General features: G+C 43.2%; 5 protein-coding genes across 18 annotated transcripts; 1 reads left to right on the forward strand and 4 right to left on the reverse strand.

Annotated features, from left to right (window-relative positions):
- Positions 1 to 44,997: 44,997 nt before the first annotated feature.
- Positions 44,998 to 55,878, reverse strand: LOC120716337. 4 transcript variants are annotated; one of them, XR_005691871.1, is made up of 3 exons: positions 52,298 to 55,878; positions 45,718 to 52,165; positions 44,998 to 45,634 (listed from the first exon to the last, which is right to left on the reverse strand). XR_005691871.1 is itself a non-coding variant. In XM_040003838.1 (3 exons), exon 3 carries the CDS (start codon positions 49,433 to 49,435, stop codon positions 46,148 to 46,150), a length of 3,288 nt encoding a protein of 1,095 aa, XP_039859772.1. In that variant the 5' UTR covers positions 49,436 to 50,953; positions 51,037 to 52,165; positions 52,298 to 55,878; the 3' UTR covers positions 45,715 to 46,147. The 4 variants fall into 4 exon arrangements, 3 of the variants coding, with proteins under 3 accessions (XP_039859772.1, XP_039859773.1, XP_039859771.1); XM_040003838.1 differs by lacking the exon at positions 44,998 to 45,634 and having other exon boundaries at positions 45,715 to 50,953; positions 51,037 to 52,165; XM_040003839.1 differs by lacking the exon at positions 44,998 to 45,634 and having other exon boundaries at positions 45,715 to 46,876; positions 46,913 to 52,165.
- A 788-nt stretch (positions 55,879 to 56,666) lies between these two features.
- LOC120716329 (zinc finger and BTB domain-containing protein 14-like) lies at positions 56,667 to 71,302 on the reverse strand. Of its 2 annotated transcripts, XM_040003831.1 has the most exons (10): positions 70,931 to 71,302; positions 61,640 to 61,828; positions 60,042 to 60,212; positions 59,798 to 59,893; positions 59,580 to 59,723; positions 59,268 to 59,512; positions 59,107 to 59,192; positions 58,887 to 59,026; positions 58,707 to 58,802; positions 56,667 to 57,118 (listed from the first exon to the last, which is right to left on the reverse strand). In XM_040003831.1, exons 2-10 carry the CDS (start codon positions 61,826 to 61,828, stop codon positions 56,978 to 56,980), a joined length of 1,308 nt encoding a protein of 435 aa, XP_039859765.1. In that variant the 5' UTR covers positions 70,931 to 71,302; the 3' UTR covers positions 56,667 to 56,977. The 2 variants fall into 2 exon arrangements, with proteins under 2 accessions (XP_039859765.1, XP_039859764.1); XM_040003830.1 differs by lacking the exon at positions 70,931 to 71,302 and having other exon boundaries at positions 61,640 to 63,261.
- Positions 71,303 to 74,337: 3,035 nt separating this feature from the next.
- LOC120716327 (guanine nucleotide-binding protein G(olf) subunit alpha-like) lies at positions 74,338 to 88,563 on the reverse strand. 3 transcript variants are annotated; one of them, XM_040003828.1, is made up of 13 exons: positions 87,734 to 88,563; positions 86,328 to 86,468; positions 85,822 to 85,894; positions 84,419 to 84,473; positions 84,127 to 84,246; positions 82,300 to 82,397; positions 81,361 to 81,415; positions 81,212 to 81,285; positions 77,464 to 77,522; positions 77,265 to 77,385; positions 77,025 to 77,155; positions 74,862 to 74,929; positions 74,338 to 74,785 (listed from the first exon to the last, which is right to left on the reverse strand). In XM_040003828.1, the coding sequence occupies exons 2-13, from the start codon at positions 86,461 to 86,463 to the stop codon at positions 74,639 to 74,641; spliced, it is 1,137 nt and encodes a 378-aa protein (XP_039859762.1). In that variant the 5' UTR covers positions 86,464 to 86,468; positions 87,734 to 88,563; the 3' UTR covers positions 74,338 to 74,638. The 3 variants fall into 3 exon arrangements, with proteins under 3 accessions (XP_039859762.1, XP_039859761.1, XP_039859760.1); XM_040003827.1 differs by having other exon boundaries at positions 87,317 to 88,563; XM_040003826.1 differs by having other exon boundaries at positions 86,328 to 88,562.
- Positions 88,564 to 88,577: 14 nt separating this feature from the next.
- sycp2l (synaptonemal complex protein 2-like) lies at positions 88,578 to 114,209 on the reverse strand. Of its 8 annotated transcripts, none has more exons than XM_040003820.1 (25): positions 114,032 to 114,209; positions 108,248 to 108,367; positions 105,980 to 106,093; positions 105,794 to 105,898; positions 103,571 to 103,595; positions 103,215 to 103,294; positions 102,852 to 102,940; positions 102,716 to 102,750; positions 102,227 to 102,369; positions 100,302 to 100,354; positions 100,171 to 100,216; positions 99,980 to 100,072; positions 98,880 to 98,952; positions 98,631 to 98,758; positions 95,613 to 95,733; positions 95,448 to 95,497; positions 95,314 to 95,380; positions 93,326 to 93,459; positions 93,200 to 93,233; positions 92,831 to 92,923; positions 92,595 to 92,767; positions 92,426 to 92,520; positions 90,161 to 90,260; positions 89,438 to 89,484; positions 88,578 to 89,304 (listed from the first exon to the last, which is right to left on the reverse strand). In XM_040003820.1, the coding sequence occupies exons 2-25, from the start codon at positions 108,341 to 108,343 to the stop codon at positions 89,250 to 89,252; spliced, it is 2,049 nt and encodes a 682-aa protein (XP_039859754.1). In that variant the 5' UTR covers positions 108,344 to 108,367; positions 114,032 to 114,209; the 3' UTR covers positions 88,578 to 89,249. The 8 variants fall into 8 exon arrangements, with proteins under 8 accessions (XP_039859754.1, XP_039859753.1, XP_039859758.1 ...); XM_040003819.1 differs by lacking the exon at positions 114,032 to 114,209 and adding an exon at positions 108,798 to 108,967; XM_040003824.1 differs by lacking the exon at positions 114,032 to 114,209 and adding an exon at positions 107,936 to 108,127 and having other exon boundaries at positions 108,248 to 108,360.
- Positions 109,383 to 119,923, forward strand: gcm2 (glial cells missing transcription factor 2). The gene is made up of 8 exons (XM_040003825.1): positions 109,383 to 109,697; positions 114,058 to 114,121; positions 115,852 to 116,040; positions 116,130 to 116,242; positions 117,300 to 117,425; positions 117,513 to 117,769; positions 117,883 to 118,123; positions 118,350 to 119,923. Exons 1-8 carry the CDS (start codon positions 109,605 to 109,607, stop codon positions 118,662 to 118,664), a joined length of 1,398 nt encoding a protein of 465 aa, XP_039859759.1. The 5' UTR covers positions 109,383 to 109,604; the 3' UTR covers positions 118,665 to 119,923.
- The last annotated feature ends 7,431 nt before the right edge of the window (positions 119,924 to 127,354 follow it).

Here is a 127,354-nt window from a genome sequence, read left to right on the forward strand (position 1 = left end):
GGCAACCCCAGATATGGCACGCTCCTAGGTGATAGTCATGGAGGAGGCGGGATGACAGACCCACACGATCCTTGTTTCCGCCGTGGACACATAAGATAGGCGATGTAATAAAAGGCATTCCACTAATACAGGAAGGACAACCATGGCAAGTTGCCGTGCGTGAAGTAATATCCCAGTGCATCTAACGGTCACGAGGTAATACAATTATTTCAAGCTGCTTAGGGCTCTCCTGGGGAAGAATTAGGGGGACTTTACTGGCTCTCTACCAGATGGTAGAGCATTTCCCCCAGGTCATGCTGACCTCCAAGCAACATTAATACCTGTGTTTGATAGGGCCCGTCAACAGTTTAGCGCCAAGAGCCAACTATGGTAAATAGACCAAGTTAAACAAAGTAACACGGAAAATCCACATGATACATGACAGGCTGAGACCAGTTTTCAGACAGACTTCAGGTCTAAATTATGCTGATGACCCGCAATCACCATACCAGCAACAATTTAAACGTGCTTTTATTAAAGGATTACTGCCAAGCATTAGGTCTCACGTAGAAAAATACTGGGTAACACAAGATACAGGCACAGTAGATGAGGCGCTTCAATATGCTAATCATGCACAAACAGTAGTGAAAAACAAAGAGAAGGCCTCAGTCTTTGCCCTAGACACTGACACCGTCTTTACGGCTTTTAGTGGGAGTGGGGGCTACAGGGGAGTTTTCAGAGGTCAAAGGAGAGGGAGAGGAATGCATAGAGGAGAAGCAAGAGGTAGAGGCAGGTTTAGACAAACACCAAACAGTGATTTTAACATTACATGCTGGGAGTGTGGGAAAAGGGGACACCTTGCACGTGACTGTAAGACACAAAGAACTTTTGACACAGAATGACTAGCTGCGACCACTGTGGCTGCAAAACCCAGACAGCTGACAGGGAGAGCCACATAGATGAAAAAGAAGTAAAAGCTCCAACAAATGCAGAAAATATTTTAGAACAGGATGAAGCTGAAATATATAACGTTCATCAGCTAGTAAGTTTACTGGACGGGAAGCCAACGCTTACGATCTATGTAAATGGCAAAAAGTTGCAAGTGTTGTGTGACACAGGAGCTTGTAAAACAGTGCTTAAAACAGAGCCCCCACGCACAACCTTTTCTAGAGAAGTAGTAATGGTGAAAACAGCGTCAGGGCATGTAAAAAACCCAGCCACTAACAATGCCACTTGACATTTTTACATAAACCCAGTCAACGCTCCTGTAACATGCCATGTATAATAGACCCAACCTGCCCAGTAAACTTGCTAGGAAGAGATGCAATGACAAAATTAGGGATAGGAGTTATCCCCACAGAAACAGGTATGACGGCAGAAATAATGTTAGTAGAGGAAGACCCCTATCAGAGGGAAGGAAAGGGAGAGCCAAACTATTATTGGTCATTAGATTTGCCACCGCTTATGCAGCTCAAAGAAGCAGCTGAAAAACATCTCCCCGCAAGTGCCGAAAAAATGAAGCCAACTGAGTATCACAACACCCTGCGCTATAAACAAACCCCAGGCCCAGACCCTCTGTATGATAAACAGGTGCACAGCCTAAAAAGCCCATATTTGACTTTGCAACATTTATATGTTACAAAAAGCGGAAACGCAGTATGTTCTGTGATCCAACGAGATCAAGTAAAAAACCTGAATAGGATCACAAAACCCCATGTGTCAGTTGCAAAAACAATAAGTACACAATGGAACCAATTAGGTGACATCCTGCAAAAAGTAGAAAATATGTATTAAAAACAGGTCTGGCCCGGATCCGGCATCAAGCTGGCACTTCTGACTGACTGGTGTCGTGGCAGGGAGTATGTCAGCCAGATGTGGGCCAGGTCTGGCAATGATGGCACTATTTATGTTTCTATTTTGCTATTTTAGTTAGAAGACCCAACTGCCAAGTTGCAATGCTATAATGCTATGGTAGATAACATTTCAAATGCAGGTTTGTGAGTATACACTTTATCCAAAACCTAGTGAGGGTTTACTCATGATTGCCACCGGGTGTCTGTAGCTCAGGGGGTAAAGCAGGTCGATAGTGGTTCGATCCCTGGCTCCTCCAGTCAGCATATCAAAAGTGTGAGTGTGTATGTTGTTACTACATGGCTTGATTAAGGTACACATTAGACTGACATCTGGGGTCAGAGCTGAAACTGTTCTGGGCCAGCAGTGTGTCTGTACCTGGCCCGTGGTTGCACAAAACTTACACATGGCCCACATACCACAAAGAATGACAGCCCTTTGGTGCCCCAGACCAGGTTTGCCATAAGTGGCCCACGCATGGTGTCACAATACGGCTGTGTGCAGGCAAGAGTAGGACCCAAACGCAAACTCGCAGAGACAAAAAGTAAACTCAAAAAACACAGCTTTATTGCTGGCATGGAATGGGACACGAAAAACAATACAAAACTAAACTGTGAAGACTAAAGCACAAGGAGCCACAGGGAAAAATCACACAGCTATGAGGGAGCACGCAACACTGTCAAAGAGAAACATGGGGCTTAAATACACTGAGGGATAACGAGGGGGAATGAGCCACAGGAGGAGAGCACAGCTGGGAGTAATTAGGCAGGACGAGACAAAGGAAGCAAAACTAGAAACATTAACATAGGACAGACTGTGAAAGTAAAACAGGAAACACTCACTGAACTCAAGACATGTAAACTTAACAGACTGGGGAGACAGAACATAGGGACCTGAAACATGGAACAGAAAGGCACAGTAGACACAACATGAACATAACAACGCCACAGGGGAAGAGTAAAACAAAATGCAGGAACACAGGACCTCTTTCAAAATAAAATGGGAAACATAATGAAAAGCAAATATGACAACATAAACCTAAAAGAGCAAGGACACCTGGATTGGCTGGAGGACTGTTTACTTAGCCTGATAGGCCGAAGGACACTGTCTCAGCTAAACTATGGACACGCACACACACACACTTACACTGATAAGCACTCACTCATCCCCCCTCCCTTTCCAACACCTTCGATGCTTGTGCCCTACCGGGGAAGATAGCAGTCAACTGAACCAGCGCAGATATACTGCAGGACCGGATGCGCTGTCTACACCGGCTCTCTCTTACCCTTTACCCGCCCCTGTTGCTTGTCTTGTCTTTCTATGGTGTATTGATAGTCATGTGCTTTTGTGCTGAGGTGTTTTTTCTGTTATCAAACTGTTCTCCCACTAGGAGCTCAGTCTGAGTGGAGTTTTTTTTTTCTCCTCCTCTTACCTCATGTAGTGTATTTTCGTTGTTTTTCCTATCAGCCTACCTTCTGACATGTCTGCCCAATGTGATGTTTGTGTAAAGTTGGTCAGAAGGTTCCTTTGTAAGTGCGCATGCGCCATTAGCGTGCTGCCTGCTGTAACCCTAATTTCCCTCGGGATGAATAAAGTATTCTGATTCTGATAAGAAACACAGACATGAAGCACATGAAAGACAAGGGAGACTTAACAGGGGTTGGAAACACAAGGGGAATCTAATAAACAAATGAACTTAGATAACCTAATGAACAAAATAAACTCAAACTTAAAACGCTGGGTCAAAAGACCCAGGATCATGACACATGGACCAATACAGGACCACCAGTGTGTCTGCAACTGGTCTTGTGCTGGCCCATGTGTGGGCCACCTCTGGCAAACCAGATCTTGGCCACCAAAGGGCCGTCAATCTTTGCGGGGTGGCATGGTTGGATGCATTATTGGGTGATGTATGCCATACTGGACTCCTTTTGTCATGTGGTCTGAGCAGAGTCAACAGCAGATACACTTTGCAGCTGTATTAATCAAACAGATGTAGATCTAACACACTGGCACATACCTGACATTTTTACAGGAAGAACAACAGAAAGAAAATAACACCCCAGTTTCCAAAGATAAGCTGCGTACAGAGGAAATAATCATTAGTAACTTGGAAGGATTAATAATTTATTTTCAATAAGTGGAATATCTAGGGATTAGAGTGGAAACATTGAAAGAATATTTGATTTGTATTATAAAATTGGAAGCTCTCCATGGATTGGGATAAAAAAAAACAAACCCAGAAGAATTAGGAATTGGACTCTGGCATCCATTTCATCCATCCATCCATCTTCTTCCGCTTTATAATCTCTCCAGCGTGTCCTGGGTCTGCCCCGGGGCCTCCTCCCAGTGGGACATGCCCAGAACTCCTCACCCAGGAGGCATCCTTGTCAGATGCCCGAACCACCTCAGCTGGCTCCTTTCGATGTATCAAAAGATGGCTGAACTCCTCACCCTATCTCTAAGGAAGACGCCAGCTACCCTTTGGAGGAAGCTCATTTCCGCCACTTGTATCCGCGATCTCGTTCTTTCGGTCATTACCCACAGCTCGTGGCCATAGGTGAGGGTAGGGACGTAGATCGACCGGTAAATTGAGAGGTTCGCTTTTACACTCAGCTCCCTCTTCACCACGATGGTCTCATGCAGCGTTCGCATCAGTGCGGCCACGACATCAATCCGCCTGTCAATCTCCGGCTCCCTTCTCTTATCACCCGCAAACAAGACCCCAAGATATTTGAACTCCTCCACTCATCCCCGACCCGGGAAGGGGAACTCCACCCTTTTCCAGCTGAGAACCATGGCCTCAGATTTGGAAGTGCTGATCCTTATTCCCGCTGCTTCACACTCGGCTGCGAACCGTTCCAGTACGAGCTGGAGGCCAACACCTATTGCCCCCTGGTGTAATGCCACAGCTTCGACTTCATGCTGCCCGTGTTCTGTCAATTTAATGATAACATTAATGCATTGTACTCTATATTGAAAGATCAAGGCATTGGGATGAAAAAATGAAATCATTAGTCATTTATATTCTATAACTGGAAGATTTAGGTAATATGATGAATAAAGAAAAAGAGTTAGTAATTTGGATTAATGGAATTCTGATTGGACCAACCTTCAAATAAATACCTCTTCTCCATCTTCTGCTAAAAGGTAACAACACTGACTCCTAATTCAACATTGAAAGCATTTATGATACATGTATATAACAGGAATGTCTAGTGACTGGGATAAAAATCATGGAAGAATTAGCCCATTTATATTCGATAACTTGGAAGGACTGTGGATTGGGATCATAAAAAAATGAAAGAATTAGTGACTTGGATTGGACATACCTTGAAACAAATCCTTGCTTACTGTCTGATGTATTCTCAAGTACATAAACAAGGAGAAGATGGAAGTCCTTAAGATCAACAACCCATCATCCTTAGTGGAAGTCCTCTGCAGGAAGTACACTCCTTTACCTACCTAGGCAGCATCATCGACCAGGTGAAACCGAAGCAGATGTCAAGGCAAAGATTGGCAAAGCAAGTCTTCTTCATCCAGCTCCAGAACATTTGGGCATCCAAAGAGCTGATCCTGACTACCAAGATCCTACTGTTCGACTTCAATGTGAAGTCAGTACTTCTGTTACAAACCTTAAATAGAAAAATCCAGACATTACTCAACAGCTGTCTCAGAAGGATACTCCACATTTGCTGGCCAGACACTATCAGTTTCATCAAACTCCCAGTAGAGGAAGAAATCAGGAAGAGATGGCACTGAGTCGGCATTTTTTACGCAAACTGTCAACCAACATCACCAGTCAGGCTCTCAGGTGGAGCCCCCAAGGCAAGCGAAAAAGAGGTCCCCAAGAAACACCTGGTAATACAAACAAATACAAACAAAGGCTGAAACAGGAAGTTCCGGTTCAGAGGAAGGTCGCGCGCTGGACGGATCAATCGGTGGCCGCGTTACAGGACGCACTCGATGACGCAGACTGGGGCATGTTCAGAAACAGCTCCGATGATGATGTCAACGTGTTTACGGAAGCGGTTGTGGGATTCATCGGGAAACTAGCGGATGATACCGTGGAGACAAAGACTATCACAACGTTTCCCAACCAGAAGCCGTGGGTGGATAAAACAATCCGCGACGCTCTGAGATCCCGCACCGCTGCCTACAACACGGGACTCATGACGGGGGACATGGACCCATACAAAGCCGCGTCATATAACGTGCGGAGGGCGGTGAAAGAGGCGAAGCAGCGCTACAGGAGGAAACTAGAGTCACAACTCCAACAGAGTGACTCTAGGAGCCTGTGGCGGGGACTAAGGACAATAACGGACTATAAAGCACCAACAACCGGTATGACGAACACGGCCGTGACTCTGGCAGACGAGCTGAACACTTTCTATGCTCGCTTCGAGGCTGCAGCTAAGGACTCCAACAATGCTAGTGTTAGCGGCGCTAACGGCTGCAGACAGGAAGATACTGCCAGCACCGGAAACGTGCTCGTCATCTCCGAGCATGAAGTAAGGAGAGCCTTCAAGAGAGTGAACACCAGGAAAGCAGCAGGCCCAGACGGCATCCCAGGTCGTATCCTAAGAGACTGCGCATACCAGCTAGCTCCTGTGTTCACTGAGATATTCAACATCTCTCTATCTCAGTCGGTGATCCCCACATGCTTCAAAGAGTCCATCATTGTTCCTGTCCCGAAGAAACCCCACCCTGCTTCTCTCAATGACTATCGCCCTGTAGCCCTCACCTCAGTAGTGATGAAGTGCTTTGAACGCCTGGTCAGAGACTTCATCATTTCTTCACTACCAGACACACTGGACCCACTACAGTTTGCTTACCGTCCAAATCGTTCCACAGACGATGCCATCTCTCATCTCCTCCACACATCACTCACTCAGACACTAGAAGGGGGAATTATGTTAAAATGCTCTTCATAGACTACAGCTCTGCATTTAACACCATAATTCCCTCCACACTCACCACCAAGCTGGAGCATCTGGGACTCAGCTCATCTATGTGTCTGTGGATCTCCAACTTCCTAACTGGCAGACCACAGGCAGTAAGGATGGGCGGACATGTCTCAGCCTCCACCACTCTCAGCACTGGAGCCCCCCAGGGGTGTGTTCTGAGCCCCCTGCTGTACTCTCTGTACACTGTGTGGCCACTACCAGCTCCACCACCATCATCAAGTTTGCTGACGACACCGTCGTGGTGGGCCTGGTCTCTGATAACAACGAGACGGCCTACCTGAAGGAGATTAGGAATCTGGAGAACTGGTGCCAGAGGAACAACCTCCTTCTAAACGTCAGTAAGACAAAGGAGCTGATAGTGGACTTCAGCACTAAGCAGGAGAGGAACTACCAGACCCCTGTCATCAACGAGTGCCCAGTGGAGAGAGTGGACAGCTTCAAATACCTCGGAGTTCACATCACGCAGGACCTGTCATGGTCCTGTCACATCAACACCGTGGTGAAAAAGGCCCGTCAGCGTCTCTACCACCTCAGACGCTTGAGAGACTTCCAACTGCCCTCCAAGGTGCTCAGGAACTTTTACTCCTGCACCATAGAGAGCATCCTGACGGGAAACATCTTAACCTGGTTCGGGAACAGCACCATGCAGGACAGACGAGCTCCACAGAGGGTTGTGCGGTCAGCTGAGCGCACCATCCGCTCCGAGCTCCCTGACCTGCACTCAATCTACAGCAGGCGGTGCTGGACCAAGGCCAGGAAGATGGTGAAGGACCTCAGCCATCCCAACAACAGACTGTTCTCTCTGTTGAGGTCAGGAAAGCGATTCCGCTCCCTGAAGACCAACACAGAGAGACTGAGGAGGAGCTTCTTCCCGCAGGCGATACGGTCTCTCAATCACACCACCACACAGTACTGACCCACACATACAGTTCTTACACACACTGGACATTCTGGACATTGTTTTCACTTCATTACTTAAATCACGCTGCTGTTATTGTGTATATGCTGCTGTTATTGTGTATATATTTATTTATATTTCTTCATACATTCTTATATAGTTCTATATTGTGTATTTTGTTGTACAGTTATTTTATTTTCAACTTTAATTTATATATTTTATCTTATTCTCCCAGTTAAATTTACCCTTCATTCTAATTTGTGTTGTACAGTTATTTCATTTTTAACCTTAATTTATATTTTATTCCTTCCTAGTTAAATTTACCCTTTTTAATTTTTCATATTTATTTCCTATCTTATTCATAGCCTTTTCCTTTTTTGTTTTCTTTAGGTCACGAGCAGTTGTCCAAGCATTTCACTACATATCGTACTGTGTATGACTGTGTACGTGACAAATAAAATTTGAATTTGAATTTGATTTTATTTAATGAGACCTCCAGGCAGAAGCAAAAATGATGGGCTACACCTGGACCCATCTGGAAAGAATGGCCAAGGACAGAAATCTCTGGAGATCTAGCTTTGGCGGCCCATTCCCTGGGAGGAGTGATGCAAGCAAGCAATTTATTTATATAGCACTTTCAAAACAACACAGCTGGACACAAAGTGTTGTACACTTGGCATGCCAAAAATTATATATAAATAAGTTTAAAAAAATGATTTACCATAAATAAATAAAAAAATAAAATTAGCACAAATAGCACGAAATAAAAAAATATAAAATGATCATTATAATTAAAAACAATAAAATAAACACAATACATTAAAAACAATAGTCAATAAAATCAGGGTCATACAGTGTCATATGCCAAGGAGTAAAAATGGGTTTTAAGACGCGTTTTAAAAGTGGACAGTGAAGGGGCCTCTCTAATGTGCTGGGGCAGATTGTTCCAAAGATTAGGAGCAGCAATAGAGAAGGCCCTGTCCCCTGTGAGCTCTCTCTTGGACCTGGGCACCTCCAGGAGCAGCTTGTCAGTTGACCTGAGAAACCTGTGGGGTGAGTAAGGATGAAGAAGCTCAGAGAGGTAAGGTGGGGCAAGACTATTTAAACATTAAAAAACGAACATTAGAATTTTAAAATGAATTCTAAAATATACAGGCTGGAGAGAAGCGAGGATGGGAGTTATGTGTTCTCTTTTACGAGTTCTGGTTAAAAGTCATGCAGCAGAATTTTGTACCAGCTGCAGATGAGAGAGAAGACACTGACTAACTCAAAAATACAATGCATTAAGGTAATCTAAACAAGATGAAATAAAAGCATGGATTACTGTTTCAAAATGCTGCCCGGATAAAATAGGTCTTACCTTTGCCAATCGCCTTAGGTGATGAAAAATGGACTTGACTGTAGCACTAATTTGAGTGTCCAACTTAAAATCACTGTCCATCTTAAAACCCACGTTAGTAACAACAGGTCAATAGCGGATCGATCACAAGGTCTGCTAGGACCAAACACAATCACTTCAGCTTTGCTTGAAATACTTTTTTTTTTTTTTTTTTTGTCGTCCCGTTTGGATCTTTAGCCATCAGAATTGTTGTCTTAAGGCCAAGAAAGATGCCAAGCGGATTTATTTTACCAAGTGGATCATCATGGCCTTGCCATATTGGTCCATTTGATTGACCTTTATTATAATTATGAATTTATTTTATTTTCAGTTGCTACAAACGGGACAGACATGACTGGGGGATAGGACAGGGAGAAAGAATGAAAGAAAGAGAGGGAGAGAAAGAAAACCAAAGGGGAGAAGAGACGGTGAGAAGGGGGGGGGGAAGAAAGAAAAAAAAAAAAAAAAAAAAAAAAACACCTGGGTCACCTGTATGGAGAAAAAAAACAGAAGAGAAAGCAAACAACAAAGAGCAACATAATAAAAAAAACGGCACCATCACAAACTAGCTAGCAGTAGATATCAGTAGATACTAAATAATAAACGATATTGTGCAGCACGCAAGATAGACAGCGCACAATGTGCTTTGAGGCAGCAGCCAAGAAAGCTGTAGTCCGCGTCTGTGAATACCCGTGTGTACACCTGTGTGCATACCTGTGTGGATCAGCATGCTTGCATTCCAAAGGTTTCTCCATGTAACGATCTGCTACGGAGTGTGGGGAGCCACAGCCCCGTCCTCCAGGGTATGAAGCAGGTATGGAGGAGATCAAAACTCCAGACATCCAGAGGCCCCCAGAACACAAGAGACCAAGGAAGACCAACAGAGGGGCAGCCGCGCCACTGTCCCAGTAAGAGCTGAGGAGAGTCCCAGATGAGGGCTCACTCAGCAGCCGCGGAGCAGAAGCCAGGGGGAGTTGCAGTGACGGGCCCGTGAGCTCCGCCGGCAGCCAGCTGTGCCTGAGTGACCGAGCCCCAGGCCGAGAGGCCGGGGACACCCCACCTCCGAAGTGGCCCGAGCGACCCCCAGGCTCCAGGCCCCGATAAGCGGCCGCCAAGGAGTGAGCCGGTGTGTACCCAGACGCCCACCCCCAGACACAAAGAACCACCAACGCACCGACACCTGAGGGAGTCCGCCACTGGCAGGGGAAGTGGTGGTGGGTGGAGATAGGCCTCCAAACCTTGGAGGGCCTGAGATGTCCCCAGAGAGGTGGCGTCTGATACCCAACCTGACATATAGACACAGACATACAGGCACACACAGATACAAACATCCATTCCCACCCTCATGCTCTCATATACACTTACTCCACACTCAATCAACGTGGAGACAGACATAAAGAGACGCTGTACACACGATCACACTCCCCAAGTGTACTCTAAGAACCGGGTCTAGGTACCCTTGCCCCTGGAGGGGGGAACTGCACCCAGACCCAGGTGGTGTTACCCTTTTCCCTGCGGTGGGGAGAGGCAGACCGCCCCAACTCCGCAGCAGCAGGGAGGCCCCACACTCCAGACCGCGGTCGGACGGCCAACTCCTCCTCCTAGCCCCCCCGCTCCAGCAGGCTGCAGAGAACGGGGGTGAGAGAAGACTCCAAACCTCCCTCCGCCAGCTCATTGTAGTGTTGATGCATGTGTGTTCTAAGGTGCAATTAAAACCCAGGAGGGCATGGAGCTACCTGCCAGAGAGCAGCAGGTAAGCGCATAGTCCCTCCTGCTAGCCCTCAATGTCTACGTGTATTCAAAATTGAGAGGTGGGCAACGACGCCAGGGGTGAGGTGTACACCATGATGGTAATTTGGACTCCGTGTATCGTGCCCACCCCCAAGATCCTATATGTATGTGTAATGAGGGTGTGAGTAATGTGAATGTCTAAGTTGTGGGATAAAATTGAGGCAGGGGCAGCCAGAAGGGGACAGAGGGGGGGGGTAGCCTCCTCTGCACCCTGGTGACATACCCCTACTCCAAGGCCCTGCATGTGTGGGTGGTTGTGGTGCAGCGGGAAGAGGGAGGCAGCTGGAGATGGGGAGGGAAGGAAGGGAGGGGCAAGTGACCCCTCCCTGGGGCCAGCTCCCCCGCTGACCCCAGTAGGCACTCCCATACTCCGCGACCCGCCAGGGAAAGGGGGCCCAGGCCCATCCAGACCGGGGCCCAGCGCAGCAGCGCCTCCCGGCCCCACAGAGCCCGGGACAGTCCACCCAACCCCACCACAGAGAAAACTGCACCCACCCCACCATCCATTCATCTTCCAGACTACATGAGACAATAGACGCCCAGGCTGAGATCTTCCTCCACCTCTCCTGTATCTCCCCCTCCTGCAGAGACTCCGTGAAATACATCTTAAGACGTTTAGGGACATCCAAGATTTAATGTCTTCTAGACATGCTAAACGTGGTTTAACAGAGAAGGCATCTTTCTGCTTCAGGGGCAGATAAATCTGACAGTCATCAGCCTAATAGTGGAAGGATATGCCATGCCTTCTGAGGATAGTTCCCAGGGGATGTAAATATAATTTCTTTTAAAAAAAGCAGACCCTAAAATTTAGCCCTGCGGGACCCCAAACTCAAAGCACATTGTGCGCTGTCTATCTTGCGTGCTGCACAATATCGTTTAATGTTTTGTATCTACTGTTATCTACTGCTAGCTAGTTTATTGTGATGGTGCTGTATTTATTATGTTGCTCTTTTTTTGTTTGCTTTCTCTTCTGGGTTTTTTTTTCTCCATACAGGTGATCCAGGTGTTTTGTTTGTTTTTCTTTCTTTCTTCCCCCCCTTCTCACCGTCTCTTCTCCCCTCTGGTTTTCTTTCTCTCCCTCCCCCTCTTTCTTTCATTCTTTCTCCCTGTCCTGTCCCCCAGTCATGTCTGTCCCATTTGTAAAATAACTACACAATTATAATAAAGGTCAATCAAATGGACCAATATGGCAAGGCCATGATGATCCACTTGGTAAAATAAATCCGCTTGGCATCTTTCTTGGCCTTAAGACAACAATTCTGATGGCTAAAGATCCAAACGGGACACACAAAAAAAACAAAAAAAAAACCTGACCCCGTGGTAAGTTGACCACTACCTGACAGGACCCCCCCCCCTTCCAAAGGCCGGCACCCGACTGTCCAGGACAGCTGCGATGGAAATCCTACTGGCCCCCCCAACCCCCGCGATGGGAGTCCAAGATCCGCCGGACAGTGTGGACAGGATCCCCACCAACAAACCTGAGCGGGTGCAGGCACGGGGGAGAGGCGCCAGCGGGGAAGTAACGTGGTGTACAGAGCGTTGGATCAGGAAATGGCAGCCCATGCCTCGATTCCGGCCAGACGACAGCGGCGGACCATTCGTTCAGCAGCAGGTATTTCAACCTCTACCTCCTGATGGTCGAAGATAGCAGGATGTAAACCATGACAGACTTCAAATGGTGAGAGACCGGTGACAGAAGAGACGCGGAGGTTATGAGACAGCTCAGCCCACAGCAGGTAACGAGGCCAAAGCAACGATTTGGACGGAGACAAAGCACCTCTAAAAGCACCCCAGCTGTTGATTGGCCCGTTCGACCCGCCCGTTGGTCTGAGGGTGGTAGCCGGATGAGAGGCTGGGAGAGGCTCCAATCAGATGGCAAAAGGCTTTCCAGAACCTGGCAGTGAACTGGGGCTCCCTGTCGGAGGGCAGACCACAGCAACTTCCCTAAACAGGGTCCAGTAACCATCACAGTGGTGATGGTTAGAAAGCGTCTCCAGTAGGAAGACTTGGACAGCATTAGGCCCTGGCATGATCCTAATGACCCTGATCCTCAAGGACCAGAAGGGGCCGGCCCCATCCAACTACCAATCAATAACCTGGACCTCATGGAAGCTCCTGTCAGGTATCGTAGCGGCTAAGATGAACAGGCACATGGTCAATACAAGAGTGGGGGCACAGAAAGGGATTGGCAAGAATACTGGTGCAAAACACCAGCTACTGGTAAAACGGGCAATCAGCCGAGACTACAAGACCAGATTGCAGACTAGCTGGATCCTGGAATGCCTAGATCTGTACAAGATCAACAGGACCCTAAGAGTCTTCATCAGGAACTCAATCGGGACGTGGCGGACAACACTAGAGGCCCATAGCACAAGTCACCATCAAGTGCGGGATCTACCAAGGAGATGCTATGCCCCCACTGCTGTTCTGCATAGGCCTTAACGCCCTGCTCTGTCTGTCTTGGTCGTTGTGTTCTTGAGCAAGACACTTCACCTACCTTCTACTGGTGTTGGCCAGACGGGCCGATGGCGCGATATGGCAGCCTCACCGCTGTCAGTCTGCCCCAGGGCAGCTGTGGCTACAACTGCAGCTTGCCTCCACCAGTGTGTGAATGTGAGAGTGAATGAATAGTGGAATTGTAAAGCACTTAGAGGGCCTCAAAAAGCACTATATAAATGCAATCCATTGTTATTATTATTGTTGTTATTATTATTATTATTATTATTATTATTATTATTATTGTTGTTGTTGTTGTTGTTGTTATGTATTTTTGTATGATAAGGAATGTCGGTAAACTCTGAATCTATTTCCCACATAAAAGAAATTGACGGTGATTTAAACCTTTAGCTCAGATAAAATTTAAGGTTTGCGTTACAGTGATCACTACATGCTCCATTTTTAGGACTTTACCACACAGCGTTTCCTGGTGTGTGATGCAGTGATATGCAGTTAACTCACCGGTACATTTCTCCTCCTGCATCTTTACTCGCATCCTGCCGACTAGTCCACTTTTTTTCACTGCACAACACTGGCGCTCCATCTGTTTTAAGACCAACATTTTATCCCAGGACAGTTTCATGTCGGCTAAACTCTGACATACGTTTTCAAAAATGTATTTTCCTGTTGTTGTCCCGTGCATCCAATATTTCCACTCCACGGATAAAGATGGCCAGCTGCTTCTTTGCTTCTTTTACACAACTGTGTTCTTAAATCAGTGGCCATCTCACAAACCCGATCAACAATCATATTTCTGCTCAGGCTCACATTTGCCAAAATCTGTGTTTTGTCTTGTCACAAGACGTTGCACAACGTCATCATGCAGCTCTCCCCCGGTAAATGACTGGACTGATTTGGCTTTCTCCTCTGCCACAATAAAACTTGCTTTCACAACAGCTTCACTTTATGACTTTGATTCAGCCGTCTGCTGAAATGTAAGATTCGTGTTTAGCTCTTCTACCTTCTCTAGTTTCTCCTCTGCATTTAGGTTTTTCAGCTTATCCTGATGTTTTATCTCATAGTGCCATCTTAAATTAAATTCCTTAATTACAGCTACATTAGCTCCACAAATAAGACACATGGGTTTACTAGCGATGTCTGTAAACATATATTCAGTCTCCCACCGGTGCTGAAAGGCTCTGTTTTCAGAGTCAACTTTTCTCTCCATCATTGTGAGGGGCTAGCTTCGCAATAACAGAAGTTTGACTTGATTGACACAGGAATGTTCCCAGGTAGCCTAGCCGGCAAGGAGGCTGCAGCGCTGCATTATGGGATCTGTTGTTTGTGTGCTATTAGCACTTCATATCGCCGGGCCATGCATAACAATAATAACAAATCTATATAAAATGATCTCGCGGGCCGGATATAAATGTATGCCAGGCCGGATTTGGCCCGCGGGCCTTGAGTTTGACACATGTGCTGTAGAGGCTCAAGCAAATCCTAAGGAGTCAGCTGAATGGTAAGAAAAAGATCCAGGCTATTAATACCCATGATCAGGTACCCTGCTGAGATAATAAGCTGGTCAAAGGAGGAGAAGGAAGCCACTAACTTCAAGACAAGTTCCAGACCATGAATGGAGGGTTTCACCCCAACTCCAGCACCCTGAGGCTGTATGCTAAGCGGAAGGACAAAGCTGAACTCAAAGACAGCATGGAGGCACTAATCATAGCAGCACAGGAACAAGCTCTGAGCAAAAGATTCATAGAGGCTGGGGTCTATCACACCAGACAAGACCCCAGGTGCAGGCTGTGTAAAGATGCCCCTGAAACAATCCAGCACATAACAGCAGGGTGCAAGATGCTAGCAGGCAAGGCATACATGGAACACCATAACCATCTGTGCCGAATACAGCCATGAAGTCCTGAGGTCAAAATGGGAGACACCCCCTAGGACGGTGGAGAATGACTGTCGCGCTGACCTAGTAGGTGTGGCTGTTATTCCTCTCTTCCTCCTCCTGCCCACTACCTGTTCGGTGCTGCTGCTTGTGCATGGCCGCTGATTAGACCTTGGGTGCAATCAACAACTAAGCACGGCCTGGTGTGCGCCGCCCTGCCAGGTGAGCCACATTAGAGCAATCAAGGGTGGGCGTGCCTAGTAGACCTTAAAATGCATGCAGCAGTCATTTGACCCATGCGGGACATACTGAGAGGACAGCAAACAAAGTACGATCCACTTTTCCACTGTGAGGAAGACTTTGAACAAGACGGGCTATCAGTAAGCTCTTGAGCTCACATTTGCTGCACATATATTTGGAACTATGGAAGCTCAGTTGTGCAAATGTTTTACGCTTAGGGAAATAGTTGCTGCATTTAAGTTTAAAAAATTATATTGACAAAAAAGAATGTTTAAGTTTGAATAAATTGTTTGTGCAGTTAGTGTTCCCACATATTTATGTTACTTAATATTAAAAATAGTTACCCCCAAATCCTTGGGTGGATCGTAAAACTAGTGAATAAATGTTTGGTTTTGATTTAAAGAAAATAATTCTTTGTAAAGAAAATCCTTAGTTAAAGTCTATTAAAATGTTTGTGAACTCTAAAATGTATACTTTAAAATACAATTGTTTATAAAAAAGTGTTAAATGCAAAGAAGACACATTTTGTATATTTAAGAACCACAGTTAAATTAACACAGTTAACCACATGGTAAATGGCTTTACTGAAGTGTATTTTGTTATTTCATCTGTCTTCTGTGTAATGCATGTAATTTATCTGAATGGTTACTGGTTAATGAAATGTTCTTTATTTTTGTGTTGAAAGGTTTTTTACCTGCTGCTACCTACCTATCTACCTACCAGCTATCAAACTAGCTGGTCTAAATAAAGTTGAGTGAAATTCAAAGTCTGGTCTTTTTCAAGTGTGGACACCTCACAGTCAGAGGACACTTGACAATGACCGAGCTAAGATACTATGGGACTTACAGATACAGACGGACAAAATGGTGGTGGCTAACCAACCAGACATAGTGGTGGTAGACAAACAGAAACAGATGGCCATAGTGATTGATGTAGCGGTTACAAATGACTGCAACATCAGGAAGAAGGAACACAAGAAGTTCGAAAAAAAACCCCCATCTTCTCATGCTCAGAGAAGAGCATGAGAAGATGTAGAGGGTGAAGGTAATGGTGGTCCCTATGGCAATTGGAGCACTAGGTGCAGTGACTCCCAAGATAGGCGAGTGGCTCCAGCAGATCTCGGGAACGACATCGAGGATCTCTGTCCAGAAGAGCGCAGTCCTGGGAACAGCTAAAATACTGCACAAGACCCCTTAAGTTCCCAGATCTCTGGTAGAGGACCGGAGCTTGAAGGATTGACCGCCCTTACGGGTCAGCGGGGATTTATTATTATTTTTTCTATATATGCATACATATACATATGCTGATATGGTTCACCTCTAAAAAGCATGGGTGGACAGTGAACCAGTCACAAACCAGAACTGCCCAGTGGAACCTTTCGTTGTCCCAAATGACAAGATAGCTGAGCTCCACTGGGCCATCTATCTAATCTGGTGGAATGACTGTGTTGTGTTGGATGTCCAGGAATGTTATCAGATGGGCAGTGTTGTAGGGGCCAAGGGTAGCTTGCTGATGGATGGCACAATAGTTGCTTCACATATTGTGATGGTCTCACCATGCTGGCCAGAGACTTCAACAATGGCACGCTGGCCAATGGCATTCCTTCCCCACCTTCAGCTTTTCATGAGGTTGAATCCATCCTCATCAGTGAAGATGAACTGGTGCTCCACTGCAGCCATCTCTTTGTAGTGGTTTTGATATCCTCGGAGATTATGTTCCTTGGCCTTCATTGTCCTCATCCTCCCTATTCTCCTCCTCTTACTCTCATTCCTCTGGCTCTGCCTTTTTCCAATGTTCCAATGTTTCCAATGTTGGCATCCATTGCTCCAAAACAGAAGAGCTCACCTGTTGCTCTTTTATAAAGCTTCGATTTCTTAATCGCAATTATGTGTAAAAGGTGTTTACCCATGTGATAAGTTAATATGCAAAGTAAGGCAACAGAGTTTACAATTTTTAATGACAGTGTGTTTCTTGTGCAAACAATAGACTTTCCTCATAAAAATTTGCCAAATGCAGAAAATTATGTGTAGTGTTTTGAAAAAAGTGTGTATTAAAAGCTGCAATTTCAGTGCAAAGCAGGAATTGTGCTTGTAGTTTATCAGAATTGGTGCAGTGGGTTGGTGCATCACTTACATGTTGTAGTCATTGTGTCTGAAGTGCAAGTAATTGTGTGTAAACAATTGGGAAAAAATGTAAACATACAGGACAAATTCAGCCATGGTAGCAAAAGAACCTAAGATACAGCTCTTGGTATTTGAGATTGTGTTCTTGCAACTGAGAAAATGTTTTTGGTATTAGAGATTGATTTCTTGTAATTGAGATAATGTTTGTGGTATTAGAGATTGCTTCTTTGGAACTCAGATACAGTTTTTGGTATTTGGGATTGTGTGCTTGGAATTGGGAAAAAATTTATTATTACAGATTGCTTTCTTGGAATTCAGATAAATCTCTTGAAAGTTGGGATTGCGTTCTTGGAATTGAGATAACCTTTATGGTATTAGAGATTGACTTCTTGGAATTGAGATGAAGCTCTTGAAACTTGGGATTGCGTTCTTGGAATTGAGATGAAGCTCTTGAAACCTGGGATTGTGTTCTTGGAATTGAGATAAAATATATGGTATTAGAGATTGACTTCTTGGAATTGAGATGAAGCTCTTGAAACTTGGGATTGTGTTCTTGGAATTGAGATAACCTTTATGGTATTAGAGATTGACTTCTTGGAATTGAGATGAAGCTTTTGAAACCTGGGATTGCGTTCTTGGAATTGAGATAACATTTATGGTATTAGAGATTGACTTCTTGGAATTGAGATGAAGCTCTTGAAACTTGGGATTGCGTTCTTGGAATTGAGATGAAGCTCTTGAAACCTGGGATTGTGTTCTTGGAATTGAGATAACCTTTATGGTATTAGAGATTGACTTCTTGGAATTGAGATGAAGCTCTTGAAACCTGGGATTGCGTTCTTGGAATTGAGATAACCTTTATGGTATTAGAGATTGACTTCTTGGAATTGAGATGAAGCTCTTGAAACCTGGGATTGCGTTCTTGGAATTGAGATAACCTTTATGGTATTAGAGATTGACTTCTTGGAATTGAGATGAAGCTCTTGAAACTTGGGATTGCGTTCTTGGAATTGAGATGAAGCTCTTGAAACCTGGGATTGTGTTCTTGGAATTGAGATAAAATATATGGTATTAGAGATTGACTTCTTGGAATTGAGATGAAGCTCTTGAAACCTGGGATTGCGTTCTTGGAATTGAGATAACCTTTATGGTATTAGAGATTGACTTCTTGGAATTGAGATGAAGCTCTTGAAACTTGGGATTGCGTTCTTGGAATTGAGATGAAGCTCTTGAAACCTGGGATTGTGTTCTTGGAATTGAGATAAAATATATGGTATTAGAGATTGACTTCTTGGAATTGAGATGAAGCTCTTGAAACCTGGGATTGCGTTCTTGGAATTGAGATAACCTTTATGGTATTAGAGATTGACTTCTTGGAATTGAGATGAAGCTCTTGAAACTTGGGATTGCGTTCTTGGAATTGAGATGAAGCTCTTGAAACCTGGGATTGTGTTCTTGGAATTGAGATAACCTTTATGGTATTAGAGATTGACTTCTTAGAACTCAGATACAGTTTTTGGTATCTGGGATTGTATTCCTGGAACTGAGAATGATTTTGGAATTAGAAATTGCTTTCTTGGAATTGAGATTAATGTCTTTGTCAAGGGTCGGCAACCTTTCTGATGATGAGTGACGTCTAAAATTTCCTTGGAAGTCAATGTGCCATATGACTGCATTAGCAATAAATTTAATAACGCTCTATATGGAGAGTTACACACTATGTAGAACAACTTTATAGAATTATATTTGTTTGCAGATGTTGGCAGCTATCAGCAAATTGTTATCCACTATTTTGAAACAAAAAAAGACACTTTATCCATAACAAGAACCAGTTGCACTCTCAAGATGGCTGCTAGGGTGCAGACACACAGCTTGGCAGGTCCTGTGCGTTTGCCAAAAAACCCACCTAAAAAAACCATCTAAAAACCCCTGGATCTTGACATCAACTTGTCTTTTTGTTTTTATACATTTTTATCTTCTGTGGAGTTTGACATGTCCAAGAAAGCTGGATAATTATACCACTTTCCCAGCCAAATGGAGTCAACATCTTTTGTTCACAAGATTCTTGGATTTTGGTCATGCTAGACCACCCCCAGGTAAACATGAACAATCAAATATACCACAACTGTCGCTGGAGATTCTGAAACTTGTTCTGATGCTACTTTTGGCTGGTGATTTAGAACTAAATCCTGGACCTAATTCAAACATCAGTGATTTGGACTGGCTACAACTAATTAGCCTAGTTAGCCTAGGCCTGCCTGGACCTCCATCTCAGCTGCCTGGGCCTCCATTTCAGCTGCCTGGGTTTCCACCTCGGCTGCCTAGACATACACCTCAGCTGCCTGGGCCTCCACCTCAGCTGCCTGGGCCTACATTTCAGCTGCCTGGGCCTACATTTCAGCTTCCTGGGCCTACATTTCAGCTGCCTGGGCCTCCACCTCAGCTGCCTGGGCCTCCACCTCAGCTGCCTGGGTCTCCACCTCAGCTGCCTGGGCTTACACCTCAGCTTCCTGGGTTTCAATCTTGGCTGCCTGGGCCTCCACCTCAGCTGCCTGGGCCTACATTTCAGCTAGCTGGGCTTCCACCTCAGCTGCTCGGGCCTCCACCTCAGCTGCCTGGGCCTCCACCTCAGCTGCCTGGGCCTACATTTCAGCTGCCTGGGCCTACACCTCAGCTGCCTGGGCTTCCACCTCAGCTGCTCGGACCTCCACCTAGGCTGCCTGGGTCTCCACCTCGGCTGCCTGGGCCTCCACCTCGGCTGCCTGGGCCTCCACCTCAGCTGCCTGGGCCTACATTTCAGCTAGCTGGGCTTCCACCTCAGCTGCTCGGGCCTCCACCTCAGCTGCCTGGGTTTCCACCTCGGCTGCCTGGGTTTCCACCTCGGCTGCCTAGACATACACCTCAGCTGCCTGGGCCTCCACCTCAGCTGCCTGGGCCTACATTTCAGCTGCCTGGGCCTACATTTCAGCTTCCTGGGCCTACATTTCAGCTGCCTGTGCCTCCACCTCAGCTGCCTGGGCCTCCACCCCAGCTGCCTGGGCCTACATTTCAGCTGCCTGGGCCTACATTTCAGCTTCCTGCGCCTCCACCTCAGCTGCCTGGGCCTCCACTTCAGCTGCCTGGGCCTACATTTCAGCTGCCTGGGATTTCACCTCAGCTGCTCGGGCCTCCACCTCGGCTGCCTGGGTTTCAATCTTGGCTGCCTGGGCTTACACCTCAGCTGCCTGGGTTTCAATCTTGGCTGCCTGGGCCTCCACCTCAGCTGCCTGGCCCTCCACCTCAGCTGCCTGGGCCTATATTTCAGCTAGCTGGGCCTCCACCTCAGCTGCCTGGGCCTCCACCTCAGCTGCCTGGGTCTCCACCTCAGCTGCCTGGGCCTACATTTCAGCTGCCTGGGATTTCACCTCAGCTGCTCGGGCCTCCACCTCGGCTGCCTGGGTTTCAATCTTGGCTGCCTGGGCTTACACCTCAGCTGCCTGGGTTTCAATCTTGGCTGCCTGGGCCTCCACCTCAGCTGCCTGGCCCTCCACCTCAGCTGCCTGGGCCTATATTTCAGCTAGCTGGGCCTCCACCTCAGCTGCCTGGGCCTCCACCTCAGCTGCCTGGGTCTCCACCTCAGCTGCCTGGGCTTACACCTCAGCTTCCTGGGTTTCAATCTTGGCTGCTCGGACCTCCACCTAGGCTGCCTGGGCCTCCACCTCGGCTGTCTGGGCCTCCACCTCGGCTGCCTTGGCCCCCAACGCGGCTGCCTGGGCCCCCACCTGCTGTACCCAAACTACAGTCTCCAGTAAAGGGTTTCTCATCATTAAATGCTCATAGCATTGTCAACAAAAGGACAATAAATCCTGCTATTAAAATTTACAGAGGAACAAAGATCTGCAAGACATTTAATCAGGCTAAAGTAATCTGGGACACTAAAAATAAACCAAAGGGGCTTCTATGTGGACACATTAACATTCGCAGTATGTTACCAAAGCATGAGCAACTGGAACATATTCTAAGCAATTCCAATATTTCTATTTTGGGTATCTCTGAATCTTGGCTCACAAGTTCTTCTCCTGAGTCTGCGGTTGTCTTTCCAGAGTACACAGTATTCAGAAGGGATAGAATTGGAACAAGAGGAGGAGGAATACTTCTGTATGTAAAAAAACACCTGGATTGCTCTTTACTTAGTTCACCAATAGATGTCAAAATATAACATATTTCTGTTAAAATCACTCTTTCCCCTGAAATGTCATTTACGTTGATCTGTTTATATCGCCCTCCTTCCGCAAAGAATATTTTTTATGAACAACTACAGATATTACTTAAATATCATGCTATAAATAATAAGTCTAATGAAATAATTGTAATGGGAGATTTTAATGTCAACTGGGACTGTGAAAAGGATAGAAAAACACTCAAGGACTTAATGGAGACTTTGAACTTTACTCAACACATATAACAAGACACTCTAAAACTAAAATAGATCTGGTTTTCAGTAATAAGCCCGAGCGAATTATTAAATCTTATAATTTTATCACTGGTATTTCAGACCACAATTTTATATTATTTTCTAGAAAACTTATAAAATCACGGGTTAAGAATGACTTTCAAAGTTCATCTAATAGGAGATCCTTTTATGAATTCATACCAAGAAGTCAGCGACAAAATGTAGCAGAAGAATTAGCATCAGTTAACTGGGAGCCTTTATTGTGTAGTGATGATCCACAATTCTGCAGCAGTCACTTCACTGACATTGTTAAGGATGTTATATCAACATACTCCATTAGAGGTCGACAAAAAATAAAGACAACATCTAATTTGCCCTGGTTAAACAAAGAGTGCAAGAATTTAATGAAAACAAGAGATCAATTACTAAAGCAGTTCCTGAAAACAGGTCTAACTCTGGATAGACAGAGAATTACTTCAATGCGGTATTGGAACAAAGTAACAAGAAGTTTGAGACAGGCCAAAGCAAAATTTTTTATAAATATAATTGAAAGAGCCAAAGGTAATGGTAAAATTATCTGGCAACACTTAAATAAATTACTAGGCCGTCATTCAAACAAAAGTAAAAATACAATTGAACTTTATGTAAATAACTCTATTGTTAGAGAGCCTCTATCTATAGAGATTGACAGACCACGTGACTTTCGCGCATTGCATGCCAGGAAATTGTGGAAAAACAATCCAAGTACCGCATCAAATGCAAGCATTTGCAGCACCGCAAAACGTTCATTCTCCGGTTCCAATACCTTCTTGCTTTTTCTTTGTCCCCCAAAAAAGTTATGTACAAAACGAAGGAGAACAATGCCGGTCCGTACAAAGACAGACTTGATGAAAAGTCAAAGAAAAGATACGAGGAAAAAATCAAAGGAGTGAAAGGGTTAGACCCTTACGAGCACACAGAGTGGACAAAATACGTTAGCGTGCTGCCCAACTTTCACCACGTTCATATTTATAATTATACGGTTCTTGGAGTGAGTGCATACACTCATGAAGTTTAGTAACTTCAGGTCACTGCAACAAGCCCAGGTACAGTTTACCGACGGATGGGTACAGGACCTTCAAATGCACCGTATAGATCGAAAGACCATCGTACATATCATAAGTTTACCAGTCTCACAAATCGTATTCATAAATACACATTCGTTAACCGTTTATTAATAGGACCTTTGAGCTCAACGGTAATTAATTAATTAGTGGAAATAATTTCTGGTTCGCGTTACAGAAATGTAGCAGTGACAATGATATTGTATGCTGTAATTGTACTGGGCAAATAGTAATACAAAAAAACTGTTTTATCCTGTGAATAAAACTATATGTTTTTGTCAATGTACCATGGTAATAACAGAAGCGAAACGCAATATCGTGTCAGGACAATTCACTATTTATGCACAATAAACAAAGGAGCATAGCGCGACAATTTCTGTTCAGCGCCAGACTTGCTTGTAACCTATATCACCAGTTATGTTAAGAAAAATGACGTATTAACTACAACAGCAGACTGACCTTTGTGGAAATGTTTGGAGCAGACTAACCTGTGAGCTGGAGTGTTCTGGGATGTTATATTTGGTCTTTGAATGGCTGCAATCCAGGCCATCCGTCGGCTCTTTGTTACCTCGGAAACATGGCTCGAACAATTTCTCTTCAACAACGTAATCCGATAACAACTGATCTCTTTACCCGTCGGCTTCCCGTGGCTGTCATGCGACCGGCTATTGCAGTTAATAATACAACAGCTTCTTGCCATTTTTTGTGTTTCTTTTTATCGCTGTGTAACTGATTTCAATTGAAAGCCTGTGTGCGCTAGTACCTCTTGCCACGAGTTCCCAGAATCCTTTGCGGTTTTACCCCTGAATGACGTCACATTTTCAATCTCTATTGCCAGTAACTTAAACACTTTCTTTATTTCATCTGTTAAGGAGATCAGTCAGAGCTTTGACTCAGTCGTATGCTCTGATAATGTGAATGATGCTGGTCAAAATTTGTTCACCATCACTCATATTTCAGACACTGAAGTTGCTAAACTAATTACAGGTTTAAAACAATCAAAAGCACTTGATGTATATGGTATTAACACAAATTTCCTAAAGGAACATATGGATTTGCTTGTATGTCCAACAACTCATGTTTTGAATATGTCATTCGAACATTCCATTGTTCCAACAGATTGGAAAATTGCTGCAGTTACACCAATTTTCAAAGCAGGTGTGAAGACTGACATGGCTAATTATCGCCCCATAAGCATACTCCCGGTCGTATCTAAAATAGCTGAGAAGTGGGTGGTTAAACTCCTCACTGCTCACCTAGAAAACACCCAACCATCCATTACATCCATTGCAGTTTGGCTTTCGGGCACATCACTCCACCGATACTGCCCTGTGTATGTTAGTGGAGAACTTGAAGAACTTGCTGGACAAGAGTCCCTGTGTTGGAGCTGTATTTTTAGATCTGAAGAAGGCTTTCGACTCTGTAAACCATCAGATATTGTTGTCCAGATTGACTCAGTTTAATATCTCCAGTCAGGCTCTTCAGTGGTTTGCCTCATATCTCTCACACAGGAAACAGTGTGTGGTGTTGGATGGGGTTAAATCTCCATATTTAGACTGTGATACAGGGGTTCCTCAAGGATCTGTTCTTGGGCCCTTATTGTTCTCTCTTTTTATCAATAACTTACCTGAAGTCTGTCCAAATATATTTACTCAAATGTATGCAGATGATGCAGTTATATATACGCAAGCAAATAGTGTCCAGCAGGTGGCAAAAGATCTTACAGCTGCTTTAGCATTAATGCATAGCTGGCTGGAGGACTCATGCCTAATGTTGAACACCTCAAAAACTGTCTGTATGTATTTTTCAAAACGCCCCTTAAACTTGAAGCAGTCAAACATATTCCTGGATGGAGTAGAGCTTGAATTAGCTCCAGAATTTAAATATCTTGGGGTCATTCTAGACCCAACATTATCCTTCAAGAGTCACATAAATAAAGTGTCCCAGGTACTTAAATTTAATAATCGAAATTTTAATCATATACGTAATAATTTAAATATGAATGTTGCAAAAACTTATTTTTACTCAATGATCATCTGTCATATGGACTATTGTTTGACGTCCTGGTCACTTGCTTGTCCAACAACACTTAAAACTATTGAAAACATTTATAAAAGAAGTAACTACTTGACAAAAAACCGACTTCCCACCACCACTGTCATGTGTTAAAAAAACATAAATTACTGAACTTCAATAACTTAGTGAAACTTAAAAGAGTGTGTTTAATATATAAAGTCTTACACTCCCTTGCTCCACCACCACTAAAGCAGTTCATTAGGCATAAAGAAAGCTCAGACAGGACCACTCGAGCTACAATCTGAGGAGACTCGTTTATACCCCACAGACGGACAGCATTTGGGCAGAACGTCCTCTCTGTTAAGGGTGGCCATCTCTGGAACAGTCTTCCTCAACCCATTAGAGAATGCTCTACACTCAGTTTGTTTAAGGGAAAGGTTAAAAACTGGTTATGGACAAATCAAGTGTGTGATCATGTATGAGTTGTATAGTTTTAATGTTTTATTTGGGAACAGAATGGTGTGTATGTGTAAGTTTGGTGATGGAGTTTTTATTATGAATGAATGATGAATTTTTATGAATTATTATGTCTATTTTTTATGTTTAAGGACAACAGATGGAAATTAGCCTTTGGCTATAATCTGGCATGTTTACATTCATGTAATTTTTTTTTTTACATTTATGTTCATTAACATGCACTGTCCTAAATAAATAAATAAAAATAACAGCAAATGAACTGTACAACCGAAAATGTAAACGCTATTTATGGTCTCCTCACAACAATGATAAGAAAAATAAACTGGGCCAATATGGCATGTTTGTTAAATGGTAAAAATGGTAAATGGCCTGTATTTGTATAGCGCTTTACTAGTCCCTCGGCAACCTTCCGATTACAAGGCAAACTCCCAACTCTTGAGCCACGATCACCCAACAATACAGAGATACACATGTCAATGTGATCTCTGGTCTCCCACTCAGAGACACAGGTCTCCGATTGTCCAGCATTCAGACGGCTGCCTGAGGACACTATTTGTGTGAGAGAAAATCTGCTCACACAGATATGTAGAGCCAAATACTGTCAATAAGGCCTTGGATTAACTGGCTGGACACAGAGGACATCGAAATGCAGCTGATTGAACTGAAAAGATTGACTATGTGGGGTCAAAGGTTGCAGATCTCCGAACGCAGTCTCTGCAATGTTCTGAAGACAATTAAACTTGTCAGGTAGTGTTGTCCAGCAGGTGAAAATGCAAGCACAGCTATGGATTCCAGCTGCGTTCGGAGATCTGCAACCTTTGACCCCACATAGTCAAGCTTTTCAGTTCAATCAGCTGAATTTCGATGTCCTCTGTGTCCAGCCAGTTAATCCAAGACAAATCCAGCAGCTCATTAAAGTTTTCTAGTTTGATCAGAAAAGATAACATTGGTCTATACATGCTGGACTGGGACAAATAATCAGTCCGGGCATTTTGACTAGAGACCAGCCCACCAGGTATTAGGAAGAGGAAAGGCCATAAAGTCTTTGAATGAAAACAAACGCTGTTGTGACAGTGATGTACACTGTCTTGTTGGTATATGTATGATTTGTATACATTTTACGTCAGATAAAAACTTTGGTTGTAAGATTCAGATAATCCTTTATTAAAAGCTAGCTGACAGCTGGTAACTGTGCAGGGGCGGATCTAGCAAAGCTTTGCCAGGGGGTCAGGTAGGGCATTAACAGGGAAAGGAGGGCACAAAGAAATTCAGATTCAGATTCAGAAGACTCTTTATCCCCGAGGGGCAATTTAGAGACTGACTTTGCCAACCGTACATACAATACACAAACATCACATTGGGGAGACAGGTCAGGCTAGGTAGTTGGCCGGTCAGCTGCATGAGCAGCGACCTGGAACTGAACAATGGAAAATACACAACATCAGGAAAAACAAGGAGAAAAACGAACTCCCCCAAGACTGAGCTCCAACAGGGAGATCAGTTTGACAACAGAAAAAAACAACTCTGCGCATAGCACATGAAAAAACTCTTAATACACCACAGAAACACATGACAATCGCCACGGATGGGTAAAAGGTGAGAGACAGCCAGTTTAGACAGCGCATCTAAGCCTGCAGCATATGCGCTGGTCCCCTTTGATCTACCATTTGCATCGGGAGGGAATAAGCGTCGAAGGCATTTGGAAGGAGAGGGGGGATGAGTGTATATCTGCATGTGTATATGTGTGTTATCATGGTTCCGAAAAGGTGTCTTCAATGTCTTACAGTCAGACTCACCCAAGCCCAGGCTTCTCGTTGAGAAGAGGGTGTCAATTACATTCAGGGGCCAGTTAATCAAATCCATAATTCGTCTTTTATGTTTTAGAGAACAGATTGTGAGAGAGTGTTCCAGGGAAAAAGTAATAGACGAGACTAGAAAAGGACACAAGACGCTAAGCAGGAAAGATAAGGGAAGGGAGAGGTGAAAAGTGTGACTGCCTTCACCAAGAGCCATTCTTGTCCTCATAGAAAAGGATCCTGGTGTTATTTGTCTCAGAAACAGTTTATAACTTCCCTTCAACTCATTCATGTCACCTAAAAGGTAGACCTGTTTCTCCATCACCTGTTCAGCTCTGATGATTCAGTAAGGACATCTCCTGGTTTCATGTTTCCCTCAACACCAGATAACCACACGATATCATGACCAGCAGCTTTTACAGCTGGGGCTCCAGCAACAACAACAGCTGATCAAGCTTAAACGTGCTGCTGTTGTTTAGAGTGAAATCCGCTGGTTTCCTCTTTCTGGCGCATAGTGAGCAATAAACAAGCAAGAGAGAAAAGCCGATCAGCTGATCAGTTTCATGATTGAAGTAGCAACAGGAGAGGGAGGAGGAGAGAATGAGAGAAGAAGATGCAGCTGACAGCGTAAAGATGCAGAATAACTCCAGCTTTGTGTCTTTTTTTCATTCTAGCTGAAGTACGGGAAAAACGGTGTTCTTTTTCAGCTCAATACGAAACAAGTAATATTTTCTCTGAATACGAGACGATTCACCGAAACTCGGTCATGCTAGCTAGTACGCAGTACAAGTTATTGTAACTGACTGTAAAAAGTCAGTACAACGAAAATAAACTACACCTAAACTTGATTTATATCTGACCCAGATGGACTGCAGGTCATAACTTCTTACCTGAAGTTCAGTTCACCTGACACTGTGGTGTTTACATGGTGGCCGCCTCGGGTCTCTCCTCCTCCCAATACCCTCATCCAACCGCTGGCCTCTGTGGAAGCTCTGCCATAGACATGACCAAACAACTGAGTTATTTTTACACATCAGCCAGCATCTGGCCAATCCACCACCTTTCATTGTTTATACGGTTACAAAAAACAAACAAACAAAGCCTCCACATCGGCCCATAAAAATGAAAAATCACCACCGGCCCATCGGGCAAGTGCCCGGTATGCCCGGTGGCCAGTCCAGCTATGGTCGTGCCATCAGTAAACCCTTCACGTGCCAGCGGTGGCACGTGTGCACAGGGATGCCCTGGTCTATGTTATTACAGATTGCTTTCTTGGAACTCACATACAGTTCTTGGTATTTGGGATTGTATGCATGGAATTAAGATAATATTTGTAATATTAGAGATTGCTTTCTTGGAACTGAGATACAGTTATAATAATAATAATACTAATACTACTACTACTACTACGACTACTACTAATAATAATAATAATTAGAGATGGACCGATCCGATATTACGTATCGGTATCGGTCCGATACTGACCTAAATTACTGGATTGGATATCGGAGAAAAATAAAAAATGTAATCCGATCCATTAAATATCAGGAAAGCACCTCACAAAACTTGCAACACGCCGTAACTCACCTCAGAACGTTAGCACGTCGGAGCAGTATGCATCACGTGATAAAGCGGCTGTGGCATGCGGGACCTGTCGGTGGTCTGGATAGCATTTGGAGCTTCGCTAGCAACCCGGCATTTCATCTCTGACAAAGTTATCCCTGAGAGAAGTAAAGCAAGTGTGTAAGTCCATCTCTGAATGTTTGTAAAGCATTCCTGCGTTAAGCTTAACAAGCGATATATGGAGCGACTGCCTCTTCTTGCTGCTACTTCAATCATGAAACTGATCAATGATCAGCTGATCGGCTTTTCTGTCGCGAGTGTAAAATGAATAGAAGTCAATTACTGTATATAGTAACTATTAAGTCTAATATATATACCCTAGTAAGCTATAGTACTTTTTCCTTTGGGAAGGTACCATCTGTGCAGTCTGCAATTTTGTTGAAGAAAGATGTTGAATCTATTTAATATTTCTTGAAAAATAATTGATTTCTGTGCATTTTTTTTCACACTGCATCAAATTAAGGTTGATTACGTCGATTAAGCATCATGAGGTGGAGCGTGAGGGGTGGTTCCCTATTTTTTATTTATTTATTTTTGTTGTTGCTGGGAGTTGGAACCCTATTAGTTAGGTTGCTTAATATTTACGCTAAGTACTCTTTAAAATACCAGAATAGGGAGGATGGTGTAGGTTTAAGTTTATTAGATTGATCAGTATTGCTGAACTATGAAATATTTTTTTTTGCATACAGGTATAACAGAATAGCTTTAGTGTAGTTGTTGTTTTAAACTTGAGTATGAACTTATACAAAATGCAGCAAGATATTTAAAAAAAAATAGTTTTGTTGATCAAAAAACACTGTATCGGATTCATATCGGTATCGGCAGATATCCAAATTTATGAGATCCTCTATCCCCTCTGCTGTTCTGCATAGGCCTGAACCCCCTCAGTGAGATCATTAACAAGACTGGCTACGGATGCTGACTACGGAACAGAGCAGTTGTCAGCCACCTCCTGTACATGGATGACATCAAGCTGTATGCCAAGAGTGAACGAGACATCGATTCACCGATCCACATTACTAGGATATACAGCAATGACATCGGGATGTCATTCGTACTGGAGAAGTGTAGTCGGATGATAACAAAGAGAGGGAACGTAGTCAGAACTGAGGGGATCGAACTACCAGAAGGTAACATTGCAGACACAGAGGACAGTTACAAGTACCTGGGGATCACGCAGGTGAATGGGAACCATGAAGAGGCTGCTAGGAAAGCTGCAACCACCAAGTACCTGCAGAGGGTCAGGCAAGTCCTGAGGAGTCAGTTGAACGGTATGAACAAGATCCAGGCTATCAACACCTACGCCCTTCCCGTGATCAGGTACCCAGCTGGTATAATAAGTTGGCCAAAGGAGGAGATAGAAGCTACTAACATAAAAACAAGAAAGCTCCATACCATGCATGGAGGGTTTCACCCCAAGTCCAGCACCCTGAGGCTGTATGCTAGGAAGGAGGCTGGGGACTGGTGAGTGTCAGCACCAGAGTCGAGGATGAGACAATGAGCATCCACGAATACATCATGAAGACGGCTCCAACTGACCGAGTGCTCAGTGAATACCTCAGGCAGCAGAAACCCAAGAAAGAGGAGGAAGACGAGGAACCATCATGGAAGGACAGGCCCATGCACGGATGTACCACTGGCTGATATCCAGAAATCCTACCAGTGGCTGGACAAAGCTGGACTGAAAGACAGCACAGAGGCGCTAATCATGGCAGCACATGAACAAGCTCTGAGTACAAGAGCCATAGAGGCTGGGGTCTATCACACCAGACAAGACCCCAGGTGCAGGCTGTGTAATGATGCCCCCGAAACAATCCAGCACATAACAGCAGGGTGTTCTGAGGTCAAAATGGGAGATATCCTCAAGGGTGGTGGAGAATGACCAAGCTAAGATCCTTTGGGACTTCCAGATACAGACGGACAAAATGGTGGTGGCTAACCAACCAGACATAGTGTTGGTAGACAAACCAAGCAGATGGCAGTAGTGATACACGTAGCGGTTCCAAATGACAGCAACATCAGGAAGAAGGAACATGAGAAGCTGGAGAAATACCAAGGGCTCAGAGAAGAGCTCGAGAGGATGTGGAGGGTGAAGGTAACGGTGGTCCCAGTGGTAATTGGAACACTAGGTGCGGTGACTCCCAAGCTAGGCGAGTGGCTCCAGCAGATCCCGGGAACAACAGCGGACATCTCTGTCCAGAAGAGCGCAGTCCTGGGAACAGATAAGATACTGTGCATGACCCTCAAGCTCCCAGGTCTGTGGAACACTCACCAAGTGTTCCACATTCCTCACACTCAATGTCTGACTCCTCCGACTCAGACTCTATCCACAGTTTTATCTTGGCCCTTTCCAGCAGCTCTTTGCTCATCCTGAGAACCGTTGGTATCAATCAGTTTACATGCGATTCTGAAGAAGCCGTACAGCCTTGACGATGTTGGCCCCATTATTGATTACAACGAGCAGCACCTTCTCTTTCCCTACAGCCCACTCTTCTAATGTCTGATCAGTGCAGCGGGCGATGGCTTCCCTGGTATGTGGGTGCTCCATTCGTTGCACGTTAAGCAAAGCATCATGGACCTGGCCCAGGTGGGTGGTAAAAACAAGCGGAAACACCCATGAAAGATCCTGTTAATCCCCTTTTGCTCCAGCCATCTACACACAGAGTTAGCTTCCTCGCTTCTTTTATTAGTTCTTTCAGTTTCTGCTTTGCTATATCCATCTCGGCCCCAATCAGACTATTAGCTCACACAGTTGTGTAGATATCCCAATCTCAATAAACATATTCACCAACGCTTCCTCTCGCTTGTGATGTTGCTGCGAATGTACCAACTTTGGGCTTTGGCGTGCACACTTACCTTCTCAAGATAAGCTAGTTTAGCCTTCTTTTGTGAACTTTTCAAGTGCACTTTAAGGTTTGTAGGATTTTTCCCCTTTAGAAATGTCCCACAAATTTTTATCTCTTTCCACTAAAAGACACTTGCTTTTATCCAAAACACAGTCATATTCAGAGAAATCCCAAATTTGACTCTAGCGCTTTCTCTTGACTTTTGCTGACAAGATGCTACGCGTGGACGGAGTGGCAACACAGACGACTCGACCGAGGTACTTGCCACCTGCTGGCATAATGAGACAAAGCAAGAAAAAAAATGGAAACTACAGTTCATTTTCCCCCTAGACCAGGCGTAGGAAACGTTAGTCCTCGAGAGCCGGTGTTCTGCAGGTTTTAGATCTCACCCTGGGTTGCCACACCTGAATCAAATGATTAGTTCATTACCAGGCCTCTGGAGAACTTCAAAACATATTGAGGAGCTAATTTAGCCATTTAAATCAGCTGTGTTAGGTCAAGGACACATCTAAAACCTGTAGGACACCGGCTCTCGAGGCCTGGAGTTCCCTACCCCTGCCCTAGACTAATGTATGACACACACAGGTGAACAAAAACTAAACACATTTTCTCTATAAATTCAGTTAATTTTAGTTAGTTTTGTGAACGGTCATTTCAGTTTTAGTTAGTTGTCCATTTGTCGCAGTCTTGTTTTTATTTCTATTTCTGTTAACAATTTTTGTTTTTATTTCTAGTTTTCATTATTTCGTTAGTTTTCATTAAGGATAATAACCTTGCTTCTTGTTGACATTATGCTAAACGCTAGAGATGTTCTTGGAACCTTAATAATGTAATTGAAAATTTATTTTGTTATGTATTTATTTTAGTATTAGTAAACTTCAGTTAGTCACTTAGTCTTACTCATTTATATGTCTGTAGAATAAATGTGTCTTTATGCTCTATCACACACAGATACACAAACACAGTTGAGGCATTGTAAGTTCATGTGAGATGTAAAACAGATATCGGGGCTCCTCCTTATCAGGGAGCAAGTAGGGAGGATTCGAGATATAAATCTGTAAGCTATGTGAACCTCACAACCCAAATGTTGCTGAATACTTTTGTCTGTGTGTTTGTATAAAAGACATCAAGGGCGTGTTTCTCTGGTTTCTCCTTATTGCAATATGTTATTAAATGTACATCAAAAGATGCTCATCAGGTGTTTGCAATTAATTTTAAAATTTTTCACAATGACACAGCTATTGGTATTTGAGATTTAGATCTTGGAACTGAGATATAACTCTTGGTATTAAAGAGTTTATTAGTGGATTTGAGATGCAAATGTTGGATTTTGGGATTGTGTACTTGAAAAAAAGAAAAAAGTTTTGTTATGATCGAGTGTGTTATTGGAATTTGGATTTAGATTTTGGCTCCGTTAAAGCATTTTCATTGCTCCACTCAAAACCAGTTGTCTAAAATCTAAAACCCAGCTTTGGTATAATAATGCTACCAGAGAACTCAGATGTGTAGAAAAGCTGAGCGAAAATGGAAAAAAAAGACAGACTTCAGGTATGGTTTGATGTACTTAGAGAATCTTTGATAAATTATCAGAAGGCTTTAAGAGCAGCAAAAAGTATTTCTATAAGATTGTGTCTAATAACTGTCACAAACCTCATATCAGCATGATTATTCAGCATGATTAATTCTGTTATTAATCCACCTACTGCAGCTCCCCATGCAGCATCGAAAGCAACGTGAAAACTTACTGAAATTCTTCATTAATAGGATTGCGGATATCAGGTCATCTGTTCATATGGCAGCTTCAATTGCATTTGATCATTTTGAGCCCTTGTCCTTTTCATTACTGAGTGAAGAAGTCAACAATTTGAAACCCACAAGATGTACGCTGGATATTGTTCCATCTTGTTTAAAGAAAGTCGTTGGAAGATGTTTTTGACACTGTGGGTATGTGTTTGCTTTGTATTGTCAATAGCAGTCTTCAGTCTGTGTGTGTCCCTGCTGACTTCAAACATTCTGTGGTGGAACCTATTCTTAAAAAAACATAACCTGGATCCAGCAGTTTTATCCAACTACAGACCAATTTCTAAACTGCCTTTTCTTTCTAAAGTCCTGGAGAAAGTTGTCCCCCGTCAGCTCCAGATCTTTGTATGGCATTGGTGAAGTATTTCAGTCTAGTTTTAAAATGCACCAGAGCACTGAAACTGCTATTTTAAAAGTTTCTAATGACCTTTTAACTTTTACTGACTTGAGAGATTTTGCGATTTTAATATTATTAGACCTCAGTGCTGCCTTTGATGCCGTAGATCAGGGGTGTCAAACTCAATTTCACAGCGTGCAAAAACTCAAGGCACACTTAAGGTCGCAGGCCAAACAAGATAAAAATTTACTGACACACTAAAACACACACTAAGACCCACTGTTTTTTTAAACATAAAAATTAATAATTTAGTGAACTCAGTGCACAGTTCGCTCAGTTTATCAGCAAAGTGTGCCGACTTGGTTCAAAAAGTAAGGCACTGGTGCATTTGTGACAGCTTCACTTGAAATGCCTTCATCGCGTCATACATGCCATGTCCATGAACTGACAGGTTTCCTTGCTGAGCTCAAAAACTGTTGAGAACTTTTCCCCAACTCAGCTAATGAACCTCTATATGATAAGGCAAACTGCAAACTGAATCTATTTTCCACATAAAAGACTGAAATTGACAGTGATTTAAACTTTTAGCTCAGATAAAATTTATGGTTTGCGTCACGGTGATGATTACATTCTCCATTTTCAAGATTTTACCACACAGCGTTTCCTGGTTCATGATGCAGTATTCTGTTAAGCAGTACAGTTTTCCTCCTGCATCTTTACTCACATCCTGCTGACTACTCCACTTTTTTCACCTCATAACACCGGCACTCCATCTATTAGAAGTATAAAACGTTTGTCCCAGGGCATGTCGGTTACACTTTGACAGACATTTTTAAAACTTTTCCTGTCGTTGTCCAGTGCATCGATTTAATGTCCTTGTCCTGCAAATTGTAGTCCACTCCACAGATGATGGCCAGCTGTGCAATGTCCATCATGTCTGTACATTCATCCACAGCAAGAGAGTGTGCAATAATGTCTTTGCTTCTTTGACACAACTGTGTTCTTAAATCAGTGACCATCTCACAAACCCGATCAGCAATCGTATTTCTGCTCAGGCTCACATTTGCCAAATTTGCCATTTGCCAAAATCTGCATTTTGTCTGGACACAAGACATCGCACACCTTCATTATTCAGCTCCTCAGAGTGAAAAATGGGCTGATTTGGCTTTCTCCTCTGCCAAAATAAAATTTGCTTTCACAACAGCTTCACTTTGTGATTTTGCTGTGATGAAAAACATCTTCTGAAATGTAGCCTTGCCGGCAAGGAGGCTGCAGCGCTACATTATGGGATCTGTAGTTAGTATGTTATTAGCGCCTCATATCGCCGGGCCATGTGAAAGAATAATAATAAATCTATATAAAATGATTTCGTGGGCCAGATTTAAAAGTACTTTGGAGCGCCGGAAGCAGTGGAAGAGAAGGAAATATATGAAATTGTCAGTGGACATAAAAACAAAACGAGAATGAGTTTGTACTACTTTTATTTCTCTTATTTCTTACTCAAACCTTCTAATTTTATAATTCTTTTTCTTAACTGTTATCATGTCTTCTTATGTTTTTATTCATTTTGATTATCTTAATTGTACAGCACCTTGGTCAATTGTTTTTGTTTTAAGATAAGATAAGATAAGACTTTATTGATCCCACAACGGGGAAAGTTTTGCGTCACCTCAGCTCAGGTACAGATATATAAAGGAAATACAAAAATACAAATAAGTACAATCAATGAAAAAAGTAAGATAATACACTATATACAATGGTAGCATACACAGTATGTGATTATGGATATAGTTGGAAATATGGAAGACATAAACTATATAGCTTGGAAGGTCATGGAAGATCCATTATGCATGAAGTGGTGACCGTGGATGTTCACAGTGTCCAGTGACTTATGACATCGTGATTGAGGAGTTATAGAGTCTAACTGCTGTTGGGATGAATGATCTGCGAAAGCGCTCCTTCCTGCAGCGAGGGTGTTTCAGTCTCTGACTAAAGGAGCTGCTCAGCCCACTCACAGACTCATGCAGTGGGTGATGTGGGTTGTTCATGATGGATGTCAGCTTTACTAACATCCTCCCCTCGCCAACCACCTCCACAGACTCCAGGGGACATCCCAGCACGGAGCTAGACCTCCGCACCAGTTTGTCAATCCTGCTCCTGTCCCTGTCCGTGCTTCCACTCCCCCCAGCAGGCCACTGCATAGAAAAGGGCAGATGCTACCACAGTGTCATAGAATGTCCTTAACAGAGTCCTGCAGACTCCGAAGGACCTCAGTCTCCTCAGCAGGTGGAGTCGACTCTGGCCCTTCTTATACAGGACGTCTGTATTTGTAGTCCAGTCCAGTTTATTGTTGAGGTGAACACCCAGGTACTTATAAGAGTCCACTATAAATGTGCTATATGAATAAACTTTGACTTTGTGGATTTTTGGAATTATAGTTATACTTCACTAATTAGCTGGGGATTCTGAGCCCCTCACAGAGAAAGAATTTGGAAGGATTCCAAATTTCCCAACCTTTCCCTAATCGTGCTGGTGGTCATTTTTTGCAATGATTTTAGGTTGGAATCTGAATTCCAACCTAAAATCATAATTCCTAAAATCAATTCCAACCTAAACTTCCATATTCCCACCAATGAACAAAATTGGAAGGGAACACTTTCTGTGGAATTCTTCCAAATTCAATGATAAAGTCAATGGTAGATATTCCAAAAACACGATATAATCCCTTTCCTTAACCAGGCATCTTTAATATCAGATAAGCGGTGTATACATCTCCTCTCTCCTCTTCTAGTCATCTAAAGGGACCAAACCCTGATCGGGATACAGAACCCTAACCTCAACCACAGGCAAATTAGGGATAAAAAATCCCCTTTCCCCCTTTGACTTTTAATTCCCAACTCCATGATGCACAGTTATAAGGTCTAGATAGACAGACTTGAAAAGCATCCTACCTAGCCTCAACCAGGGGCCACTATAATAGGAATAGGGGTATTTGTCTCTCCTCCTCCCTCTCCCCCCTCCCCTTTTCCTCCCCTGTCCCTTTCTCTCTTTTGTGTTTTTTTTCAGAATGACTCATGAACGGTATCTACTCTACTACGAACACCTAGATCCAGTCCGGATCCAATAGACCATTACTCTTTATCTTATATATGCTTTTTTAATTTTTTGCTGTTTTTTGAAAAAAACATTTCTTCATATATATTTATATATTTTTTTATATTTTTATTTTCCCCAACCACGTTCCTGCTCCGGATATTACCCGGTGTCGGGTTCTCCCCATTGGCCCGTGACAGCCCTAAGACTCCCTCACGGGCCCCACTCCCCCACCCAGTAGTTAATTAATTTTGACTTTTGGTCAGTGTACTTTTTTATTTCTTTCTTTTGTACACAATTATTTTCACTCAGGCAGATGGGTTACCTAAGTAAAACACCCAGAGTGGTATCAACCAATGAGCTCCTGGGGGTGGGACTTCACTCCCACCTCCAGGATCCTCATTAAACACACCTGACCAGTCCTTGCTGTGACTCCCTCTGATGAAGCAGCACAGGCTGCGAAACGTAAGGGGTAGAAGCTGTATTGGGCCCAAACGGAGCCTTTTTTGATATAACTTTTTGGTCTCACAGGGTGGAATATAATTCCAACCCTGTGGACTTCTAGAAATTGGTTTTATTGGACTTAATTTCGTCCACAATAGGCTTTTTTAGCCTTCTTTTAAATTTTCTTAATAAAGATTGGCTTTTAGTATGTCAGTGAGGCCTTACCTTGTGGAGAAGCCTGTCTAAATCACACTTTTATTGACCGGAGGCCGGAAACTGTGGGCCAGAGGGCCCTCCTCTTCTGCTCCTCCCTTCTCCTTTTTTCAATCCTTTGATAAGGAACAGGACTTAATTCACAAATAGAGTGCTTTGGACTTTTTTCTACCTGGATAAATTCACGGACACAGCATCAGGAGAAACAGAAGAACTACTGCTGGAGACCTAGGGTGGAGTGGAGCCGAGGCCCAAACACAGGTAAGCCTCATTTACTGACTATGGATTTTTCCAATAGGTTCCAGCGGGCCCGATCCAGCTTCCCAGCAGAGGCTAGGAGGAACCCATCTGCTAGAAAACACCACAATAACTTTCAGAGGGTAGGGGGGGAGGGAGAGGGGGGACAAACGGGCTCACAACGTAACCGTCATTCTGTATACCAACCTTTAAATGCAAACACTAGACAAACTGCGAAAAGTTACTTTAAGTTAATACAGGCCATACACCATAAAAACATCATTGATAAAGCCATTTTAACTCAAACTCCCCCTAAGGGAATGGCTAGACAAATTACAAAACTCACGGCATTTATTAGACCTTCCTCCCCCACGGAGCAATTCAGAGAGGCAGTACACCTAAACACGCAGACATGGCTACAGAATAGCCTCCTCATACTGCAGCAACATTATGCCAAAATTGTGTTGGAATACCAATACACAACATGGGATGACATAGCCTTTCAGGTGGCAGCAAATTGGATGACAAAACGTTATAAAGCTAGATTAACTGCAGACACTTTGGCGGCAGCTAGATCTTTATTGTCTGAACAATTGGAGGGCTCAGACATTTCTGTTCCCTCGCCGCTTGTAGAATCCTTAGAAGAAGAAACATCGGAGGAATCAGACCTAGAGAATGAGCAGGAATTCCCAACTCTGAGCCAGATTAATAGACTAAATAAAACATCTCTATATCCTGAAGTCCAGGTCATAAGGAACCCTGCTGCTCGGGATTCACAATCGACCCCTCTATTAAATGATCCTGTGCCACTACCACAGTCTAATATCACCGATAACACTTTGTCAAATCGAGTCATCTCTCCTATTTTACCTGATAATGACCAACGGTCCACTGGATCCACTCTTGGTCCAAAACCGACGAATGAAAGGCCTCCTACGCCATCGTGCCCTCCTCATGAGCCTCTTTGTCCCCTCTCGACTTCACATCCAGAGTTGATTTTAGGGGAGGGGGAGAGACCTGGGGGGCTTGAGGTTAGGCCTGTGATCCCTCAAATTGACGAGGACTTTGTTCGACCCACAACAAATTGGAGAAAGCCTACAAATAAAGCAAATAGCAGTGAGATACAAATTAGATCCGTTCCACAGAAAAATGTGGCTACAACTAAGTCCCATTCATTCCATCTGTCTAAAACCTACTCTTCTGCTGTCAGGGCCTCAGCTAATGATGCAGGGACGTCCTCTGGGGGAGCACAAAACATGGACTTGAACTCCATTGGTGAAAGGAGCGTGAGCGGCCGAACGAACTTGGTGGTAAACAACTCCAACATGATGATGGGGGGGTCTGTAAACCACAGTGTGACTGAACACAAAGGCATGAAGACCCCATCTGACCACAAAAATAACCACCTGGCCGCTCCTCCAACCAAACTTGACTCCTCCAGGGGCTCCGCTCCTGTAACAACAGAAAACAGACAAGAGAGACAGACAGCCACCGAGAACCAACAGGTTGAAAATATTAACCAGTGTCACCCGACGTATCATAAAGCCCGAATGGGGAGAAAAATCATAGATTGGGTATTTCGTGGGACTCGACCAGTTTGGTTCTTAGGGGACTCCAACCTAAATCGCGTACCAGCTTACAATAATGATAATATACAGATTGATAGTTACCCAGGGGCTTCATTTTACCATTTTCTCCAGATTCTGGAAAAGACACAAATCCATCCAGATGTTAAATTAGTAATTTTATCCATTGGAATCAATAATAGGGACCAAGATGCAGATACAACTTCCAACAAACAATTAAGAATGCTCTACAAAAGGGCACAATCTGTTTTTCCAAATGCCGACGTATTCTTTCCCTTAATTAATTTCTCACCTCTGCTTCCAAAAGTACAACAACAGAATCTAACCAGCATCAACAACTTTGCGAGCAAACGATTCCAGATACTGAACCCGCTTCCCGGTGATCAGTTTAATACTGTGGGGGACAACATCCACTGGACACCAGAAACAGCCCAAAACATATTGGTGAACTGGTGTAAACAGGTGCAAATAGACTTCTAATAGATTCTTTCTTCAAAATGAACCTTAATAGACTTCTAAAATGATATATCCCCCCTTCCAAAACTGTAGAATAATAGTGGCCAACAGGAAAAACAAAAATCTTAAAGATATGTTGGTCAGAACTAGACTTGGAGGCCACCGACAGGGAAGAAAACGAAGCTTAGACCAGCATTTTTTAAATGCAATGAAATACCTGTTTAACCCACATGGTGGTGCTGGAGATCCAATTCTGGACAACTCTACATCCAATAGTAGAAATATAGTTTATGGTATCATTTGTGAACAATGTTCGTTAATATATGTCGGTGAAACGGGTCAGACTCTGATGGAAAGATTAAAACAACATTTGTATAGCATTAGGTTAGACAGATTGAATACTCCCCTAGTCAAACATTTTCAAGTCCACTCACCAAACTCCCTGGGTATCCTGGGACTGCAGTCCTGTGCATCATGGACGGAGGGACAGAGGAGGAGACATGAGGACCTGTGGATCAGAAAACTAAACACCAAAGCCCCTCTTGGGCTAAACTTCAGATGACATCAGTGAATGTTGACTTGCTATCCTCTGTTTTTGAATGTTACAATAAAGTTAGTTTTATTGCAGAAATGTTGCTAGGAGTGTTTTAAGCACTTACTTTATTTAAGTTACATTTTATGAAAGCCTGTGTGGGTCTTATTATGTTAATGGTCTTGTAGTCATTTATCACAATTGGTCTCATTTCCCACAAAAAAAAATAATAATAATAATTTTAACTTACCTGGAATACTCACCTTGACCGCTATATTTCCTCCAATGAGAGGAATCCAGGTCTAGAAGGTGCGAGCTCCAATTGGAGCCTGACTTTTTCCTGTTTTTCTTTACCTGTGGGAAAGTAGTGTTTAAACACAAAAAATGAGTCCACTGTGAATACTATCAGGACCACTAATTAATATATTTGAAATAATAACATTATATCAGTGTATACATATATATCTAAATGTGTTTATTTCTTTACAAATATAATGCAATAAGGTATATAAATAGACCTGCCAGGGAATTAATGGAGAATAAAGGTTTCAAGTGCATGGGATGCAGGAATAAATGGGTGGAATACTATGGACCTCTGTTACCAGTGCACCTAAATCGCATTGACGAAATAACAAAAGCTCATGTTCCTAATACCTAACCCTAACCCCCTTAACCCTAACCCCCCAATTTTCAAATCATAAACTCATTTCTCTATAAACTCACAAAAATTCATAAAAACACGATTGGATTTAAAACATAAACATGCACATTTAAAATCTCATATACATCACTTAAAAATACAGTTTTTGGAAAATTCACATAATATACAAAATAAAAATATATTTCATGCAATTTTATTGCAAAGGTTAAAAAACACACATTCATTTTAGTCTAAAACCATCACAGACATTTGAAAACACATTACCTAACCCAAAATTCAAAAAACTCACGTATGAAACCAAGCCTATAAAAGGCTGCACAGCAGAGAGGAGCTCATTTGGGAGCTGACCGTTGAAGAGACAACATCTCTCTCTCTCTGTGCATTCCCAGCTTTACATTCATTGTGCCCCAGCCTGAGGAAGACCTATCTTGGGTCGAAACGTCGCGGCAGTGGGCACATTAATTCATTGGTTTTCACTTATTAAAAATTAAACACCTTTATTAATTTCATTTATTTTTGTTTAAAAACAAATTTCATTTACGTTTTTTCTTTTTTCTTTTTTTCTCGCCTTTGTTTGTGATTGTAAATTCATATACACATATTTTACATATCTAACTGAAATAAATAGCACATTAAAACAATTATTAAATAAAGATAACAAAGGCGCCATCAAGAGATACAAAAAATCCATGGGGTCCCGGATGGACTCAGAAGGCTGGACGGTGGTGCGTCACGGGAGAGGGCGGCTGCCTTCCCGTAGACGTGTCCAGCAGGGGACAAGTGGCAGGGGCGGAGGGATGGACCGAGCACCGTCTGGACCCTTTAGGGACCGGACTGAATCCCACATCCCTAACCCTCCCCAGGGAGGACGGGGCCGTAACCCACGTCCTAACCCTTTAATCTTATCCTTGAAGCCCAACCCTAAGTTCTATCCTAAACCTAACCATTTTTAACCCTATATTGGGATGACCCTCAACTCCAAACTCCACCCTCCCTCTCTCTCTCTCTCTCCCTCCCTCTCTCTCTCCCTCCCTCTCTCTCTCTCTCTTACCCCTCGCTCTCCCTCCCTCTCCCCCCCTCCCCCATCTGGGGCTGATCACAGTGTAAACCTCATGTCCAGGATGCTAAAATAATCCCTTTTTCAGGGCACCAAGTTGGGGACATGGTTCCTTGAGCCGGGAGCAGGAATGGCCTGTGCATTGGTGCCCGATTGCCTTCGGCAATCGAGCCCCCATCTTACCTTCCCCCTAACCCCATGTCATTAGTTTTTCTTCTTTTATACCCTTTCTTGTCAGCCACGCTGTGGAGTACTTGGACGCGTGTGATGGAGCATTGTCCTGCATGAAAATCATGTTTTTCTTGAAGGATGCAGACTTCTTCCTGTACCACTGCTTGAAGAAGGTGTCTTCCAGAAACTGGCAGTAGGACTGGGAGTTGAGCTTGACTCCATCCTCAACCCGAAAAGGCCCCACAAGCTCATCTTTGATGATACCAGCCCAAACCAGTACTCCACCTCCACCTTGCTTGCGTCTGAGTCGGACTGGAGCTCTCTGCCCTTTACCAATCCAGCCACGGGCCCATCCATCTGGCCCATCAAGACTCACTCTCATTTCATCAGTCCATAAAACCTTAGAAAAACCAGTCTTGAGATATTTCTTGGCCCAGTCTTGACGTTTCAGCTTGTGTGTCTTGTTCAGTGGTGGTCGTCTTTCAGCCTTTCTTACCTTGGCCATGTCTCTGAGTATTGCACACCTTGTGCTTTTGGGCACTCCAGTGATGTTGCAGCTCTGAAATATGGCCAAACTGGTGGCAAGTGGCATCTTGGCAGCTGCACGCTTGACTTTTCTCAGTTCATGGGCAGTTATTTTGCGCCTTGGTTTTTCCACACGCTTCTTGCCACCCTCTTGACTATTTTGAATGAAACGCTTGATTGTTCAATGATCACGCTTCAGAAGCTTTGCAATTTTGAGACTGCTGCATCCCTCTGCAAGATATCTCACTATTTTTGACTTTTCTGAGCCTGTCAAGTCCTTCTTTTGACCCATTTTGCCAAAGGAAAGGACGTTGCCTAATAATTATGCACACCTGATATAGGGTGTTGATGTCATTAGACCACACCCCTTCTCATTACAGAGATGCACATCACCTAATATGCTTAATTGGTAGTAGGCTTTCGAGCCTATACAGCTTGGAGTAAGACAACATGCATGAAGAGGCTGATGTGGACAAAATACTCATTTGCCTAATAATTCTGCACTCCCTGTATATATTGCCAGAAAGGGCCAGGTCCTTCCAAATTAAACTTTAATGTCAGATTCTTATCTTCATATAAGTCACTTATTAATTGTATGCATTTTTTGTGCCACTGTGGCCAATAAATTGTTTGTTTACCCATTTTTATTTTGGGGTTGAGCCACAGTGGTGCATATTTTTGAAAGTATGAGGACAGATTACAGCTCTTGTGAACCTCTTGCCACACCATTTTTGAAAACTTTAAAATAGGGTTGTCTACTGTATTCCCTTTATTGTCCAGTTTTTGAGCCAACACCTCAATGGGGGTAAATGGAAAGGCCAGTTCACGTTCCATTAGAACCCAGTCCAGGTCCAAATTTGTTGCTTCCCAGTGTTGGACAGCTTGGACATTTCAAATGAGATGCTGTAATGTTTTATGGTGGGTAGGGATAGACCCCCTTCTTTTTTTGGTTGGTACAGTCGACCAAGATTGATCCGTGGTCTACCACCATCCCAAAGAAAGTGTTTTATCATATTTTCATATCTTGAGAACATTTATGGTGAAATACAAATTGGTATCATTCCAATGAAATAATTGATCAGAGGAGCTACTGCCATCTTTATCGTATTTACTTTGTCCCATAATGTCAAGTTCAGCTTGCTCCACTTCTCCAAATTAGTTTTAATCCTAGTAAGTTTTATTCAGCGGGAGACCTCGGTGCGAACTGTGAGGAGGCGCTATCTAACCTCTGAAGTGGCTGCAAATTTTACCAGGGTTTTAGACGAATGCCCCCCTGTGATTTTACCTGCACCCTGCGATTTGATTTTTAATCATTTCAACAGCAAACTGAAGAAAAGCATTGACTCCGTTGCTCCACTCACCACCAAAAAGATTAACGTAAAACATGCATCACCCTGGAGAAACAAAGAAGTCAAAAAACTCAAAAGAAATTGCAGGGCAGCAGAAAGGAGATGGAGGAAAAATAAAAATACTATCAACCATCAAATATTTTGCGAGCAACTTAAAATGTACAATAATACATTAAGGAACTCAAGAAATTCATACTTCGCCAAAATAATCAGTAATAACAAAAATAATCCCAAGGTCCTCTTTTCCACCATAGATCATTTATTTAACCCTGATTTTAACAGCTCCCAAAGAACCCCCACAGACTCACTCTGTGAGCAGTTTGCAGACCACTTCAGGGGAAAAATCAGCGCCATCAGATCTGATATTTTATCTAATCGCGATATGTTTGTAAACACATCTGAGGGCTCGATTGTACCTGAGGAGACACTGGACAGCTTTGTCCTGGTTAATGCTGAGAACCTTCAGAAAGTTTTCTCCACAGTGAGACCCACCACATGTCTTTTAGATCCAATCCCTTCTTCACTCTTTAAAACACTTTATGGATTTTTTGAGGCTGAGCTTTTATACATGATGAATTGCTCTCTTCAGTTGGGTGTCTTCCCTGCTGCCTTTAAAACGTTAAAGGTTATAGTTTTTTTATTTATTAAAAAAACTATATACAATACAGTTTTGAGAATGTTCACACTCAGTATATTATATCTCAGCTACATTTCCAGTATCCACTGACTGCTGTAAAGACAAAGGGAAAGGCTGTGCAGATGAAAACAGCCTGACTATAAATATGAGAAAGGTTGTGCAGAGTAAAACAGAAATGGTCTTTGGAATTGCAGTAAAACATCTGGGTCCATAAAAAATGGCATCTGGTTGTGGAAGTTATAAGTTATCCAACAGGGTGAATAAACTGACCTATTGCCTGCCTAGGGTTGGGTTTCTCCACGTCAACATTCAGGGTTATAGAGCAAGCAGTCGTTCTGCAGTATGTGGGAGAAACTACAAGCGTGATTTGTAACTGTATTCTCACAGATGGTGTCCTGCAGGTTTCACACCTGAATCAGATGATTAGTTCATTACCAGGCCTCTGGAGAACTTTCATTTATCCATTTAAATCAGCTGTGTTGGATCAAGGGCACAGGCCCCAGCAAGACACCGGCCCTCCAGGCCTGCAGTTCCGACCCTTGCTCTATACAGACTATCACTTCTACCTCTTCTTAAAGTCAATAAAGAGTTCTTTTACTGATGGCATGAAGTTGGCTTTAATGTTAGTTGTAAGGTCTTGGGGTTGTTACAGCTTCACCTTGATCACAAACTACGCCACCGTCGAACTAAAACATAACATAAAATCCAATGAAATAGTAAGACGAGTGAAATAAAGACATAAAATGATCTATATAACATACAAACATACCTCGCTGGCTGACCCATGCTTTGAGGCAGAAATGAGCACTTTACAGATACCTTTAAGAAACAACTTTCTCTGAATTAAATTGGCTTCTCTTGCTTCAACTTGCCATGCTCACACATCAACATGGGCGTGCATCTCCCTCAGGTGCACCAGTGGAACCAACATGCAGTACAATAGTTCCTACATGAGAATTTTCACAATAAATGACCTAATGGCATATAAAATATGCATAGTGCAAAACAAAATACATTAACTGAAAGTAAGGCAGTAAAACAGACAAAAACAACATTTGTGATAGAGCTTAACTTTGTGGCCTCAGAGCCTCCTCCTCTTCTTCGTCTTCAGAGAAGTGAGAGAGATAATAGTGGGAACACTGATGTAAAATAAACATCAGGGGAGCAGTTTTATTTTGATCTGACTCCAATATTTTAACTTAGCTCACAAATTCACCAGGAGGAGGTAGAATAACACTGGACTTCATCATGAGAATATGATTCGGTGTAAGAGGCTCTAAATTTGGATCATTTAGGTTCTCTACTGTTAATGGCCTGCTATTCACAATAGCCATGACTTCATAAAGAAATATTCTGAGTGAGGAATTGTCAAGTCTCTTAGAAGTGTGATCCCAAATAGAAGTTAAAACACTTCTAATAGTTCTAATTTGCCTCTCCCAGACACCTCCCATGTGACTTGAAGAGGGGGTGTTCAGAACAAACTCACATCCATATTGTTTCAACTGTTCTTTGTCAAAATCCTTTAGTGCATTCAAAAACTCTCCCTTAGCACCGACAAAATTAGTACCTTGGTCACACCTAATTTGTCTTACATGTCCACAAATAGAAATAAAACAACGTAATGCATTCATAAAGGCATCACTGGTAAGGTCATCCAGCATTTCAATATGTATTGCCCTAGAACACATACATGTAAAAAGAAGACCATACCTTTTAAGTTCTTTTCTACCCTCTTTTACATAAAAAGGTCCAAAACAGTCAATGCCACAGTAGGAGAATGGGGGTGTTGCTTCCATTCTATCCTCTGGCAGATCGGACATCCGTTGATCTTGAGTATGTCTCCTGTACTTTCTGCAGGTTGTGCACTTGTAGATGTGAGAAGCAACTGCATTGCTGCATCCTGTGATCCATAGTCCATTGGAGCGCAGCTTGTTGACAGTTATTCCTCTTCCTTGATGCTGCACCTTTTCGTGGTAGTGTTTAATAAGTAAAGACGACACATGACTTGATTTGGGAATAATGGCAGGATGTTTGATATATGGGTGCAGAGTTGCTCTTGTTAAACGTCCTCCCACCCTGAGCACTCCCTGCTCATCAACAAAAGGACTTAGGCTGTACAGCTTGTGTGTCTTATCCTTCAGTTGAATGTCCTTTCCTCTAGTTAAGTCCTTGATTTCTTTGCTGAATGTGTTTTCTTGTGCAAGTTTTATTATGAACAGTTCCGCCCTTTGTCTGTCCTCAACACTTGTGTTTTCACCTTTTGTTTGGGTGAGTCCTTTAAAATCCTTCACGAATTTCTGTAGACAAGCAATAGCTTTAACCGCTCTTCTCCAGTCTGAGAATTTGGTGAGACGGTCTAGTATTGTTCTCCTTTCTTCTACTTTGGTGTTGAACACATGTATTGTTTTTAGCTCTGGATCATTGGGCTTGACTTCCGTAAACTTGCCATTTTCAACAGGTAGCTCGCTTTGCCACAAAACCTCTGGACCTTTAAACCAGTTAGAGTTGAGTAGCTGTTGGACACTGAGTCCTCTTGATGCATGGTCTGCGTAGTACCTTTGGTCCCTTTTGAATCTGCGTTCGAGACTACTTAAACGTTGCATTGCACTTGGCATGTTATTGGGAAGATCTGGCCTGTTGCTTTTGAAAGGCAGTGGCATTTCATAGTGTCCATCTAGCTTTTGCTTTATTCCTTCTTGTAGCTTTGTAATAAAGCGGACATCTTCTTGCGAAATGCTTGTTTCTTCCACTGCGCTCTCTGTAAAGTCTGATTCAAGTGCTTTGATTACATCTGGAAATGTTACTTCCTTTACTTGTGTCTTGCAGATGTAATGAACCTTATTCTTTAGTTTTGTGGGTGACTCAGTCTCTGGTATAACTTGTTTTACAATGATGCAGTGACTTACTCCAATTACATCATTACCCGTATCACATGAATCACAGTAGCTGATGATGCTCCAACCCAAATCTGTTCTCTGAGCGTACGGCTGGTTTTCTTCACCACATACGACCTCTCTGGGCATTAAGGCTTGTGTGCAGTTGTACCCTAAAAGGAGTCCTATTTCACAGTCCAAAGGGGGTGCAATATGTTCAGTGAGATGCTCCAAATGTGACCATGCCCTTGCAGTGTCTGGAGTAGGAATATGGCTACGATTAGCGGGTATAAAGTCCCGTGTGTAAACAACTGGTACAGTGAGTTTCTTCTTGGAAAACAGTCCTCTTATTTGCAGAGCTTTAAGTTTTGTGCATGGTACAGTGGTTTTCTTGGATGACATTGTAGATAGATTGAGCTTAACTTGAGTTTTGGTTGTGTCCAAGTTATTTGCTACTTCATTAAGAATAAATGAAGAATCACTCTGTGTGTCCAGCAGAGCGTAGATCAGTACTTCTTTACTTGGCTCATTTTGTGTGGATATGTAGACTGGGACTATTGCAGATGTCTGTGTGTTTTTACTTTCATGAGTCACTCTGTTAGATGTGGTCTCATTGACAATGTCTTGTGACTGTGTTACCTGATGCTGGGTTTCCTTCAGTTCACTTACTTGTTGCTCTTTAGGTGGTTCTTTCTTTGTCTCTTGTCTTTGTCTTTCTTCATGCAGGCATGTAGGATGCCGTTTTGAGCATGTATTGCATGTCATCTTGTTGCTGCAGTTCTTGGAGAGATGGCCACTATTTAAACAGCCAAAACATAATTTTTCACCTTGAATGAATTTGACTCTCTCAGCGACAGGTTTCTCAGTGAACTTACGACACTTGTGTAAGCCGTGTCCTGCTCTTTTACAAAACACACAAGAGACCATGCTTCTTTCAGTAGAGTTAGTTGGGAAGATTTTCACTGTATCTTGTCTCTTAGGAATGGGTGTAGGTTGAGGTTTTGTCTTTGGTTGGTCAAAGTCACTTTGTCTTATGGCTTGGTATGATGTAATGGGATTACATGCGATACTTGCCTCCATTGACAGGAATGTTACAAAGTAACTGAAACGTGGGAATCTTTTGTGCTCCAGCTGGTACTCTGTAGCCTTTCGGTTCCACCTGTTACTTAACCAATCTGGTAGTTTAGCAGCAAGTCTTTGATTCTCAATGCCATCATTGAGAATGTTCAGATTCTCATTATTAGTCATTGCAGATTGGCAGCTTTGTAAAAAGTCCACAAACTTTCTTAGCTCTGCACTATCCTTTCCTGTGACCTTTGGCCATGTGTGTAACTTGTCTCTAAAGGCCTTAGCAATGACAAAAGGCTCTCCATAACGTTCATTGAGCATATTCCATGCTGCCTCATATGAGTCTTCAGAGCCAATCAGAAAATAGCCATCTAAGGCTTCCTTAACACAGCCACCAACATACTTCTGTAGAAAAAATATCTTTTTGGCAGTGGGAATGTTCTTTCTCTCTATTAGAGTCTGAAAGGATGCCTTCCAATGCTTAAACTTAAGTGGATCCCCACTAAATACCGAGGGCTCTGGAATAGGCAGTCTATTAGCTGACATAGCTTCTGCCAAAACCTTTACAAGCTCACCTGTGCTCTCATAAGTGACATTTAACTCTCTTCATGGTTGTAAGGGTTGATTAGCAGTATTCTTGGACTCTGTTACCTGTAAGTTTGCAGGGTTTAGAGTGACTCTTTCTTGCTTTACTGAAACGTAGTCTTCCTCATAAACTTGTAGTTTTGCCTGTGCTGCCTTGAGTCCTTTCAGATTTTCCAGTCTTTCAATTTCTCTTCTTAAGTCCTCAACTGACCTTCTCCTTGCAGCACCTTCCTCTTGTTGTCTCTTTATCACGGCCGCTTTCTCCTTTTCTCTTTGTAACTTGCGCTCAGTTTCCTCCTTTTCCTCTAGGAGACGTTGTGACATTGCAGCAGCTGCTTGCTCTGCGGATATGCGTTTGTCTTCTTCTTCAAGCATTTGCATTCTTTCTCTGTACTTCTCTTGTTCCGTCATTATCTGAAGCACAGCCTTTGTGGCTTCATACTCTGCTGCAGCTTCTTGTCTTTTGGAGGAGGAACCATTAGAAAGAACTGTATTGGCTTTAAATGGACTATGAACTGAGACACTAACAGAGCTAGAGGATGTAAATATAGAGCCTGCATCAGGCCATACAATCTCCTCTTGAGTTTTTCGTTTAATGTGACATTTGATCTTTTGCAAAACTACTGTAGTCACTGATGTGCATTTGTCTAGCTTGGAACGCATATCATGAGGTGGTCCCATCCATTGCTCTGTATTCATCATAAATATCATTAAGCTCGGCTGCTTCTCTTTGTACAACGTTCATGTGACCTTCAAGAATGTCAGGTGGATCTCCTTTTATAACAGATTTTTTTGCCACCTTGATTAATGCTTTCCATCTGTCATAAATACTGTCAAAGCGACGTTGCAACCCTTGTAACCTTTCTTTATAAAATTCTTTTCCTTTTTCTGTGAGCATGCGAGGCCTTTCACTTCTACGTTGCTCCATTTGCACTGTTTGCTCTAAAGAGGTTTCATCCACTTGCCTTGCAGCTTGTTCTGCACTGGGAGCTTCAATTTCTGTCTCATTTGTGTCTGACATTTTGTTTTTCTTGTAATGCACTTATTTGTTGATGCAAAATCTCCTTTTAACTTGAATTGAGTAATGAATTGTGAACTTGGGTGCATTAATTCCCTTCTTGCTAACTTGTGATGCTGTTGTTGTCAGGCTTAACACAGTTCCTTATTGTTTCTCCCTCCTTGTGTCATCTTTCCAAACATAAACTTTAATGTCTGGCTTCTGGACATCTTTATGAAGAAGCAACTGTGAACTTGTGTGTCCATTAACATTTGCAGCAGCTTGGTCCTTGGTGCACTGGCACGATGTTGCCACCAGGGGGCCGGGAATCATGCAGGTCCGAGTTCGACTATCACTTCTACCTCTTCTTAAAGTCAATAAAGAGTTCTTTTACTGATGGCATGAAGTTGGCTTTAATGTTAGTTGTAAGGTCTTGGGGTTGTTACAGCTTCACCTTGATCACAAACTACGCCACCGTCGAACTAAAACATAACATAAAATCCAATGAAATAGTAAGACGAGTGAAATAAAGACATAAAATGATCTATATAACATACAAACATACCTCGCTGGCTGACCCATGCTTTGAGGCAGAAATGAGCACTTTACAGATACCTTTAAGAAACAACTTTCTCTGAATTAAATTGGCTTCTCTTGCTTCAACTTGCCATGCTCACACATCAACATGGGCGTGCATCTCCCTCAGGTGCACCAGTGGAACCAACATGCAGTACAATAGTTCCTACATGAGAATTTTCACAATAAATGACCTAATGGCATATAAAATATGCATAGTGCAAAACAAAATACATTAACTGAAAGTAAGGCAGTAAAACAGACAAAAACAACATTTGTGATAGAGCTTAACTTTGTGGCCTCAGAGCCTCCTCCTCTTCTTCGTCTTCAGAGAAGTGAGAGAGATAATAGTGGGAACACTGATGTAAAATAAACATCAGGGGAGCAGTTTTATTTTGATCTGACTCCAATATTTTAACTTATGTAACAACTGATAGAGGCATTGACCAGTCAAGGCTGATTCACTATTCTTTGGTTTAATCCCTTTTTTCTCTGCTCAGTCACAGAATCTGAACGTGTGTGAAAACAAGAAACACTTCCTGTCTCAATTTTAATCCGGTCATTTCCGTGGGAACTGATGTTCTCTATCATTGGAAATAATTGACTCTGTAAATCTGGCAAAATAAACAGAAACATTCCTGCACAAACACACTTCCTGTTGCTGTTCTTTTATTCAGCCACTCAAATGGGACAAACAGTCCAATCCAACAAGGAGCAGCCCTCGAAGAAAAGACAGGGCACATCAGATACGTTCTTCTGAAAGAAGCCAACTGCCACATTCATTATAATTACCAGTGCTTCATGAGGAGAAACTGCTCACACTGTAATAAACAAAACCTGCAAACTTCAGTATAAAAATGTGATTGATTTCAGAGACTGATCAAAGTTTATTATTGATATTTAAAACTTCATCATAGGTTTACAGTGGCAAGGAAGATGAGAGCAGCTTCAGAACAGTCAGCTTGATGAAGATGAGGGTCTGGTAATAATGATGAAGATGAGGGTCAGGTCCTGGGACTGCGCTGCACCCTTTGGCGGTACTCTGGTAGGTGACGGAGGATCCACGCCGCAGGAGCTAGCATGGCCGCTGCGAACACCGACATGACGAAGAAACTTTGCTGTTAGAAAAAAAACAAGTGTCACTATTTTATGATTACTGGATGGTTATTGGCTGATATTGATCTGTTAGTGTTTAATGATAAGTTAGTGGCCTTTGACTAGTTAGTGAGTAATTCGATACAGAGACTTACCGCAGCTCCAATCCTGTTTCGAGGAGGTTTACTGTAGATTGCCCTCTTCATCTCCTTCACTACATGATTTTGACGAGTCAGAGCTGAAGAATTTCCCGTCATCCTAAACGCACGGCTCACCGTCATCACGGTAACAACACCTGACCACCAAGTGGCATGTAGAGCTGTGCAATTGGTTGTTGTTCAGCTCCCGTTCAGTCGCTCGATGTGCTCTGTGAAAGACGCTCATCGAGACTGAGGCTGAAATCTTCAGGAGAAAGCAGAGGAGGAAGAGGAGGAGCAGAGGGGAGGTCTGCCTGATGGAGCTGCAGATTAGATTTCCTGCAAAGAAAAAGAAGAGGAGTGATGAAGGATAAAAGGTAGATGTTTGGTTTGATGTGCAGAAACAGACCTGCAGGCTTGAACCTGCTCCGCATCAATTAAGTTTTGTCTCAGTAAGAAGCTGGAGCAGCTCGATTCACTTTGTCACAATACTGTTTTTTAATCCTTTCTTTTATTGAATTTCACATGTTACAGATTACTTTACCTGTTGTAGTTTGTTACTCTTTACAGTAGTCAGATTACAGACTGTATAAAACATAACAACTAGTTTGTTTTGTCTCATTAAAGCTTTCCTTCACTCCCAATACAAACAAAGAGATTTGATTTGAAATAACATCTGCAGTCCATCACTAACGTCTCTGTCAGTAATCAAACTCTGCTGCTTCTCTTTCCTACTACTTTAGAGTTACACAGTGTGTTCTGCTGCTCAGCTCGTATCAGGACACAATTTCAATTCCTTCAGGTTAAATATTTTATTTGCTCCACAGATAAACTCGGAAAACATCTGAATATTATTAATGATCATTTTACCAGAACAAGTTTACTTTCCTCCAGGTTTTCATTGATCTTTCTTTTTTAGTTTGACTGTTTTTCATTAATTTTCTTCACTTTTATTTTCTGCATCTTCAGAAACATGTTCCGGTTCTCTGCATCTGCAGATGTGTCATTTGGATCTCCATAAGCTGAATCTTTTCATGTCCTCTTGTCTCTGGGTTCGGGTTACCAGCTCGGACTTTTGGAAAAGGACAGAGTTTACAGATCAGCCCAAAGCAGTGTTTATTGTGCTGTTTGTTAACTTCTGTTTATTAACATTTATTTTACCTGAAAGTTTTGGACAGCTTATTTAAAGGACTCTTTAAATCCTGGTCACTAAAGCGGACACATGACAGTTTATGTGTTTAATGTCCTGAATTAAAAAAGATGGAAGTGAAAGATTTTTTTTTTTTTATATAAAATGCTGATCATAAATTCATGGATAAATCACATTTTTAAAGATATATTAAAGATAAAATCAGTTCTCTCAATCAGACGTTAGAAAGCTAATAATGAATTAATGGGTTACTAATTCGTTTTCTCTGGTCCCAGTCGCACCAGGAGTGACATGTTTACCTACATGCTCTCCATAATTTGCTGTCTGTCTGAGTGGTGTCCAAAAAATGATGTGGTCCTTAATTCGGAAATTTGGATAATTCAGAAACCTTCTGTGGAAACACTGGTCTTGTTGGGAGAGAAAAGACTGTGTTTCCTTCCAAACCACCAAAATAAAAGACAATGAGAAGCTCACAAGGCCACATTGTTGCTCCTGTGGAGGAGCAGCAGTAGTAATCTTCCAATCACCTTACTCAATTTCATTATCTAGATACTAAAATGATTAGTCTCAAAGCTAACTTTTCTCTGAAACTGTAAAAGCCACCACTTTCATCACAGTCTGGATCTTGTTCTGACGTACAGCATAGAAACTGAACATTTATTCAAGTTTCCTGCATACCCTCATCAATCTGCACGGCCCACGACCCCTGTACAGGAAGTCTGTCCTGCCTCTCTGATTGAAAGTCCTAACCTCCGGTCCCATGACATCTGCCCAGAGTTCAGATGGAACCAGTGTGGGTGAGCGTCCTACTTCCAAATGGTCCAGCTGTTTTCTTCACTAACACTGAGACAATAAGCAGACCTGAGTAGCCTTGAAGGTCAAACCCTATCAGTCCCACCTGTTGATGGTAGATCAGTCCCTCTAGAGTCTCTGTTGTAAAATTCAGTTCAATTCGCTTCAGTTTTATTTATACAGCGCCAAATCACAACAATAGTGGCAACAATCATATGCCCTATGAGCAAAACCCTCCGGCAGAGTCAGGCTCAGGGAGGGGCGGTTGAGCTAATTTCAGTACATGATGTGATACATCAAATATGATGTTGTATAAAGCATATGTTTGGAGTCCTGTTGGGACCCCGAAAAACAGAACCACAGGCCTACATCCATGTACAAACGCATATTAAAATATTAATTCAAAAATTAAAACGTGTGATCAGTCTTGACATGGTTAATGGTCAATATTCAAATGAAGTTAGAGTGTTGTCATGGCAGCCGGTTACATTCAGACGTTCTCACAGATGCTGAAAGTGCTGCTGCGCCAGCATCGGTTCATCTTTGATCAGAGATGGTCAACATCATACATTTACGTGTTAATGTATGAAACTCGTTATTAAAAACTTATTCGTGCCCCATCTTTACATCACGTCGGCCACATGACAAAACTCATTTTTCGCTGACATTTGTTTTCTTGCTAGCTGATCTCAGAACAGTGAAAGCAGACCAGCAGCAGCGCTCTCTCATCAGTTTACCGTCAGACCAGAGGTTTGGCCAGAATGTGCATGAGCAAAACACTGAGCATACCAGGATACAGCCAATGTTAACGGGAGACAGACATGCCCTCGACAAAGAGACAAAGCTGCAAAAGTTCCTCCGGTTTCCTGATCCTGCATCATCGAGATCAAGGAAAAGTGGGTAGGAGAAGGTCTTAGGAAAAGAGAAAAGCCCTTACCTTCGTGGCATCCAGTGCCACGCTGGATGCCTGCCATGTTGAAACCAGTTGATGGACTACAAAGCACACATCTGATTTCACTAGGTGTTCTGACCCCATTGTTTTATGGTGGTCATAGAAACAAGATCAGCCTCCTTCTTTACAAAGACTATCTAAGGTCAGATTTACTGATGTCTGCAGCAGCTGAAAGCATTTCTCCATCATCAGTTATCCCAGCAGATTTGTACTGAAGGGAAAAACTAATTCTAAAGACTGCAATACCGCAAAAGGCATTACTATTCACTGAGCCTTAATGTGGAGCTCATGCAGCAACCGTTCAACAGGAAGTAGCAGTCCAGCTGTGAGTTTAACCGGCCGTTTTTGACTACTTTTGATTTTACTTCTATATTTCAACTTTAAAAACGGTTTATCTTGCCTTGTTTGGTATCATCCTTTTCAGCACAATCTCAAATATGTGAAATTGGAGTTATTTTTTTCATTTTGACATACGGCATTAGCACAATTGATCTTAATTAAGACAAACAAGGTAAAATCCGAGTAGAAAAAAGTTATATGTTTTACTGTAAAAACCTCAAACATGTTTAATGACTCATTTTCATAACTTGAAATGCAATTAGAAATTGTATATTTCTAAAAAAGTATGTACAAGATTTGCAAACTACAAAGTTATATGGTACTATTCACCTAAAAATGCAGCCAAGGCTTCAGGCGTGTTTTATATAACCATTTAAATCTATTTACAGAACAATCAGGTGTGCTGCATCAAATAAGAAGGCACACAAATTATTTGTGCCAGTCCAAAAAATGTTTCTGTCCACTCTCAGACAGAGGAGAAGAGCGCAGGGATAAACCTGCAGGTCTGACAGCAGGAGGTGCATCAGTCCAGTTTTCCATGTGGGAACAGCGTTTACACTGGAATCTGCCATTGGTGGCTTTTTGGAGCAAATGTGACATTCAGCAGTATAACTGACACACAAAACAACTACACAACACACTAACTACAGCCTCCAAACACGCTAAACATCACTAATGTCTCACATATGGAAACTCGCTCTTTCTTTCTTTTGCTCGCCTGCTTTCTCTCGACGGTGTCACTCCTAAAACTGCCCCCTCTCCCTAAACAACCAAGTGCCACATGCTGCCATGTCCGTCTGTGATTGGTTGACATGGAAAACTTTAACAAAAATTAGGGGTGTTTTTTCTTTTTCTTTTTTCAATTGCAAACGGCGAGTGTTTGCTAGCGTTGTCCTTAGAAAACGCCGTTTCTTCCCGCTGTAAACACCGCTCTTTTGTTCAGAAAAACCATTGCGTGTATTTTTTTATCATAACTCTGGTTTTGTGGCCCATCGACACAATTTAAAAACTGGTATATAGTTTGAAGTCTGCACTTTCGACCTAAGTGGAAATGGAGACTCTGGGTCGCTGCATCTTGTTGTTGTGTTGTCTTAAATTGGTCATGTGACCAATGATGAAGAACCTTTTTGGGCTAATAACCTTAGGAGAACATGTCGATAAGGTTGAATCTTTATTGAAACTGTTCTCTCTGTCATTGCTCATGAAACTGAGCAGAAGTGTTTATAATTTACACAGTTTATAAATTTATGCTTCAAACTGAAAAGACAAACACGCCAGGTTACAAATCACAAATGTAGCCAGAGGGAGGTCACATGACAACATGTGAGTCACATGACCGCTCGGTTTATCTTACACTTGGGTTCACGTGCATCAACTCGATGCAGGAAAAAAGGCTCCTAGCAAACACAGCCAAAGTCCGTTCAAAGTTTGTGAGAAAACAAAAGGTTAAAGGGCTGTCCAGATGTTAGGAGCAGCTGATGGAGTCCAGATGTTGCTCCTCAGCAGCCATGGCAGCAGCCTGCAGTGTCTCAGTGTCACTCTGCAAAGGATTCAGCTGCTTCCTCTCACTGTGCATGTTGTTCTCATGACGCTTCAGATCTGACGCCTGAAATGACAGAAGGACAGTGAACGCACCACAACACAAACGTACCGGCACTACGGACACTGTGTAATACTACAGCATAATATTACACATACTTAGTGCAGTACTGTATATACTCTGTATAGTACTTGTGTTGACATGCAGATGTTGATGTAATGATAAGGCTGACCAGCAGGGGGCACTGCATTTAAGAAAGCTGATGAATGGCAACAGTGGGACACCTAAAAGAAGACTGGTCTGTGGTGTTGCATAATAATGTTTGGCGAGGAAGCTCACAATGCAAAAGAGGATGCTGTGTTATTTTTAACTAGGACTAGGAAGACCACACAGTACTGTGTATATACTGATTGCAGTACTGTATATATGGTATAATATGTACTAGAGATGGACCGATCTGATATTACGTATCGGTATCGGTCCGATACTGACGTAAATTACTGGAACAGATATCGGAGAGAAATAAAAAATGTAATCCGATCCATTAAATATCAAAAAAGCACCTCACAAAACTTGCGACACGGCGTAACTCGGCTCATAACGTCGCAGCAGTGTGGTCACCTGATAGAGCGGCTGTGTGTATTTGTAGCCTCGCTACCAAACCAGCATTTCATCTCCGAAGAAATGATCCCAGAGAGAAGTAAAGCAAGTGTGTAAGTTCATCTCTGAGTGTTTGTAAAGCATTCCAGCGTTAAGCTTAACAACCGATATATGTTTTAGAGCCCTATTAGTTAGGTTGCTTACTCTTTAAAATACCAGAATAGGAGGATGGAGCAGGTTTAAGTTTATTAGATTGATCAGTGTTGCTGAACTATGAAATATTTTGGGTGCAGTGTATTTTTTACATACAGGTATAACAGAATAGCTGAAGGCGATACGGTCTCTCAAACACACCACCACACAGTACTGACCCACACATACAGTTCTTACACACACTGGACATTCTGGACATTGTTTTCACTTCATTACTTAAATCACGCTGCTGTTATTGTGTATATATTTATTTATATTTCTTCATACATTCTTATATAGTTCTATATTGTGTATTTTGTTGTACAGTTATTTTATTTTCAACTTTAATTTATATATTTTATCTTATTCTCCCAGTTAAATTTACCCTTCATTCTAATTTGTGTTGTACAGTTATTTCATTTTTAACCTTAATTTATATTTTATTCCTTCCTAGTTAAATTTACCCTTTTTAATTTTTCATATTTATTTCCTATCTTATTCATAGCCTTTTCCTTTTTTGTTTTCTTTAGGTCACGAGCAGTTGTCCAAGCATTTCACTACATATCGTACTGTGTATGACTGTGTACGTGACAAATAAAATTTGAATTTGAATTTTGAGCTTTAGTGTTGTTGTTTATTTAAACTTGAGTATGAACTTATACAAAAAGCAGCAAGATATTAAAAAAGAGTTTTATTGATTAAAAAACACTATATTGGATTCATATCGGTATCGGCTGATATCCAAATTTATGATATCGGTGTCGGACATTAAAAGTGGTATCGTGCCATCTCTAGTCTATATACTGTGTGTAGTACCGTCTATATATACCATATGTAGTACTCAGTACACTGAGTGCAGTACCTTGGCGAAGGCCTTGGTGCAGGACGGACAGACGAACGGTTTCTCTCCTCTGTGTCTCCTCTCGTGATCCTTCAGGTGAGACTTGTGTTTAAAAGCCTGCAGGCACACAGGTGAGAGCCAGACTGGTTACAATGGTGACAGGAAAGATGGACGCACAGGTGAGAGGACAGGTGAGTTCACCTTTTCGCACATCTGGCAGGCGAAGGGCCGCTCGTTGCTGTGAACTCGTTCGTGTTTCTTCAGGTCCGGAGCGCGAATGAACGATTTCCCACACACGTCACACCTGTAGGGTTTGAAACCTGCGTGGATCTTCAGGTGTTCTGAACAGACAGGTGAGGGTTAGGGTGACCTCAGGGAGCATAGAAGTAAGAAGCAAGCAAACGTACGTGGGTGTGGTTACCTTTCAGGTGAGCGTGGGTGGTGAAAGCTTTGGTGCAAATGTCACAGGCGAACGGACGCTCGGCCGAGTGAAGCTTCTCGTGCTTCCTGAGCAGAGACAGACAGATGTGTCCTTCGCCTGTGGCTTCAAGATCCATTTTCATCATTGAGGTGTGTACTTACCTGAGTCTGCTCTCATCCAAGAAAGTCTTCCCACACACCTGGCAGCCGAGCTGCTCGCGGTGTCCGTACAGCAGGTATTCGAACTTCATGTCGGCAGTCGCCGTTGACCAGCCTGGCGGCTGCTCGTCCTTCACTTCCCCTATGCTGTCCGCGAAGGTCAGCGTCTGTGTGGCGTGATGCTCCGCTCCAAGCTCTTTAGGCTCCGCCTCCATCTCCGTCACCACATCCTGGTCGTAGCAGGTTACCTGGATGGACGATGTGTCAGTGACAGTCGTCGTGGATACAGGAATACTCAGGTGTAAGTATGCGTACCTTGTGCACATCCTCATTGGTCAGTTCCTTTAGGATCGCCTCTTGCACATGCAGCGCTGCACTGGGAGACTTCTCCAGCTCCGGATTGGCTGAGGGCTCCACAAGGTCATCTGTGGCGGACGTGTCATCGTGCTCGCCAAGCACCTACACACAACAGTAATCAGATTACAAAGTACAGGCTCTGACAGTTAACTGGTAAACAATGGGTTAATCCGTACCTCCGAGTCGGCGGCCAGCTGAGCCTCAGGCGGCAGCGCCATCTTTACGATGTCATAGGGAAACTTCTCCTTGTCTTCCGACGACACATCTCGCTTCTGAGGACACACCCACCAACACCTGTTACCTGTGTGTGTCACCAGCTTGTGTGTTACATGCATTTTATGCTACCTGCATGTGCGTTACCTGTGTACACGCTTCACTTGTATGTGGATTACCTGTCTGTGTGTCGCCTGTGTGTGTTACCTGAGAGCAGAGTTTGTCAAGGAAGCGGATGCCGAGGATCTGGCCTGATGACATCATCAGGTTGACGTCCTTCTTCTTCACAGAGATCTTTGCCGTGTACATGTAGTTCAGGACTTCCTCAAAGATGTCAGAGCGGATGAAGTCAATCTCAATCACTGATGAGTTGTCCACCTGAGAAGACACACACGTACAGGTGAGACATTTCACCAGAACACACTCGGGAACCCTTGGAGGCCATGAAGTGAACTGCAGACACCATACATATACACATACATACATATATATATATATACACACATATCATATATAGGAGGATATATATATATATATATATATATATATATATATATATATACACATATACATACATACTGTGTGTGTGTAACCATTATACCCTGAACTGGGACACAGCACACAGCTGTTAAGCTGTGAAGAGGACTCTCCATTTACATGCACAAACTGGAGTCTATTAGATAGATATGATACAAACCACTGCAGTGCAGTACCTGTAATACCTACAGCATGTTCTAATCGCTCTAATAGGATATTATGGTCGACAGTATCGAACGCTGCACTGAGGTCTAGCAGGACAAGCACAGAGATGAGTCCACTGTCAGAGGCCATAAGAAGATCATTTGTAACCTTCACTAAAGCTGTTTCTGTGTTGTGCTGAGCTCTGAAACCTGACTGAAACTCTTCAAATAAACCTCTGCAGATGATCTGTTAGCTGTTTGACAACTACTCTTTCAAGGATTTTTGATATGAAAGGAAGGTTGGAGATTGGCCTATAATTAGCTACGACTGCTGGGTCTAGAGATGCTTTTTGAGTAAAGGTTTAACTACAGCCAGCTTGAAGGCCCTGTGGTACATAGCCGATCATTAGAGATAGGTTGATCATATTTAAGATCGAAGAATTAATTAATGGCAGGACTTCTTTGAGCAGTTTTGTAGGAATGGGGTCTAAAAGACACGTTGATGGTTTGGAGGAAGTAATTATTGAAGTTAACTCAGAAAGATCAATTAGAGAAAAAAGAGTCTAACTTAACATCAATGGTACTAAGAGTAGCTGTAGATAATATTACATCTGTGAGATGATTATTGGTAATTTTTTCTCTAATGACAAGAATTTTATTTGTGAAGAAGTTCATGAAGTCATTACTAGTTAACGTTAAAGGGATGGTTGGCTCCACAGAGCTCTGACTGTTTGTCAGCCTGGCTACAGAGCTGAAGAGAAACCTGGGGTTGTTCTTATTTTCTTCAATCAGTGATGAATAGTAAGATGTTCTGGCTTTGCGGAGGGCTTTCTTATAAAGCAGCAAACTATTTCTCCAGGCTAAATGATGATCCTCTAAAATGAAATGATGAAATTAAATGTGTTGTAGATTTAAATGTTAATAAGATGTTGCTGACGGGGACCTTGGTGTCACCTTGCACAATCGGTCTTCACCAGGTAAACTGTATTTATTGTACTCTTTACCTTACTATCTAAATTGCCTGAGGCAACTGTTGTTGGCACTATACTAATAAAACTGAAAAAATCTGTACAATACTTTGTGTTCAAAGTACTCATTAAGTACACAGATGTATTTTTGAGGTACCTCGTGTTTTTTGAAGAGCTTTTTAAAGTAGTTGGAGCAGGCGGCGAGGACGCAGCGGTGAGCACGGAACTTGACGTCTTCGACGACCACGGCAATGTCGCAGTGCTCGCCCTCCAGCCGCTGCTCATTCAGCAGCTTCAAGAAGATGCTCTTATGTTCGTCGTCCACGTACTTCACCATTTCCGCCATCTGAGAATAGGTACAGATCACGTGATCAGGTTCAAAGCACCCTGGTCTGGTCAGGGGGTAATGATACTTACAGCTAGTATTATCCCCCAGGACTGAAACCACCTGACCAATCAAAATGTGTGACATCATCAACACCCGTTTTTACATTACAATCATGTGAGGTTCTCCTCGTGTCTCTGATCTATACCTTCCCCATCCTAAGGCCTCATGAATGATCAGCGTTCTATGTCAGAGGAGCTCCAGTACACCATTTCTCCCTTCAGCTATGACCGAGGCAAAGCCCCGGCTCCAGCAACAACCAGGTGTTGATGGTTAGCTAACGACACTAGCCAGGAAGAACATCTGTAGGTGTTTGCATGAGGTCACAGCTGATCACGTGATACGTCACATGATACTGAACACAGATGACATCAGCTCTGACATTACAACAGTGTAAATGGAGTTGCAGTACACAGCTGGATGGTGTCTGTTACCATAGCAACCTGGTCACCTGTTACTGCATCATGCTGTTTGTGGTAAATAGACTGGTTCTTATGTAGCACTTCTCTTTGAGCGCTATATACAACGCACCTCTGTCTCCCAATCACACTCGTTCACACTCTAATGGAGAAACAAGGGTACGCAGACTGCAGCGGCCAGAGATCGGACCGCCGACCTTCCAATCAGCAGACCTGACCTGCTCCAACCCTTATACATAAACTTCCTGTATTATTTCAAATTAAAAGCCTTTCACTGCAAACGTGTGAGCAGGCTTTTATTGTCAGGTCATGTGATCCATGTGTCACATGTTCACAGGCCTCCGACGACTCACGGTGCGGTTTTAAAGATTTCCCTTCAGATTGTTTGGATTCTTAAAAACAGTCGATGTTTGAGATCGCACCATCAGCGTAATGATGATTCATCTTTGAACTTCCTGTCACATCAACCACCACTAACTGTTCATGATGTCACTTCCTGTCAGCTCACTGAACCCACTGAGTCCATTTTGCTAGTGAAAGTTCTTCACTGAGAGACGTGACCCGAAAGTATCTGTGTGGCGGCCATAATCAGAGCTGTCCCACATACTAAGGAAAGGAGCTTCAGTGCGTCCTTAAGCAGAGGAGACACCGGCGCATCCTTTAGATAGCTGTCCACAGTCCTAATCTTTCATGAAAACATCGACGTAATATCATGTGTTCGTCATAACTGCATTTTCTATTTCATCGGTAACCTGCTGACATATTTACAGTTTTTATCAGCAGCTGTTAAACTCACAACTGAACATCACACAGCTAGAATAAAACTACTTCCCGTTGAGTCGTCGCTGTGTGAAGAACGCTGTATGAGCTCAACACTAGGGCAGGGCGATATGGCCAAAAATATATATCACGATATATATTTGAAAATTTGCGATAACGATATAACTGACGATAACCATGTATAATATCCACTGAAGTTAAAAAGAGGTGCTTTGCAACATTAAACTGCAGTGTGGCAAATAAAAAAGTCAAATATGTATTTTTCGGACCATAAGGTGCACGGGATTATAAGGCACATCAAGCGAAACAAAGCAGTCAGATAAATCAAACTTTATTAAACTCATTCTTCTTGCTTCCTCCACTTCTGTACTATTGATTCATTAATGCTGTATTCTATCACAGCTGCTCTATTCCCATGTTGTTGACAGTATATTAATGTCTAAACTCATATTGTGGATGGATTATCTCAGTTGTTCTCCTGACTGAAGTTTGGTTTACAGCATCCTGCCATGCGATTGCATTTGTCCCTAACCCTCAGGAACCCTCACGTTAACTTTTAGTTCATGTTATGCTAACATAGCTGTGTCGCTAGCGATCACGTAGCACAGCATTAAACACCAGCTAGCCCAACTTCAGTAACGCTACAAACGTCATTGTCTTCATTTATGTTGGACGTGATAGCAGAGCTGTACGTTTGAATTTTTTCAGAAATCTCTCAGTCAGAACATGCTATATCATGCTTAGGTAACTAGCGAAACTAGCGAGCTAACTTCCGCTAACTTCTAACTCCGTTAAATGTAATGAATTCTGTTTTCATGGATGCCTGGATGTTAAACATCATAGTTAAACCTGGTAAAGCAGCAACACTGGTCATTTTATTAAAGTTGGAAGAATTTAGACAGTTTTTAACTCTCAGTGATGTTCGTTTGACTTCGGGACCTTAAAGGACGGAGTTTAGGACCCAGATTACTCCCAGATTAACAAGCACCTTAGGCCGACAAATACGGCAATAATGACGGCCGCTTGCATGTTCTACAAAAAAAAAGTGCTTTGTTGTGTATCTGACGGACAAACACCAAACCAGTTAAGTTGCACCATTTTTACAAACTAATTCTGGTTCATCCGTTTCACTCAATCTGCTTTCCCCATTCTCATTCTCCGTTACCGCCGCGCTTTTTCGGCACTGCATGCGCGTTTTACCCATATTCTATCGCAGTATTTCATTTTCTTATCGTTGCCTAGCATTGTACCAGTATTACCGTGAACGGTATAATATGGCCCAGCCCTACTCAACACTGTGATCTACATGAACTGACCAGCGTGTGCTTAGAGGACTTAACAGTCTTCAGGACTCATGCTTCATGTCAGCTGGGATCAGTGATGATGGAGGACTGTTACTGCAAATCCCAAACAGGGTGGAGGAAAGGAGTTCCACAGCAGGAAAATATAAAAATGTGAGATTTCATCTTGTTCTATGTAAGGTAACTTATTCTAATCTCCTAACAGTCACTTCCTTACAAAGAAAAAGCAGCCAGCTATGTTTTTAGTAGAGCAAATTAGTGGCTCAATATTCCTGGCAGTTCAGACACATGAGCTGAGGCTCAGTGTGCTTTGGATATAAGACAGAACTCTGAGGGTCAGGACGCAGTCGTTCCACCTGCTTGCTGCTACTACTGCTACTACTGCACATTCACCCAATGTATACACTATATATATATATATATATATATATATATATATATAATGTTTTTCCTCTACACCCCCCCCACAATTTTTTTGCACATGTCGAGGAGCGCGTCAGGCTACATTTCACTGTGTGTTATACTTGTATAACTATGCATGTGACAAATAAAGAACCTTGAACCCCTTGAACAGCTGATGTACACCATCCCTGTACAATGCTGGGCTTACACTGTGCGATTTTTGGCCCATTTTGAGCCGATTTTTGAGTCGTGCGAACGCTTTGGTGATCGGCCCGATTTTGGCCTTCATCGTGCGTCGTGTAAATGGTAAATGGCCTGTATTTATATAGCGCTTTACTAGTCCCTAAGGACCCCAAAGCGCTTTACATATCCAGTCATCCACCCATTCACACACACATTCACACACTGGTGATGGCAAGCCACATTGTAGCCACAGCCACCCTGGGGCGCACTGACAGAGGCGAGGCTGCCGGACACTGGTGCCACCGGGCCCTCTGACCACCACCAGTAGGCTACAGGTGAAGTGTCTCGCCCAAGGACACAACGACCGAGACTGTCCAAGCCGGGGCTCGAACCGGAAACCTTCCGATTACAAGGCGAACTCCCAACTCTTGAGCCACAATCGCCCCTAGTAGTATACGTGGGGTAACGAGAAGCGATTAACACCTCACGACCAGCTCCCGGTTTGAAATCCACATGACCGTCGTGAGTGTCACCGCAGCCTCTCACACTGCGCACACGCAAACACATAAACGTTGGTGAAAAAGACGGAGCAGCAGTGCAGCGTGTGATCTGGACACAAGCGATGGAGGCACTTGTAGAACTTTGGAAAGCTCATCTGAGCCTTTTCGATGTGACATCACAAAATCATCACGACCACAACAACCGTGAAAATAGTTGGATTTACATTGCTGCTCAATCACAGCTGCCTGATTTTTCATTAGCAATTTAGCAAAGTTGATGGTGGTGTGTGTCTGTGTGAGTGAAAGACAGAGAGGGAGAGCGAGCGACAGATTTTCTGTTATAACCTTCATGCTATGGACGCACAGTGTGAGCACTCGGGGCGCATCAGAGCATCGGGCCGTATAGTGTGAGGCCCTGCATCGTGACCTACGACCTTCTAACCCCTGCGAGTCAATCATACAGTTTGAGCAGAAGCTGAATAACGCGACTGGAAAAAAAAATCGCAGTGTATGCCCAGCTTTAGTCATCCTCTTAACACACTGTATACTGCAACAGCTACACCCTTTTTGCACATGCTCTTCTTTCTTATTCAGACATTTATCAATAAGTGACTTCTATACACACACACATATATATATATATATATATATATATATATATGTACCAAGATAGTTCCAAAGGCCAGATCTGAATGAGGGTGGGGGAGGCTCAATTTCAGGTAGTGTTGAGGAAGTTGCCATGTTGCAACGAGCTTAGCTTCTGTCTCGCTAGCTTGCCCACCCCCCACAAGAGCACGCTGCGCTCAGTGGATCTGCGCTCGACGGTGCAGCCGAGGCAGAGTAGTGGAACGCAGATCCACTGAGCTCTCAACACAGACAGCATCGTCAGAAGAAAAGTTGATAAAACAAATTAAAAATTATGTATTGTTCGATACATATCGAACCGAAAGCACTGTATCGAACGGTTCAATATTGATACGAGTATTGTTGCAACCTATATATATATATTAGGGGTGCAACGATATTCGTATTTAAGATGCTCTTAAATCTGGGAGTAATCTGGGTCCTAAACTCTGTATCCTTCAGGTCAAACGAACACTGCAGCTAGGGTTGCCAACTCCCTGAAAAATAAATAAGGGACACCTCGTGGCCAGGGCCGGGCAACCCAGTTGTCTTCACCCTTCCCGGTGTGGTAGCTCTTTTTTTGTGTGTGAAATTATTTTTTAACCATTTGACTTGAATTTGATTTAAGCAGATGCATATTCTTTGTGATATGACCATATGGGAAACAAATGATCATTTAGCCACTTATTTTTAGCTCAAAATGACAACATTAACACAGTAAAGCAGGTCTCTTTCTTAAACACAAGCCTGTCATGCTTAACTTTTGAGAATATAAGTAAATCTTTCTTTAAAAGAACTCTGTCCTGCTTAACTTAAAATTATATAAATTAATAGAAAACAATAGAACAAAAATATTCTTGTAACTGTGCACATATAGTGCATTTACTACAATTGGCTTCAGTTGAGGTATTATTTCAGCTTTTCTAATGCTAATCAGCTGCTCCTGTTTGTAAACCCACTTGTTCCCATGATTACGCATCTTAAGTCATCATCATTATTAAACTATGTATTACTTTTATGTATTAGTCATGTATTTGTTGTAATCATCTATCCTTGCAGTTGTTTATTACACAAAATAAATTATATTATCACACTTCTGGCCACATAGCGCTGATATTCACTGCACATGCCCATATTAACCTTAACCAGAGGGTTTAAAAAAAACAAACCAATGTTTACATACCATATCCGCTTCTGCCGTGGCCAGGTGGACAAGAAATTGGTTAAGGGTTCCCCGAGCTTTCACGCCCCTCATATTCTTCATGTGCCCACCATTAGAAGCATGCCTATGGAAAAAGTGCGCCGGCACACAGTGCAGTGCGCTGTATAGGTGTTATCGTGCACTTTTCCAGCCAGGTGTTTTCCTTTTCCCATTCCTCCCTGTACTTTTGCAGCCTTTTTTTCTTTCTCTGAGGGGAACAAACATTGCTGCTCTAATGCTGGGCTTACACTGTGTGATTTTTTTGGCCCATTTTGAGCCGATTTTTGAGTCATGCGACCGATTTGGTGATCGGCCCAATTTTGGCCTTCATCGTGCATCGTGTAGTATATGTGGGGTAACGAGAAGCGATTAACACCTCGAGCAGCTCCCGATCATCAATCGCTCGTGAGGGTGTCACCGCAGCTGCTCACACTGCTCACGCGCAAACACGTAAACGTCGGTGAAAAAGACGGAGCAGCACGGCAGTGCAGCGTGTGATCTGGACACAAGCGATGGAGGCACAACTTGTAGAACTTTGGAAAGCTCATCCGAGCCTTTTCGATGTGGTATCACAAAATTATCACGACCACAACAACCGTGAAAATAGTTGGATTTACATTGCTGCTCAATCACAGCTGCCTGATCAATGTCTTTCATTAGCAATTTAGCAAAGTTGATGGTGGTGGTGTGTCTGTGTGAGTGAAAGACAGAGAGGGAGAGCGAGCGACAGATTTTCTGTTATAACCTTCATTTTATGGAGGCACAGTGTGAGCACTCAGGTCGCACCAGAGCATCGGGCGGTATAGTGTGAGACCCTGCATCGTGACCTATAAACTTATAACCCCTGTGAGTCAATCGTGCAGTTTGAAAATCGCACAGTGTATGTCCAGCTTTAGGTGTACCGTCGTCCGAGACTTGCACCACAGTGTCGGCGTTTGTTTCCCTGTTGGCCATGCTTCTTGTTGTGGTCATCTGTTGTCTTCCGGTATTTTCTCCGTAAGCGACCTTTCCTCGACCAATGAGATGAACGGTAATCTGAATTGTCATACTCGAATTGTCATAAGTGTGCTGTCAGCTTATTGGTCACAAAGCAGGAGAGGGGCTGGGAATTATGATTTCAAACAAAGCGTTAATTCCATAAACATTTATAGACTACTTTTGATTCTCACTGTATTACGGGACAAAGTGCGTCCCTTATTAGCTCAATACGGGACGTGTGCTTTTGTTTCTAAATACGGGACGATTCCGTTTTTTAAGGGACGGCTGGCAACCCTACATCACTGAGAGTTAAAAACTGTCTCAATTATTTCATCTTTAATAAAACGATCAGCATTGCTGCTTTACCAGGTGTAACTATGAAGTTTAACTTCCAGGCATCCATGAAAACAAAATTTATTACATTTAACGGAGTTAGAAGTTAGCAGGAAGGTAGCGGAAGTTAGCTCGCTAGTTTCGCTAGTTACCTAAGCATGATATAGCATGTTCTGACTGAGAGATTTCTGAAAAAATTCAAACGTACAGCTCTGCTATCACGTCCAACATAAATGAGGAAACTAAACAGCAGTGACGTTTGTAGGGTTACTGAAGTTGGGCTACCTGGTATATAATGATGTGCTACCTGATCGCTAGCGACACAGCTATGTTAGCATAACATAAACAGTGAAGCTGGAGGACGAACACTAACACTTTTCCACTTATAAAAGTTAACGTTAAGGTTCCTGATAGTTAGAGACAAATGCAATCGCATGGCAGGATGCTGTAAACCAGGGGTGTCAAACTCAAATACACAGTGGGCCAAAATTCAAAACTGGAACAAAGTCATGGGCTAACATTAATATTTATTTAAAAAAAATCTTCCTCCAGATATAGGAATGAATCTTTTCTTATGGACTCAAATAAGTTTTGCTGGAAAACTGAATATGGAACAAGCAAAGCTTAATACTAAACAATATATATATTAGCTGTATAATACCAGTAGGCCAGCTCTAATAGTAATTTGGTATGGCTTCGCGGGCCAAATGTAATTAGGCTGCGGACCAAATTTGGCCCGCGGGCCAGAGTTTGACACCTATGCTGTAAACGGACCAAACTTCAGTCAGGAGAACAACTGAGATAATCCATCCACAATACAAGGTTAGTCATTAATATACTGCAACAACATGGGAATAGAGCAGCTGCCAGAGAATTCAACATTAATGAATCAATGGTACAGAAGTGGAGGAAGCAAGAATAATGAGTTTAATAAAGTTTGATTTATCTGACTGCTTTGTTTTGCTTAATGTGCCTTATAATCCCGTGCACCTTATGTTCCGAAAAATACGTACTGCACACTGCAGTTTAATGTTGCAAAGCACCTCTTTTTAACTTCAGTGGATATTATACATGGTTATGCTCAGGATATGTCAGCCCATTTCTACTGGAAATGCCTTTTGGTTAAACTTTAAGCAAGGAATTTGCATTTGCACTGTTACATTTTTTATAAAGCTTTAATTTACATAAAAACCAGCTTCTTGTTTAAGTGAAAATAAATGGAAGGTTGTCTTTTTGCGCTAGTAATGTTGTGGAGTTGTATTTTGTCTCGCATCAATTATATCGTCAGTTATATCGTTATCACAAATTTTCAAATATATATCGTGATAAATATTTTTGGCCATATCGCCCTGCTCTAGTATATAGTATATTGTGTCTATTAGTTACTTCTTGTAATGTCTGTCTTTGTTACTGTTTGTACTGGAGCACTGTAATCAAAATAATTTCTCCAGGGATTAATAAAGTATTCTGATATCTGATTCTGACCTACTGACGAACAGTCTGAGGACGGAGGTTTTGCTTGGGACGATTCCACACTTGCTCTAAGGAAAGGAAACAAGGCTAGGACATAGGAAGTGGTAAGGCTGAGGTCAAAGGTGAAACACTTTTCAACAGCTTTATTTCAAACTGCTGTAATCCAGGAACTCTGAGCAGAACTGCAGGCAGTTGTCTTAACAAACAACACGTGATCAATGTTCGATCAGCAGATCAATACACTGATAATCATCAATGCTGTCGTTGATCCAGCTGTCACGTGCTGCTGTAATACTCGGGTACACGCGCGCGCAGTACATGCAGCTCCTATACAGCGGACACGCGCATGGAACGCGTGCACGCTGCGAGTCGAGCTGAGGAGACGAGAGCAGGCTAGCTGTTAGCATGTAGCCGTTAATATCGATCGTTGATCGGAGCGTTCCGGTACAGCCCGGCCCGGGATAGCCTGTCCCGGTACCGGTCCAACCCGGGATGAAGCCAGCCAATTCCGGTCTGAACGGCGCTCGGTGAGGATCGGGGAAAGTCGCGTGGCCGTTAGTCGGATCACCGGTACTTCCGCCATCTGTACTTGGTACCGGTGCGTGAGCGGGCCCCGGTCAGTGCGCGTGAAATGGCGGACAGGACGGAGAGAAGATGGAGTTTCTCGCTAACCCGCGCGCTCACCGGCTCGCGGGCCACCGCTCCGCCGTCCCCGGGACGGACACGCAGGCACGCGAGCAGCCACGGCGCCGCGGCCTCGGCCACACGGAGCTCGAGCGGCCATGAACGGCTCGAGAGCGCGCAGCATCCCCGCGGAAACGGCGGCCGCGGCGGGACCAGAGGCGCGCGGGTCCGCGAGCGAGTCTTACCGTGACACGAGACCGGGGGCGTCCGTCGGGGGAGGGGGTCGGCTCCGGCGGGGAGGGGGGGGGAGGTCGCGACACTTTGTCCTCCTGTTGTTGTTGTTGTGACGGTGACGAGCTTTGCGCCAGCACGCTCACTCTGCGGAGGCACGCAGGCAGCGCGCCAAACCCCTGTGGGAGACGCGCATGCGCAGTGCAGTTGTTGTGGACAGGCCTCCGAACGCGCCCGTTTACAGTCCCCCCTAGTGTGTTTGCGCGCGTTGGAAGCAGTGCAGTCACGTGACCACAGCAGAGTCTCTGAACGGCTCGTGCTGACGGAGCGATGTTGCGTTTACATGAAGGGGGCCTCCGCCCAGTGTTGCCAACTCCTCAGTAAGGAAAATCGCTACTGGCTGCTCTTAAAGTCGCTAGAAGTCGCTAAATGACGTCATTGCCTAATTTGCATAATTGGTCATGCTAATGTAATTGTAACCTACCTTGTTGGAGAGAGAAATAACATCGTCGAAGAGACATAAAGTGATTAGAAAACGTTGTAAATGCATTTAGAATTTATTTAGAACTAAAAATTACATTTCTTTTAGCAATTATTGTTTTTTTTAATGTCACAATTCCAACCCTGATCCTTTATCCGGGCTTGGACCGGCAACAGTGACCCGAAATTGGCACCCTGGTGGAGTTACTTTGTGTGAGTGTGTGTTTATAAGTAGTTTTAAACCTTGTGATCCATAAAACAGCATAAGAGTAAAAGAACTGACTGCGTTACAGTCAGTGCGGGAGCAGCGGCTTCGCTCATGCGCAATTCATTTGCAGTTTGGACGCATAGGTGTGAACATCTTCTGCCCTGATAGCAGCTGGGGGAGGACTACCTCCGCCCGTGAGCACTTTGGAACGGGCGAGGTGCCCACGGCAGCACCGCTGCTTATTGAGAGTAAGAGCGATATGCACTTTCACGTCAAAAAGTCGTCATAAATAAGTCTCCAATAATACCAGAGAAAGCCGCTAGATTTATCGCTAGTCGCTTTTTAGAAAAAAAAGTCGCTAAGGGGGTCTGAAAGGTCGCTAAATATAGTGACAAACTCACTTAGTTGGCAACACTGCCTCCACCAGGCGCGCAGGAGAGCGCCCTCTAACATCAGAGACTGGAGGTGAAAGCCAGTGTTGGAAAAACACAGACAGGCTGCAAATGTCAAACATTTTTTTTATGTCCCATTCTCGTGAACGCCACTATCGTTCTATTTCCACCCTTTTATCAGACACAGATTTTATTTGTCACATACACAGTACAACATAATGAACATGTGGTGAAATGCTTGTGTCCTGAACTGCGGACAGGCTGCAGACATAGCCACGTCACTCCAAGGCTGGTTTTTAGAATGAGGGATCTAGCCAGAACCCTTACTGGATACTGGGTGGGAACTGAATTTGTGACCTACACTCCAGAGGTGTGTAGTTTTACCACTACACTATCCAGCTGCAACTAATCCAAATTCAGCAGGCGCACCATCCGAGCGACACGCAGTCAGGATCTCAGAGAACCGCATGGATCTCTGTGACCAGAACAGTGGATGGACAGAGGAGTGGTTCCAGAAAAGCAGTTTTTACACAGAGCGCTTTGAACACACAGTGAGGTCACAGATGTGCTCACCTGTTACTGGAGTTGGTGAAGGAGGCACAGAGCCCGAATGTCCCACCTGTGTGTACCTGTCTGACTTTACAGGCGAAATAAAAATGTAATACTCTTCAGAATAAAAGCTTTTTCTTTTATTTTTAAACATCACTGGCATCACATACAGGTCATGAGTCATTCTCTGACTCACTGGAGGACAGAGTGACAGATCATGTCGGTCTGTCCACTTACTTTTGACTAGTTCAGAAGATCTGGTGCACCTGTAGAAAATGTGGCCACAGACCCTTCTGACCTGCCCACCATGTTAGAAACATCTGTACAGGAAGTGGATTGTTTCAAGTCGATTGAACATTAGTACATGATGAGCATTAACCATGGTAACAGCTGTTACAGGTACTCCAATACTTAAAAATATTCAGTACACAACACAGCATAAAAACCAACTGTTTACATGAAGATTACTCAGATTACTGAGAATACTCCAATTACAGTCTTAGGGTGTTTTCACACTTATGGTGTTTAGCCCATTTAAGTCAGTCTCGCGTTTGTTTTCCCATCACTGCGTTCATTTATGGCGTTCACATGATCTGACCTTATCCTATGTGAAACTTTACAAAGCCATCAGCTGACTCTGACCACAGGAAATGTTTAATGTGAGAATGTTTAATCAGAGAATTTAAGAGAAGCTTCACCATCAGGGGGCAGTGTTGTGTGCTTAGTTGTGCAGGTATAAACCAGCTGATAAAGTACCTGTCCTAAGTTCAAGTGGCGCTGTTACAGGAAGAAGGTTCAAAGATATCTCTGTTCTCCCACAGCCCAAACTATGGGATAGCACAGGTGTGCCCGGTGATGAGCAGGTGACACACTCAGGTACACATGCCTCTCACCTGGTGGCAGTCAGAATACAGACACACGTACGTGATTCTGCAGCATAGCTCAGTTATCTCATCCTCTCACAGTTTATTGTTTTTAGATGTTTTTAGTAAAGACTGAGGATAAACGAGATCACTTTAGTGCTTCGTACCTGCTCTGGTGATCAGAGTCCTCAAGCCGGCAGAGTCATCTGCACCTGCTCACCTGGCTGGTTTGTGGCATTAAAGCCAGCAGGTATAATACTGCCAGCCTGAGATTAGTTACCATCAGCTCATTTTCATCTACATGTTGACAGTAAGCTACATTACTCTCTCCTAACTCGTTTAATGACAGAGTAGTAGTTCTGTGTCTCTGTGCCCTTTATTTAGATGCACTGTCATCTGAAGATCAGCAACAAAAATAAAAAATAAAAATTTTATTTGTATGTTTCATTTGGATCAAACCATAAAGATATGTTATAGTTGTTCAGGAGCAGAAAGCTGAACAATCTGGTATCACTTCAAAGTCCCCAGTTTCTCTGTGTGCTGTTGCTTCTCAAAGGGTGAAAACATCGTCACAGCTTGTGTTTCTGAGAAAGTGTTCAAAATCAACAACGTGAAGCTCTTAAAATGTGAAGAGGTTTTTTTTTGTTTTTGTTTTTTGTTTTTTTAAAAAGGGTGGTAGAAAAATCCCTGAATTTTAATTTGGAAATTAATTGGAAAGACAGTCTTCAGATTAGAAGACAGAGTCGCTTCCTGTCACGTTATATTCCATCTGCTGTGGACATGAATCTTGAGTCTATAGGTTACCGTGGCATAGCGGAGCCAGGACACACCTGGCAACCTGCAGGTAAACACTTAGCTCTCTGAATAACAAATAAAAACATTTGAACAGCTTCTGAATAAAGACTGACCTTTGACCCCAAGTTCACAGGTAAACAAAGGTGTTTAATTATTCAAATGGATCAGCCAATCAGAGCAAAGATAACACAAATAACATGTAAAAATAGATTTCCAGACTCCACCTCCTCCCACATGACACATTGCTGCCATGCCAATAATTCTGACCACAATGCCCTGCAGGACATAAAGCACATGGAACACACAGCTAATAAGAGTCTGTCCTAATCTATAATCACTAATAAATATCACAAACGCTATGAGCATTGATCGGCTATCTGCTTCCATTACTTATCGGCTTCTTCAGAGTGGCCGGGGCCAGGCGGCGCCCAGCAGTCAGAGCAGTTCATACTGCCGCAGGTGCATCCGCTGGATGATGTCACGGCAGTCGTTGAAGACACGGCGGATGTTCTCGGTGTCAACAGCACAGGTGAAGTGAGGGTAGCAGTAATGTTTGCCGTCACCGCTCGCCGTACTGATCCTCTGAAACGGGAGTCGCATGTTAGTCTGAACACGCCATCGTGTGATAGCGTGATGTCAAGGCAGGAAGCGATTTTACCAGAAACTCATCTCTGATGAAGAACTTGGCCCTCATCACTTTGGGGTCTTCATCAGTGTCTGGAACAGCTGAAACAAGTGTGCATGGTCAAGAGGTGTGTTCACGTGCCCGAGGCGCACTCATGTGTTGGTGGGACAGATTTCCATTTGTGTTTATTCAACCAGGAAAAAATAAAAAGTCTCGAGATTAAAAGTCCCAACCAAGAATGACAGCATTACAGGTGTAAGCCACACATATATATACACACACACACACACACACACACACACACACACACACACACAGCAGTCAATCACACAAAGAGGGGGGGGAAAAAAAAAAAAAAAAAAAAAAAAAGAAAAGAAAAATCACGTACAGACTTCAGTCACAATAAGCCTTCAGAGCAACGCTCCAAGGCCAGAAACAAAGCTAATAATATTCAGGAAAAACATTTGCATCCTGAATTAACTGCATTCAACTCATTTAAAATGGCCTTAAACTCAGTCAAACCTTAAGTCTCCTGCACATTCTGCAGCTTATTCCAGGAGGAAGGAGCAGCAAGTTTGAAATTCAGTGCAAACCTTTGAGACAAGGACATTACAGGGAGTGCAGAATTATTAGGCAAATGAGTATTTTGTCCACATCATCTTCTTCATGCATGTTGTCTTACTCCAAGCTGTATAGGCTCGAAAGCCTACTACCAATTAAGCATATTAGGTGATGTGCATCTCTGTAATGAGAAGGGGTGTGGTCTAATGACATCAACACCCTATATCAGGTGTGCATAATTATTAGGCAACGTCCTTTCCTTTGGCAAAATGGGTCAAAAGAAGGACTTGACAGGCTCAGAAAAGTCAAAAATAGTGAGATATCTTGCAGAGGGATGCAGCAGTCTCAAAATTGCAAAGCTTCTGAAGCGTGATCATCGAACAATCACGCGTTTCATTCAAAATAGTCAAGAGGGTGGCAAGAAGCGTGTGGAAAAACCAAGGCGCAAAATAACTGCCCATGAACTGAGAAAAGTCAAGCGTGCAGCTGCCAAGATGCCACTTGCCACCAGTTTGGCCATATTTCAGAGCTGCAACATCACTGGAGTGCCCAAAAGCACAAGGTGTGCAATACTCAGAGACATGGCCAAGGTAAGAAAGGCTGAAAGACGACCACCACTGAACAAGACACACAAGCTGAAACGTCAAGACTGGGCCAAGAAATATCTCAAGACTGGTTTTTCTAAGGTTTTATGGACTGATGACATGAGAGTGAGTCTTGATGGGCCAGATGGATGGGCGCGTGGCTGGATTGGTAAAGGGCAGAGAGCTCCAGTCCGACTCAGATGCCAGCAAGGTGGAGGTAGAGTACTGGTTTGGGCTGGTATCATCAAAGATGAGCTTGTGGGGCCTTTTCGGGTTGAGGATGGAGTCAAGCTCAACTCCCAGTCCTACTGCCAGTTTCTGGAAGACACCTTCTTCAAGCAGTGGTACAGGAAGAAGTCTTCATCCTTCAAGAAAAACATGATTTTCATGCAGGACAATGCTCCATCACACGCGTCCAAGTACTCCACAGCGTGGCTGGCAAGAAAGGGTATAAAAGAAGAAAAACTAATGACATGGCCTCCTTGTTCACCTGATCTGAACCCCATTGAGAACCTGTGGTCCATCATCAAATGTGAGATTTACAAGGAGGGAAAACAGTACACCTCTCTGAACAGTGTCTGGGAGGCTGTGGTTGCTGCTGCACGCAATGTTGATGGCGAACAGATCAAAACACTGACAGAATCCATGGATGGCAGGCTTTTGAGTGTCCTTGCAAAGAAAGGTGGCTATATTGGTCGCTGATTTGTTTTTGTGAATGTCAGAAATGTATATTTGTGAATGTGGAGATGTTATATTGGTTTCACTGGTAAAAAATAAATGATTGAAATGGGTATATATTTGTTTTTTTGTTAAGTTGCCTAATAATTATGCACAGTAATAGTCACCTGCACACACAGATATCCCCCTAAAATAGCTAAAACTAAAAACAAACTAAAAACTACTTCCAAAAACATTCAGCTTTGATATTAATGAGTTTTTTGGGTTCGTTGAGAACATGGTTGTTGTTCAATAATAAAATTATTCCTCAAAAATACAACTTGCCTAATAATTCTGCACTCCCTGTAACTTTCCACACTCTTTGGATATTTACCATCAGCAGGAAGCTGGTAGTTGTTATATTCTGGGAAATAATCCTCCAGCTTCGACTTTCCAGCCAGAATCTTCTCTGCAAGAACATCCTGTTTGTTCAGGAAGAGGATCACTGAAATAGTCTTCAGGAACCTACGGCCAATCAGAGAACAGGGACAGTCAACTACATGTACTCAGTTGGTAGGAAGTGTTTAAGGCAGCCAATCAGAGTGTAATTGGCAACTTCAGTCAGTCAGAGAACCTGTTGGTCCAGATAGATCTGAAGAGGTCCAGAGATTCTCGCAGCCGATTGGTGGAGTTGTCCTCACGGATCACCATGTTGTAGCTGCTGCTCGCTGCCACGAAGATGATGGCGGTCACATCTGGACGCAAGTGCACACACACATCAAACTCCCTGCTGCTTTCAGGCTCGATCGATAAAGAATCTGTTTTTTTCTCACCGTTGAAGCACTGAATCCACTTCCTGCGTTCGTCCCGCTGTCCTCCTACATCAAACATACTGACACACACAAACACGGTTAGAGCTGTCTGTCAGCAGCAGTGATGGGAAGGTTACTTTAAAAATGTATTCCACTACAGACTACATGCCCCAAAATGTAGTTTGTAACTTATTCTGTTACGTTACTCAATGAGAGTAACGCGTTTTGAATAGTACATGAATGTCCTATTGCTGTGTGATTTATTACTATTACTGAAGGTTACTCTCCATACCAACACCAGCTAGATGTTTAAATCTTAATATAAATGAGTAACAGTAGGTGGACATTAGGTAAGGCTGCACTTTTTGCAGCGATCTCGTATAGAAAACTGTTCGGCGCGTATATAAAAGAGGTCTGCGGCTCCGAACCGTAGTAAAGGGACCTCTGGCTAATACGTCGGGTTCGTGTTGGGCTTGTAGCTGAAAACTAGCTTTACTTTGTTGTCTGGGTCGACTTTGCGAGAGACACAGAGAGGCGTTGAAAGGCTGCTCCAACTGAACTTATTGTTTGGGAGGAAAACACGAACACAGTGTACAGTCGAGTCTTACTAGTCGATTATTGTCAAGGTGATGAGTAGTTGAGCAGAGCCTGGAAAGCTCTGCCTATTTCCCTCATTAAAAATTTTTTTTGAATAATGATTTTTAAAATTTTTAAGATTAGGCTTCAAACTTTCCTTTTTGCTAAAGCATATAGTTAGGGCTGGACCAGGTGACCCTGAATCCTCCCTTAGTTATGCTGCAATAGACGTAGGCTGCTGGGGCTTCCCATGATGCATTGGGTGTTTCCTTTCCAGTCACCTTTCTCACTCACTATGTATTAATAGACCTCTCTGCACTGAATCATACTTGTTATTAATCTCTGTCTCTCTTCCACAGAATGTCTTTATCCTGTTTTCCTTCTCTCACCCCAACCAATCACAGCAGATGGCCCCACCCCTCCCTGAGCCTGGTTCTGCCGGAGGTTTCTTCCTGTTAAAAGGGAGTTTTTCCTTCCCACTGTCGCCAAAGTGCTTGCTCATAGGGGGTCATATGATTGTTGGGTTTTTTCTCTGTATTTTCTCTGTATTATTTTAGGCTCTACCTTACAATATAAAGCGCCTTGAGGCGACTGTTGTGATTTGGCGCTATATAAATAAAATTGAATTGAAAAATATTTCTTCACATCATTATGTGGGCCGCAAGTAGAGGTGACATGGGCCGCGAGATTGAGACACGGGCATTAGAGCCTCTTAATGCGTGTTTTGTTTGGGTTTCCACTGTGTGTGGAATTACCAAAAATAGAGAGGCCATAGCCTAATATATGACACAGGGAAATACCGCTGTGTAATCCATTTATTTCAACAAAGTAACTGTATTCTGATTACCACCTTTTAAAGGGTAACTGTAATGGAATACAGTTACTCATATTTTGCATTTTAATACGTAACGCCGGTACATCTATTCCATTACTCCCCAACACTTGTCAGCAGTGCATTGTGGTTATTCATCAGTGATCTACAATCAGGTTCTCTGATGGGGCTTATGGTTTTCTTTAGGAACAGGAAGTAATTAAGTAAGTAACAAAGCTAATAAAGCCAATCTGAGCCAAGAGCTTCCCAAATACAAGCAGTATATTAAATGCCCGACCAGAGAGGAGAGGACCTTGGACCACTGTTACAGCACGATCAGCAGGGCCTATCGCGTTGTTCACTCGGACTTTCTGACCACGTCACGATCCACCTGATCCCCACGCTGAAGCTCTCCAAACCTGTCGTGAGGGCTAAAAAAACAAAACAAAAAAAAACAAAAAACCCAAAAACAACAACAAAAAAACCCAAAAAACTGGAGCAACGAGGCTGTGGAGGAGCTTCGCACGTGTTTGGAGTCTATAGACTGGGACACAATGAAGGCTGCTTCTAACAGCTTGGACGAGATTACGGACACTGTCACCTCCTATATCCACTTCTGTGAGGTCAGCATTGTGCCATCACGCACCAGGGTGAGTTATAACAATGACAAACCCTGGTTTACTCCTAAACTCAAAAAGCTGTGGCTGGAAAAGAGAAAGGTGTTCAGAAGCGGAGACAGGGACTGCTACAGAGAGGCCAAGTACAGGTTCACTAAAGAAGTGGACGTTGCTAAACATCAGCACTCTGAGAAGATGCAGCAGCAGATCTCAGAGAATGACTCGGCCTCTGTGTGGAAAGGTTTTAGGAATATCACCAACTACAAGCCTAAGACCCCCCACTCCACCGATGACTTGCTCTTGGCCAACACCCTTAACGACTTTTACTGCCGTTTTGACGAGCCATCAGGCAGCCTTCACACCTCCAACGGCCCCAACAATAGAGACACTTTGGACACTCATTCCCCCACCTCTCCCCCTCCATAGAGCCATCACCACCATCAACACTTCACTTACACCCCCCTCCTCACCCCACACCAAGGAGGATTTCACACCACCTTCTCCCACTACAACCCTTCATATTCATGAAGCAGATGTGAGGAAGCAGTTTTAAGAGTCTGAATGCTCGGAAAGCTCCCGGCCCAGACGGTGTGTCTCCTGCCACCCTCAGACACTGTGCAAACGAGCTGGCCCCAGTGTTTTCTGGCATTTTCAACTCCTCACTGCAGGCATGTCATGTGCCTGCCTGCTTCAAGTCCTCTACCATAATCCCTGTCCCCAAGAAACCTAGGATCACTGGACTAAATGACTACAGACCTGTGGCTCTGACATCTGTGGTCATGAAGTCATTTGAGCGCCTGGTTCTCTCCTATCTCAAGACCCTCACGGCCCCCCTCCTGGACCCCCTGCAGTTTGCATACAGAGCCAACAGGTCTGTAGATGACGCCATCAACATGGCCCTACACTTCATCCTGCAGCATCTGGACTCCCCAGGAACCTACGCCAGGATCCTGTTTGTGGACTTCAGCTCTGCCTTCAACACCATCCTTCCAGACCATCTCCGAGGCAAGCTTTCCCAGATGAATGTGCCTGATCCCATCTGCCGGTGGATCACTGACTTCCTGACGGACAGGAAGCAGCACGTGAGGCTGGGAAAGAACGTCTCGGACTCCCGGACCATCAGCACTGGCTCCCCTCAGGGCTGTGTTCTTTCTCCTCTGCTCTTCTCCCTGTACACCAACTGCTGCACCTCCACCCACCAGTCTGTCAAGCTAATCAAGTTTGCAGATGACACCACCGTTATTGGACTCATCTCGGACGGGGATGAGTCTGCCTACAGGAGGGAGGGTGAACGTCTGGTGTCCTGGTGCAGCCACAACAACCTGGTGCTGAATGCCCAGAAGACAGTGGAGATTATTGTGGACTTCAGGAAGCACACAGCCCCACTCCCCCCCCTGAGAACAGTTTCTTCCCCTCTGCTGTTGGACTCATGAACAATAACCATATGACTGTTGGCACCACTAACACATGACCCTACACTGTGTTCACTGCATCATTCCATGTTTGCACTGATCACCACCTGCACTCATGTATATAAATCTATCTACTTAGCACTTATTTTTCTTTTTGTTTATTTCAGCGTTGTCTGACAGTATGTTTGCACTAAGTACCGCAGCAATTTCCTAATGTTGTAAACCTGCTCAACATTGGCCTGGTAAATGGCCTGTATTTGTATAGCGCTTTTACTAGTCCCCTAGTAAAACCCTTTCTGGTTCTGATTCTAATTTCCTGTCCGTGAAACTGTTCTGCTGGTCGTTCCACTTACTGGAAGTTGACTTTGTCCACCTGAAACCTGGTTTCAAAAATCCCTGAAGTCAGAACTCTGCAGCGCAGCAGGTCCTGCAGGAGGAAAACAGCGAGTCAGCAATAGGTGAGTCATGCCGGGTGCTGTTGTTTGATTGGCTGGTTCGTTACCTGGTCGGTGGGTGAGTAATCGGGCCTCCGAACTGATTCCAGCCGATTCAGGAAGCTGAAACACAGGATGAGATGATGATGAGAAGCTGTACAGGAGTGTTGTGATTGGTCCACTGAGATTGCAGAGTGTGTGATGGTTTGTATGTCTTTATGAGGACACAGTTCTCTTTGCAGTGACAGTGCAGTAGCATTCAGGTGGGGCCTATGTTTGATTGTGAACTGACACCTGCCAATGGGATGCCTGAGAATCTTTGGGTTACCAAATGATACAGCTAACTTCTTTTGTAATTTAAAGTCAAACCCATGCTTCTTCAAGCTCTGGTCTCAGTCTCAGCTTCTATCCCCAAGCCATCCGTGCCCTAAACACACACACCCGCCCTCTCACATCATCTATAATTGACTGAGACAGGACTCTTCCAGACACTAAACCAAGGCACAATGTACATTTCAATTCCTTTAATTTTAAATATGTTTATATTGTCTATCCTGTAAAATAGTCAGATGTCTATTCATATTAATGTACAGAATTCACCTGCTTGCTGCTACTACTGCACATTCACCCAATATATATACTACATATATATATGTGTGTGTGTGTTGTGTGTGTGTGGTGTGTGTGTTTGTGTGTGTGTGTGTGTGTGTGTAGTGTGTGTGTGGTGCGCACACACACATAATGTTCTTCCTCCTCACACCCCCCACCCCCCAAGTTTTTTGCACATGTCGAGGAGCGTGTCAGGCTACATTTCACTGTGTGTTATACTTGTATAACTATGCATGTGACAAATAAAGAACCTTGAACCAGTCTCCACATTTATGCTTTTGAACCAAGTTGTAACATGAGTGAGGGTCAGAAGCGTTATCTGTGCTGAGGTGTGCCAGTGCCCTGGGTGTAATGAAGGCCCTCACAAAGACTGGAACATGTGAATGTGAGTGTCTTACTACTGAGCGCAGTCAATCAGCTGATATTCATTGGCACGCTCAAAGCACGCCTTCACACCGTCGTCCTCCCACAGCTTCTGAGCATGCTCAAAGAACTCCTGAAAGATCAAAAGTTTAGCTTTGACGTTTCCTGTCGAAGCATGATTGTGAATCCATCAGCATATCTGCAGGGGGGAAAAGGCCGTAGACAACGAGGAAGAGACGGCACACTTTTTGGAGATGTGTTTTCCCTTACATCGTCTGACTGACTGGACGACTTCATATCAGAAGTGAGGAAAAGCAAAGTCAAATGTGATGAGACCGTAACATGGAGATTTTTTTCCTGTGGACATGCTGATGGATGTTAGCATGATTGTGTTTCAGTAGGAAATATTTTGTGCTGTGTGATAACCTGTGATGCTGTAAACTGTTTGGTTGTGTTGGCTAAGAGACTCATTTATAGCATAAAGTAGCACTGATAGCTGATCATCTGCTTTGCCCAGCTGATTGGCTCGATACACCCGGTGTTGCAGGGAAAAACTGGAGTGTCAGACTCCAGCCGTCGGTCTGGGGACTCAAACAGGCTCTCCACCTCCACACTCCTCGTATACAAACACCTACCTCACAGCTAACAGCTGTTTCAGTGCAGCACTTCCTGCTACAGACAGTAAAGTGGACAGTCTTTCCTGGTTTAACATGAACTCACTGCTGCAGCACTAAAGTGATCCCGTCACACTGAAACCTTGATCCAGTTCGGGACACAAAGGTAGTTTATTTCATTCATTTTCACGTGTTTGCCGTTCAAACCCAGGCTTCCTGTCTATGCAGTAGAACGTCACAGCTCTGTAACCCTCCGGCCACACTGGTATGTCAGTGAGCAGATGTTGTTAAACATGAACTCACAGGTAGTTGATTTTATCATTTAGAAATCATGTGGTGCTGACTGAAGGCTGGATGAACAGAGCTCATGTTGCTGGATATTACAGTAGCGTCCACACCTAATCTACTGACGAGGAGCTGCGATTTCCACAGTTTAATATTTTTAGGGCGGCTGACATGTTGGCAGGGCGATGTCGGCTGACTGGACAGCAGTGACTGCGCCGTGAAGCGTGTGAGAGTGAAGCAACGCAGGAAGACATTTGTTTTGAGTCTGAGTCCTCCGAGACTCCACTGTTTGGATAATGAGGCCTCAGGTGATTCCCTGAGGCAGGTGTGTGTGCGCGGCTGAGGTGAAGCCGTTACATCATGTCATTAACATCATTAAAACAAACAAGATTTAAAGCAGGTCTCCTGGTGCTGCTTTAAAGGTGCAGCTCACCTGTAATCAGGTAAGTCTTCTCTTAGCTGCTGACGACTGCAGACAGTTTCAGCCGAGCTGCCTGTATGTGTCACACCTTGGTCTCACCTGTCCTGCAGGAAGTCCTGACCATTGGTCACGAGGTGGCAATACGGACATGTTGGATTAACTTCATCGCTTTCAGTCATTATTTATATTTCTGTGATGGCTGGAAACTTAAACACAAACTGATCTTTACACAGAGTGGTGAAGAAAATCCTTTTGACAATTCACACAACAATCACACCCCAGTGATGTCACCCACTTCAAATCCACCAGCGTCAGCCTTTAAAACATAAACACCTTTAACAACTTCTTTCTTCCAGCCAGTCAAACGTTCACACGCCACACGACCTCCGACCGTCATGTGACGTGTCTGATTTCCTGCAGTACTGAAAGAAACTCGCCTGTTTATGCTCGCTGCACCAGCTTTACAGGTAAGCAGCCTCACCTGTGTGTGTGTGTGTGTGTGTGTGTGTGTGTGTGTGTGTGTGTGTGTGTGTGTGTGTTACCTCGGTGTATTCAAAGTCAGACAGAGGACCGATGCTCTTGATGTAGTCCGCTCTGAACTGGTTACCAGGGTTACCCAGGGGAATGGGCGGAGCCAGAATAGTCATAGCTGACACAATTGTCTAACACACACACACACACACACACACACACACACACACACACACACACACACACACACACAGATTTGCTCCAGCTGTCCGTCACCACCTGTGATTAACCTCCAACTGGAAATTGTTTTTCAAATGTTTGAACCAATTACTGAGGTTCTGTGTTCGCCGTCATGTCACTCACCACGATGGCGTCCTTCACGTTCTTCCTGATGTCCTGAACCTTTTGCTGCTTCTCCCTGAAAGACCAACATGAAAACTGGCTCAGGTAAAACATCCTGATGCCTCAAGAGTCTGAACATGTTCCGCTGCAGTTTGTTTAGTCCTCAGTCTCCATCTACACCCAACGTCTTGTCATTCAAGCTACACTCCACAAGATAAAACTTTATTCCAGTTCAAGTCACAAACAGAGACACATCTGGGCATCTCCACCTGTGATGATGTCATTATTAGAAATATTGATCCAAAAAACACTTATTATAATAATAAACACTTTGATATTAATGAGGGATTAAATATAGTGACTCCAGCATCTACCGAGGCCATTCATAAACATTTTTAAGGATTTTTCACAAGCGGAAGACAGCTGACAGTTTTTGTTTTATACTTAGAAAGATCACAAAGTGCTTCACAATCTAGAAATGTACTATATAAATAACATTTTACTTACTGACAATTTTCCTAGGAATGGACATCCCAGCAAATTCACCCCAAAGACTGAACAGGTATGGACAGTTTGCAAAGCTGCATCGTATTAAACCAGAACACTTACACTTTTATACAATACCAAAGTCAAGATATTTGTTTTTTTATAATGTGCATGTTTGGAGAAAACCATGGTTCTGTCTAAGACCTATACATCATGCCTATTGGCCAGGGTTATGTATTTAACCAACCGCACTGCAGTCAGCTGATGCTTTAAAGCAAGTGGATCTGCTTTGTGCAGTTTCAAACTTTTCTTTTAGATGCGTTGGTTTAGCAGAAGCATAACTATATTTAAGGATGCATGAAAGTTTTCACAGCCAACCTTCATGTGCTTTGTGGTGTGGAAACAGGGTGTCCTGTGTCCTGCTGAGGGTGCATCAGTAGTGTAGGGTTAACTATCCAGTCCCTGTACCATATATGTTTACCTTACTAGCTATGTTCTGCATCCTATTCATTCTTGGTGGGCTCTGCCAGACTCGCCTTTTGTCAGTCTGTTCATAACCTTAATGGATAGAACTTCATGGCGTATCCAAGTGATGGAGGGATCTGCTTTGATCTCTCTGCACTTTGTGGATTATGTGATTCTTTTAGCACCGGGTGCATTGGTAAAGCAGTGGGAATGAGAAGTCCAACTTCTGATTCTCAGATAGAAAAGGGTGCAGTGTCTACTGCACATGAGGGGCAGAGTGCCTAAGTCCCAGACGCACTGCTCACTCAATAACAGCAGAGTTTCAACCTAGCCTGGCATTAACATCAGCACAAAGACTGAGCCAGAAGCTTCATGGCATAGGTTTCCATGAGCCAACACCTACTGGTTATGTACACTGTGATGTATGCATGCGTGTACGAGTGTGTATGTGCTAATGGATTTAATAAACTCACTCAGCATTAAAGCCGTCCACATGAAGAATCCTCATCTGTTTGACAATGGTGCTTTTACCCGATTCTCCTGCACCTACAGTTACAGAGAGATGGATGGACAGATGCTATCCTTACAGTCAACATGGTCTTCCTCACACATAATATTCAGAAAGCTGAGCCAGGTTTTTAGTAGATAAAATGAGTGGCTGCTTTTTTCTTCTTATATCACCTACTGGTGTAAACACATGGAGTCTCATAGCTTTCATGGGTGACGAGCTCAAGAGCTAAAGTCTGATTAGAGATGTCAAGTATTGTCATAATTTATTGTTGGGTAACTAAATGTTTGGCTAAAGTTCAAAATATTATGTAAGCTTTGTCAGAGGACCCAAAATCTGGTGACATGACGGTGCTACTGTGACAGAAAGCCTAACATGGCCTTATTGTGCCCCACATTTGGAACCACTTTTTAAAGTTAATTCTGAAATTGCTCAAACAAAAATAGATTGAAAGAGACGGCGGCATCTCACCGAGCAGTAAGAGTCTGTGTGTAGCTTTGTACGTCTGTCGTTCCCTCTGCAGCTGCTTCTCGATCTTCTTATTTGCTTCTCTCTTTGCCTTTTCATCCAGTCGTTCTTCATCTGTTTTGCCGCCCAGACAGCCCATCTCAACTGGAACCATAGAAACCAGTAAGAACCGGACAAAGACCCACCACACAGCGCATCTTTGATTTTTTTAATGTGTGTAAAATTCTTGAGCCATCCCTCAGGTTTTTTTTATAGCTCGACTTCCTGTTGACTTTTAAAGTGGTCTTGAGCAGTTGTTTTTCAGGCTTTGAGGAAGCTCCTTTAAACTTCTTCTTTGGCTGCTTTTTCATTCATGTTTTTGACTATTGGCTGACAGCTTGGCACATCGTAGCAGGGACGGCATAAGGGGGAGAAAAGTCCACTTTAAGGATCGTTGACAGAAATGACATTTGTTTACTAACATTAGTTTTGTTTTCTTTTTGGCAAGGAGGAATAAATCCAGTTAGCTTCTGGCCCCGCCTCACCCCACCTCATTTCATGATTTGGTCCAGGAGCACGCCCCCCAGGCTGATGCCGAGCAGTAAGACGGTTGGATGGCTCCATTAAAACGTGAAGCCTGGGATAGACAGACTAACGAAACTCGTAGTGTAGGAAGCTCGAGCAGTTTCTTCAGTGTTAGCTAGCTAGCTTCATTCCTAACAGGAATGTTTTTGGTGTGTATGGGTCTGCATGTATTTTGCCGCTGCTCAAGTGCTTTACTTAAGTACACTTGTACTAAAAAAAGCAGATCTATGCTACGCTAGATCTTGGTTTTCAGTATTGGAGTTTTTTTTAAATAGAAATCTGATATCAGTAGATGAAAGTGTTACTGTGGAGAGCATTTGAAGAATGTGTATAATTGTTCCGAGTACTTTTACTTTAGATGCTACAGGTAGTTTATTTTTTTTAATTGAAATGCTGAGTTTAAATTGTAGAAGTTGTTTAACACAAACCAGATTTAAAATCCTTGCAGTCGTGTGGGGACACGGAGCCAAACAATGTTTCCTACACTGGATTTGCTTTTTCCTCCTGGAAACATCCTACATGGTGGATCACAGACAGCAAAGGATTTGTGTATTTGTGCTTTTACCCTTCTTCACAAATACTTTCTGGTCTTCACAGCCTGGTTCATGCCTGACAGGTCTCTCTGTCACACTCACGTAGATTTATAACAAGCAATAACAAAAACAAACCATAGAGGAAAAATGGAAATGGGTTTGAATGGAAAACGAAATCTTAAAAATGTAAATAAACAGTTTTCACTCTTATAATAAACTGATTGCTCTGAGATAAACTACATTCTAAACTGTAAATGAGCTGGGTACAGGACCCTAGCACTGATCCAGTTTAAAAGTCTGAAAGGTACCGACCCGTGATGTCTCAGCAGCTCAGGATCAGTCCGGCCATCAAAGTCCACGAAGAAGAAGAATACAGAGCTGTTGGCCCAGGTCCAGTTTCAGTCCAGTTCAGGCAGACGGAGCCGACTGCTGCTGCTCGGGTGTGCTCTTCTCTGAGTAGTGACACACCTGAGCAGCTCTCTCCCACCTGCCTCCCCTCTAAGGTCTCTAACGGTGCCTCATTAGGCATCTCCCCATCTCCTTTCCTTTGGGGGATCTTTGCTGTTTTTCCTCTTGTGTCAGTTTGTTGCCTGACGACTAGTGGCACGGACACAAAAACAAACTGGTTTCAGGCAGGACTCTGTTGGACCAGAACAGACTCCAGTCCAGATAAAAGGTCGGAACTGATGTTTGGGAGGAAACGGGTGCAGGAATAAAACTCGGAAAGACAAATCTGAGATATTTCAACATGCAATGCGTTTCCTTTGTAACCTTATTGAAATAAATGAAGCTTTGGGAGATGACGTGACTGCAGTTTTTTTTAGATTTAAAGCCGAGCAGCTCCTCATACAAACACCTTTTATGTCTTCAGCCATGCAGCGACATTAACATGTGGCTCACATGGAGTCAGTGTAATCTGAATCATAAATAAAGGTTTTTGTCCACAACCAACTGCAGCTGTTTTAAACACCAAACTGCAGAAAGCTCTGAATCTCTGGCTGATAACTCTAAGCTGCATGTGTGTGATACAGACCATAAACTGTTTAAGCAGCAGGGGGCGCTGCTGCACAGGGACCAGTACACTCAGCGTTTCACCACCTGTGCAGGCTCAAGGAGCTCATCTCTTTTTTTTTTTTTTTTTTTTTTTTTTTTTTTATACTGTGGGCATTATTCCCCTCATATTTATTGTGATTATTAAAACTTTTTGTTTGTGTTTGTTCTTTGGAACAGACATCATTTCTCAAGTGCTCCACCAAGTTTGTCTCCACCTGGTGGATTGGTCAAGTCACTGCAGCCTGTCAAACTTTAACCATGGCAATGAGCTGTTACCACTAAAGACAAATAAAATATAAACAAATAAATGTCAGCACGTATCGATTATTGTAACGCTTTCCTTTCTGGGCTACCAAAGAAAAGTTTTAGAGGTTTACAGATGGTGCAAGGCAGGCATGCTCTGTGGAGGTTTTTAAAGCTAAGTTGAAGACTCACTTGTTCATCCAATCCTACATGTCTTAATTCGCTGCCTTTAAAAAAAAAAAAAAAAAAAAAAGAAGTCATTTTTAACTTATGTTTTTAAACGTTTATTGCTATGCATCACTTTTATTTATCTCTTTATTTTCAAAGAGGTGTACTTTGTCTGAAAGCGCTTTATAAATAAAATCATCATCACTACTACAACAAATAAAAATGAACTCACTGACTTCTGCTCTTTGTTTTTATTTGTTGTCTTCAAATATATTTTGTCCGTATTCTGAGGAGAAACTTAAACACTAAACTTTGTGTTCTAACAAAAGAAATTGAAATGTGTCTCTCAAAGACATCTGCTTCTTTACTGGCTGGATGGATGCTCCACCCCCGCCTCGCCACCCTCCGAAGACTTCAACCTGAGGTGACAAAAAACGAATCCTGAAGATTTAAAGTCTGACAAGTTAAAACTAGTCTGGATCAGTTAAGTGTAAGATTTAAAACAAAACTCAAACTCGATCTTTCCGTGTGAACAGGTGGAATCAGACTGACCTCTGCTGTTGTTCAGCGCAGAAGGAGCTGAGTCGCTGCATCTCAGACTGGAAAAAACAATTTTTGGATCAGGTCTTAAAAATTCAACCTTTGGTTTGGAAGAAGCCACAACTTTTCCTCAGCTTATGTTTTTCTTGGTTGTTCAATGCATGTACTACAGACTCATATATTCCTCAAATACACCTCACTGTCATTAGTAGTAGAAGTAGAGATAAGTTTTTTTTGGGCCTCGCCCTGTTCCCCACCACCAGTCCTCATTTGGGCCACGGTCACTTTAAGTTGCAGTGAGTTGTCACCACATCACCATGAAACGCTTCCAAAGTGGACGTAGCTTTAGGCCTGCTTTGACAATCTCAATAAAGAGAGCACTACAGATGTGATGTTTGCTTTGAGAGTGTTGATGGAGAAGTTTAGACCAAGGTCATCTTTGTGGATCAGAGAAAGCAGATGATAGAGTGTCAAGAGAGCAACTTTCAGGAGTGGCAGAGAAATGTGTTTAGAGATAAAGTTAAAGAGGCGAGGCAGAGATGGTTTGGAGATGTGCAGAGGAAATATCTTAACTTTGGGGGTTAAGCTGAGGAGAAATGGAAGCTTATGCATAAATGCTAAACATTTTAAAATAAATTTTCAAACTACAACTCTGCAAATCAGAGGCCGTGATTTAGCACTCAAGTGTTTGAGCATGTACACAGACTGTAGTATTACTGCAGTCTGTGTCAGTACCTGGATCTGAGTGGTTAAGGAGTTCAGGTTTGTTGAGTTTTCTTCAAATTGCTTCACCTGATCAGACACACCCTTTTCCAGCCTCTGTAGCAGCAATAACCTGCAAACACACAAACACACAGTGCTGTTTAGTCTGCTGTAGCTGTTGTTCTTTCAGTCTGTATTATTCTGCTTTTCAATTCAACTTTATTTATACAGCGCCAAATGAGAACAGTTGCCTCAAGGTGCTTTATATTGTAAGGTAGACCCCACAATAATCCATACAGGGCAAAACCCAACAATCATATGAACCCCTATGAGCACTTTGGCAACAGTCGGAAGGAAAAACTCCCTTTTAACAGGAAGAAACATCCGGCAGAACCAGGCTCAGGGAGGGTCGGGGCCATCTGCTGTGATTGGTTAGGGTGAGAGAAGAAAAACAGGATAAAGACACGATGTGGAAGAGAGAGAGATTAATAACAAGTGTGATTCACCAGAGAGTCCTATTAACCCACGCTGAGTGAGTGAAAGGTGACTCGAAAGGAAAAACTCAATGCATTATGGAAATCCCCCAGAAGGGCCTGAAAACTGAAGGCTCTGCCTCCCATTCTACTTTTAAATACTCTAGGAACAACAAGTAGGCCTGCAGAGCGAGAGCGAAGTGCTCTAATAGGGTGATATGGTACTACAAGGTCATTAAGATAAGATGGGGCCTGATTATTTAAGACCTTGTATGTGAGGAGCAGGATTTTGAATTCTGGATTTAACAGGAAGCCAATGAAGGGAAGCTAATACAGGAGAAATCTGCTCTCTCTTTCTAGTCCCTGTCAGGACTCTTGCTGCAGCATTTTGGATTAACTGAAGGCTTTTCAGCGAGTTTTTAGGACTTCCTGATAATAATGAATTACAGTCGTCCAGCCTGGAAGTAATAAATGCATGAACTAGTTTTTCAGCATCACTCTGAGACAGGATATTTCTAATTTTAGAGATGTTGCACAAATGGAAGAAAGCAGTTTTACATATTTGTTTAATATGTGCATTGAAGGACATGTCCTGCTCAAAAATGACTCCAAGGTTCCTCACAGCATTACTGGAGGCCAAGGTAATGCCATCCAGAGTAAGAAACCATATTTCTAAGATTTTCAGGGCCGAGTACAATAACCTCAGTTTGATCTGAATTAAGAAGCAGAAAGTTAGCGGCCATCCAGGTCTTTATGTCTTTAAGACATTCCTGCAGTTTAACTCATTGGTGTGTGTTATCTGGCTTCATGGACAGATAGAGCTGGGTGTCATCTGCATAGCAGTGTAAATGTATGCTATGTCTTCTAATGATGCTGCCTAAGGGAAGCATGTATAATGTAAACAGAATTGGTCCTAGCACTGAACCCTGTGGAACTCCATAATTAACCTCAGTGTGTGTGAAGAGGACTCTCCATTTACATGTGCAAATTCGAGTCTATTAGATAGATATAAACCACTGCAGTGCAGTACCTGTAATACCTTCTGTCATTATTCAATGTTATGAGTGTTTGTTCTTTATGTGTGACTCCTCCCACCAGACGATGGCTGTGGGTTTTTCCTTTTCTCTCTGTCTCTTAGGGATGGACACCTGGGTGTGCCTGCTGAGTTGTTTGGTGGAGTTGGTTCCTGTCCTGGGATTGGATAATTGGTTGATCACCCCCAGTACTTAACCTCCAGCTGAACATCTGTAGGACCAAGGAACTGGTGGTGGACTTAAGGAGTCAGCACAGAGACTACAAGCCTATTATCATCAATGGAGGTCCAGTGGAGAGTGTGCAGTCCTTCAAGTACATCGGTGACCACATCTCCTCAGACCTGACATGGTCTGCCCACATTCAGTTCCAGACCAAAAAAAACTAGGCAGCACATGTATCATCTCCGACAACTGAGGAAGTTCAGTTTCTCTCCAGGGATCCTCAGGACTTCCTAAACAATTAAATTGGCTACAGAAAAACACCATTGTGTGTTGTAACAGGAACAGAAAGTGATATTCTACCACAGAGCGAGTGAACACCCGGTGACAGCCTGCCTAAGCCTGTTCAGATTTTTATAATATTATAGTTTTAGTTGTAAAATCAGTTGCTCTGCTAGCAGTACAGCTGTGCATGTTTCTGAACATGCTCATAGCTCGATAGAAGAACCCCTGAGTTGTCTAATCAAGTAGAAAACTAACTTCTTGTGAGTGATGATGTAAAAATAAGAAGTCAAAAGAGATCCTGGGTATGGAGAAGTGGATTCTGGGGAAAGGGATGGTGTATGCTGTACCTGTGTTGATGTAGAGCCATGAGCAGGGCGGACACATGTTGTTGTTGCTCCTTTAGCGAAAGAAGAATTTCAGTTTCAACTTTCTGCCAGTGGCCCTGAAATTTGAGTTACTGATTATCTAATCACAGCCAATAATAAAACCAATAATCAATAAGATGTGGTTACTGACAGTGAAGTGTTCCTCCAGCTGTGCTCTGAAGGTTTTGATGGAAGCTTTGATACCATACATCAGGTCTGACTCTGTCACTGCCCTCAGCTCACGAGTCTCACTGTCCACAGGTGGTCCCGCCTCCTCTGTTAACAGCCCCGGCTCTTCAGGTGAGCGGTCTATAACCAGGTGAGCTGGAGCAAGATTATCAATCATTTTAACTTCAGGCAAACTGTGTGAAAAGTATAAGAATTTACCTGTCGACAGTGGTTTAGATCCTTCTCCCTCTTGTTGAAACGCTGCCCTTCTCTTGTGGACCAACTCACCCTCAGTTTGATCTGACAGGTAACCTAAATACAGGAACAGGTAACAGGTAACCTAAATAGATAAATGTATAAAACCCTTTATATAAAAAGAGTCTTCAGGTTGTGAGTAAAAAAAAAAAAAAAAAAGAAAAAGAAATTATCAGCTAAAATGAGTCATGTGGGTTTGGTCATTCTTTTTGCTGTCAGTGTTTTTCTGTTACATTTCTCACAGGTCTGCAAAAACAAATGATTTAAAAGGTGTTTCAGATGTCATGAAAGTCAGTTTGGAAGTGACAAATGTGGAGGCTGAGAAGAGCACACCTGAGTCTGGAGCTTTTCTTTTCCTGAACACTTCCTGCAGGAAGAAACAGGAAACTGATAAAAACAAAGCAAAAAAAAACCAAGAAGGAACAATGGATCTGAAAAGAACTATCAAAGGACATGAACCTGCTCCAAAGGGAAGCTGCTTTCTTCAAAGTCCTGGGAGACCTGTAGCTCCACCCCTTTAGGGTCATCTGACACCGGTTCTATTGCATCTGGCAGGTGAGTTTCAACAGTGACGTCGCTGACAGTATGAAAACCTGAAATAGAAAACAAAAAATAGACCTGTAGAGGACAGGAGATCATTACAGTTCTTCCTGTTCAGAGAGGTTCATTTCTTTTCCTATAGATGGGACTGGCCTTTAGCAAAGCACAATATTATCCACAGTTAAGCCTATTCAAATGGCAGCCCACGGGCCACATGCAGCCCAGAAGCAACCTGTGAGTGGCCCTGTCTGTGGTCGTGGAAGAAACGCAAAAAAAATTTAATTTAAAAAAATTAAAAATTGAAATTCCTACAGCATAGTGTAGACTGAATGAAACACTCCTAGTAGCCTAGCAATATTTAACCCGCAATGCACCGTGATGTAAACATATTAAATAATCATCGTAATATAGGATGCGACAACAGCATGCCTTTCTCAGTCCAAACGCGTAAAATTGACAATGAAAACCTTTCGGTTTAACCCTGCCTGGACTGACAAGTACTTAATCATTTTACCGCCAAATCCAAACACCAAACCTATGTGTTTAATTTGCTGTGAGTGTGTGAAGGTAACACAATGATAAACACCAGACTTTCCTATACAAACTTTGCAGAGCGATCGAAGGAGAGGGCTGCAAAAGCACAGTTTAATTGCGAGTTTAACTGCATCTTACAACCGGAGTTGCACTACGATGGTGAGGGTCCTGCACAGCCCAAGAGACATGCAGCAGCTTCCCTTCATGTTTGCTGGATCTTGGTGAAAAAGAAAAGGTCTTTCACAGATTCTGAAACAGTGAAATACTGCATGCTGGCTGTGGTGATAAATGATGAAAAAATTAAAGTGAGTGTGACATCTGCTATTAAAAACCTGTCACACAGTTCAAATATTGATAGAGTTGAAGTTCTGGCGTCAGACGAGTTCGAAGTGCTGTTAGATGACCTGAAGAAAACTGATGACTATAGCAGGAGATGGGTTCACAGACAGAACTGATAATGCACAGTTGTGCATATATGTCTGTTTTTTTGATGGCAAATTGCTCGGCTTACTACCACTAAAAGGACACACAGCTGGCGAAACAATGTTTGAGAAGATTTCAGCTTTTTTTGAGGAAAGTGGTCTGGATTTGAAACTTGTTTGTATACTTGTGACGGAGGAGGCTCCATCCATGGCAGGAGAAGTGAGTGCTTTGGCAGCACGGTGGTTGGCTGTTGAACCTTGCACTGCATTGTTCATCAGACTGTGTTGTACACAAAACTAAGTGCGGAGCTCAAAACCACAATGGACAGCGTCATGGCTGCAGTTTATTTTATTCGCTCAACATCAAGCCTCCAGCACTGCTTATTCCGCAAGCTGCTCGCAGAAAAGTCTGCTGAGCACCATGACCTGCTGTTGCACAATGATGCCAGGTGGCTGTCCAAAGCCAGGGCACTGGAGCATTTCTGTGATGTCAAAGAGGAGATCACAGCAGGCAAAAAAAAAAAGAAAAAAAAAAAAAGCAGAAACTACAGATGTGACCATTGTCCTTTAAAATGTGTCTGTTTCAGCAAAATATTTATTTTGAAAGGGAATTTTCAAAATGTTTTGTTTTTTTATTTCAAATGTGCAAAAAGTTTAGTTAGAGCTCCCCTTTTTTAACGGCCCTTTTTTGTGAGCGGTCACCAGATTCACAGGGGAAAAAAAGAATAAACATTACTTGTTTTTCACTTGTGTGGGTTTGAAATGGATCATGATCTGCTGCTTACTGACTGCAACAAAAGATCAGTTCCTCGGTTTCAAAATCTTTCCCAACGATTGAGTTGAATAGCCGTGATTCACAGTGATAAACCACTGAGACGTTCATTTGTTTAGATCTTTACAGTAACTCTAAACTTTGAAATAACCCGGGGCTTAAAGAAGAAGCTAACTTACTGTGACATCCAGACGTCGTGTGTCTGATTTGATCAAACAGGACCTCCGCTGCACTTCTGGCTGCAGGCTAAAGGCAGAACCCTGAAGGTTAGACATCAGAAACAAACTGTTTATTTGTTGGCGATTGTTGTTACCTTGGATACAGTGGAGTCGTCTTCACTGCTCGGAGACGACAGAGGTAAAACTATGGAAGGAGAAAGGTTAGTTAATTTGTAACGATAACACAATGAAAGCCATCTCCCTCTGATGATGGTGCGGTGATAACGATTATGTACAAGTTCAATGAAGATGTGACTCACTCTTAAGCTGGCTCTTACTTGGCGCCTTCTTATGGTCATACGTTCGTCTGCCGTGTTTGTTTGTAGTCGAGGCCTGGGCTGTACCGCCTGGATCTTTGACATGTGGGGTATTCTGCACTTTCTGTCAGAGTGGGACATCATCAACATGAAATAGACACAGACTAATATTAATCCCACACAGGAAATTTACTTGTTACATCAAGAGACCGGAAGACAAAATAAATTCGTGATTACTAGAAAAACTTAATAGAACAAACAGTGTGCAATAAAGCTAAACACTATAATACTTACAAATGGATGCTATTTACAGTAAATAAAGTCTGAATATTTTTGCAGACAGCTATTGCAGCTGTTTACTGCAGTCTGCTGTGGGGATGAAGGGCCTACGACCCTGCTCCTATACCGTGACTAACAGCCCACTGCTGAAGGAGCTGTTTAGGGCCTCCCCAGTCTAATGCAGGGGGTGACCGGTGTTGTTCATAATGAACAAGGCCCAGCATCTCTATGGGGTCTGGAGGACTGTCCAGGATAGAGCTTGCCTTCTTCACCTATTAATCTGTTGCTCTCCATCTCTCCCTTGCCTCCCCAGCAGACAACTGCATAAAAGATAGCTGAAGCCATCACAGTGTAATAAACACTCTTCACTAATATCCTGCACATGCCTGTCCAGCACATGGAGCCCACTTTGAAACAGCTTGTACAGTGCGTGAGCGTTGTGTGTCCAGTTTATTGTTAAGGTGAAGTACCCAGTAATCTTTACCTGTCCCAACCCTGATGTCCAAACAGGTTTGAACAGACACTCCACTCCCCCAGCCCAATCATCTCTGTTGCAAACCCCTGCGTCTTTGACAAATGTCAGCTTTTGTTCCCATGACTTCACACCTCTCAGCCCTCACCCACTCTTCTGCTACACAAGACTCCATCTCACAACTCCCCTCCTCCACCACCATCCTGTCCCTGTCAATACTTCAGGCGAGGAATGGCTCAAGGTCAAGGTGAGAAAGGCTGCAGGTCCGGATGGCATTAGCTCCAGGCTCCTGAGGAGCTGTGCAGACCAATTGTGTGGCATCCTGGCATACATGTTCAGCACGAGCAGGGGAAGCTCCACAGCTGTGGAGTGGTACTAGTACTGAAGACCACACATCCTGGATGGACCTCAACAGCTGATGAAGACCCTTGAGAGGTTGGTACTCAAACATCTTCGCCCTCTGACATCTTAATTGGATCTGCTGCAGTTGGCCTACCACCCTAGCACTGGGCTAGATGATGCCAACATCTACCTCCTGCACCAAGCTCTGACCCACTGGAGCCTGGAAGCAGTGTGGGGATCATTTTCTTTAATTTCTCCAGTTCTTTGGGGGGGGGGGGGGGGGTTGTTTTTGTTTTGTTTTATTATTCATCTTCTGTAGTGGATGTTATGCTGGATGCTGGTTATGCAGGTTAGATTGGTAAAACATAAAAGGAATGCAGAGAAATAGAAATAAAAGAAAAAGGGTGAAGTAAACAGAGTTCTCTAACAAAGCTCACTCATATGATACACAGCACCTAAAGACAAAACAGAGGGGGTACACAAACAAATATACAGCTTTGCTGTGTGTGTGTGTGTGTGTGTGTGTGTGTGTGTGTGTGTGTGTGTGTGTGTGTGTGTGTGTGTGTGTGTGTGTGTGTGTGTGTGTGTGTGTTTTCAGTGATTTAAAAATCATTGTGAGGCTGCAATCAAGAAACCCTTCTGAGACCCAGCAACCAGACCAATCCTCTACCCTTAATAACAAAGGGATGTAGATGCAGCGAGCCCTAGATCCAGGCCTGTCCACCCACACCTTCTGAAGCGTGGATGGGCAGGTGGCCCCGTGCTCTGCAGTGATCCCGGGTGCAGTGTACTCGCCCCCACAAAGATTTTGGGGACTCCCTGGAAAGAGAGAGGTTCAGTAAGCACCACCAGTTCTCACACCCTGCCACAGGGCGAGAAAGAACGGACCAGTGTTGAGCACAGCACCAAACTGGAGGCCAGCACCCTTCTTCCCCACCGCAGCGAGTACTCCAGCTCAACCTCTCAAAGCACCAGCACATCACTCAACCGACAGTGAAGACAGAAGAACAAGACAAACTAGCCTGAATCGGAGACAAGCCACAGCACCAGCTCCCCCAAGCAATCTAAACTGCTCCCTCTCCTGAACATGTGAGGATGACAACAGACCCCCCACACTGACACCAGTGAACATTCAGGGAACGGACCTGTACCTGGGTGTTCACCTGAACAATAAACTGGACTGGAGTCCCAACACTGACGTTATTTACAGTATGGGTCAGAGCAGACTCCACCTGCTGAGGACAACAAGATCTTTTCAGGAGCATACCCTGCACTCCAAGACCTCTGTTGTGGCCTCGGCCATCATCTATGGTGTTGTCTGTTGGAACAGCAGCTTCTCTACAGCTGAGAGGAAGCCGTTGGATAAGCTCCATACGAGGCCAGCTCTGTCCAAGGATGCCCCCAGTGCAGGTAGTAGGAGACAGAAGAACTCCAATGTCTCCCAACCCGTGCATGAAGCTGTTGCAGAACTGGAGAGCCCCTTCAGTGACAGACTGCCGCATCCACAGTACACAAAGAAGCGTTATGGCAGGTCCTTCCTCCCAGCAGCTGTTAGACTTTTATAACCATTGATGCAGCTTCTCATAACACCGAGAAATCAAACAAAAAATAAAACCATGGCTCAGGTACAAATTCAAGTCTGAAGAGAGACCGGTTATCAGAAGAGAAGCACTGACAGATTTAAACTACCTGTGTCACCTGTCTAAGACACGCAGACTGCAGATCTGATGATACAATTACAAATATTGATCCTTGACCAGCAGTCATCAAAACCTTTTTGTTCAAACATGGTAGGGGTTTTTGTTTTGTTTGTTTTTTTACAGGAAAAACTGATTAGAAGTCCAATAACAGAACAGTCATCACTGTCTTTGCGAGTTGGCGAGACAGAGCGGCAGGCTGACAGGACAGGTGGTAAGACAAACCATTACCATGAACACTCTCTCAGCTGCCTCTCCCAGTTCTTTGTGGTGTTTGGAGTTGAAAGTCAGCTCCACTGTCTGGCCTCTGACATTGTGGTGCATGATGGGATTGTTCAGCCAGAAACTGAGGACCGTCTCTTCCCCAGGGCATCATGGGAAAAACAGAGAATTGTCCAATTCATGCTCTGGTCCTACTTATACATGATCTAACATACCTGAATGCTTCAACATGCTGGATTTTAGGGTTAAAGTTCTGACCATTCTGTTTGACCTGCAGACTGTAATGATCCACCTCCTCCTTCGGCACATGAATGGATCCCCACAGGAAACCCTGAACAAAAACATAACCAGAACACAGCAGGAGAAAAATGTGAATATGCAGCCAAACTCAGTGTCCAATTAAAACTTCAAGGCAGTTGTTCCCTTTGGTGCTTTTAAACAAAACCGTATTGCATTTTTTGACACAACAACATTTTATTTGAGGGTGCCTTTCAGAAACCCAAGATCACCTTACAAAGCAAAAAATGAAAGGGGCAATAATTATAAAACAAGTTATCCATCCATCCACTTCTCTTTTTCAGGGTTGTGGGGGGCACTGGAGCCTATCCCAGCTGTCATAGGGCAATAGGCGGGGTACACCCTGGACAGGTCGCGAGTCTGTCGCAGGGCTAACACACACAGACATCCATTCACACTCACATTCACTCCCACATTCATACCTATGGACAATTTAGTTTAATCAATTAACCTATCCCCACAAACTGCATGTCTTTGGACGGTGGAAGGAAGCCGGAGTACCTGGGAGAACATGCAAACTACACACAGAAAGACCCCGGCCTGATGGTGAAATTGAACTCAGGACCTTCTTGGTGTGCAGCAACAGTGCTAACCAGTGTGCTGCCCATAAAATAAGTTAAAATTACAAAACAGAACTTGACAACAGATAAAAATCAGCACAAAAGTGAATAAGCCAGTTTGAACAGATGTGTTTTGAACCGTGACTTAAATATAGGAAGAGAGTCTACATTTCTTATGGCTGGAGGAAGAGAGATCCAGAACCGAGGAGCAGAGCAACTGAAGGCTCCCCATAGTGGTAAGACGAGCAGAAGGAACAACTTGAATGGCAGACGAGGATCTGAGAGGCGGGAAACAGTGTTGGTATGAAGCAGATCACAGAGATAAGGAGCAGATTTATGGATACACTTCCACGTGAGAAGTAAGATTTTAGAGTTTATCCTGGCTTCTATTGGCAACCAGTGAAGCTGCTGAAGAATTGAATACAGCTTATCAAGCAAGCCCCCCAAAACAACCTAAAGTCTGTCAGTTCTACAGTAAAACTTCATAGTATGGAATACTACCTGAGGCTCATCAATGAAGAAGCTGACACATCCTGAGCCCGTGTTAAAGTCTATCCAGAACTCATCTAGTTTCTCATCTTTTGGACGAAAGAGCTGCACAAGAAAACATACAGAGTCTGAATACAAATGCCAAAAAAAAAAATTACGTCCTTTTTTTTTATTTTTTATTTTTCAAAGGGTGAAAAAAGTACCTGAGTGGAACTGAGAAAGGCACGGAGGCAGGGAATAGTGTAGACCCTGAGAGACAGAACACAGGTAACTACTGTGATCAGAGTTCTCCGATTTACTTTATATTAATAAATTTTTAAATATGGTTCATCACCTCCCCTGGTTTCCATGGTAACAGTTGACAAAATTCAAGAATCGTCTGCAGTCCTGCACAGTGAGACAGATGGCTGACTTACTTCATAAAAAAATTAAAGACCTGTATAAAGACAGTTAAGCCAGTTTCCCAGATATGCGGTTCTGTTGGCATCATCGATCCACGACGTCCAGCTTGCACTACGGCTGTTTGCAGACAAATCTGAGTGGCCGTGATGAGACCCTGTTGGTTTATCCCACCCTCACCTGTGGTCACAAGCCGTGGCATGGACTAAAAGACACAGAAAATAGCTTCCTCTTGCTCTTCCTTGAGACGGGGTGAGGACTTTGGTCATTTAGGAGGGGTAGAACTGCTGCTGCTCCACATCAAAAGTGACATCTCCTGGGTGAGGTATTGCAGGAATGGAGGTCCAGGCTAGACCCGGGACATGCTGGTTAGATTAGAGCAATTGGCTGTCTGGTTGGGTTTTTATTGAAATTATTTTCTAGACTCCACCTCTCTGGGAACATCTTAGGCTCTCCGAGGTATGGAGGCCCATCTCACCTCACCACACTCCCTGCCAGTGGCTGATGCCCTCAGACGTTGGTGTGTTTGTGGTTCTTGGTGTCTGGGGCCGAGAGCTCATGTATGTACCGACTCATGGCCGATTGGCGGGCCCTGGCGCCTGTGGCCCAGGTGGGCCTCTTCCAGGGGGTGGGGTGCCCTCAGGCCTGTGGGCATGGGGCTCTGTCCTCTCTGGCACAGCTGGCTGCCGGCAAAGCACGCGGGCATGTCACAGCAACCCCCTCTGGCCTTTGCTCCGTGGCTGCTGGGTGACCTCTCGTTTGGGGCTCTCCTCAGCTCTTCCCAGGAGGGTGGCACGGTTGCCCCCCTGGTGGTCCTCCTTGGGTTCTTGTACTCTGGGACCTGGATCTCCTCCATACCTGCTATATGCCCTGGGGGACGGGGCTATGGCTCCCCACACTCCCTAGCAGACCATTACATGGAGAAACCTTTTGAATACAAGTGTGCTGATCCACACAGGTGTGCACACGGGTGTTCACAGACACAAACTACACCTTTCTTGGCTGCTGCCTCAAAGCACATTGTGCACTGTTGAGCTTGCGTACTGCACAATAACATGTAATATTTAGTATCTACTGTTAGCTAGTTTATTGTGATGGTGCTGTATTTATTATGTTGCTCTTTTTTTTTCTTCTTTTTTTTTTAAATTATAATAAAGGTTTACCAATTGGACCAATATGGCAAGGCCATGATGATCCAATTGGTAAACTAAATCCGCTTGGCATCTTTTTTGGCCTTCAGACATCAATTCTGACGCCTAAGATCCAAACGGGACAGGCAAAAAAAACAAACAAACAAACAAAAAACAAAACAGAAAATAAATTATTTTCTACTGTGGCCAAAATGACCTTGGTTCACTTTAATCAGTTCAGTTTTATTTGTATAGGACCAAATAACAACAGTTGCCTTAAGGTGTTTTATCAAATGACTCTTGCACAAATAATGTTTACGTGAAACACAGAAAACAGTGATGCCAGAATGATAGCTGGCTAATAAGCTGTTACATTAATGCTGCATGTTTAGCCTAAAAGCTTCAAGTTATATTAGAGAAGATTGTTGTTTGTTTGTTTTTTTTAATATACAAATTGTGAGGAAAAAAAAAACATTTTTTTCCTTCAAGATCACATTAATGAAATACTAATAATGCTTTGTGGATGTACTTGTTTTTAGGGTATGAATCCAGTCCAATCTTGTGGCTGACCCGAGGTAGACTTGGAGAAAATGTAAAGATTCACTTTGATTACTCAGAAGATTCAATACAGGCTTAACAACCCGAACTGTGTGTGCTGTGTTCATCACACTGTGGAATTTAAACAGAAAGCTTGGAAATGACATACAGAGTGAGACAGCTGAGAACTCACCGACTCAAAATCAGCATCTCTGATGTCACAGAAAGCCATGCTGATGTCAGGGATGGAGAACCACTGACTGGCTTTCTGCATGCGGTCTCTGCGTGGAGTCATGCGACACAGAGCTTCTGACAGGCTGACCTGCAGCTCATAGTCTGAAACAGAGAACTACAAACGTGGCTGTCTGTAATAACACTTTGATTCTAGGCCCTTTCCTGTTTACGGGCTTCCTGTCTAACATAGAGGCGACAAACATGACGCTTCTATATATTCACTGCTAACAGCACTGAGGGGACGGTGTGCTCAGGTGTTCCAAGTGCAGAGTCAAGACTCGGCTCTAAACTCTTCTGTTCACACTCATGAGACTTCCTCAGGACATCGTTTAACCACAGTGATTCTAAATATCCATAAAGCATTATGACAGGTGAAGAGAAAACAATCCCAATAAAGAAAACAAGAATCGCTCATGTTGAATATTCGGTGCGATTTGCTGTAACTCACCTCCAACTGTCAGAACTGCTGCAGCCACCTGGGGTCTGTCAGACAGGCAATCAAGCAGATAGTAGTGAGTTTAGATGGGTATACATGTGCTGGTTAGAAACATTTCAATGTAAAAATCTCAGTGTGCACTACAGACAGCATTTGGTTTTGATTCTGGTCATTCTGGATCAGTCGCCTCTGTTCTCGGCTCAGAGACTCCAGCACGCTGTTGAAAGTCCTGATGGCCTGAAACAAGAGAAATTACACTGAGGTCAGTCATCCAGATCACGGTGATCTAAGGAGCGGGGAAAGAAAAGCCACTGGAGTTCTTTGAGTTTCTTTGAGAAACTTAACTGCTCCTTTGGTTCATCCGCTTCTCTTTCCACGCTCCTTAGATTGCCTCTGTATTGTCCAAATACTATGTGACCCAGCTGTTCTTTAGAGTCAGAGCAAAGCTGTGTACAAAAACACATCACAGCCCAGCACAGACAATGAAAAGCACACTGTGTCAGTGCATTACCTCCAGTCTCAATGGGAAGTGAACTTCTGTTTCCAGAGTCAGATGAACCAACTGCAGAAGAACTACTGACAGCTGACTCACTGAGAAACGGACAGGTAATAGATGACAGGACGGACAGGTGAGACTCATGCTTCGGTGGGAAATCTACATCATAACTTACACTTCCACCAGAAACTCATTTGATCCCTACACTGTAACCTTCCAAGAAATGTACCTACATGTCACTGAACTACCTGGAAGGTTGTGGTTTAGGGATGAAAGGAGCTGCCAGTTAACGAAGCTAGGACATCATCATCTCCAGCAGAAGTCTAAATGAAGCCTAACACATGAAGATCAAAGCAAAGACAGAAACCAACCTGGAAGAGAAGCTTGGCCAAGCAGCTGAAACGAGATGATAGAGAGTGTATTTAATGAGCCTGGTTCATCTCCCAGCAAACAGCAACTCTTACATCCTATGTTACACTGAATTAATGTGGAAAAGATTTTAATGACGGTTTCACTCCATCAGCAAAGTGTTTAGCAATGACCCAGTTATAAAATCGATCAAATTAACTGCATTAATCAGACATCTGCAGCCAGAGCCTGTAGCGAGCACCAAGTTGTACAAAACAAATGTTTGGGGTTTTTCTGCTTCAGGGTTCTGCGGTAGGACCAGTTCTGTTTACGTTATGAACTCTCTTTGTTAGAGTTAGCAGGAGCTGCATGTACTGAGAGGAAACTTAAAGCGCGCAGAAACTGTCTACAGTGTTGGCCTCTTATTGTGAGTTTTAGCTCCAGGCTCACCATGAATCCCAGACTGTTCAGAAACACAAGCTGGATGCAGCTTTGGCCTACCTCCAGGAGAACATCTCTCATCACAACAAAGTGAAGGAGCTCTTCTGTCATAGTGGTCATCACTGTGTCGGTTACCTCTAATGCTAAAATAAAGCTGTAGCAGAGAGAGCTTGAAGGCCACCACATCTGGTGCTGCCAGAGAGTCCAAGACCAGAGCAGAATCTTTACAGTGACCCCAGTACAGGACTTTGGATCCAAACCAATGGCAGAAATGATTTGACTTGGACCGGGAGGTGACATGGATGAATGAAGTACAGCTAGATCCTGATCACCCAGACACATTAGGGAATCATTTCCAGGTCCATCACTGTATGTGTTCAACAGGACGTTAGATTTGATCTCACATACTGAACGGTACGAAACAGTAAATGAAGTGTGATGTATTCATTTGGGGCACAGAGTGGAAAAAGGTGTGTCTGAGCATGTCCAGTGGTGCTTTTTATTTCTAAAGTAACGGTTACACATATGAAAGTTTAAACTGGACCCATGGAAACATGAAAGCATCCTGTTCCACAGCCTGATGAATGAATGCGATTGGTTGGACAGGTGTTCTTTGTGTGCGTTCTGCTTGTCCAGAGACTTGGCACGTGAACACATGGACAGTCCGTCTGAGCTGGGCTTCATTCAGCGGTATCGAACAGCGCTTTAAATTTACACGGATCCATTTGAAGGTTTTACAGCTCTAACTTATAACCTGTGAAATAATCAGCAGTACTGCATTTTACCACCAAATCACCAGAACCCATTTCTGTAATCCCAGAAGGTTGATTCTGTTCATCTGGACATTTTTAGTGGGACAAACGTTTCATCGTCAGGTGACTTCTTCATTGTCAGCTGACTGCAGGTTTCCCCAACCTTAGACACAATCTGAAACTACCAGCGCTGCATGAACAGTGGGCTGTGAGGTCAGTTTCTTCTTTCACCATCTTACAGTGTTGTAATCACAGCCATTCCCCAACTCTCTGTGAACTGTACTACGTCCAGAATCAGCCTTTTGGGATTTCCTTACCTGGATGATTGAGCATGAGACCTTTCTGCAACATTCTGCTACCTTTTACAACACTGTAGCATTTTATTCATGTTGTTTATAGATTTTTAATCACCAGTGGATAGAAATAATTTCCTGTGCAAGACAATGAGCTACATCAAGTCATATAAGCTGTTCCTTTCAGATTGATAGAATGCTACCAACACCACCTTTAATGTCAGCATGCAGGGTGTGAACACAGCGAGTTGATAACCAGATTAACAGTTTATGGTGACTGCTAACATCAGGGTAAGTGGATCCAGATAAAAAAACCCTGGGTATGTCTGTGAAGGTTCTCAGACATCCACATCATCATAGTCTAAGGAGCTTGGAAAGAAAAGTGTCTGGACTTATTTAAGTTGCTTGAAGACGTTTCACCTCTCATCCGAGAAGCTTCTTCAGTTCTAAGGTCAAATGGTGGATAGTCCAAGAATTAAACCCAGTGGAAGTATCCCACTGGGTTACTCCTTCGTCCCTCTTTGGGGGGATACTTTGGGGTGAAACATCTTCAAGCAACTTAAAGAAGTCCAGACGCTTTTCTTTCCAAGCTCCTTAGACAACCCTGGGTATGTTAAACTCACTTTATAGAATAAGTCCCGGGTGAGATGTTTAGCATCTGTTACCATGGTGATTCAACAGGTAAAACTATCGACACAGCTAGCTATCACATGAATGTGGCTCCACAGTTATAGCCCTCTGGGTAGAGAAATGTTCGCACCAGGAAGAAGTCAAAGAACTCCTCAGTGAGATTCAGCAGGGGGGTGGAGATTCTCTGAAGGTCAGAAGTCAGCCGTTCACAGACCGCTTCAAACCACATCAATGCCTAAAAGGCAAACAACAACATGAAGGTAATGTGACGCATGACATCTGACCCGATTTATTCTGACAAATTTAGACAGATTACTTTAGCAGTCAGTCCATGACCGATGAGCATCTGCAGGTCTTCTTTGTTCTCTGCCAGAATCCCCAAAGACTTCAAGACAAGCACAGCTCTGCTGAAACCAGAATCACGCAGCTCCTAACAACCAAGCAAGCAAACAGGTGTGTGGTAAGACTCAGTCATGCTCACATCACTCTGATGCTTTATTGATCCTGCAGTGGAAACGGACGTTACACAAACAGGAGCATAAAGAACACAAACCTACTACAAACCAAGTAAAACGTACCACAGAGGCACGCTGAGGCCTTTTAACGACAAAACTAAATGTAATCAGTGGACTTTCCACATCAGCTGGTATGAAATATGAACTTATCATTAGTGATGTGACGTTCTGTATCGAGGCTTCGAAGCTTGTGTCGAGTAATGGAGGGGGCGTTTCCGCGATGCGCGTATCGAGGCCTGATTCATTTATGGGAGGAGCTGAAAATGATGACGTCCGAAGCCTCGCTGCCCGGCTGTACCACGTGACTGGTTCATGAAGTGGTTCGAACTTTGCCGCGAGATATGACAGCGATATAAACCCCTCAGACTTCATTCAAAATGTGGGTGTTTGATGCAGAGTTCCGGTTAGTGAGAGTTTGGAGACAGTTTGGAGACAGTTTGGAGACAGTTTGGAGGTTTATGAGAGTGAGGAGAGAAAGTCAGGAGAGAATGGAGCCAGCTAAGAAGAGGAGGATGTCCTCCCCTGTGTGGGAACATTTTGATTTTATTCCTCCCAACAAGGTATGTAAATTTCTACAGAAGATGTATTTTCATAATACTGATGGTGCAATACAATTTATGTTAAGCGGCTTTACTTTTGTACAAGGTGAAGTGTTTGCTATGTGCCAGGGAGCTGGGATATAACAACAACACCTCATCCATGCTTAGGCACTACAGAGCTTTTCATGAGAATAAGGGGAACACCGATTGTGGAGCAAGACCAGGTGAGCCATCAAATGCCATGATAATATAGCATGCAGTAATGTTACTAAATGATATAACAATATTATACAGCTGTTATAAGTTACGTGTGTGATATTTATATTTGTGCTTTGTCTTTATTGTCTTTCCTCAGGAGAACAATCTCCAATAGATGAAGACCTGGTTAGCATGGTGATTGAGGACTCCCAGCCATTTAGCATTGTGAAGGACAAAGGATTCAAAAGATTTGTTAAACCATTAAATCCTAGCTATGTTCTCCCCACTAAAGGTTATAAAAGCAGTGAAAATTTAGTTTTTACTGAATAAAATGTGAACAGGCAGGACTGACGCCTCAGTGTGTAGCTGTCCATACCTCAACGTTACAAAAGCACAACCACTGTCCACACCCCACCCACACCTCACCTCACAGTAAATGATCATTTCCATTTTAAGCATTTCCAAATGATCATTTTCCATACTGCCAGTATAAATATACAAAGTATACTGCCATCAATACAATATACATGTTTTACACACTCCTTTTGTTGTTGACATTTACAGGCTGTGTGCAAAAGGCCACACTCTTCAAATTCATGCCAACTAATATTTTTACGTCCAGTAGATGTCCTACTAGAGCAAATGAAGCTTCAAGAAGCTTTGCGCTGGGGTGAACCAATTGGATGAAAAGCTTCAGTGCTTCATGAATCTTCATCTGCCCATCACTACTTGTCATGCAGATTTTTAGTCCCAAACCCAGGCACTCTCAGTGGCATCAACACAAAAGCCCATTTCATTTAGCAGACAGACTGAGGAGCATGCTCAGTCTGACTTCATTGTGGTCAATGATTTTCAGCCAATCACAGAAAACATCCTGAGGTCATGTGACTTGTTAAAGGTAAATGACATCATTTACCTTTCCGTTCATCATTTAAACTTCATTGTTTTTTTAAAAGCTGTAACAGGAGGATAAGATGATGCCTGAGCTCTACAGCATCTTTATGTTAACTTTGATCTAACCTGTCACCAGGTGAGAGGCAGGTGCACCTCAATGGCAATGTGGTGGTCAGCTTGGCCCAAACAGGACGTTTAATCTTCCGTCTGTAACAGCACCAACTGTTGCACCACCCTGACCTCAGGACAGGCACTGCATCAGGTGGTTTCTAATGGCACAGGTCAACAAACCAACACAGTGTGGGCAGACACTGCCCCCTGGTGGTGAAGGTTTTTGTTAAATGCATAAACTTTTAAAGCTTTAGTGAACATTTGTGGTGAACATGGAGAACTCCTGTCTGATAGTCATGCATAGAGAACAAACAGCTACCCCCTTACCTTGGTAACCAGCTGGTCCAGCCGGGTGAGGGTGCTGCTGGTCAGTCCTTCATAGTAGAGCAAAGAAGCCAGATGGGACGTGTCTCCATGGAGCATACAGTCCTCCACCTGAACCTCGAACTGAGCGACAGGGAGACGCAGGTGTGTAAAACCATCAGACATAAAGTGTGCTCCCTGCACCAGACTCCACTGACATTTACTCCGATTTAAGAATCAGACGTTTGTTTGCTCCCAGTTTAAATGCAAAAGGATCACTTCCGGTGACGGACAGCAGGGGGCAGTACAGGCTGGACTGTGTGGCACAGGGGTGGACAAAATAACAGACACCCGCAGAAGCTGTTGTTAAACACGTCCTTAAAGTTAAAAACGATTTTGTATCGATATAGAAGCGTTATTGATTCCTAGTATGTGATGTCATCACCCTGATCTATGACGCACTGCAGTTTTCGGAGTTTCATAAATCGAGCAGGGAAATAACCAAAGTTCATAAATATACTTCCAATCGATACTTGACTTATTGATCAGTGATCATATCAAACTGTGAGTTTACCATCGCGTCTCCTCGTCCTCCCTCAGCTTCTGATGTGACGGGGGCGCGCACAGCTGGAGGTCATTAACTCATCACAGAGAAAGTAGTTCCGACACGCGAAGGAATATCGGCTTCTTTTTCGTGTACTTTGACATTCTCGCAAAAAATTGTAAATAAAATTAATGAAAATCTTAAAAATCAACTTTAATTTTTAAAAAAAAAAACTGTTTTAATGAGAAACACCAAAAGTCTCTCTCTCACACACACACACGCGGAGGCGGGCGCGCAGGTGAGCAGGTCGTCAGGTGTGTCCTCTAATAGATGACTAATGAATTTGTTTGTTTTGGGAGAAACACTGACGTGTTTACACAACACACACGGGCAGATTTTTTTGAAAATCAGCTTATTTATTTAGAAGAAAAAGAATTAATAAGAATAATAAACAGCTGTTGTTATTAATGTGGCTGTTGTTCAGAGCATTGATTGATTATTGGTGATCGTCACGAGGCTGCACACTTGTTTTTGCCTCGTTTGTATTTTTAGTTTTTCTTCCTCTCTCACCTGTACACACCCCCTCCCGCTCCCTCTTCCCTCCGCAGGCTCGTGACTCTCTCACCTGTCCTCTCACTTCTACCTGAGTCCTCTACAGAGCTGCACGCACTGTCCGGAGTCGCGCGGATCATTTTGAATGTTTTATTTCACCTGCGGACTTCCGGTTTGAAAAGAGGTTTGAAAACTTTTAATTTGGCTCAGATTTTAATTCTTTGATTTCGAAAGAACCACCGGAGAGCCGAAGAGGACAGAGTCAGGCCCGCCAGGGGCAGGAGGATGTCCCGTGCCGAGGAGCGCGAGGAGGCGGACTGCGTGTGTTCCGTCGGGATGAAGTTAACGTGGGACATCAATGACCCCAAGCTGCCCCAGGTACCATGTGATCCCAGTCATCCTTTATTGATTTTAAATGTAATCAATAAAAAAAGATTGAGAGGAAATAAGAAGGAAGCTTAAATTAGACAGACAATGAACGGAGTCTGGAGAAGCAGGGAGTCAGGGCCGGAGACGTTTGTTCATCAGTGATCACAGTTTGATCCGCTCCGAGCACAAACGCGGCAAGAAGAAACAAACAGAAAAAGCAAAACACGAAAATAAAATTAAAGTCACATGTTTTTAATTTGCATAGAAATAATCCGAGTTTGTTTTAGAATTACAGGCCACCTCTGGAGAATTGTCGTCACATCTGGAGCTCAAATTAAATAAAAAAAAAAAGTGTTTGAATTTAGTTAGATTTTTTGCTTTCGAGAAAATAAAACGAAAAAGAAAGAAAGAAATAAAATAAAAATGTGAAAGAGCAGCAGGTCTGAGAGTGTGAGCGAACACACAGTAACAAACCCAAATATCCACGTTTAAAAATAAGCTTTTAAAAACTAAACAAATATCTGAAAAATAACTCGTTCATGCAGAATATTTACACACATATATGTGTCACAATAAAAAGGAATTCGTTCATTAATAAGAGCGTACACACTGCTTATTATATTATAACGTTATTTGAATTTATAAGTCTACAGAAATCAAAGTGAGCAACTAAATAAATGTTTCTTATTTTATTTATTTTGATTTTGTGAGATGGTCTAAAGAAAACGGTCCAGTGTGTGATTTACATGGAAGCTTTGACACATCCCAGCGCGAAACCACGTCCATTCCTGATGCACGTAATTATCGATAATTAACTAAAAATCTATAATGAATATATGATGCAGTAACTGACATTACAAACACTCAGTCGTGCATGAGGAATTAGAGGACGGCAGAGGTCGAAGTTTAAAAGGTTACAAAATTCAATTCAATTCAATTTTATTTATATAGCGCCAAATCACAACAAAAGTCGCCTCAAGGCGCTTCAAAATAAAGACACAATATTGAAATCAGCTGTTCTGCATCGAGAAAATGTTTGTTTGTAGTTTCTGGATTTTTCTGCCTTGTATGGAGCACATGAACGTGTTTGATCAATAATCGAACCATCGATCTGTTTTTATTTACATTCACAGGTCGAGTCTTTGAAAGTTTGATTGGATTATTGATCAGTTATCGATAATCGGTCACTTTCACATCATTAAACACGTTCTCCAGTATCTTATTCTACAAAACTTTATTTAAACAAACTGTTCAGAGGATTTAATAAAAAATAAATTATTTGTAATTTATTTGTAGTGTGTGTGTGTGTGTGTGTGTGTGTGTGTGTGTGTGTGAGCGGACTGAAAAACCCCACATTTAAGAACAAGCAGAACAGATTAGATTTCAGTTCTTTTTAATGTAATGAATGTGAAAAATGTCCGTTGAATAAAATCATGTTTCTCCTGCAGGTGTTTTTTCAGACACGTTTTTATTTTCATTTATTTTTTTCATGACATGGGCAGATCCACACAGACGAGCCTTCACAAACACGTTTTCATTAATTTGGTAATAATAATCAATAGTTATTATTGATAATAAATAATATTTGTATTATTACTTCAGTTCAGTGGTTTGAATCAGGAGAATGTGTCACGCGTGAAAGTTTCCCACATTCCCACAGACCGGTGCAGAGTCAGAGGTTTTGTGGAGGTTGTTTGAAGGTTACGTGAAGCCGCCGTGTGACCCGCGCTGACTCGGCTCTTTGACTCTGTTTTTCTGGTTTTCTGGAGGTTGTTTGAAGGTTACGTGAAGGTTCGTGTGACCCGTGCTGACACGGCTCTCCGCTCTGTTGTTGCTCAAACAGAAAAAACTGGTTTGTATATTTTTGTTTCCAGTGAAACCAAACACACATCTCCCATCGCACACAGCTCCCACGCTGATCGATATCTGTGATCGATCCGGGACACAGCTTTTACACTCAGAGCTGATTTTTCAGATTGAATTCAAATGATGGAGCTGATGCAGGATAAATAGTGTGGTTCAGAGGCCGCTGAGGGCCACGGCCTGGACTAGACTTTATCTGGCTTCACAGCCTGACTCCCAGCCGACTGTCCACGCTCCATGTCATGATCCTGGACGTGGACATGGGTCAGAATGTTTGCCGAATGGTTTCGGGTCACGTGGACACGGGGTTTGGTTGTTTGTTAATTCACTGCCTGACAAGAAATTCAAAACTTGCTCGAGAAATATTTACGCCCAAACAATTTTAAGTAATGAGATTACATTTCACGAATCGGGTCAAATGATTTTTTTGTTTGTACGAATCAGAATCAAGAGTTTTATTGCCAAACGTTGAGCAGATTTGCAACATTAGGAAATTGTTGCGGTGCTTTGTGTGAGACATTAATAGATATAAATAGACATAAATAATCAGTAATTATTTCAATAAATAAACCGTTGACTCGTCATCTACATTCAACTCAAAGTGATTCAAAGAATCGCTTTTTGGAGAGCTGCGTGAAAATATGTGCGGAGGATTTTCCACGATCGCACTGAACCAGCCGTTTTTAATCTGGGCTCCTCCGCTTAAAGTGCCGTGGGCTGGTTCATGTACCGGGCTCTCGTCTCTGGTCTCCTGGGTTTGGCCCACTATGATCCTCTGACGTCTCTGACTGGACGTCCTAAGACTGGATTCTGGAGATATAAACTGGCCGCTGTTTCAAACTAAACACGAGTGCAACTCCGTGGAACGGGCCGTGGTGTGAAGTCGCTGCTCCCTGAAGACTTTGTTGAAGAAACCCTCCCAGTGAGGACAATAATAAGCAGCAAGTTGGTGCTGGTCAGACTGGAGCTGGCTTCTGTCCTGTGATGCGAGGTCTGCTCTATTAGCCGCGTGGGCACCGACGTGTTCCCACCACGGCGATGAGCCGAGACGTGTCTCCAGTGTAACGTGGAAATAAAACGAGTTTAAAATGTGCGGTTCCTTGTTTGAGTGAAATGATGTAACTGAATGTTTGTATGAATTTAAGGTCGTTTTCAGTGTTTTTTCTGTTTCCTGACTGTGAGTCTGGCGTTTTTCTTTGTTAAAGATAAACTTTTCACACTTTACTGATAACGCTCACACATCTATTCACAGAATCAGACAAAGATTTACCAACATCAGTAAGCACGCGTGTTTTCTCGGGGCCACCGTACATTTCACACAGCGTTCAGGGCTGTATCCGATCAGGATGTGTTACATCATATTCTATAAGGATGTTATGTGTTTGTAGACTTTCTGCCCAGTTTGACCCATTTAGCAGAAGTCAGCCTGTTTAAGGCTCTGATATCTATTCTGTATGACTTACAGCAGTTATGACATGGTCTGATTTTCTCACCCAATAAAGGAATATTTCATATATCAGTCTACTCTTCATTCTATCAGACACAGTTATCACAGCTCGTACATTTGCTTTTTACACATATTTGTAAGCATTGAGCCAAATTTAGTAATGCCAACATATTAAACGAACAATATTTGTCTCTCATATATGATACATCTGTATATACACTGTCACAGATACTTGAGTGTCTTTGAGTGAAGATTTAAGGTGATAGGAAACATAAATGACTTCAACTTGAATCTTTACTGAAGCTCAGTGTTTGACACAGAGTTCACTCACATGTGCTGTACCAGTGTACCTGCACATGTGATGTGACAATAGAAGTGATTTGATTTGAGAGTTCAAACTCACTGCTGTAATAACTAATAATGATTAATATAATAACTATAATATTGGCCATATTATATTTACACTGACTTTAGTCTCATGAACAACATTAACTAATTGTTATTTACTAACTAATCTTATATGACTGTTCAGTACAGATATGAAGCCCAACAATCATGTTTTACAGTCCTGTGGTCTCAGCCTCAGGTACTTATTAAATCACACAAAGCTCGTGTAGAAACAAACAAACAAATGAACAAAATATGTTCTCCTTCATTTCTGTCAACCACACGTTTCCAGCTATCATGGTTGCTAGGCAACCTGGGCAGCGCGATGGAGGCTAGACCGCCCATTTCACAAGCCTCGCACTTCCGGCCTTAGCGGTCTTTGAGTACGCGGCCCTTGAGGACCGTTGAGGCTGCGTGCTTTAAGGCTGCAGACCCTGAATTGGGATACAGCCCAGGTCTGTTTCAGTGTGAGGGCATCGGTGCGTCACACCGTCATCAGCTGATCGATCACTGCAGTAATCTATTCCTGTGTAGCGGCCTTTGACTCATAATTTCGCCTTTATTTTCATTATTATATCATATTATATTATTATGTCAGCAACAATAAATACATAAAGCGCATTGAGTCAGAGCTTCAAAGTCTTACCCGTGTGTGTGTTCGTCTGTCTGCAGGACACAAAGCAGTTTGACCCGTTCCAGGAGTGGACAGACGGTTACGTTCGGTACATTTACAGCGGTGAGAAACTTTTTCGTGTTGCTAAGATTTTTTAAAATTTTTGTTTATTTAAATTCTGTCCAAACATAAAAGACATGACGTGAAGATTTATGAGCCTGTAGGTTGATTCCCACTCAGCTTTAATCATTTTTAAACTTTATTTGATCTTCTCAGTCATTTTCTTTCAGGGAGCATGATTACATGTCAAAATATATATGTACAAGTTATTATTGTGAAATTGTTTTAAAATGTCATAAACATGCTGCAGTGTTTGGGTAATTACTCAAAACATAATAATAGGAGTTTGTTCAGTCAGCTGAGTTAAGTGCATGTCTGACCAGAGAAAGAAAGTCACGACTTACCATGGCAACAAGTAAATAAAAAGCATTTTAGTTCAGTTTAGTTAATTTTTTTACCAATATAGTCCCAAATTCATGAGTTTTATGTTGTAGAGTAGAGACCCACAGCAGGGTGTCCAACTGTCCTGCAGGTTTTAGATGTGTCCTTGATCCAACACAGCCGATTTAAATGGCTAGATGACCTCCTCAACATGTCTCGAAGTTCTCCAGAGGCCTAATCATGTGATTCAGGTGTGTTGACCCAGGGTGAGATCTGAAACCTGCCCTCGAGGCCTGGAGTTGGACACCGCATGCACTTTGGCGACAATGGGAAGGAAAAATTCCCTTTTAACAGGATGTTAAAAATGTGAGGATTTAACGGGGAGTCAATGAAGGGAAGCCAAAACAGGAGAAATCTGCTCTCTCTTTCTAGTCCCTGTCAGGACTCTTGCTGCAGCATTTTGGATTAGCTGAAGGCTTTTCAGGGAGTTTTTAGGACTTCCTGATAATAATGAATTACAGTCGTCCAGCCTGGAAGTAATAAATGCATGAACTAGTTTTTCAACGTCACTCTGAGACAGGATATTTCTAACTTTAGAGATGTTGCGCAAATGGAAGAAAGCAGTCTTACATATTTGTTTAATATGTGCGTTGAAGGACATGTCCTGGTCAAAAATGACTCCAAGGTTCCTCACAGTGTTACTGGAGGCCAAGGTAATGCCATCCAGAGTAAGAATCTGGTTAGATACCATATTTCTAAGCTTTTCAGGGTCGAGTACAATAACCTCAGTTTGATCTGAATTAAGAAGCAGAAAGTTAGCGGCCATCCAGGTCTTTATGTCTTTAAGACATTCCTGCAGTTTAACTCATTGGTGTGTGTTATCTGGCTTCATGGACAGATAGAGCTGGGTGTCATCTGCATAGCAGTGTAAATGTATGCTATGTCTTCTAATGATGCTGCCTAAGGGAAGCATGTATAATGTAAACAGAATTGGTCCTAGCACTGAACCCAGTGGAACTCCATAATTAACCTCAGTGTGTGAAGAGGACTCTCCATTTACATGCACAAACTGGAGTCTATTAGATAGATATGATACAAACCACTGCAGTGCAGTACCTGTAATACCTACAGCATGTTCTAATCGCTCTAATAGGATATTATGGTCGACAGTATCGAACGCTGCACTGAGGTCTAGCAGGACAAGCACAGAGATGAGTCCACTGTCAGAGGCCATAAGAAGATCATTTGTAACCTTCACTAAAGCTGTTTCTGTCTTGATTGGCTGTGGCTAACCAATGAGATGTTGAAGTTGGTTGAATACATTTTAAAATATACACCATGAAATGATTAAATAGGGAAATATAATTGCTCAGTGGTCTAAAAGTCACTGTTTGGTGGATTTTGTTTTGCAGCTGAAGATAAGAATGCTCAGAGACATCTGTCTGGCTGGGCAATGAGAAACACCAACAACCACAACTGTCAGATCTTGAAGAAATCGTGTTTAGGTGTGGTGGTTTGTTCTCGAGGCTGCACACTGCCTGACGGATCCAGACTTCAGCTTCGACCTGCCATCTGTGACAAAGCCCGGCAGAAGCAGCAGAGTAAGAAGAGCCTGGACCAAAGCCTTCTCAGGACTTCCTCACCTGTGTTCACGTTCACCTGACCAGTTTATTTTTCTTGTGTGTTTCAGAGAAGCTTTGTCCCAATTGTAATGCTGCTCTGGAGCTACTCCCATGCCGTGGTCACAGTGGTTACCCTGTCACCAACTTCTGGAGAGTCGATGGAAAGGCCATCTTCTTCCAGGTTGATTAATAATAATAATAATAATAATAATGGATTGCATTTATATAACGCTTTTCTAGGCACCCAAAGCGCTTACAATTCCACTATTCATTCACTCTCACATTCACACACTGGTGGAGGCAGCTACAGTTGTAGCCACAGCTGTCCTGGGGCAGACTGACAGAAGCGAGGCTGCCATATCGCACCATCGGCCCCTCTGACCATCACCAGTAGGTGAAGTGTCTTGCCCAGGGACACAACGACCAAGACTGTCCAAGCCGGGGCTCGAACCGGCAACCTTCCAATTGCAAGACAAACTGCCAACTCTTGAGCCACGATCGCCCCAGTTTGATTATCAGCACAACTGGTTTTCTAGCTGTAACACTGTCAGTGAAAAAAAATTGTATTTAAAATATTTAAACATGAATAAATATTTAAATGATATCTAATAAGAAATATTTGCTCATTTTGTGTTTGGTTTAAAACTAACTGCAACACATTTGAATAAAACAGTTATCAAAGGGCTTCATCGGGTCTTTGTCAACCCTCTGAACACTGCAGCCTTTTCGTGTCTACAAGGTTTTTCAGATTCTCCAAAATCTTTTGTCAAATGATGAAACACTGATGATAGAATCACAACGTTAATTGTGTTTATCTGCATTTTCAGTGAGAGAAATGTTTAATGTTTTCTGGGATTTCCTTACCTGGATGATTGAGAAGGATAAAAATCAATCTTTGGATTAAGGCTCGGATCACGCTAACGCTAACAATGTTCGGTTTGAACTGTTGAATTATCTATAGTTGCTGGTCCATCAGGTGTTTATTGCACAACCTTTACTGCAACTTTATTGAAATGTATTGCTGCATCTTTAAAAAGATTTAAGTTTTGATGTGTTGATTTTGTTCTGTTTATCATGAAACAATGATTTTCATCATATTTCATTCGGTACAGTTTTAAACAAGTTTAAACTACAGCTGTCAAAATTAGGGTACAAATCAAATTCAGTGTTTTTATTTATGTATCTATTTATCTAAATGACATTTTTGTGAATTTGATGTTACTATTATTGTCCTCCAGGCAAAAGGCGTTCATGATCATCCCAGACCAGAGTCCAAATCAGAGACTGAAGCCAGAAGGAGTTCAGTAAAGAGACGAGTCAACTCACCTCCATTCACACCAAAGAGACGACTCATTGAAACACAGGTTGCTACCAATAAGCCACAAATAATAACGACTGTTTGTTCACATCTCTGCTGTTTACTTACTGTTTCCCTGTAATTTTCCCTTTAGGCTCTTGGCCCTGCGCTCCTCTCCTGCGTTGAACCAACGGATAGGATTTCCTTCATTGAACCAAACTTCCCTCAGCACTACCCAGCATTCCAAAGCCCAGAACCCTACTACAACCCCCACAATGCACTGGGAGAGAGCACACCAACACTTCAGAAACCAGCCAATCCCAGGCTTTATATGAGCAGGCCCGGATATGACTTCCAAGGATACCTGACCTCACCTTCATATCCTGTGACCTCTGACCTTTGCGACCCTAGGTTAGCTTCAGATATTCCTCAAAACAGTTTCTGGTAGTGTAAAAATAATAAAATGCACCATAAATGACATGTAAAGTTTCACAGGTTTAAACCAGATTCTGGTTTCTGTGCAGAGTGGCCCCGGTCCTGGGTTCCTCGTCGTCCTCGTCTCCATCGTCAGCTCCTCTCTCCTCCTCCTCCACCTCCTTTGACCCCCAGACAAAGACCCCTTCTGGATGGAAAGAACTGCTGAAGAACTCTGCCCCCTACAGTGACAACCACCATTACTACAGCACCGAGTACCCTTGCCGTTATGCCAGCAACAACCCGGGTTCACCAGCAGCACTGCAGACCATCATCACAACGACAACCAAGGTGAGTAACCCTCAAAACCTGAGGTTTGTCTCAACTTGTAGAGCCTGCAGGAGACATGCGTAAGAGTCAGGTATGAGATACGTGTTTTGTAGTTGGACCTGCACATGGTTGACCTTGTGTATTTCACTGTAAACTGAAAACAATTGGCTGACATAGAAGCTTGAATATCTGTTTCACCTGTAAATAATGTCATTGTCACATTATCACCTCCTGTGTTTCTCCTCAGGTCTCCTATCAACCGTGTCCGAAGCCTCCTGCTGCCCTCCCTCCTTACCAGTCGTGTCCCAAACCCTCTGTCGGCCTGCCCTCTTACCAGCCCTGCACTCCCTCCAAACCTGCTGGCCTTCCTGGCTGCTCCTCCTTACTAGACGACCCCTCCTCATCCTCATACTCCACCGAGGTGAAGGTGACAGAGGAGTCGGGTGGAGTCATCAAGTCTCTATCTTTCCAGCCTGAGCCTCTTCAGACCAAAACCGAACGGGCTGACGGCTACGATTACCGCTACTCGTACCCCAACACGTACCGCTATGACGACTACTGAGGGAGCAATACATCCATCACTGTTACCACTGCCGCAAACTTCCTATGGCTGCTAGTATCACTGGACCATTCAGGTACCAAGAGGATCAGTCTGAATCCAGGTTTTGGTCCCTGAGAGACTTTCTGGAAAAATTCACTTATCAAACGATGATCTTTTTCACGTCGGACGTCAGAGAATCACCTCTGGAGACGTTCAGGGGAGGAACTCAGGCAAATGGGAATATTTGCAACCAGTATCCTGTTACTGGGCTGGTGTTTCTGGAGCTCACCCTCTAGGTGCTTCTCACAAAAGAAAAACAGCATAAATAATTAAAATACTGTGTATATTATTTATTATCTTTCAACTTTCTGATATTTCCTGAAACAGGCTGACACGCTGATTCGTGGTAATCTCCAAAATCTAGTCAAGGCACAACAAACTGTACAGCATATTTGAGCAGAAGGTTTTATGTTTTCACCACAAAACACAAATTCGTATTTTGATGGATAGTCTTCATATCAACTTTGGCCAAAGTTTCAAATAACAGAGCCTAACAGTCTAAAGCTAAGCTCACTGCTCTGAACACTTGGTTTACTGCTGGGTTTTTTACACTCTGTATCTGTAATTATCATTAAATATCATATGACATCACATTGATGTCACAGAGATAGTCATAGATTGTATAACCTATATAGATCCCATCTCATCTACGTAAGATATAGAGTCACAGAATTAAACTGGCAGTGAGCACAGGAAGTCATCATGTCAGAATGAGAACATTTGGCTCCATCAGCAGACTGCGATTCATTACTGAATAACCAGCGCACACGTCGCACTGTTTGTTGGACTGGATTTCCTTTATTTCAAAACTCATTTAATCATGTTTCATATTTTTAAGAACATTTTATTAGTTTCACTGGAACAAATTTCTGTGAGCATCTGAAAACAGAGGGCTGCAACAAAGGGGCGACGTCAAAGATCAAAACTGAACTATAAGTGTCTCTGTGTGCCGAGGAAGACCCTGAGATGTGACTGAAAGCTGGATCCAAACATATATATATATATCCATAAATAAAGTAGAACTAAAACGTCTGAAAAGACTTTCACGTGAGAGACTTTTAAACACTCTGCAATCAGAAATCATAATGACCTGGATGCACTTGGAGTATTTATTCTATCTGTTAAAGCCACTGCCTTTTCCTGAACCTGGAAGAACAAACAACGTTTGACTGAGGAGATCTGAACCTGTTGAAGTGACACATTAAAGCAGCTGATCTTCACACTCTGCTGTTTCTCGATTCTTTCTGAAATCAAACCCACACTCATGTCTTTAACAGTATGAAACAAACTGGTGGAACGGCCCTTTAAGTTCAGAAAGGGGTTAAATAAGCAGGCTCTCAATCAGCAACACACAATATCGACTATAAGTACACATCATCAGTTATAAGTACACATCATCAGTTATAAGCACACATCATCAGTTATTAGATTTCCCTTGTGAATCAATAAAGTATCTATTGGTATAAGAAATAGATCATATTTCTCATCACAGTGTCAACATTTGATGTATTCTTTGCTGGTTCTTTGACAGTGTGGCTGCAGCTCAGGTGGTAGAGCGGGTCCATCAATGTGTGTGAATGTTAGACGCACCAGTCCCTCATTTCACAATCTGAAGACAGTTGTTCATGATTTCTGCTCACTCGTGTCCAAGCTTTGCCACTCACACAGTGACTGTAGTTTGAGTCTGATGGGGAAATGATGCTGCTTTGTTTTTTACCCTTTCTAAAGTCCTCGTTAGGTTTGGACAAATGTGGTTTAGTTTAAAATATGACCTCAAAAACAGATAAAAATGGCTCCTATGGCTTTAGTGTGAGACTGTGCTAACTATAAAATGAAACAGATTGTGAATTTAATAAAGCAATGAGCTGATTCGGGGCAGAGTGAATCAGCTGTGGTGTTGCAGGGACTTTACAGGGCAGCAGAAACCTTCAGAAGGACTGTTGTGCAGAATTAAAACCGTATAAATAAAACTGTGTTTTCAAATGGATGCTGAGAAAGTGTAAAGCAGTGAGTGGACAACAGACCAAATGTGAGTAACCTTCATCAACAACAGACAAAATAACCCAGACAAGGATACTGTTGACTGACATGAGTGTGTAGTTAATACGTTGAAGGGTTACCTAGGCAACCAGGGGTCTACCTGTACCAGAGTCGGTTCAAGGTTACACAGTTTTGTCACAATGACCTTGGAAAGGAGACAACACCATGAAGTTATCAGCGTCTGTCACACAGCGACTCACACCTGGCTCGTCCTCAGTACAGTTCACGCTAATTCAGGCACGCAGATGTTTTCAGGAATATTAATATTGAATGTTAGTGGGACTTTCTTTCTTTGAGTTTGCTGATCTCAGAGCTTATTTAGAGAAAAGTTTAACAGGATGACGAATTAACATCTAAAACTGCCACAGGTGTTTCCGAGTCACAGGTAAGCCTAGTGCACAGGTGAAGGCGGCCTTTAGTGAGTCCAGCTTCATTCAGCAACATGGATGTGAAGTCATCACTGAGACCACTGTCAGAAGGACCCCTTGTGGGCTCCGAGCGTCATAGTGAACACCCTGCAGCACAGGATCAAAGTGCTGCTGTTTGGACATCTGCGGGTTTCGTTCTGAGTAATAAATGTTGTTTTGACAAGAGCATGTCGGGACAGGACTCACTGAGCTGTCCTCAGGGTGAACCTTTATGTCCTCGCAGACGCTCTTCGACCGCCTCGTCTTCCTCTCTTTCACTACGATCCATTACGATCGCTCACTCCTCAGCTCACTCGTTACCTGCCTTCAGTGTATGCTAACATCCATCAGTGGATGATTATGTTCAGAGGCTGGCAGGCGGCGGAGCCACCCAGTCTGATCCTCGCACACACACTCACAGTACAATCCTGCAGATTACTCCATAACAAATCTGAAACTGAGATATCAAAACTCTGCTTCTGTCCAACAGCCTAAAAGAAAACACGCTCACATCATAATGCTGTACACAGCGAGGTTAGAGTTAAAACTATTCTCCAGTAGGATGACGACGATGATGATGATTTTCATATCAAAGAGATTTGAACGGTAAAATGTAAAGATATAAGATATAAATATAAGAGGATTTTCTGCACCTTAAGTACCAGGTGAGCAAACAATGTTTCCACAGGCGGGATCTTCTTCAAGCAGACACTAGGCCATGATCTTCATCATCCTCACCTGTGATAAATTTATGTGAAGGTGACGAGTCTGACAATACTCATCCAAATGCTCACGTTACACACACACACACACACACACACACACACACACACGCACGCACACACACACACTCGGTGATACTTTTCCTCTCTGCCCCTTACCCTGAATAAACCAAATATCTGCACCCGCCAGCAGCCATGTTTGCTCTGTCACTGTCATCAGTTGGACCAGGATGCTGAAAAGCAACATCTTTTCAGACTTTATGGCTCAATAATCAGATGATGATTGATGGAGACAGGCAGGAAACATGAAATTTTTCCTCCTGTATGGTGCCAAAAAACCTTTGAAATCAGGAGGTTTGGCGCTTTCAGGTAGTTCAATGGTGTTCTAATCAATACTTGTTATTGATAAGTTACAGTAACCTGTGCTGAACGTATCCCTGCTGAGGAACACCGCATAGTTGAATTCCTGCACAAGAGGTTTCTGTCTCCTGACTCACCTGGTGCCTCACCTGTCTCTCACCTGTAAACCAGGTGAGGCTGAGTGCAGATAATCCCAGACTGTGTAATTCTATCCTTTCCCCAACAATCACCTCATCCTGTCTCCTTATCTCCTTATCTTCTTCTTTTTCTTCTTCCTCTCCGCTGATTTCCATCGCCGCTCTTTCACACGCAAATAATTTCATCCCTCCTCTTCTTCTTCTTCTTCTACTTCTTCTCTGCTAAATAAATCATCGTCTGCTGACATGAGATACCTTTCCAAACAACGGCACATGTGCCCTCAAACCCCTCCATCCACCGATCCCTCCACTCTGATGTGGCTTCACGCTAATGGATGTTTTCAATTTGATGCTACATGGTTGTGATTCCCGACAGAGAGACAGACAGATGGAGCGAGACAGAGGCAGGATGAGGAAAGACGTGTTAACGAGAAGAATAACCTTATTGTACAATAACGTCCAACGACCGTCTTAGAGCCAGGGAAACCTGTCCAGACTTTAAAGTACATTAGAGGGTCGCTGTGGTTCACCTGGTCCATTTTAACTTTGTGTTCCCATTAAATCGACACCGTCCTCTGAGAGATTCAAGGAAACAACAAGTCTGGCTGAACAGGACCAGGTGTAGGATTAACTGCTTCTCTGGTCTCGTGTCACTCACTTTAATTTTAAACTGTGTAATTTTAAAACTGTATATACTGTATATTCTTTGTATTTGTTATCTCACTCTTATTGCCTGTTCTTATTGTCAACATTATGCTGCTTTGTTGTAAGTTAATTGCCCCTTGGGGATAAATAAAGTCTTTCTGATTCTGATTCTGTGTCATTCTTTCAACTCCAATAGCACGATGAGTGCAGCTGTTCTCCCAGGAGTCACAATAAAGTTTAATGTGCAGGCTTCCCGATGCATCCGTGTTCTGACTGGGATTTCTACACTGGAACGTCCAGCTCTGGATGTAAATGAACATATAGCAATGACATCTGTGAAGTCGGGCTAATTCACTTATAATGATGTGATGATGGTGACACAGAACAACTATGCTGCACTCCGCTTATCTCTCACATCTCAAAGCTCGCTATGAATATCACTGTGCTTGCATTTGGCGTCACACACACAACTTTCCTCTTTTACTAAGCAACCAAAGGCCAGGTGTTGCCATATAATTTTTTGGTTTGCTGCTGCATTTTTCAGCCAATAGGAAGAGTGTGTCATGTTTTTTGCTCGGAAGCATCTTCTCTTTGAAAAGTCTTGTTTTTTCAACCTTTCCTTCCTGTAGCAAACATTGCAACAGTACTGAGGGAAACTCTGGTTTTACTTGGTCTATCAACACAATTTAAAAACTGGTGCATAATTTGAAGTCCATTCAAGTTGAAACAGATACTCGGTGAGGGTGTGTCTTGCTGCTTCGTCATTTAAAACCGATCCTGTGATTTGGACGCTCTGGCGCTTCTCTGGCTTCCTGAGGATTTGATTGTCCTGAAAAAAACTTGAGGGTCTTCAGAGGGCAGAGACAAACACCATCATATGACATGAAGAAGGTATGCCAAGAGATGGTCCATCCACACCAGAAGGTCAGTTATTAACATGAAGAACAAGTTCCTGTCTCAGGTAAACCAGGGCCATCACAGATGACCCCTTACCCCCCTCCCCACCACCCCGCCCCACACCTCCAGACTCACAACCTCTTCCCCTGGGGTGTACTATGCCCCCTCACCAATCTGAGCCGTGGTCTGACTAACCCTCATCACTCAGTACACTCACACATGGACTCTATACGCAGACCAAGTCCCTTTGCACTGCTTCCAAGCACTTTTCTCTCCAATCGCTCTAGACTGTGTATTCCCCTCTGTTTGCTATTATATAATGTAATACATATATATTTTCTTTACTTCTGTGTGGAGCTCGCCAACTGTTTTGTTTTACATGTTCTATTCTATTCTATAACGTCTGCATCACCTCTGTTGCCTAACTGTGGATCCACCCCTGCTGCTGTGTGGGTTTAACATTAAAATGCCTCATTTCGCCGTCCAGTCTTTTCCCATCATCGGACCGTCTGCCTTCTGCATCAGCTTTCCTGTCTGTGTTAGTTACTGTTCTGATTTAGTGATGCTGTGGCATCCATCTCTTTAGTTTGGCATGTGCATCAGCATTATATTAAACACTCTGTGTAGGTAATAATGGGAGAGGGCCACCAACACAGCCTTCAGCTGTAACAACAGTATGCAGATGACAAACAGAATATGAGCCTATTGATTTTAACGGTCGATGATGGTGATGGAGCGATCACCGAGTGTGAAGATTTGTTCTTGAGAGTCCCAAGAAAGGACAGAAAATAAGAGTCTTTTCTGTCACAGAGGCAGATACAACCAGAAACAGGTCAAAGACGGAGAAGCAGAGCTGAGGAGAGAAATCCATCTGAATCCAAACCAACGTACAGTTTCAAGGATTACTGTGATGGAGCTGGAAAAGAAGAAGATGGAGGTGTAGCTGATGATGGTGGAACGACGGAGGCTGATGATGGAGGTGGCCCCTATAAACAGTTGTCTGCTGCAGAAAGAAGTGAAAATCGTATCAGCTTCAAAGGCAAAAAAGCAAAAAACAAAGATGAAAGATAAAAACTATCAAAGCAGACGAATGCAGCGCTCCTCGTTTACAGTTTACAGCACACATGTGGGCTGTTGCCATGTTTCCTGTGTTGCCTGTAGTGTTGCCATGTGCCTGTGGTGGAACTGTTGCCTACGGTTTCTTGGCTGTTGTTGGTGCCGTGAGAAGTCTTATCGGTGGAGGACGACTCACAAATGTACTGTCTTCTTAAAAAAGGCGTGACAGTGCCGGTCCGATGTGTATCTGCCTGCGCTGTGATAGCATCGCTCGGCCTCATGATGACTGAAGCTCCTGGAAAAGAATCAGGATATTCTGAGTCAAACGCAGATAAGAAGATTGCAGCAGGATCCTTCTGAGAGCGGCTTTCATGTCTCTTGTTGCGTCACGTGATGTAGGAAATTTTCTCTTTATCCATAGTGAACATGGTTGCATCTCCGGTGCTTCTTTGTTTAACGGTTCACATTTTTTGATTTATATGAACAAAGTGGATGATTACTGAATGATCTCTCTCAGAGAAAGGCTGATGAGCGCGGTCATTTGGGATGCCTCCTGGGTGACGTGATGTTTCCTGTGGGAGACTCTGAAGCAAACAGAGGACATGCTGGGGAGACTGTAACTTGACTGGTTTGGGAACACCTCGTGTCCCCACAGAAGAACTGGAGGAGTTGGCTACAAGAGTGAGTCACTGATCAGACTACTGCCCTGAGATCCCGATAAGAGGTCGACGATGGATGGACGCAACATATCTGTAAATATTTGAATTCGCCACTGAAAACTCAGATTCAACAAAGATTGATCCAAATGTGATTTTCTCTTCCTACAGTTGTAATCAGACAATCAGCATGTTTTACCTGTCCATTAAGGTGCGAGCATTGGATGCTGGGAAATGTCCTGTGATTGTTTATTTGAAACCAGTCGTACCTGTTGCTTTTTAATCTGTGCTTGTCCTCTATCTTCTCCCTCCATCCGTCTGTCTTTATCTTTTCATCTTCTCGCTGTCAAGACTCACAGAAACATCACGTAGGCATGAAGGCTGCTCGCCAGCAGCAACACAGCAACATGGCAACATGCTGGTAGCTTTGAAGTGGCTTCAAAACAAACAACTATTTCTGAAGGTTGGACAAAATGAGCTGCAATGCAACATAAACTAGACAGAGAAAAGTGCAAGGCCAATGGAAGCAACATAAACTATAGTGAGAGCACAGAGCAATGCAGAGTTACCTACTGAATAAGAATCACGACATCATCAGAAAGCATTTGTGCAAAAAAAAGACAGATTTGTAACAACAGAAAGCAGCAACAAAGAATTCTGTTCAACAGCAACTTTAGCAACAAGCAGCAGGAGCAATGGTGCTCGAGGAAAGAACTGCAACAGTGGGAGCAACTTTAGAAGTGATAGTGACAACAAACAACTCCAAGTTGTGCGAATGTGTCACCACATAATTAATAAAGTATTCCGACCAAAGCAACAACAGAGAGCGGCAAACACAGCAGCTCAATAAAACAACTATAGCAACAGAAGAAAGGAAAAAACAGGCAACAGGAGCAGCAGAGTAAAGTTTTCAGTTATGCTGCAAAGTCAGTCATCCAGGTAAGTAAATCCCAAAGGTTGGGTCCTGTTCACCTGCATGTAGGGAGAAACGCTTCGTCACTCATCGTTATAAATTCTTCAGTGTGGATGCTACGTCCAGATGAACAGAGTCAGTTTGGGATTGCTGTCAGTCTTGCTGCTTTTGTAGCTGTCAGATTAAAGTCAGTGTCTGTCTGTTGACACCCGAGTGCAGACTAAACACAGGTAACCCAGGTGGGCAGACGGCCCAGGTTCAGCCAGAGGACGGACAGTGAAGAGCAATTCAATGATTTACACAACGATTTCTAACTGTGTGTACAGGACCAGGTTCAGGTTCAGGTTCAGGACAGTGCGAGTTCAGCACTGACAGCAGAACAGGAAGTGTTTGTGGTTGAATGAAGAAGAATGAAGTCGGTTTATGCTGAAGTTTATCTTTGAAGAGAAGAAGAAGAAAAAGACTGACAGGACGAGTCAGGACCTGAGGGAGCGATCAGATAATGTGGCGTCACAGCTATGAACCGAAACATTTCTGAAGTTAGTGACTCACACACACGCACACACACACACACACACGCACACACACACACGCACACACACAGACACACACACACGCGCACACACGCACACACACGCGCACACACACACACACACACACACGCGCACACACGCATACAGACACAGACACACACACGCGGGCACACACACACACACACACACACACACAGACACACACGCACACACACGCACGCACACAGACACACACACATGTGCACACACGCACACACACACACACACACACACACACACACACAC

Source organism: Simochromis diagramma, unplaced genomic scaffold, assembly GCF_900408965.1.
Source record: "Simochromis diagramma unplaced genomic scaffold, fSimDia1.1 OVJJ01000367.1, whole genome shotgun sequence".
NCBI lineage: Eukaryota > Metazoa > Chordata > Actinopteri > Cichliformes > Cichlidae > Simochromis > Simochromis diagramma.

What these genes read in the sequence shown, in the direction of transcription:
- LOC120716337 (XM_040003838.1), bottom strand. Translation starts at nt 49,435, where the DNA reads ATGTCAGCTAATAGACTGCCTATTCCAGAGCCCTCGGTATTTAGTGGG.
- LOC120716329 (XM_040003830.1), bottom strand. Translation starts at nt 61,957, where the DNA reads ATGATGTCACACATTTTGATTGGTCAGGTGGTTTCAGTCCTGGGGGAT. An exon ending in AGCTGGCCGCCGACTCGGAG is followed by an intron (nt 59,724 to 59,797) that starts GTACGGATTAAC and finishes TGTTGTGTGTAG; the next exon opens with GTGCTTGGCGAGCACGATGA. An exon ending in TTGGATGAGAGCAGACTCAG is followed by an intron (nt 59,193 to 59,267) that starts GTAAGTACACAC and finishes GTCTCTGCTCAG; the next exon opens with GAAGCACGAGAAGCTTCACT.
- LOC120716327 (XM_040003826.1), bottom strand. Translation starts at nt 86,478, where the DNA reads ATGGTTCCAGTTGAGATGGGCTGTCTGGGCGGCAAAACAGATGAAGAA. An exon ending in CTGATTGACTGCGCTCAGTA is followed by an intron (nt 81,416 to 82,299) that starts GTAAGACACTCA and finishes CCTGTGTTTCAG; the next exon opens with CTTCCTGAATCGGCTGGAAT. An exon ending in GTGGATTCAGTGCTTCAACG is followed by an intron (nt 77,386 to 77,463) that starts GTGAGAAAAAAA and finishes ACTTGCGTCCAG; the next exon opens with ATGTGACCGCCATCATCTTC.
- sycp2l (XM_040003817.1), bottom strand. Translation starts at nt 108,409, where the DNA reads ATGTCTGATGGTTTTACACACCTGCGTCTCCCTGTCGCTCAGTTCGAG. An exon ending in TACCATGGAAACCAGGGGAG is followed by an intron (nt 100,217 to 100,301) that starts GTGATGAACCAT and finishes TCTGTCTCTCAG; the next exon opens with GGTCTACACTATTCCCTGCC. An exon ending in ATGGCTCTACATCAACACAG is followed by an intron (nt 90,261 to 92,425) that starts GTACAGCATACA and finishes GTGTGTTTGCAG; the next exon opens with GTTATTGCTGCTACAGAGGC.
- gcm2 (XM_040003825.1), top strand. Translation starts at nt 109,605, where the DNA reads ATGTCCCGTGCCGAGGAGCGCGAGGAGGCGGACTGCGTGTGTTCCGTC. An exon ending in ATGACCCCAAGCTGCCCCAG is followed by an intron (nt 109,698 to 114,057) that starts GTACCATGTGAT and finishes GTCTGTCTGCAG; the next exon opens with GACACAAAGCAGTTTGACCC. An exon ending in GAAAGGCCATCTTCTTCCAG is followed by an intron (nt 116,243 to 117,299) that starts GTTGATTAATAA and finishes ATTGTCCTCCAG; the next exon opens with GCAAAAGGCGTTCATGATCA.